Raw genomic sequence first — 112,247 nt, forward strand, 5'->3', positions numbered from 1 at the left:
TCTTCTGTTTCCAGATGCATTTTACATTTTATTTTTGTGTTTTCTTTTTCAGACAAAGTTTCTCTGTGTAGCCCTGGCTGTCCTGGAACTCCCTCTGTAGACCAGGCTGGCCTCAGACTCACAGACATCAGCTGGTCTTCAGTGCTGGGATTAAAGGAATGTGCCACCACTGCCTGGTTTATGGTTTTGTTTTTAATGTACATTGGTGCTTTGCCTGCATGTTCGTCTGTGTGAAATGTGCCAGATGCCCTGGAACTGGAGTTATAGACAGCTGTGAGCTGCCATGTGGGTTCTGGGAACCAAACTCGGGTCCTCTAGAAGAGCTCAAACTCTGCTCTCAAATGCTGAACCATCTCTCTGTGCTTAAGTTTTTTTTTTTTTTTTTTTTTTTTGGTTTTTCGATACAGGGTTTCTCTGTGTAGCCCTGGCTGTCCTGGAACTCACTCTGTAGACCAGGCTGGCCTCGAACTCAGAAATCCGCCTGCCTCTGCCTCCCAAGTGCTGGGATCAAAGGCCTGTGCCACCACCACCCAGCAAGTTATTTTTTAAAGAATTTTTTTGTGTGTGTGATTCAGTGTTTAGCCTACATGTATGTATGAGCACCAGGTACTTGCCTAGTACCTGTGAGTTGAGTAGAGGGCACCAGATTTCCTGAAACCCGAGTTACACCAGTGACTAAACACCATATAGGTGCTGGGGACCAAACCCTGGTCCTCTGCAAGAGCAACAAGTGTTCTTAACAGCAGAACCATCTCTCTAGCCCATGATGCTATTTTTTTTATTTTAATTTGTATTTTATTGTTATGTATATGGATGATTTGCCTGTGTGTATGTCTGTGTACCATGTACATGCCAGGTACCTCTGAAAGCCAAAAGAAGGTGTTGGCTTCCCTCTTGGAATTATAGATGGTTTTAAGCCACCATGTGGGTGCTGGGAATTGAACCCAGGTCCTCTGAAGAGTAGCTAATGCTCTTATCCCTCCAGCCCCCACTACCCTCACCATGATGCTATTTTTAAAATAGATAATAAATGCTCTGGCCACAGCTTACCATCATTGGTCCTAACACTGGGACTCAAGTGTAGCATGCACTACTGAGTAACAGTCTTTAACTATTTGATAGCCTCCCAATTCTTCAGGGGACTACAAAACACAATCACAGTGTTAACATATGAGTATTTTGTCTCCCAATTTTCCTACTAAGATAGGTTCATTGCCCAAGGTTATTTGCTAAAACATTCTGTAAAGGGCAATTTTTTTTAAAGATTTATTTATTTATTTATTTATTTATTTATTTATTTAAACAAGTACACTGTAGCCGTCTTCAGACACACCAGAAGAGGACATCAAATCCCACTACAGATGGTTGTGAGCCACCATGTGGTTGCTGGGAATTGAACTCAGGACCTCTGAAAGAGCAGTCAGTGCTCTTAACCGCTGAGCCATCTCTCCAGCCCCCATAAAGGGCAATTTTTAAATTTATTTATTTATCTATTGTAGGCTTATGTATGTTTGTGAGTGCCTTTGTTCAGTGGTGTACATGTGGAGTTCAGAGAACAATTTTATGGAATCAGTTCTCTATTTCTATCTTGTGGGTTCTGGGAATCCAATTCAGATTGTTACACTTGGCAGCAGATGCCTGCAGAACCATCTAGTCAGCCCAAAAAAGACTTTTTGGGGTATGTGTGTGTAATTCAATTCAGAAGACAACTGAATTGAATTGAGTTGAGTCTTTCTTTCTACTATGTGGGCCCCATAGATTGAACTCAGGTTACCAGGCTTGGCAACAGTGCTGTACTCACCATGTGATGGCTAACATTATGTGAATGACTAACTTAATGCTTAAAAGTTTAAAATATCTGTGCTTAGGTGACCTAAAAAGCAAAATTAGACTTCCAAATGTCAAGGGCTGTTAGGGTTATTTTTTTTTAACTGTTTCTACTTCTGTAAACAAGCTTGCTTTACACAAGAGGACCTTCTGCTTGCAACTTGGTGTTCTTTGGCTTTATAAAGTACACTTAGGTGGCTGAGTGCTGCATTTAGGAGTCCTGAGTCCTGGGTGTAGTAGGCTCGATACTACTATCTGAATAAAAGCCTCTTCTTTGTTAGAGTTGATTAATGATCAGACTGGTGATTTCTACATGACGCCAGCCCATGACAACTGAGCCATCTCAGAGATTGCCCTAAACTCCAAAAATGAGACTTTAAAGAAATCCAAGCAGCAACCAGGCATAGTGGTGCACACATTTAATCTTAACATTTTAGAAAGCAGAATCATGTAGGTCTCTGTGAGTTCCAGGCTGCATAATGAGACCTGGACTTTAAAAAAAAAAAAAAAAAAAAAAAATCTGGCACTGAGTGGATCAGCAGCAGCAGCTCTGCACCCAACCTCACAAAACCCAGAGGAAGCGGGGCTCCCAGGAGCTCTAACCCGGGCAGTATCTCAGATAAAAAATTAATCACCCGTGATATCTGCTGTTAGGAGTTCTAATCTTGATGCTGGCCTCTGGACTTCTACTACTCAGACCTTCGATGGGCCTTTGACAAGGACATCAAACAGCTAGAGATTGACATCACTAATCTGAAGAAATCCCTCATTTCGCTGTCTGATGCGATCTCCAAAACTTGCAAAGGACTTTATTGGATTTGATTTTCTCTTTTACAATAGAAAAGACTGTGTACAGCTCTAGACTGTGTACAGCCCTTAAAGAAGAATGCTGCTTTGACATAGACAAAACAGGGATGATTAAAGAGAGCATGAAAAAGGCCAGAGAAGGTCTTGAGAAAAGACAGAGAAAGAGAAAAATGAGAGCTTGTAGAAGAATTGGTTTTCAACCTTTCCATGATTGTCAACCCTACTTCCTTCTATCTTGGGACCATTAATTGGGTTATTTTTGCTTATTTCTTTTGGTCCCTGGGCCTTAAATAGGCTGACTAACTTTGTGAAACAACAGATAGATAATCTGATAGCAAAATCTATTCAGATACATTATCATAAGTTAGCTATGAAGGACCACGAGACTCAAGATGAGTTCCCAAATCCCATCTCCACCCAACCTAAAAGAAGGGACTTCCAGCCCTAGACCAAGCAGAGAGGGACCACCCAGAACCCCCTCTGACTGGCATTCTGAATTCTTGCTTAGGCTGTGAGGCTAAGCACTGCAAGGAAATATAAATAAAAGTTTAAAATATGTTTCTGGGTTCCCTGAGGGACAAGCCTGACTGCATAGGGGTTGATATCAAAAGTATCCCCTCTCCAGGAAAAAGACATCAGGATGGGTATGGCCTTCATGCCTCACTGGACGATAGGAGGACCGGAGCCATTACAAGGTCCCCTTTAATTACTGGAGGTCAGGCCTCTATCCCCGCCTTGGCAAGATTAGAATCGCCACAACCCTTCTATACTTGGAGAAGGGAGGAGATGTCAGGGGCAGCCCTGCTTATACACTGAAGGCCTAAAATCAGCCATAAGCCTAACATCAGCAATAGGCCTGACATACATGCCCGCTAACACAAAGTCTTGGGTCTCTGTGGAAAAACACAGAAACAGATAGCTATAAGATATTGTAAACAGGCAGCTTTGGTGGAAATTTACCAGCCTGAGTAGTCATAGACCTTGTAAATAGGCAGCCTTGGCGGGTAGTACCAACTTAGAAAAGGACAAGTGAATCATAAGCGGAGTCATAGTGACCTGTCCCCTGAACCTTTACCCAGCTGATACCCTGTTCTGGAAGATATCTGTACTCCCTCCTAACACCTATGCTTCTGTGTCATCCACATCCCCACATCCTGCATTTTTGTGTTTATAACCCCTGTGTTAAAAAGTAAAAATTATGATTTGATAATTTAAAAAATGAAAAAAAAATTCAATGAAAAAAAAATCCAAGCAGATGTCATCTGCCTTCAACAGCGCTTAGTTTAACAATGCATAAATTGCTATGTTGTCAAAAATTTGGATTCTACTATAATAAGTTGATAATTTGTTTATATGTTGCTTTGTCTCATGATTTTTTCTTTGTTTTTTGCCACCTTCATCATCTTTTTGTTTGTTTGTTTGTTTTTGTTTTTCGAGGACAGGGTTTCTCTGTGTAGTCCTGGCTGTCCTGGAACTCACTCTGTAGACCAGGCTGGCCTCGAACTCAGAAATCCACCTGCCTCTGCCTCCCAAGTGCTGGGATTAAAGGTGTGCACCACCACTGCCCAGGACAGGCTTTATCTTAAAGACAGACTTTCCTATAGTAAAACAAGATTCTGTCCTAAAGGATTTTTCCAAAATAGAAAATGAAAGGTGAAGACACTTAGCACTGAACTGACTCCTGGTCAGAGGTTTGAGTGTTTCATTTTCTGGGTGTTTTGGGTTGGTGTTTGGTATCTTTGTTTTTGAGACAGGGTCTCTTTGTGTAACTCGGATCGCCCTGAACTTACTATGTAGATCACCCAGCCTTGAACTCTGCCTGCCTTCTGAGTGCTGTTATTAAAGTCCTATACTACCATGGCAGACCGTCTGTCTGTCTGTCTGTCTGTCTGTCTGTCTCCCCCTCCCCTCTGTGTGTGTGTGTGTGTGTGTGTGTGTGTGTGTGTGTGTGTTCTGTAAAGTGCAAGGCATGCACGGGCCAGAAAAACCTGTGGAGTTGCTTCTCTTTTTCTGTAGTTTTCAGGGATTGAACTATAAGCACCAGCAAGGACTTTTACTGTCCAAGCCATCTCACTGATCGGAGATTTCACTTTAAACAGGTGTCTGCCCAAGACATGGTTAGGAAAAGGGGGCTTCCCTTACCTTGCAGGCATGGGGGCCTGAGCTCAGTTTTCAGAACCCTTGTGAAAAAGGGACTGGGTGGAACGGCATGTGTTTGTAGTTCCAGCACTCACTGGCTGAGCGATGAGTTCCTGGAGTTCACTGGCCAACAAACTTACTTGGCAAGTTCCAGGCCAGTGAGGGAGGTGGTGGACGGTCCTAAACTCTCTGACTTCCATGTTCATGTGCATACATTACTAATACCAAAAGACAGGAAGTGCAGGGAGTGAGGAAGAGTGCAGTTTGAATATCTGAGAGGATTTCTTCAGGCATAGGAACAGTGGATAGATAGGTGCTGTGTCTGTGAACAGTGGGAGGGACTTGGGGCCATTGTGTTGAAGGCAGAGTACCAGGCATATGAGACCTGCAATGGAAAGGTGGGGCTTGCAGCAGCAGGCAGTCTGTAAGCAACAACTTGTCTTTGTCTCTGCTTCCTCACCTGTGTGGTAACTAAGGGACCAGAAAGCTCTTTCGAGCAGGGTTCCTCATAGGTAAAGCTGTATTCCTTTCTTCAAGCTACCCCAGCAAACACAGTGGGAATGAATACCCTATTCAGAGGAATATTTGCTTTATTGGGGGTTTGGTTTTGACTAAAGTTTTAATTTTATGAAACAGGGTCTCACTAGGTAGCCCAGGCTGGCCTCAAACTTTCTTTTTCTTTTCTCTTTTGAGTCAGGGTTTCTCTGTGTAGCCCTGGCTATCCTGGAACTATGTAGACCAAGCTGGCCTCAAACTCAGAGATCTGTCTCTGCCTCCTGCGTGCTGGGATTAAAGGTGTGTACCGCTGCCTGGCTTGGTCTCAAACTTTCTGTATAGCCTTCCTGCCTCAGTCTCTGGAGTGCTAAGATCATAGGCATACATCACTACATTTGGCTTGTTTTCCTTTTGGGAGATGACTGAGGTCTTAATCTGGAGTGTCAGGGCTGCTAGACAAGACTAACTCTGAGCTAGATGCCATGAGCTAGGTGCCCACCAATATGGCAGATACTTTTAGAGCTTTGGAGGCTGGATGTCTGAATGGAGATGGCAGCAAGGCTGTGCTCCCTCCATCCAGACATCCTGTGCAAGCTCCAGGTGCACCTTGACTGCTGTAGAACTCCAGCATGCATGCACTTGTATCTGCATGTGCCTGTATCACCATTCCTTTTATATAGGTCACAGCTGCCCAGTGGCAGACAGATCTCAGAGAGTTCAAGGCCACCTTGGTCTACAGAGTAAATTCTAGGACAACCGAGGCTACACAGAGAAACTCTGTCTAGAAAATAAATAAATAAATAAATAAATATTTGGATAGCAACCTTAGGTTGTCATCATTATCTCTACAAAGACCATCTCTAGACAGTCATACTTTGAAGGACTGGGGTGAGGATTTCCTTTTTGGGAGGACAAAACTTAGTCCATAAAAGAAGCTGCACTTTTGGGCCACCCTTCCACAGGAGGTCACTGGGAAACTCCAGGCTGACTTTGTAGAGTGAAAAATTATAAAGGCCATTTTATGAAATATGTGTAGATTTTTCGCCTTACAGAACTTGGAACTGAAAATAAGATTTCAGGCCTTCACATTCCAGGTGAAGGACACTTGCTGGATTACATTCCCCAAGCCTCGCCCAAGGCAGGAAGGCATTCCTGACTACAGATAAAAGATGCTACCACCTAGGTGGGGCTATAACCCTATAGCCGGAAAAAGTAAAGATAGTAATCTGAAATGGCAGGATAGGACACAATAGCATGGTGAAACCACATTTTTGAGAAGAATGAGTGTGCAGAGTGATCTCACATGACTCTAGATCATTTGGGCTAGATTCTCTGAAATGTTCCACTGTTCTTGGTTACCCCTCCCTTGGTCTTCCCAGTGCTATGTTCAAAATTTGTAAAACAACCAATCATGTGTAGGCGCGCAAAAATGCAACCATTCATGTGTAAGCGCGCGAAAATGCCTTCCTCCCCCGACCCCATGCTATAAAAGACCCTTTAACCCACCACTTGGGGCCAAAAAACCTGCTCTTGGAGCTAAAGAGCTTATCGTTTTTTGACCGCCGGCTCCTCCCCTAATAAACCTCTGCTGATTGCATCCAGGTATGGTTTCTTGTGTTTTTTGGGTGGTCGCAATGTCCTAAGACTTGAGTAAGGGTCTCCGGAGTTTGGAGCTCTTCAACTTGGGGCAGAGAGGACTCTATGACAAGGGTTTAGAATGCTTTTACTGGCTGCACAGCAGGACAGAGGTAGACTAGACATCTGAGGGGTTCCCGTGAGAGTAGGAATTGGTATAGAACAAGGGTGCAGGATATACAACCTGTGAGGCTCAGCCAATGTGACACTCCGTATCTCTCTTCTTAGGCCCCTTCAACCTTAGTTTGAATCAAGTAGTATTTCTCCTGGACCCCAGAGGAAGACGGTAGAGACAGGAAGGGTAAAGTCAGGCTCTTACTCTTCCCTAGAGGGACCAGCAACTAACCACATTCAGTCTGGAATACCCAGTTCAGAACCATCCTGGGCTCACTACTCCAAATACCAAGACAAGGGGGCCTGAGCTATGGAGCCTGTGGCTGGTAGGGCAGAGGAGCATGGTTCCCAAGGCCTAGGGCTAAAAACGCCCCCTTGACCTCTACCTCTACCATTCTCTGGGCTATCTCTCTTTTTTTTTTTTTTTTTTTTTTTTTTTTTTGGTTTTTCGAGACAGGGTTTCTCTGTGTAGCCCTGGCTGTCCTGGAACTCACTCTGTAGACCAGGCTGGCCTTGAACTCAGAAATCCACCTGCCTCTGCTATCTCTTCTTCTAGGGCCTTCTTATGAACCAAAGGATGCTAGGGACTCTGATGAATCCCTGGTGGTGGCAGCTCACTCTGTAGTCACAAATAGGCTTGATCTGCAGGCATTCATCAGTGCTCCAGAGCTTACATAAAAAGATTCTCAAATGGGCATCTGATCCACCATGACAGTTCCAGTTCTGACTGTTGCCACCACACAAAGGAAAATTCTGAAACACCCTTAACTTGTAGTGAGATTTTTTTTTTAAAACCCAGTTATGTTATGTGAATGTTTTGGTTTTAATCTCAGGTGTGGGATAAAAGGCTGCTTCAGAGCAGGTGACTATGATTTGCTTCACGCACTAGCAGGGGCATGATTTTTGCCAGTTACAGATAGTTTAATTCTGGGGACAATGGAGAGGGTACAAATGAGAGACCCCAGAGAGGGCCTGAGGAGGCTGCTGCTCGTGGTTGCTGATGTTGCTGTTTGATGAGAAGTTGGAAATATCCTAACAATGAAGACTGAACTTGACCCGAGGAACTCAATGCCCCTATCAGTAGTCAGTAGCTGAAAGAGGTCCATGCCCCCTTTCCCCTCTAACCATCTTTCTCTCCTACCTACTGTTGAGAGGTTGAAAGGGATTAGGGTACAATAAGGATGGAAGGCAGTAAGAGATATAAGAACCCAATAAAATAGTTTTTAAAAAAAGCCAACACTCATTACAACCTTAAAGTTTTATTATCAACTGTGCACACTCAAGTTCACATTCCTATAGTGTACAGCTTATAACAAGGGCAATGGGAGATGGCAGGGGTTGGTTAAGCCACTCGTTGAGATGGTCTTGTTCAGAACCCTCAACCCTGGGCAAGCAGGGGTCTAAGAGATCCCAGGGTCCATACTACAGGACTCAGTAAATGCAAATGCACACTGGGTCCTCGTGCATGCAGAGCCACTGAACACACATGAACACAAATACAGGATCTCCAGTTTCTATTAAAAGTCTGCTTTTGTTACCTGTCCAGGGAACAGATCCACTGACCAAACATGTGAGGTGAGAGGCATAACCCTGCTCATCAGTCAGGTGCACATGTGTGTGTACATGGTGGTGGTGGGGTTGAGCAATAGGTCTGTGCGTTCACATGACATACCTAGGCCTGACTCAGACCTTGCATTTAACTCTGTCATTCTCCACTGGTACAAAGAGAAACCCTGAGCTGAGTATGAGGACACAAATCAGAACAACCTGGTCCTAGCAACGCTGGCTGAGCCACAGACATGCAGGGTGGTCATGAAGGGGCCCTGTCTATGCTGGCCCTTGAGGAACAGCATCCTAGGAACCTGGCAGGGGCTAACTCTGTAGTGTGAACTCGTAGGTGTTGGTCTCCCAGCGGGACGTGTCTTTGTCCAGCATGCTTCGTTCTGTGAAGGTCACATGGCCATCTGCATCCACAAGGATGATGGTGTTGGTTCTGAAAGAAAGCATCCTTTAACCCCAGCCCCTTTCAGAGCCATGGCTGGGACCCGACCTGAGGCAGGAAGGGTACCCATCACACCCAGGGCCTGAGCTAGCCACTCAGCTCTGCCATCAGGTGGGCTATTTAAATAATAGCCTCAACTTTGCATCTGCCCCGCCCCTGGCCAGTACATACTGGGAGAGTCATATTACTGTTGCTCTATAACACTTCTGCCTGGCCTGGCCTTTTTCCATAGCAAGAACCAATCCACAGGCTGGATGGTAGTGGTCTATTCCTTTAATCCCAGCATTCAGGAGGCAGAGGCAGGTGAATCTCTGAGTTGGAGGCCAGCCTGATCTACAGAGCAAGTACCAGGATGGCCAGGTCTACACAGAGAAATTCTCCTTGAAAAACCAAAAAAAAAAAAAAAAAAAAAAAAAAAAAAAAAAAAGTACCAATTAACCACATTCCTTACAGGGTGGTCCCAGATCTGACCCCACCAGCAGTACAGGTAGTACACCAGGCTCTAGATACCTGGCCATGTTTGGCTGTCCAAGAACAAGAAGTTAAGCTCTCGACCACTTGGGGTACATGATCCGTTTACCTATAAATCTCCCTGATCTCCTTTCTCCTCCACTGGCCCAGGCTAAGTCAGGTGGCTCACTTGCTTCTTCCTTTATCCCACCCTAGAGTAGGTTCTCACGTGTGAGCTCCTGCCCTTCAGAAGGGTTGGCACATATAGGAAAGAGCAGCTCATAGCTGCCATCCAGCATGCAAATCATGGACTCTAGAAAATCAGTGCCAGGGCATCTGGCAACCAATGTCTGCCAGCAGAAACATTCCAAATCCCACCTCTTGCTTCTTTGAACAGATGAGGCCACCAGAAGTCCCACCTAGGACACAAAGACAGCTTCAGAAGACCAGAGCTCTGACCCGCCTGACCTATGCACATTACCTATAGGATCTGATCAACCTACAGTTAAGTCTGAAGAGGCTCTAGAATGCACTGAATCAGGGGTGGTGCCTAGCCATGGCCAGCTGTGTTGTGGGGGACACCCAATGGGAAGTGAATGTGCCCAGGAGTCCCAGCCTCATCACCTGGTGCCATAGGTGGCACAGCGGACACACACAGCTGCATACTTGCTCAGTATTGGCTGTACATACTCCTGGCCCTGGTCCTCAATGGCTGGGTCTGGTAGCTGTCTGGAAGAATAGAAGGTCAGAGAAGCTGTTAGTCCCTACTGCCTGTCTGTAGCTTGTGTATATGGGGACCCCTATAAGCTATGCTAGCTGTCTGAGATTCTAAGGAGCCCTGTGCGGTGAGGAGCCACAGGTATAGGCTTATTTATAACTTTTCTACTTGGCTCCTTGTACTTTGTCACCCTTCCATTCCAACACTAAGCCTAGGTATCCAGATGGTACAAACATTCTCTATTGTGTCTTAATGGTACCCTGTGGGCATCTGTCCATACACAAGAGCCCCCCCCCCAAAAAAAAACCCTGAGACTTAACAACCAGCACAACTTGTACCATAACTGTAGTTATCAATAAGAAAAGCCAGAGCCATAATTGGCCTGCTCAAGTGATAGAGGACCATGTGGGCACACGGCTGAGCAAAGCCCAGCACAGACTCCCAAGAGAAAATCTGGTGCTGAGGCTAGAGAATGATGCTATGGTTCAAGGTCCGTAGTATGGGGGAGGAGGGAGTGCACAAGGGTCAAGGCAGTCCTCACCCTGTAGAGGGTGGCAGCATGGTGGGGGTGGGGCTCCTCTGAGAAATCCAAGGTGAGCAAGATGGAAGGACACTGGGTCATCTGGGCAGAAAGTGGCCAAGCTTAGATGAGAATGGGAAGATGCACACGGCTGTGAAGGGATACCTGTCAGCACTGTGGACACCAGGATGCTTGGCTTGGATGGCTAAAGCCCAAGGGCCCTGAGTCTGAGGGTACCCCATGAAGGAAGCCATGAGCATGAAAGAGGGTGTGTGTGGGGGGGTTGTTTCTTCCAGGGACAGGTGTGTCTTTGCCCACTGATTAGCTCCAAGGTCACTGGAAACAGGGCAAAGCAAACAATGTCAAACCCTAGGCCTGTTCTGACTGGCTTCTAGATTCTCTGGCTCTTCTCCCTAAGGTTTGCTGAGTAGCTAAAACCTTCTGGAATATAACACTGGCCCTCCTTGTTAAGAGGGAGGCCAAACCTCAGAGAACACCAAATCTCCCAGAGCACAGGCCCCTGGATGCACCATCTCTTATTATCTAGGGCCCCACTGGAAACCCTGACTGCTTCCCCAAGAGGAATAGGCTTGAGTCTTAAGGATGTAGAGAAATAAGTCAGATAAGGCATTCCTATAGTTGATGAGCCAATCTGCTTGCCTTCACAGACCTTGAAGGTAGCAGAGCCTGCCTTCTTCCCTGCTCTAGACTAGTGCTGGCTGCCCCAGAGGGTCTTGCTCACTTACGCCTCCTCATTGTTGAGGACATCTAGGAGCTGGGTGACAAGGGCGTCCTTAGGGAGTGCCTCGCTCTGCTTCACCACATCCATGAAGAGTTGTTTGCCAAAGCACAGCTTCTTCCAGGGTGTCTCCAGCAGGGCATTGCTTAGCCCATAGGTTCCTATAGGAAGAAGGTCAGCCTGGCCATGCAGAGGCCATGGGTGGCTGGGGCAGATGGCTTACAGTCAAGCATCCCAAACAAGGCTCCAGTAGAAGCCAAATCTGATGTAGGTCCAGCTGAGAACCTAGAACATCACTCTGGCTCTTCTGCAGCCCCCAAACCCCTAACGGCACTGCTTTTTCTTTCTGGATTAGTTTGGAAGACTATTCCATAATGGAGCCAGGCAATTCACAAAGAATGGAGTTGGACCTAACCTCACACCCTATGCAAAAATTACCCCAAAGCCAAAAAGATGGTTCAGTGGGTAAAGGCACCTGACACCAAGCTTGATGACCTGAGCTTAAGCTCTGGGACCTATGGGGTGGAAAGAGAGAACTGACTCCTGCAGGTTTGCCCTTTGACCTCCACATGCAAACTGAGGCACGGGCACACAGGCATGTATATGCACACACACATGCACAACAAAGAAATGTTTGAGGCAAGTTTGTTTATATGAGACCTATCTCCAAAAACCACTTTAGGATCAAATATGGTTAGGATCAAATGTGGTGGCATGTATCTATAATTCTAAACTCAGGTGGCTGAGGCAAGATTTGGCAAGTTTGAGGTCAGCCTATGTAGATGAATTCAGGTCAGCCTGGGCTGAGTGAGATTGTGTCACAAAGTGAGCGCACGTGCTAGCATACGCACATGCACACGCACGGTAAATACATTTTTTTTAAAAGAAAAAGCTTCATGACCCAGAGAGCAATGACTTATTAGGTAAGACAACACAAGCATATCAACAAGACAAATGGGACTTAATATAAGGTTATGCATTTTAAAAAATGTGCCAAAAAGGTAAATAAAACCCAAAGTAGGAAAGGATTTCTGCAAGTTGTATATCTGATGAGATTTGTAGATTATAGACAGAACTTTTATAAGACTAAAAGAGAACAAATTTTTCAGATGGACAGACCAGAATGCTTTAATTCTAGCATTCAGAAGGAGGCGGTAGGAGTATCAGGAGCTCAGTGTCACCCATGGACTGGATGTACTGAGTTTGAATCTGGCTAGCCTGGGATACATGAACCCCTAACCCCTCTGAAAAAGGGGAAAGTGGGTAACAGGCCCGGGGAAGGAGTTCAGTGGTACAGTCTGTGCTCCGCATGTTTAAAGTCCTGGGCTCCATGTCTAGAACCCTCTCCCCTTCAAGAGAGAGAACAGCAAGTCTTGGTGGGAGCTCAGGAAACAGGAACCTTTTTGTAAACTGCTGGCCGAAGTGTAAAATGGTGCAGATGCTTTGGCAAACATGTGGAAGTTCCTCAAAAGGCTTGAGAGATGTATGGAGAATGGAGAGAGATGTATAGACCAGTGAGATGGCTCTGGGGTAAAAGCACTTGAAAACATCAAAACAAGTGAGCCAAATTGGAGGTCAGGTTCCTCCGCCACATGGCTGCTTCCACCCAAGTGAACATGTCCAGAACACATAAACCCCATTAAACGGGATGAGCGGGAGCAGGTGCACATCGGCCTGGGGGTTTTTTAGTGGATGACAAAAGAAATTGGAATTGCCTGGAGCTCCCTATGTAAACCAGACTGGCCTCTAACTCACAGAGATCTGCCTGCCTGTGCCTGAGTGCTGGTTATTAAAGATGTGCACACCATGCCCAGCTCACCATCAGTTCTTGATTTTACTAATTTATTTGGTTTATTAAGGTAAGAGTCTCAGTATGTAACCTTGGCTAACCTGAAACTTAATGTATAAACCAGGTTGGCCTGGAATTCATAGAGGACCACCTGCCTCTGCCTCCCTGAGTGCTAGGACTTAAAGGTACGCACCAACACACCCAGCAACACACCCAGCGTCACATTTGACTGTTAATGGAGTCCATTCTGACCTTAAACTACCATCCCTCTGCCTCAGCTTCCTGAGTACCACCACTCCCAGCTTACAGGAAACACGCTGCCTGCCTCCCTCCCTTCCTTCTTTCCTTCCTTCCTTTCTTAAGAAAGAGGTTTGTCATGGGCCTGGGCTGGCTTTGAACTTCTTCTGCAGATCAGTTGGCCTTAAAATTACGACTGTCTTTTTGCCTCCGCCTCCCTTAGTGCTGTGATTATAGGCCTGTGTCACCATAGCTGGCTGTGTGACAGACTTTACACAGCATGTGAGAGTCACGTTTCAATGAAGGTTTGTTTTTTGGGACAGCATCATTCTGTAACCCAGGCTGACTTGGCACTCACTATGTAGTCAGTGCTGAATTTGAATTCAGAGCAAGTGGCCTGCTTAAAAGCAGAGGTCTGAGTGTTTACTAAGAGTATGTTTAGTAGGTATAAGAGCATAGGTTCAATTCTCAACACTAGAAAAAAGGGAAGTGGATAAAGATCAAGTAGGGGCGGGCTGGAGAGATGGCTCAGTGGTTAAGAGCACTGACTGCTCTTCCAGAGGTCCTGAGTTCAATTCCCAGCAACCACATGGTGGCTCACAACCATCTGTAATGGAATCTGGGATCTGATGCCCTCTTCTGGTGTGTCAGAAGACAGCTACAGTGTTCTCATACATAAAATAAATCTTAAAAAAAAAAAAAAAAAAAAAATCAAGTAGGGACAAGCTCAGGAATAAATCATGATGTAGGTGGGAAGAGACTGTACTGGAGAATATGCTCCTGTCAGGGAGTCCTCTGCTCTGAGAACAGCAGGCTTCATACCCCAGCTACCGCTGCTCTCCCAGAGGCCTCGGGGCCACTTGAGTTTGGGTCAGTATGAGATGGACTCCTGGAATACAAATTCCCTTCAAAGGCTCTGCGGCAAACAGAGGGGTAAGACCTGGTAAAGATGAATCCAAATGACTGCCTACACTCAGGACTTCAAGGCACCAGCTGGTTCTTAGGGGTGCTACTGGACCTGTTCTGGGGCTTGCACAAGAAGGGGAACACACATAACAACAAGGGCACTGAAGGTACCACAGCCAGAGTGCCCAGAGCTGGCAGAGAGCCCCTTGTGAGCTGTGTTGGAGAGCTAGTGGGATGGACTAGAACCTGTGCTTTGGTGTGGGCTGCCTGATCTAAGAGCTCACCAGCCCATGACATCCTGGCCTGGATATAACCCAGGGGAGGAGCTCTGGAGCCCCTTGGCCCACCTGGGGCTCAAACATCCCCAGACAGTCATGAAAAGCTGGAAATGGGTGTTGGCGTGAACCAGTGTTATGAATTCTGGTATGCAGCAAGCCAGGACCACAGGCTCTGCCGTTGGAGCCAGTAGCACAGGCAGGATAGGACTATCCAGCTTCCCTGGGGGCTCCTCCCCACCTCCCTTGACTTCCACCTGGAACACAACATTTTGGGCCTCCCAACATGTGTCCTGCAAACTTAGTAACCTGTGCCACCTGGGGATGAGGAAACTATTACAAATGAAAACTGTCACACAGAGGTGGCATATGGATGTTGTTCAGGACACTCTTTCCCTAGAGGTAGGGATACTTGATGTGAGCCAATGGCTCAGTTGTAGGCGCTCAAGTCAGTGTCCAAGGCCCACAGACCCAAGATGTTACCAGCAAGGACTGTCCACAGGCTGTGGATAGAGAAAGAAGCTGGCCCCAGGTTAGTTCACCCGGTGCTGTGCTGGACCCCAATAATGCTGTTTCCCAGGGGTCTCTCTCAGTCTTACCACATAATATCCCCAACATAGGAGCAGTCCCAGCCCTGTCCGGACACCAAAGCAGGCTCACCTGGCGTCAAGACAATAGGCTCAGGCTCCCCCCGGTTTCCATAGTAGCAAACAACGTCTCCTTTTGCTGTGCTGCGAATAGAAGCCAAAGGCCAGAGAAAGTCAGATGGGAGTCATACGCTCCTCTGTTCCCAGACTGCCCAGTGATCTCATGGCCCTGCTTCTAGCCTGGGCTAGTGACTAGCACAAAGACAATGGCCTACTTTAGCCTAGCTCAGGGCCTAGAAAGCTAGCCCAGAGACACCAGGCACTGTCCAGCCTTACGGGTATACTTCTGGCTCACTATGGAACCAGTGAGGAGGAAGCAGAAAGTTCCTCATACTTCTCTAAATATTCTGTGGCATAGATCTGTTGTGATAACTGCACCGTGGTGGTGTGAATGTGCTTGACCCAGGGAGTGGCGCTATTAGGAGGTGTGGCCTTGTTGAAGGAAGTGTGTCGCTGTGGGGGTGGGATCTTGTCATGAGGGCACCACTCCCTTAATCTGTTTATCCCCTTAAAGAAAGGATTTAGCTCCACTGCACTTCCTGGTGCCCCTTTAATACTTGAACCATACATTTTGTATTTTTCTTTCTAAGCTTGCTACACTTGATCAAAATGTTCTTCATGAGAGTAAGCTGGAGGACAAAGTCTAAACTTGGTTAAGACTTCCTTTGTCAATGCAATTAATCTAACAGGGAGTGGAACCAGCCCAAGAGAATGAAGTTTGTTGCTGCTGAATTGTGCAGCAGTCAACAAGACAAAGGAGTTAGAAATCGGAAGATTGCTTTGACATCAGACATGGAGATGCAGAGTTTGGAGTTTGCCCAGCTGGCTTTTGTCCAGTATTTCCTCACTAGGACATTTTGGAATGGTAATGTATATCCTGCGATGTTAGAGCCATGTGATCTGATTTTTTAATTTTGATTTTATAGGAAATTACAGTTAAGAAGAGATTGCACGAGGCCGGGCAGTGGTGGCGCACGCCTTTAATCCCAGCACTTGGGAGGCAGAGGCAGGTGGATTTCTGAGTTCAAGGCCAGCCTTGTCTACAGAGTGAGTTCCAGGATAGCCAGGACTACACAGAGAAACCCTGTCTCGAAGAAAAAAAAAAAAAAAAAAAAAGAGATTGCACGAATCTCAGAAAAGACTTTGAACTTCAGTTTTTAACATTGTTGAGACTGTGATAGACTATGGGGACTTTTGGAGATGGACTAAATGTATTTGCATTATGCTATGGCTAGGTATAGACCCCATAGATTCATGTGTTTGAACAAGCCTATTGGGGCCAAGGATAAGCTGGACCTTAGAGATAAGTCTGAAGTACCTTCCAAATGGACGAACATGGGTGTGGTGGCTTGGGTTACTGAGACCATTCCTTTTGTTCCACATGGACACCAGGCATGACTGGCCCAGCCCCAGCAGCCCCAGTCTGGGTTCATATTCCTTTTACATTCTTCTTCACCCTAGGTCTTTGTAGGCCTTGGTTTCTTTTTGTTGTTCTTAAAGATTCATTGTGATTTTTGATTATGTGTGTATGGGTGCCTGTGGACCAGACACTAGGATCCCCTGGAGCTAGAGTTGCGGGAGCCATTTGACATGGGTGCTGGGAACTGAACTCCAGTCCTCTGCAAAAGCTGTATGCACTCTTAGCCACTGAGCCATCTCTGCAGCTCCAGGACTTAGCTGCTTGTGAGATGGCTCTTTAGCTGTCCTCTGACCTTGCAGGGTCTACAGCAAGGAAGGTTACTCGGATTTCCAGAGGCCCAACCACAGAAGCTACTGTGTATCTGCTCACGTTCAACAGCAGCCTGGTTCCCAGCTGTCTGACACAGCTACTGAACCCCATGCACATGGCAGCCACGCTCTGTTTCCTTGAGGCTGAATCAAACATACATGGGACCACTATGGAAATGCAGCTTCATGTTTGGAGAGGAGGCAAGCAGAGTTTTATGGCCCCTAGGAGCCCCCAAAGTGAGAAGGGAGGCTCGAACCATGCTGTTCCAACTCCCACTCTGGGCCTTCATCCTGTGATCACTGCACCTCACTCAGCTTCCACATAAGTCAAATCTACCCATGTAGTCCAGGAATGACACAGGGCACAAGCAGACACACCGAGCCTCGGGCTCATATATGGACCCACCCCAGCCCTCTGGTAGAAGGCAGCTCAGGACAGACGTCTGGATATAGATGGACAGAAGCCTCACTCAGGAGGAAGGCCCCAGCTCATAGCAGTCAGATGAGGGAGATAAGGATATTTACCTCCATGAAAGGCTAAGCATGTAAAACTTGTGTTCCTATAGCCATCTCATCAACATGAGGACCACCTGGGAGTTCATAGGCCTAGTGAGGACAGACTGCTGGCCTAGTGAGGACAGACTGCCTGTTACGAAGCATCCTCACAGGAGGGATGAGGCCTAGCTGCAGTCACCCCAAGCCAGAGGCTCTTCAGTCTCAACACTGGCAGCTCCACACTGCAGTTCTCTCACCGTAGGGAGGCAGTGATCTTTAAATTGTCTCAAGAAGCCCGGAGCGTTACTCCCTATTCTCAGTCAGTGGTCTGAGGCAGCTTAGGCCCTCAGATGCTTGCCAAATACCCCTTAATCAGAGTCCTGGGAAAGGGAACCTAGCTGACCAGGGCAGGGAGCTAGAGAGAAGTGTTAAAGACCTGGTTACCAAAGCAAACCCACCTCAGGTCAGCTGCTATGAGGTTAAAGCCATTGTACAGGTGGCCCTCTGTGGAGACCTTCTTCAGGTAGGTCAGGCTGTCCATGTCGCTGGTCAGAAAGTGAGATACAAGTTCACCTGTGGGCAGGGCACACATATCAATGGCCAAGACAGCCGACATAAATTTCTGCCCCAGGGAAGACTGAAGTAAGGTCTCTGGGGAGGCCAGAGGAAGGGGTTCCACTGCGACTCCAACATCTAGAGTGAGCTGACTGATTCATAACTGGATTATTATGGAGAATGGTTTTAAAAATACTTTCTAGGTCTGGGTAGTGGTGGTGGTGGGGCATGACTTTGATCTCACAACTTGGGAGGTAGAGGCAACTTAGGATCTCTCTCTCTCTCTCTCTCTCTCTCTCTCTCTCTCTCTCTCTCTGTGTGTGTGTGTGTGTGTGTGTGTGTGTGTGTGTGTGAGATCTCAATAGTAAAACCCTTGTCTAGCTTGCTTGAGCCCTAGGTTCAATCTCAACATGGTGGAATGAACAAATAAATGAAAAAAAAATAACATATGCCCACTCTGCCTCTGTGTGGAAAGTCAGCATTAAGAAAGATGAAACTTGCCGGGTGGTGGTGGCGCACGCCTTTAATCCCAGCACTTGGGAGGCAGAGGCAGACGGATTTCTGAGTTTGAGGCCAGCCTGGTCTACAGAGTGAGTTCCAGGACAGCCAGGGCTACACAGAGAAACTCTGTCTCGGGGAAAAAAAAAAAGAAAAAGAAAAAAAGAAAGAAAGATGAAACTTGGAGGAAAGAAAGTTCAGTGGTTAAGAGCATTGGCTGCTCTTCCAGAGGTCCTGACTTTTATTCTAAGCACCCATATGCCATCTCACAAAGGTCTATGATGGGATCCAATGCCCTCAAATGCAGGCATCTATGCACTCATACACATAAAATAAATACAATACATAAATAAATACATTTATTTTTTAAAGATCTATTTATTTGTTTTATGTTAGTACACTGTCACTATCTTCAGACAACCCAGAAAAGGGCATCAGATTCCATTACAAATAGTTGTGAGTCACCATGTGGTTGCTGGGAATTGAACTCAGGACCTCTGGAAGAGCAGTCAGTGCTCTTAAACTGCTGAGCCATCTCTCCAACCTATAAATAAATCTTTTAAAAATAAAAAGAAAGCTGAAACTCAACAGGCAGGGAACAATGATACAGTGGTCAGGGAGTCATGAGCCTGAAGGACAATGCCTGGTAGAATCATGTTGGCAATACTTGGCCATTTCTTCTTCCTGTCACTATTGTGAGAGGCGCGGGAGGTGTAGGCCCATCAGCAGAAACCCTGGCAGGGTACCTTTTTCCTTCGTCCTTATGCACTGTACCAATACCCATGCACTTCCATTACTCTGCCAGTTTTACCTAAGCTCCTCTCCAATGTGTCTTGGCTTTGCCCTACCTAGGTCCCATCAGATCCAATCCCATAGATCCCATACCTCTACCACGGGCGTCTGGCTCTTGCCGGGGTTGTAGGTAGTTGGTGAGCGCCCCCAGCTTCCCACGTGTGCTGATACCCAGCCATGTTCCTCCTGCCTTGCCTTCCTCCATGTCGAGCCCTACGGCAGATGACAATATTACCAGCAGCCAAGCTCCTGGGATAGGCTCCACTGGTACCCTCTTGTTCAGCCCTCAAGAATCACGTTCCACAGCTCTACCAGGACACACAGCTCTTCATAGGGTAGATGCTGCTGCCACTAGGCCACACATGAGGTTGTCCGTGCCCACTGAGCCATAGGAGAGGAGCTCGGAGGTATGGCTCAGGGATGCGTATGTGTGAGAGAGACCTTAGAGCACAGGAGGTGTCCCGGCCAGACAATTAGGCCACTGCTCTCAAGTCTGAGTAAAAAGAGTCACTAAGATGTCATATGAGGAAGTGCTTGCTTGTATGAGTGTGCATGTGTATACTTGTGTGTGCATGTGCACCTGTGCACGAGCGGGAGCTACAGGAGACAACAGGGATCCTGGTGCCACTCTCCACCTCACCCTTTACAACAGCGTCTCTCACTAAATCTCAATTATGCTAGGGGCCGGCAAGCCTCAGTGACCCTGTCTCTGCCCCCACAGCACTGGGTTACAGGCACACAAGGACATGCTGCTGGGTGCTAGAATTTGAACCCAGGTCCCCATGCTTCTGTAGCAAATACTCTTATCTGATGAAGCATCTCCCTAATCCTAAAATGTCATGTTTCAAAGTCAATTATAACAGAGAAAGAAATATAAAATGTAAACACAGGAAGTAAAACAAAGCTCGATGGTAGGATGGATTCATATGCATAGGAAGCACAAACAAACCCAACAACCCGCTAGCACTAGCACGTAGGTGGGCAAGGGAGCTGGAGAACCAATGTTTACTTGTTCACTTTTTCACTGTTATTTGAGTCAAGGTCCCATGTAGCTCAGGATGGTCTTGAGTTTGCTACTTAATTGAGGTCGACCTTGAACATCTGACTCTCTCCCTTACCCTAAGTGATGAGATTACCAGTGCACACCACCGGTGCCTGATTTATACCGTGCTAAGCAAGCACTCTACCAACTGAGCTACATGCTTAGTCCTATTTGTAAGTTGGGGTCTCACAAGACAGCCCAGGAAAGCCTTGACCTGGACCTCATGGCGACATTCTTGTCTCAGACTCAAAAGTTTAGTAATTACTGGGTTATATCACCATGCTTGGCTTAGAAAATGAAAATTCAAATGTATCATTTAAAACAGTACTAAAAATATTTAGAACCTTGAACTCTTAGGCTCAAAAGATCAGGTGTGACCACTGTGCTCAGCTCACAAGGACAGTTAACAGAGACTGTAGTACTAGTAACCTAGACACACACAATTCAGTGTGACACAGGAATCCTGAGGAAACCTACCCATGTGTGCTCAGCTGATTTCAGTAAACAGTCACTAGAGGGATAGATCTCAACCCTTAACTCACACCAGGCACAAAAGTTGATTTCAGAGATGGGAAGAGCATTAGTGATGTGCTTGCTTGGCAAGGATGAAGAACTGTTTGATTTCCAGACCTGTCTAAGATTCAGGATGAGGTGGTGCAGGCAGTGAAAGGCTGATCATGGGAGACTGTGATGGGACAGTGTAGATTAATGGGTGAGCTTCGGGCCAATGAGACTGTCTGTCCTGAAGTGGTCCTTTGGCTCCATGTACACATGTGCACACACATATACATGAACTCACAATAAAAATTAATTTGAGACAAAAATCAGACTGCCAACTTAGAGGCTTTAATAGAAAAATGTTATAGACTGGAGGAGGAACAAGGTTCCTGAACAAGACAAAGAAGAATAAACCAAAAAAATGTATTTGTTAAAAATAGTGTTCTTCTCACCAAAAGGTACTAAGGAAATTAGTTGGCAGCTCATTTCTCCATCAAAAGACTCATATCCGGAATTTATAAAAACAAAAAACCTACAAATCAACAATCAAAAAATGAATGAGTTCTCACTGTCTGGCCAAACAACAGAGTAGGGATTTCCTCTCCCACCTAAACCCACCAAAAATAAACCTTATGAGAACACGCACATTCAGAGGAGGCGTGGATCAGAAGGTGAGATGTGACAGTGTACACCTCCAACCTCAGCAGTTGGAAGGCAGAGGCAGCAAGCTGCAGACCAGTCAGAAACACACAGTGAGAACAAAGTGGCCTAGCAAGATGGATCAGTGGGTAATGGCGTTTACTGTCAAGCTTGATGTTTGACCCCCATGGCAGAAGTGAGAGTGTACACACACACACACACACACACATACACACACACACACACACACCTACACTAAATAAAGTGAAAGCAAAGCTGGGTGTGGTGGCACATGCCTTCCCAGTACTCAGGAAGCAGAGGCAGAGGGATCTCTGAATTTGAGATCAGCCAGGGCTCATGGATGGATGGAAGGAAAAAAGGTAGGAAGGACCAACAAAAACATAGGGAACTAGTAAGATAGAGGTTAAGAGCACTGACTGCTCTTCCAGAGGTCCTGAATTCAATTCCCAGCAACCACATGGTGGCTCACAACCATCTGTCATGGGATCTGATGCCCTCTTCTGGTGTGTCTGAAGACAGCATCAATGTGCTTATATACATTAAAAAATAATAAATAAATAAATCCTGCCTCTGCCTCCTAAGTGCTGGGATTAAAGGCGTGTGCCACCACTGCCCGGCAAATAAATAAAACTTAAAAAAAAAAAAAAAAAAAAAAAATAGAGTCTGAGAGACAAGAAACAAATGAGATGAGCCCATGAGCCCCCAGGGGATTTAGCAGACCCTGTGATCTGAGAACAGTGCTGAAGGTCCAGGGAGACTAAGGCAACCAGAGTTCATGGAACAGTAGAGCACAGAGGCCAGAGCTTCCAGGAGATTCACTGACTGTGACAGAGCGAAAGAACCACACAGAAGGACCATAGCGGACAGCACTCACCCAGGGCAGGGCTGCCTGCTCTCAGAAGCCAGACTGAAAAACCCATTAACTCCTGGGGCTCTGGGTAAGTACCAAGGAAGACAGCAGAAGGACACCCTCAGAATCAAAAACACTTAGCTCTAGTGGGGCTAGCTTCTCACCTACCTAACAAGCCTTAAAGCAAAGAGCAAACTGTCTCTTAACAATTGGCCCACATCTAAAAGAGTTAATGATAATGGTAATATTTCTAAGAACACAAGAGAGATGCTTGATTCTGGGGCTGGCCAAGTCTCCCCAAACCATTCATGGCTCCGTATGCATTCAGCAGCAGCACCAGCCCTATTTGGTGGGTGCCACCTCACAAAACGAGTGGATCACAGAAAAGAGCTGCTCCCCAGGTGCAAAGACACACTTACCGCTGAGGATCTCGCTGTTGTTCCCCCAGAAGTCTGCCAGCTTCGACGGCCTGTGGTAGAATTCATCTCTGTTGGCTGCCAAAATGAGCCTGGGAGAACAAAGTTCAAGAGAAGCCATGTGCTAGGACTGGCCAGCATGTACTCCACCATGGAGGCTGTCCTGTTTAACATTAAATCTAGAGCAGCAGCAGCATGAATAAGAACCCCAGCCCCACACAGTCCTTGCAATACAGGTAGCTCCTGGGAAACCACAGGCCCCTGCTCAGGAGACAGGCAGGTGCTGGGAAGAGAGGAAAGAAAGTATGAGACAGGATAGAAAGAAAATCAAGGGCACATGGGAATGGAAAGGGTTGAAGTGACTCACAAACTCAGAGCTGAGAATTCTAGTAAAATGAATATTTATTGTTAAGATCGCCTACATTGGGCAGGTACATGAGCTGATTCAACAGTTAAGAGCATAAACTGCTCTTCCAGAGGACCAGAGTTCAATTCCCAGAACATACATCAGCTTGCCTCTGACCCCAGCTCTAGGAAATTCCACACATCTGGTATCTGTGGGCACCTGTACTTTTGTGCACATATCTATAAAAATATAATTTAAAATAATAACAAAAATAAATCTTTTAAAAAGTTTGCCTACATAAGACAATATTCTTTTTTTTATTATTATTATAGATTTTCTTTCCAAATAAGAATGTCAGATTAGGGCTGGAGAGATGGCCCAGTTGTTAAGATCACTGACTGTTCTTCTGAGGTCCTGAGTTCAATTCCCAGCAACCACATGGTGGCTAACAACCATTTATAATAGGATCTGATGCCCTCTGAAGATAGCTATAGTGTACGCATATAAATAAAATAAATAAACCTCTAAAAGAAAAAAGTCAGATTAGCAATGAACTAACTGTGTGTTAAGGCCTGAGTGTTTAGGTCCATAAGCACGGTCTTGGTACTTTAACCAGATGTTAATGAAGTTTGCTGAGAGTCTCACAAACAAAATTGAAATCTGTTTACAGTCTAAGTACCTTCCCTGTCATCCATGTGACCTTTGCCTTGTCAGCTATTCTGACCCAGTGCCTTACTAGCCACTGTATGAGAAGCCTCTGAGACAGACGTTCCTTCAGGAGGCACGGAATCTACACGCACCTCTGAGATGTTCCTTCACACAGCACAGTACCCCACACCTTTGGGATGTACCTTTAGAAGGAACAAACTCATACACTGCAAAGACTGAAACTCTCTGGGAAAGACTTTGCCCCTGTGTGTGCCTTATCCCATACGTCTGTCAAAAATCTACATTAAAATCTCTTCCTAATAAACTCCAACATTGCTTCATACTGAGTCACTCTGAAATGTTTTTCCTCGGTAGTGAATTTAAGCCGTTTTTAGTCCCAGCACTAGAGAGGCAGAGGGGCAGGCAAGATTGAGCTCTTGAGTTCCAGGCCAGAGAGGGCTACTCAGTGAAGCTTCCATCGAAATTAAAAACAAAACAAAACAAAACAAAGCCACACTTAACTACCTTACCTGAGTGAATATCTCTCAGGCTGCTACAGGAGGCAGTGTGGAAGCATGGAGCTGTATCTCTGGTCTCTGCCTGATGGCCACTGGCAGGTTTTTGTGGCTCAGCTTGAGGAGAGGGATCTACTAGGTCTTGTGGGACAGGCTCATTCCATGTCATACCCCAAAAGTGTCAGCCAAGTATGGATTCTTCATGGTATTACCAAGCACACAGGGGCCAAGCTGGGGTGGGGCACTCTCCTCCTTTCACCTGTTTGCCTGTCCACTGCGAATCCCCAAGCACATCTAGAACTTTCATCAAAAGGAGCTTGAGCACACACTGGACATGAGTAGCGCCTGGGGCATGGGGATCCTCTGGGAGACTGCCCCATCTTGTTTGTAGAATAAGGATAAAAACAGCCCAGGAATTGGCTCTCGAGCCTTCCGGGTCTCCTGCAGAAGTCTTACCACATCCAGTGTACCCTACCCTCTTGTCCCAGTTCTCACTTCCAGTAGAGTCACCCAGGGTAGGGAGTCGCTGTCTTTGATAAAGACACAGAGACTCAGAACAACTCTCTGCACCTTCAACAACCAAGTTCTCTTCTGCCCCTTTTAGGGCAGAGTAGTCCCCGCGGTGTCAACAGTGCCAGTATTTGCAAGGACACATTTTTTAAGCCCAGCCTGCAGTGGCTAGGAGGAAAAACCCATAGCCCCCGAGGCATGAGTTGTAGTGAAAATGCATGGACTAGGCTGGGAGACCCCGTTCTTCCAGGAGTAGGGTCAGCTTCTTCCCGGTCCTGCTCAAGGTTCTTGCCCAAATACCAGTGTTCTCTCTCTATTCTTGTTTCCTAGACTCCTGAAAATGAGTTGGGGATAGTGGAAGTCCCTGCTGGCAACCTAGGCTCTCAACAAGCTCTGCCCTGAGAGCCAGGCCAGGACCTCGCCCCCAGTAAATGAAACGTGAAACAAGTAAATAAAAAGGGGGGAAAGAAAAAAAGGGGCCTAAGCAGAGTTCTGCCTAGATGTTCAGCTACTTAGTTCTGAATCCTATCCTAGGTGCTCAGCTACTTAGTTCTGAATCCTATCCTAGGTGCTCAGCTACTTAGTTCTGAATCCTATCCTAGGTGCTCAGCTACTTAGTTCTCATCTTTGTCTATGGGCGTTGTTATGTCAGGCATCACCCGCATGCAGCCCATGGAGGCCAGAACAAGAACTGGAGTTACAGGTGGTTGCAAGCCATGGGTGCTGAGATGCAAACTTGAGTGCTCTAGAAGAACAGCCACGGCTCTTAGCTGCTGAGCCATCTCTCCAGCTCCCCAAGTACATATTTTTAAGCAAGAAATGTGTTTGCCTAATTACTCAAGAACACTAACCGCTGGGTTATTTTTAATCACAGGTTGAACTGCTGATAGCTTGGAGAGAGATTCTATAACTATATACTGAGAGAGATAAGCACCCACATCAAGTCCTAGATGAGAGCAGAAACAACTCTCTCAGTTAACACATGGAGGGACTGTAGTGCCCATGAAGGTTCGTCTGTGCTCTGAGTTCAAGTTCCTAGCACATGTAATTGATACATGGTGGCCTGTCTGTAATTCCAGTCCTTGAAGCAAGCTGACTAGCTAGTCTACCCATAAGGCAAGCTCCGGATTCAATTGGGAGACCCTGTCTCAATGAATAAAGCAGAGAACAATTGAAGAAGACTTGCAACATGAGCCTCAGGCTTCCACATGCATGTGCACAAACTCATGCACACATGTGCACATGCATATCTAAACACACAAGTGTGCCTACAGACATGCATACACACCACATGCTCATGAAAAACATTTTTAATTAGAATGCATCATTTTCAGCTTTGTGCACGGGAGGGAACGAAACACTAACATTTCCCAAGGAAATGAAGAGGCATGCTTGAATTTGCATTTATAAAGACTGCAAGTTTCACCAGATCATGGCTCTTTGGGTGACTGGACAGGCTACACTGACTTACTGTGGTTATTGATCAATCTTGTCAAAGCTGTTTAGGTTGTCTGTAAGAGTATTTCATATAATCAGTTATAGATTTTGAGGTAAACACAACTACCACCATAGTGATAAGCATTTTTATGCTTAGAAGGCATTATGCTAGGTTGAACTAAGGCTGAGTTCAATAATTGCTTTATTGTTTTATTTTTGCAGTGCTAAGGGTTGGCACCAACTCTCTACTACTGAGTTGTATACACCTTAAGCCCCACGAATGTCAAGCATCATTTCCGGTTTTATATTTTGATTCTGATCTGGGAGACTTTATACCTTTGGGATGTTTGTATTAATATTTGGTGATCTTGCTCGGGTTCTACAGCACTGCCCACTTGTCTTCCTAGTGAACAAGTCAGAAGGCTACTTGGCTGCACCTAAGGTGACAGCTGAGGGCTGCAGCCTGCCACCGATACTGGACATCCCTGGAGCTAGAATTGAAGTAGCTACTGAAGTGAACTTCGCCTACAAAGTTGCGAAAATATGGCTTGTGTTTATTCAGTTGCCCAAGGCTGATTTAGTGAGATCTCTGTTAGGCCTCTTCATCCCTGTCAGAAACACAGACCAGTGTCCTGTATGTTGATAGCTGAGCCCCCAACTCCCACCATGACAGATCACCATACACTGGTGACCTCAATATTGGCAGTTCATTGTCTTATAGCTCTAGAAGCTGGAAATCCAAGATGGAGGCACTGGCAGGGAGTTTCCTCTAAGGTCTCTGACTTCTCTCTCTGTGTTCACAGCAGCCTTCTTCTGTATGTCTGTGTTCATCTCTTCTTGGGACACTCAGCATATTGAATCAAGGCCCACCCATGTAGCTTCATTCTACCTTAATTACTTTTTAGTACACTGTTGCTGTCTTCAGACACACCATAAGAATCCATCAGATCCCATTACAGATGGCTGTGCGCCACCATGTGGTTGCTGGGAATTGAACTCAGGACCTCTGGAAGAGCAGTCAGTGCTCGTAACCACTGAGCCAGCTCTCCAGCTCCTGCAGTTAGAATTTAAACATAGGAACCCGGGCATAGTCTACCCCATAATATCCTGTGGTTTATGTAGCTGTCTAGTTACTTTTTTATTGCTGTGATAAAACATTATGAACAAAGCAACTTATAAAAGAAAGTGTTTAGTTTGGGGCTTACAGTTTCAGAGGGTTAGAATCCATGACAGCCAGGCCAAGGCATGCTAGCAGGAACATTGAGACCTTACACCTTAATCCACAAATTGGAGACTAAATGAGTTACTGGAAGTGGCTCAAGTCTTTTGAAATCTCAAATCTCATCCCCTGTGACACACCTCTTCTAACAAGGCCATATGTTTTAATCCTTCCCAAACAGTTCCACCAACTGGGGACCAAGCATTCAAACACATGAGCCTATGGGGTCATTATCATTCAAACCACCACAGTGGCCCTAGTCAAGTCTCTGTGTCCTTGGTAGTTTGACTTTATAGGGACAAAGCTAAGGAGACTTTTCCCCGGCGTCACCAGCCATCTGGAACAGCAATAGGTAAGACCTGAGAACCGAGCCTGGCTTTATGATCAATCTTTTTTTTTTCCTCAGAGTTTCATCCAATTGGTATTTAAGGCTCATGTCTTTTAAGTCTGGTTTTTAATTATCCAGTTATTGATTGGGTCAAGTTTGGTCCCCAGTGTCTCAGACTAACTAGATGTTCCGATGACTTGCAGTGAGGCCCACGTGGTGACTGGTAAGTTCCAGATTGCTGAAGCAGAGCCTCTCCCAGCAGGGCTGAGGTGGGTGGAGCTTGTCACATGCACAGGCCTTGTAAGAAAGGAACATGTGAACTTCAGCCACAAAGATTTCAGGCCATGTCTCAGTGTGGATCTGTTAACAGCTGGGCATGATTGAAAGGAAGGCAGTGAGTACAGGGCAGCCCCCAGGAACAGGAATGGTAGCAGTGCTGCCTCTGTTGCTGTGTGTCCTCTTCCTCCTTCCTGTCTGCCATGTTCTACCTGAGCCCACAGTGTGCAGCCATAATTGTCTCACATAGGTCTTTACTACCTACTGTATATGATGTACATTTGCCTCTTTCTTTCTTTCTTTCTTTCTTTCTTTCTTTCTTTCTTTCCTTTCTTTCCTCCCTTTTCTTAATTTATCGTATGCATGCTCTGCTGCACCTGAAGAGCGTATCAGATCCCCTTATAGATGGTTGTGAGCCACCTTGGGTTGCTGGGAATTAACCTCTGGGAGCACTGACAGTGCTCTTAACTGCTGAGCCATCTCACTAGACCCCACTTGCCAGTTTCTTATCTTTCTTTCTTCCTGTTTTAATTTTACCTGCAGGTGGTCTGCAAGGAACAAACTATCACGGGAGCTCTGGCCAAACCCAGGATACACATATCACCTAAGACTACAGAACTGTTAGGCTGTGCCACCCCAAACAGAGATACAACTTTGTTTTTTCATGAGCCTAAAGGCAGAGGAGAGCAAGGAGGGGCCATGCCATCTCCCAGCTTAGAGAGTGAAGGCTCACACCCACCCTGTACTGCCTAGGCTGCAGAGATGAAGCTCGACTTTGTTGCTGGTACAGTTAGGTTTTACCAGAAGGCGCTGGAGACATACTCCATGCTTCCACAGGCAGAAGGCTTCTGAAACCTGTGGCTCCCCAGGTCTTAGCTCCGGCAATGCACAACAGAAGTGGCACCAATGGGCAAGTACCTTCACCTAGCACCTGCTCTGTGACCAATGTCATAGCTTCAGGTACTTTAGAAGGCAGACTCCAGCAAGATCTAGCAGGATGACACCTGAAGGACATCTTGCATTCCTCATGGGAATGCATGAGGCCATTAAGGACTCATGATTGTGCCATCCATAAACCCCGCCCCCTTTTTCTTTTAATTGTATGTGTATGGTTGTTTTGTCTACATATATATTTGTGTATCACCGGAGTGCCTGGTGTCTGTGGAAGCCAGAAGAGGGCACTGGATTCCCTGGATCCCAAGTTACATACAGTTGTGTAGTACCACGTGGGTCCTCTAGAAGAACAGCAAGTCATCTCTCCAGTAGTCCCACTGTGGACTGACTGTCATATGGGAGTGACAGATAGGGCGCTGCTCTATGCAAACACTGTGGTGGCTGCCTCTCATATCCTTCAGGAACTCATCACTCTGTTCAGTTCTGGCCAGACAGCCCTGTGCTGTAACTAGCTGTTAATCATTTTCCTTGTGAGATGCCACCTGCAGAATGGACCCTGACTCCCTTTACTCTTCTGCCAGAGCACTAGAATCACCTCCTCTAGCCTGACCCAGCTCTGTTGCCCGTCCTCTGTAGAACAGAAAATGTCGAGTCCCTACATCCCAGATGGAAGTGAGGGAACTCAGCCACTGTGCCAGGCATGGCAGTGTCTCTGCCATTCTGCAAAGTGACTCAACACGAGAACCTCACTGAAAATACTTGTTTGTTTCTGGGACACACCTTAAAATTTTGAAAACGCTCCAGACAAATGTGTGAGAGGAGTTCCAAAGTCTATTTCCAGTTGTGGGTTAAATTTCTGCCTTGTGCTCTACATGGGCAAACAAATGCTAGTGTGTGCTAAAGAGCAAAGGGGCTGCAGCCGTGAGTGCACCTGCAGGGGCAGAGCAGGGAGGGCTGGCCTCCAGTTCCCTTCTCTGCCTACTGTTTCCCATGTCCTTAGCTGGTACTCAGTTACTCCAGCTAAAACCCATGGATGCTTCCCTGTTTGCCACCAACCTGACACCTCACCCAAACCAATCCAGTAGCATCCCTCACTGTCACCACTACTCCAGTTCTGCAGATGTGACCCTAATCACAGCCCACAGAACTTCAGCTCATCCCTCTGTCTTGCTACACGTGCACATGAGCTTTGAGCCTTGCTCTAGGGCGCTGTTTCTCCCAGCACTCCATGCTAGCAGCCACTGTCCAAGACAGCAAGACTAGGCTTGTGCACAATGTCTCCAGGCCTCCAGAGACCAGGACTTAGTTATTCAGAGGCTGGCCCACACACCGAGAAGCCTACCCTTGTCTCTTGCACACATAGCACCCCAGGGGTGAGGAGCAGCCATGGACCCCAGGCCTGGAGCAGTGTGGCAGAGGCAGAACAAGGGCATTCATTACCTGTATGCATTTTTGGAAACAGGACGAGGATCAAACTTAAAGAAGATGATGCACATGGGTTGCAAGGGTGGCTTTGCTCACACGGTCACAAGGTCTGTGGGAAAAGGAGAACAATGAACTGTGAACAGCAGTGTCAGAGGGCCTTTCAGATGTCTTCAGCAGTGAGTGGGGCTGGACTGGTGAGCACCAGATGCTTGGGGACATAACAGACATGTCCCCTCCCCTGGGCCAGTCAGCATCAGCTTGTAAGTCCACCACCATGACATTCCACCACATGGGGGTGGTGAGTGGGTGCTGGAAGGGGCAGCAGCAGCAGCAATAGGAACTGCATATGAAGCTGGAGTGAAGGAATAGCAAGTCCCCTCCCCAGCAGAAGCACCAAGTACTGCCCATGAGCCACAGGAGGAGTCATCTTCATCTCAGTCCACGGTGCCCCAAGGCCAGGTAGCAGGGCCCACTCACCTGGGATGGCCTGTGACACATGTCCCCTCAGGCCTTTCCCTAACACACACACACACACAAAGGACCTAACGGTTCTGCATACCCACATTAGTAGAAGCCAGTACCAGGCATGTATGCATACCTGGGTGCTGAGTAAACATGGACTGAGTACATAATCCCTTGAGGCAAGGACTCCATACCCCAGAGCCTCTGAGGCCCAGAAGGCATTCCCCTACTTTCTAGTCCTGAGCTCAGAGCTAATCTGTATGCATCAACTCTGGAAAGGAGACTCGAAGATCCCTGAAATGTACACAAGTGCAATGACTTAGTATCATAGTTCCAGGACACAGCTAATGGCAGCTGAAACCTGGGACAGCGAAGAAACTGTTCCAGTACTGAGGGAGCCATGCAGTGAATGGAGAGGTAGATGTGAGTTTGCGGAGGTGTCTATGTACAGGAGTCTGTGTCACTTTGCAGATATGTACATGTATCTACATCCATGTGTACTTGTGCATGCTGTTTATAAGTAATGTGACTCTGTCTTTGTGAGCACATGTATGTCCATAGGAGACTACCACGACACAAACAGAAGATGCCTCAGAGGTCAGGGTAGCTAGTGTCCTGTCTTTGGAGGTCCTAGGGGTCAGGTCAGGTTGTGCTCACTTTCAGGTTTGGAGAGGGTTTGTGCAGTGGCCTTGGTCCTAAGCATGACAAGAGTACTTGAGTCTGGGCGCCTCCCAAGAGGCAACACACATGTAAGATGTGTCTACGGGTCAGGCCCTTGATGGCCCTTCTTGTAGGAGACAAGCACAATACCCCAGAACCCAGCCTAGTCTCTACAGTTTAGGGTACTCATACCCAGTCTCCATGCAGTTGTACAGGGCATCACCCTAGGGGTATACTAACAGAAAGCGTGGGGTTGGAGACATGGAGACAGCTGTCACATCTTCAGGAATCCTAATAGCCACTACAGCCTTGGAAGAAGCCCCAACTCCAGGGACACCAAGGGTATCACTGTGACAGACACTGGCAATTCTAATTCTTGGGTCAAGGAAATGAAGCTTCTATAGACTGCCACCAAAGCAGTGCCTGACCACAGTGGTAGAGGGGCTCGGGACACAAACTGTCATGGCTACATCCTGCCTTAGAGCCCTGGGGAAACAGGCAGGTTCAGCTTTCTGTGACAGTGCCACAACATCTGTCCAAGAGTATCAGACAAATGGGGCTTAGAGTCCAGCAACCTCCAGAGAGGCAAAGACAAAGCCATGTAAAAGACCTTCCCTAGCAGGAGGCTGAGACAAATGCTCACAGTGTAAGGGAAGACTACAGCTATTTCCAGAAGCTTGTGGAATACTGTGTATAAATAGAAGAGAAAGCGGGGTGTGTTGGGCAGGGCTTGAGCTCAACCCCAGGAACTCACACATAACAGCAAAGAACTGACTCCACAAAGTTGTCATCTGACCCCACTCCAAGTATCCTGTGGCATGTATACCCACACCTACACACATCAATAATCATACATAAAATTTCAAAAATAAAAAGGAAGAGGCTGGGGTGATGGCTTAGCAACTGAGAAAACTGGCTGCTCTTCCAGAAGACCCAGGTTCAATTCCCAGCACCTACACAGTAGCTCACAACCATCTGTAACTCCAGTATCAGAGGGTCTACTCTAGCCTCCATGGGTACCAGGTACACACATGGTGTACACACATACATGCAGGCAACATATGCATACATATAAAAATAAAATAAAATGGGGGTATTCTAGGAGAAATTGTGGCATCCATAGCATTCCACAAAAGAGGGACTGAGCCACACTGTGGGGTGAAGGACCCTAAAATTCAGTGACCTTGGCAATTAAGAAAGATGAACATGCACATCACAGACTAGCCATTCTAGAAAAACAAAAGTAGCCAGGAAAACAGCTTTGGGATAGAAAAAGCAAGAGAGAAAACCAGGGGTCAAAGTACAAAAAGGAACCTTTACAAAGTTCTTTGAAAAATGACAGCCATAGAGACTACATAGGCCAACAGTACAGTGGGGAGTGTGTGTGTGTGTGTTTACATATGTTTTCACAAGTTTATGTGAGTGTATGTGTGAGTGTGTCTGAGACAGAGCAGTAATAAATTCAAGACCAGACTGGACACAGCTAATGAGACAGCCCAGCAATTATCCAGAGGCAGTGCAAAGAACCAGTGCAAAGAACTGACTTCATGCTGGGCCTTGGACCTATATGCCCCTCCTACCAGCTGCTGGTGTGAGGGAAGAGGCCAACACTCTGGAGCTTAGACTCCTTTAGTCCTCCCTAGGATGTGTTCCTTGCTTGAGCAGGGCCCCCGGCAGAGGCAGCTGTCAGCAGACATAGCCAGATCAAGGGTGTTTCTCCAGTTCAGCTGCAGGACCTGCCATCCTAGCTGGCCCAGGAGGGCAGCAGACCAGCCCTCTAGGATGGAGAGGTGGGGAGGGCTCCAAGGTCCACAGGAAGGCCATCGATGTGTCTCCAGGCAGCCTGGAGTTGGAGGTGCTGTCAGAGCTCAGGGCTGCAGCCTCGATGAAGACGCAGTCATTGGGAGAGAAGGACCAGAGGAAAGCCAGCCCCTGGGAGGGGACCATCAGGAACTGCCTTTCTCTCCAATCCCTCACCCCCCACTCAAGCCAGGCCCGCTGCCCCACAGCCCCTCTGCTGTCTCTGGCCAGCAAATTACCCCTCTTATGTTTCCTGATATACCTCTCCCATAATAGATCCTGCCTTCACCTAATCACAGATGTTTTTCCCCAGGAAGCTGCTGGCAAGCCCCTGTGAATGCCAGGCCTCTCCAACACAGCACCCATGGGTCAGATGCTCTTTTCAGGGCCTGGTGAGGTCCCCTCTGACATGCTGCTCTTTAGTCCCTTTCTTGTTCCTGTTCACCTGTGGGCTGAGAGCAAACTCCGGGTGCATTTCCTAGCCGGCTGACCACACACTGTGTACAGAGAAAGTAGGTACATAGATAGTCAGAACCACCTCACAGGGTCAACCCCCTGAGCACACCAGATACTTCCCATGCTCTCTGGACCAGCAGAGCCAGCAGAGCCAGCAGAGCCCATGAGATCACAACAGACCACATGTACCACAGGAGTCCTTAAAGCCCATAAGGCTTTGCGAGAGGGACATGTCTCGAGAGAGGTGTGCCTGGCTCTCCTCGTGACAATTCTCCCTTGCTGTTCCTGGGCTTATTAGTGAGTGGGTTCAGTAGAATTTCTGTTCTTGGCAATTCAAAAAAGCCAGAGTGACCAGGGTCATACAAAATTCTAGAATTGCTTGAGGCCAGATTAGTCAGTCACAATGGAGAGAGATTAAATTAAAAAATAAAACTCCCTGGAAGGGCTAGAGAAGTAGCTCAGCAGTTGAGAGCACCGGCTGCTCTTCAGAGGACCTGGGTTCACTTCCCTGCATGCACAAGGTGGTTCACCACCATCTTTAACTCCAGTTTCAGGGAGTCCAATGCCTTTTCTGGGTTCCCTGGTACATGTGTGGTACATAGACAAACATGTAGGAAAAACACCCATAAACATACAATAAAATGGAAAACAAAACCAAAAAACCCCTCTTCCTGATGACACCCTAACCCTCTCACTCCCTTCCACATCTGTGCGCTGCTTGATTTACCATACCCCTTAGGACAGGCTAGGCCCTCGGGCTCCACCTCATCTCACACCCATCAACAGGCTCCATTTCAGCCCACTTCCACAGCCTCGTCCACTGAACCCAGGTGGTCCAAAGAGCCTACCTGGCCCTTTGCTCTACCAAGACATCTCACAGGGCCAGAAAACTCTGCTGTTGGAGTCTGTACCTGATCATGGGCTGGCCAAACCCAGACTCCACACAGCCATCCTACAAAGTAAGAAAAGACCAGATCAAAGTAACACAGAAACTCAGTAGGGGAAACATTAAATTCTGTAGCTCCAAGTTGACAGGCTCAGAATGTAGCCTGCACCAAGCCCGGGACAAATGGCTGAGGTGCCTATTTAACAACAAAAGCAGACACTGGCCACTAGGTCCCCCCAGTATCCTTAATCCCTACCTGTAACTGAGAGGCAAAATCTTTTAAATTCAGACTCTATTTTAGAGAACCTGACCTAAGTTTGAACTCAGGTAAATTAAAAGGCCGGTATCTAGCATTAGTTTCCAAGTTACCCCCCAACAAAACCTGAGCCTAGTTCCAGTCTCCAGGCTCACCCCCAACAAGACCTGCATCTCCAGGTTACACCCCCAAGAAGACCAGCATCTCTGCATCCCCAGGTTACAAGCCCACCCCCTGCCTAATGACCACCAATGCAAAGGGGAAATAGAAATTAAGTTTACGATTTGATTCCCAGCACTTTGATTCTGAAGGCAACAGAAGCTTTCCAATTAAATGCTTACACACTTACCCTGGCCCCCACTTGCTGCTTACTATAAAGCCTTCCCCTGATAGATATTTGGGGCTCCTCATCACCAAAACCGTTGTGTGACGGTGGCGGTGTGCTGAGGGGCCCATTGGATTGGATCAGCTCCTGTCTGCTTGGGGGATCTCTAACATTTCCCTGGCACCACAGGGCCCTCTAAGCTAGCATACTCCTAACTCTCCAGCTCAGAGCTGGGCTGCTCTTCCCCATATAATCCAGCCATTTTGGTTACCCATTCCCTTTGAGCCTTGGGCCTCCTGGCTGCTGCACCTGGTTCCCCTTTCTCCAAGTTCCCTTTCCCTCCTGCTCCCCATGGGGCACAGCTGAGGCTCATGTGTGCTCTGGACTCCTCCAGATGTCTGTACCTCTGACTGTACTCTCCCATGTCTGTAATGAACCTTCTCTGCCATACTTAGGAGCACTCAGGGTCTTTCCTTTCATTCCCTTTTATCCCCATTCATCTGATGCCAAAACCTAAAATCCAGGACCAGTAGTGTTTCCTTTATATTTTTTACATTTCATTCACATATCAGATATAAATAATGTAAACATTATGGAATCACAAGTAGCAAAATTACAGTTATGAAATAGCAAAAAAATATCATTATCATTGGGGGTCAACACATGAAGAACTGTAAAGGGCTGCGGCATTAGGAAGGATGAGAAGCCTCCATGTCCCTGTAATTCATCCATCCTGTAAGTCTGTGAAACCAACACCATGAGAAATGGGAAGTTCTGCTACCAGCCTGAAAAACACACCTCCAGATCCCCTTAGACCTTGGCTGCAGTAGCTTCCAAATGCTTTAATCAAAAAAAGCAAACAGCACCAGGCAGTGGTGGTGCACCCCTTTGATCCCATCACTTGGGAGGCAGAGGCAGGTGGATTTCTGAGTTCGAGGCCAGCCTGGTCTACAGAGTGAGTTCCAGGACAGCCACGGCTACACAGAGAAACCCTGTCTTGAAAAACAACAACAACAAAAAGCAAAAAAACAAAAAAGCAAACAGCAAGAACTAAAAAAATAAAATTAAATTTAAAAAAAGGCTTAGTGCTTAAGGGTATACACAACTCTTGTAGAGGACCTGAGTTCAGTTCTCAGGACTGAAATAATGGTGTACAACTGTCCATAACTCTAGGGGTCTGATACCCCCTTTATCTTCTGTAGGCATCAGGCAATGCACACAGCGCGCATTCATACATGAAAGCAAAGCACTCATATGCATAAAATACCAGTGAGAAGCTGTGATGGCTGCTCCTGGTTGTCAGCTTGACTGCATCTGGAATGAACTACAATCCTGAAATGGCGGGCACACCTGTGATCCAGACCTTGAAGGCTGGAAGACACAGGCTTTTGATCCAGATCTTGAGGCACAGTGGCCATGGAAAAGTTAGGCCCAGGCAAGTTAGTACATGCTTTTAATGCTAGGGGACAGAGGCCAGCAGATTTGAGTTCAAGGTCAGTCTGGGACAGAGCAAGTTCCAAATTCAGGCGTGGTGGTACACACCTTTAATCTGGGCCATACCTTCTACTACATAAGCACAATGGAAAAAGGAAGGCTTCATTCTTCTTTGCCTGCTTGCACTTACTTGTCAACATTGGAACCTTCTTCGGAACCTTCTTCAGGATTCCAACTTATACAAAAGACCAGATAAGACTCCTAGCCTCATGGGACTGAGCAACTACTAGACTCTTGGATTTCCCATTCACAGCTGCCCATTGTTGAGTTGGTAGGACTGGAGCCTGTAAGTCATTCCAATAAATTCCCTTACTGGATACAGACATTCTATTACTTCTATTGAAGAGACCAGACCAACTACATCTTTGGTTCAGGCTCCATCTTAAGAGAACCTGACCTAAAGCTGAACTCAAGTTAACCAACAAGCCTACACCAAGCACTCATCTCCAGGTCACTCCCTATTAACCACCAATCAGAAGGAATGCAGAAGTTACAATTGTATCTAAAGATATTTACTTATGAAAGTTTATGGTTTGGCTCCCAGCACCAATTATTTTAAAGGGCATTAAATTCCATAATAGCCCCCCAATGTTTGCTTGCCTCTATAAATGCTTGCTTAAAAGTGGCCTTGGGGCTTCACCCTCCTGTCCTGTGGTGATGCCCAAGCTCAAGCTTGAATAAAGATCCTAGTGAGATTGCATCAGAATTGGCTCCTTGGTGGTCTTTTGGGGCTCGAGAAACAGGCACAACACTGTGACTCTAGAGAACCCTAACAGCAGCTCTGAGATCCCCTGCCTTCCCTAAGCAGACCCTTACTAGCCAGGAGCCATAACGCATTTTAATTGAAAATAGACCTTCTGAAAAAACAAAAGAATTGAAGAGTATACCCATTGTGCTAGCTAATTTTGTGTCAACTTAGCACAGGCTAGAGTCATCTGAGAGGAGGGAACCCTAAATGAGAAAATGGCTCCATAACACCAGGCTGTAGGCAAGCCTGTAAGGTATTTTCTTAATTAGTGATTGATGGGGGAGGGCCCAGCCCTTTTGGGTGGGGCCGTCCCTGGGCTGGTGGTCCTAGGTTCTGTAAAAAAAACAGGCTGAGCAAAACATGGGGAACAAGCCAGTCAGCAGCACCCCTCCTCGGCCTCTGCATCAGCTCCTGCTTCCAGGTCCCTGCCCTGTGTAAGTTCCTGTCCTGACTTCATTCAGTGGTAGACTATGGATGTGTAAGTGTAACCCAAAGAAACCCTTTTATCCCTAGTTCACTTTTAGTCCTGGTGTTTATTTTGTAACAGCAATAGTAACCCTAACTGAGACACTCACGGTCAAAGAAGATTCACAACTCCCTGAACGCAAAACGCTACATTTTAAAAGTTCATATGGCAACACTGTATGTAGTGACTCCAAGAGCCCCCTCTAAGCTGGCTGATCTCCATTGCTAAGTCTGGTGCTTTACCTCATGTCCTAAAGCACAGCGTTTACACTGATAGATCAGCAATATAACACATTCCTTAGCCGGACCTGAACCATCCATCTGCTTTCCTAGGCCAGAGGGAAGCCCACTTCCCAAACTCTTACCACATCTACCAAGCTACTCCAACAGGAAGACATCCCACTCTAAGCAGGGTTCACACGTAGGTGTGAAATCAGTTTTTGGGTGTTCTACCCTGGAGCCTTTGGTGGGTGAGGCCCTGTCACAGTACTAAGTATGTAGTTGGTTTTTGTTGTTTGGTTTTCTTTTTCTTTTTCTTTTTTTTTTTTCTTTTGAGACTGGGTTTCTCTGTGTAGCTCTGGCTGTTCTGGGACTCACTCTGTAGACCAGGCTAGCCCAGAACTCAAGAGCTCCAACAGCCTGCCTCTGCCTCCCACGATTCCCCTAACAGCTCTGGCCACTCTAGCTTCACATACACTTTAAAATATGCTCATGCTCCCTTCCTGGCCAAACTACATGTTTTTTCATGTCTTTCTGTTCTTTTGCCCCTAATCTTACTATAGACCAAGTTAAATTTCCTCTGACAAACTCAATTGCTCATTTTGAGTACAGCCTCATTCAAAATTTCAGAACTCTAACAGAATGTAGACAAAGAATTTTCCAGAGCTTAACAGATCAGTGCTGGTCTACCTTTCAATGCAATCTCCACCTGTCTAAAAACTCAGGCCATGGTCTGTGCCCAGAGCTGATTCCATACCCAAAGACAGCTGGTCCCCCAGGAGTGCTGACACACCTCTAAGCACAGGTAATACCACCACTTCTGCTCCAAGGGTCCCGCCCCAGAGCCCTCAGGACACAGAAACCAAGGAACAGCATGGCACAGGATCCTTCCAACTTCCGTCTGCACCCTGGAGCTGACCCTGTGCCACAGCTCTCCATACCTAAATTCCTCCCAGAGAGAACTAGTCTCCCAGGAGTACTGACACACAGGCTTGCAGGAGGGACAAGCCACAGTCAGAGACAGCCAGACCTGCTAACACCAGAGATAAACAGATGTCAAGAGGCAAGGGCAAGAACATAAGCAAGAGAAACCAAGGCTACTTGGCATCATTAGAACCCAGTTCTCAAGCCAGGCGGTGGTGGCGCATGCCTTTAATCCCAACACTTGGGAGGCAGAGGCAGGTGGATTTCTGAGTTCTAGGTCAGCCTGGTCTACAGAGTGAGTTCCAGGACAGCCAGAGCTATACAGAGAAACCCTATCTCAAAAAACGAAAACAAAACTAAACAAAAAAAAGTACCCAGCTCTCCCACCACAGCAACCCCTGGACACCCCAACACACCAGAAAAGCAAGACTCTGATTTAAAATCACATCTCATGATGATGATAGAGGACTTTAAGAAGGACATAAATGACTCCCTTAAAGAGATACAGGAGAACACAGGTAAACAGGTAGAAGCCTTTAAAGAGGAAACACAAAAATCCCTTAAAGAATTGCGGAAAAAAAATTTTACAACCAAACAGGTGAAAGAATTAAACAAAACCATCCAGGATCTAAAAATGGAAATAAAAACAATAAAGAAATCACAAAGGGAGACAACCCAGGAGACAGAAAAACTAGGAAAGGGATCAGGAGTCATAGACACAAGCATCACCAACAGAATACAAGAGGTAGAAGAAAGAATCTCAGGTGCAGAAGACATTGAAAACATTGATATAACTGTCAAAGAAAACGCAAAATGCAAAAAGCTCCTTACAGAAAACATCCAGGAAATTCAGGACACAATGAGAAGACCAAACCTAAGGATAATAGATATAGAAGAGAGTGAAGGCTGGGCGGTGGTGGCGCACGCCTTTAATCCCAGCACTTGGGAGGCAGAGGCAGGTGGATTTCTGAGTTCGAGGCCAGCCTGGTCTACAGAGTGAGTTCCAGGACAGCCAGGGCTACACAGAGAAACCTTGTCTCAAAAAACTAAAAAAAAAAGAGAGAGAGTGAAGATTCCTAACATAAAGGGCCAAGAAATATCTTCAACAAAATTATAGAAGAAAACTTCCCTAACCTATAGAACGAGATGCCCATGAACATACAAGAAGCCTACAGAACTCCAAATAGATTGGACTAGAAAAGAAATTCCTCCTATCACAAATACACAAAACAAAAAAAGAACGTTACAAGCAGTAAGGGGAAAAAGTCAAGTAACATATAAAGGCAGACCTATCACCAGAGACTATAAAAGCCAGAGGATACTGGACAGATGTCACACAGACCCTAAGAGAACACAAATGCCAGCCCAGACTACTATACCCAGCAAAACTCTCAATTACCGTAGATGGAGAAACCAAGGTATTCCATGACAAAAACAAATTTACACAATATCTTTCCACAAATCCAGCCCTACAAAGGATAATAAATGGAAAACTCCAACACAAGGAGGGAAACTACACCCTAGAAAAAGCAAGAAAGTAATCTTACAACAAACCCAAAAGAAGATAGCCACACAAACATAATTCCATCTCTAACAACAAAAATAACAGGAATCAACAATCACTATTCCTTAATATCTCTTAACATCAATGGACCTAATTCCCCAATAAAAAAACAGAGACTAAAAACTCAGGGCACACTTTGCCACCTGTATTTCTAGCTGCATCCTGCCCATTCAGTTATACCAGAACCACTGAACAAAGCCTAAAACATTCTGGGACTTCTCTAGCCCACATCTCCAAACTTGTAAACTCACCTTGCAGAACAGTTCCAAAGGTTTAAAAATTCCGTGGTCAGATTTAGTTACAAAATGAAGAATGTACCTTTTCTAGACAATTTTTCTACATTAGTGTCTTTTATTTCACTGTGACATCTGAAAGAAACTTGAGGAAGAAAAATTTTGGCTCATAGTTTCTGACCATCATGGCAGGCAGGGTACGGTGGAGACCATGGCCTAGCCTGTGGCAGAGGCTCCTATGCCATGGAGAACCAAGAAACAGACAGTAGTTGAACCAGGGCCAGGAGTGACCTTCACTTGGGCATAATGCCCCAGTGACCTACTTTTTAGTTTTAGTTGCTGTTTGTGTTGTTTTTGTTTTTGGTTTTTTTTTTTTTTTTTTTTTTTAGATTGGGGTCTTAACTATGGAACTCACAAATGAGACCAGGCTGGCCTCGAACTCACAAAGAACTACTTGCCTTTGCCTCCCAAGTGCTGAGGTTAAAGATGTGCGCCACCATGCCTATTTTCAGCAACCAGGCCCCACCTCTTAGAGGTTCCACAGCCTCCCAAAACTGTGATACCTGCTGGGGAACAAGGAAAACATGAGCCTAATAGGAGACATTTAGATTTGAGCTATAAACACTGGGTATTAAAAAGTACAGTTAGTCCCACACGTACGTAGCATTAATTTCATTCTTTATTAGAATATTTACAGAAAATTAGAATGCCTTAAGCAGATACTGGAGGAAAGGTGGTCAAAGATTCTCCCATATGTACAAAGCACATAACCTCCACCCTGTCCCACAGCCTACACGGGAACTCCTCCCTGACCAGGGTCCCAGCATACACTCTTAAGTATGTCCTACTTGCTAGAACACACAGGGGGCTGGTCAATATACAATGAATGGGTGAACATCTACACTATACAGCTCTGTCCATGTCTGAGAACAGCCAAGGTCCGTCTATGCATGCAAGATGACAAAGGAAAGTGTCTCAGTGTTCTGTGACCATCAAGACTTCCAACCCCAAGAGAGTACCCCAACTTTCTCTGAGCTGTCCTCGGCTACAGAGCCTCCCCATCTCTGGCTCTACCACCAGGGTCATGGGTAGCTCTGGCAAATACCAGGCCCCTTCACTTCCTATAGGGCCCAGCTCCAATAAAAATGGATACTCAGGAGGGCACGTGTGCCTCTGTTGGCTGAGGTCCAGGAACAGCATTTGGGACCTGGCAATGCCTCTGCTGACCGTGCCCAGAAGATGGGGGGAGAGGCACTAGAATTGAACCTCAAAGGGCTGCTAGTCCCCACCATAGACACAGCAGTCACTGCCAAGAGGGCAAACTTTCAGTGTGTCTCACACACAACTGATGTTATTAGGCTCCCCTGGGCCATGCCAGAGGATGTGCAAGACGTGAAGAGTCTTCACATGTGAAGCTCAAGACTTCCAGTTTTCTAAGGCTGCTGGTGAAAGTCTGGTTTGTAAAAACCAGAAAGTATCTTGCATTTGAGCTATTGTTTTGTTTTTAGACAGGGCCTTCTTACATGGCCTTAGCTGTCCTAGAATTTACTATGTAGACCAGGCTAGTCTAAAACTCAGAGATCTGCCTGCCTCGGCCTCCCAAATACTGGGATTAAAGGTGTATGCCAAGCTGGACAGCAGTGCATGCCTTTAATTCCACCATTCGGGCAACAGAAGCAGGCAGATCTCTGTGAGTTCAAGGCCAGCCAGGTCCACACAGTGAAACCCTGTGGTGGTTTGAATAGGTTTGGCCCCCATAGATTCATGTATCTGAATGCTTGGCCATAGGGAGTGGCACTATTTGTAGGTATGGCCTTGTTGGAGAATGTGTGTCACTGTGGGACAGTCTTTGAGGTCTGATATGCTCAAGCTACACCTAGTGTGGCACACAGTCTCCTGTTGCCAAGACATAGAGCTCTCAGCTCCTTTGCTAGCGTCACATCTTCCTGAATGCTGCCCTGCTTCCCACTATGATGATAATGGACTGAACCTCTGAAAGCCAGGCAAGCCCCAATTAAATGTTTCCCTTTACAAGAGTTGCCATAGTCAGTGTCCCTTCAGAGCAATAAAACTCTAAAACATTCTGTCTCAAAACAACAAAAGGTGTGTTCCACCCCTAGCTATTCTTAGTACACAGAAATAATTGGGAAGGACAGTTTCCCAGGAATCCCTGACCCATTTGCTAATAATGCTTTCAAGAACCATTCCAGTAAGCACTGTCCATTAAGGCTACCTCAGTGGTTCCTCCACTCTTGCTGAACCCACTCCAGTAAGCACTGTCCATTCAGGCTACCTCAGTGGTTCCTCCACTCTTGCTGAACCCACTCCAGTAAGCACTGTCCATTCAGGCTACCTCAGTGGTTCCTCCACTCTTGCTGGAACCCACTCCAGCTGAGATTCCTTCCTGTTTGGTGTATCTGTCTATGTGCCTGCCTCATGGCCCACCTACCATGTCCTTCTTTCAGCTTAGTGGAGCAGCTATCCTTCCAAATGAAACTCTTCTCTGGACATGAGGGCCTGCTCTCCCTCTTCAGGACCCTCTCTCCTAACAAAGTTCTTCTGAAGGCTGATCTTGTGTCAGCCCCTTCCCATGAATCTGAATTTTAAGTTGTAATAGCTTGAACTCAGTATATAGCCAAGACTGACTTGGAACTCCTTTTCTTCCTGTCTGTCTTTACCTCTTGAGTCCTGAGATCACAGGAATATGCCACTCCTGGGTAAAATTTCCCACCTTTACTATATAAGTTTTGCATCTCCTGTCTTTTTTAAATAACTCCCTTCCTAGACCAAAGTAAGACCAGCCTTGTCTGTTTGGATGATGCATGGGAGAGCAACTGAGCTTCCCAAACGCTCAGCCAGTGCCAGGATCTGGCTGAGCCATCCAGCCCGTCCCGTGTTAACACTCCCAAGCCCTCAGGCCTGGCAGCACCCCAGGCTCCAATGGTGCAGAATTAACCTTCACCCCAGTTTCTGCTGCAGTGTCTAGACAGCCAGTTCCTTTCCTGGCTATTCATAGATGCTTAGATACATTTCAAACTCAGCCCCGGCGCCCCTGTGGGGCAACGGTGCTGGGGCCCGCTAAAAGAGTTTGGATCTCGGGACTGGAGAGATGGCTCAGTGTAAAGGCACTGGCTGGTCTTCCAGAGGACCTGGGTTTGAGACCCAGAACTCACATGACAGTTCAGACTGTATGTAACAGGGCTGTTACATATAGTAACAACAACCTCATCTAGCATTTGAGAGCACTACATGCATGTGGCACATGTACATACGTGCAGGTAAAACACCCATGCACATAAAAATAAATTAAAAGAAAAAAAAAGAAGAAAATTTAGGCCTAGGGAGGCCCTTAGGTAAAAGAGAATGCTGGCCTTGGAGAGGACTAAGGGTGTGTGTGTATGTGGGGGGTCGTCTTGTGGGCTTTTGAACAACCAAGTTATTACAAGAACGGAAAGCACATGCTCCTGACATGGCCATCTTCTGGATGATACAGCCAGTGGAAAATGGGGGCTTGCCAGAGTCGGCACCACACCTTTTGTTTGTTTGTTTGTTTTCGAGACAGGGTTTCTCTGTGTAGCCCTGGCTGTTCTGGAACTCACTCTGTAGACCAGGCTGGCCTCGAACTCAGAAATCCGCCTGTCTCTGCCTCCCAAGTGCTGCACTTAAAGGCAAAGGCGTGCGCCACCACCGCCCGGCAGCACCACACCTTGTGTATGTTCAATATCCAAAACTATGAGAGAGAGAGAGGGAGAGAGAGGAAGAGGGGGGGGGGGAGAAAGAAGGGGCAAAGAAAGGAAGAAGGAAAGAAAGAAAAAAAATGAAATCTGTTTTGTTTATAAAGTCAGCCTGCTTTGGCTGCTGTGCTGCAACAGTGAGAAACTAAAGTAACAGAGTTGCCCCACACTAGTGTGGTAGCACTCATGTGTCCCGCACTAGCGTGTACATAGAGCTCTACCACTTAGGAGATAAACAGGAAGATCAGGTCAAGGTTATCTTCAGCCATTCTTCAGTTTAAGGCCATCCTGGAATACAGGAGACCTTAGCTGAAAAAAAGCTATCTTCTAGAAGCCTAGCTGGATCATCAGTGCTGCACTGTGACTGGCCTGTCTGGGAGAAATGAGGACACATTAACTAAACACCTGTGGCCCCATTCTGACTCGGTGGTTAAAAACAAGGCACCTGAGGAGCTGAATTCTCCCAGGGATCTTCAGCTGGGAGAAAAGGCTGAAGCCCAGGGACAACCCAGGGAAACAGTCACTGTGTCAGATGACCTCACAAGAGAGACTAGCCTGGCAGGTCAGACTAAGTGTCCTTGCTGGACTGCTTAGTGACACTTCTTACCTTCTGTTTAAACTGTACCCTCATTACTAGGGACCCTGAAATAAGTGTTATATCTGAGAGGCTGCTCCTATGGAGGGGATGGCCAGGCTTTAAGGCTATCTAGCAACTCTCCTAAATTGTTAAGCCATGGGCACGCAGCAGCCCTGAGGTCAGGTGGAACACTGGGATTAATTTTCTAAATTATGACTTATATTCTATTTAGTATCTTCACTGATCTGCTAAGTTCAGGTCCTTCTCTAAAGACTACACACACAAGGACAACTCCATAATATTACAGCCTCCCCTGCCAATGCCTTAACAGACATCAGTACCTGACGGAACAGGCCTTATGGGTAAGCATGGGGGTGGACATGCTACTCAATCTCTGTCCTTCTTCCCAGTGTGGCCATAATGGAGAAGCCTTCTTTTACTGCTTTTCACTATTAACTTAGGTCTTTAATTTTTTAAAAATGTATTTATTTTATGTGTATAAGTGTCTACATAGATGTCTGTATACATCATATAGTTGTGGATAGTTGTGAGCTATCATGTAGGTGCTGTGAGAATAGCAAGAGCTTTTAGCAGCTAAGCCACCTCTCCAGACCCTTTTGGGTTTTTTTGTTTTGTTTTGTTTTTTGTTTTTTTGAGACAGGGTTTCTCTGTGTAGCCTTGGCTGTCCTGGAACTCACTCTGTAGACCAGGCTGGCCTCGAACTCAAAAATCCGCCTGCCTCTGCCTCCTAAGTGCTGGGATTAAAGGCGTGCGCCACCACCACCCGGCTTCTCCAGACCCTTAATTTGAGTCTTTTAATGAGTTTATTGAAGACAGCAATGGAACTTGACTTGTTGGGACAAAGGCTGTGGTTCTAAGTCCAGAAATAGCACTATCCCTGTTAGCCATGCCAGACAGAGTGCCAGTACCAAAGACCATGAAGCAATATAGTAAGGAGGTCCATAGCGTCAACACCTGATGTTCATGTGGTGCGAGGATGGACCCCACAGCATCATGCATGCCTTAGGTGGCTCACAGGCACTTGATACTTACACGTGAAGTCCTCATAGCTCAAAGCCAGCTTGTATCCTTCCAATGGTGCTGCCCCTGCCCTGGAGCAGCACACAATGGCAAATAGCAACAAGCCCCTGCTCCTAAAGTAACAGCAGATAGGTAGCAGCCTTGAGAGCAAGCATCACTGTCTTTCGGACAGTGACTAGTGTATTAGTCAGGGTTCTCTAGAGTCACAGAACTTATGGAGTATCTATATATTAAGGGAATTTATTGTGATGACTTAACAGTCTGTAGTCCAACTACCCTGTTGGACTAACAATGGGCAGCTGTGAATGGAAAGCCCAAGAATCTAGTAGTTGCTCAGTCCCACAAGGCTAGTTGTTTCAGCTGGTAGAAGTGCAGGAAAGTAAATGCAAGCAAGGGAAGAAAAGAGAATCTTCTTCCAATGTCCTTATGTAGGTCTCCAGCAGAAGGTGTGGTCCAGATTAAAGGTGTGTACCACCACACCTGGATCTGGGACTTTCTTTGTCCCAGGCTGACCTTGAACTCAGAGATATCCTTACCTTAGTCTCCTGGGATTAAAGGCCTATACTACCTTGCCTGGGCCTAAGCTTTTTGTATCCACTATGCCTCAAGATCTCCATGCCACGATCCAGGTCAGAAACTTGTGGCTTCCAGCTTCAAGATCTGGATCAGAGGTGAGCCCTCCAATTCTGGATTGTAGTTCATTCCAGATATAGTCAGGTTGACAACCAGGAATAACCATTACGGACTAGTTGTAAGCAAAATCTGTCTGTCCATGGAGTTAGAAGGCAGACAGAACCATCTGATCTCAAGGACAGTCTGACAACAAGAAGCAAATGCCTGGGTGCCAGCAATAGTGTTTGCCTCTGCCTGTGAATGGATGGGCTCCCTGGTAGAATCCATCAAGTGAGATGCTGAAAACCTGTGCACCTGAAGTTGGCATGTTTCAAGACAAAGAAAAAAGCTGTCTACCTCCAAAGAGCCCTAGAAGGAAGCCCATACACCTTGCTCTCTCCCCATGCTGATATATGCAGCAAAGAGACAGAAAGTAAGAATGAGCCGATGTCATGGCACAGAACACAGGGGCACAGGGCACAGCATGAGTGGACTGCCTGACAACGGTCTCACTCACCTGAGCACTGTGCAACATACACCGGGACCTTAAAAAAAAAAAAAAAAAAGCAAGCAAGGTGTATGAGCAGAAAGGTGGCAATGTAGGGCACACAAAGGAATAGATAGACAACAGTCTATCAGGGGTGTATGGATCAAGGCTTTGGGCAGAGGCTGTGGGACTCATGCAATCAGCTGACAACTTTAATGACAAGGAGTAAAAATATCAGTCTGAAAAAGATGGTCAGTGGCCAGGTCCCACAGCTAATCACTGCAGGCTGTAGTAGCTGCTGGGGTGACTCGGTCCTTTTGGGCAGGACAAGACAGACAAAAACTTCTGATGTGATGGGCTGCGATCTGGGCTCTGGGGAGCTCCCAGCAGAAGAGGTAAACACACATGGAACACAATGTCACCATTCCTGAGACCTTGGCTGAGAAATCCTCCCGGCGACCAATCAGCTGCAGCACCTCCTCTCCTCCCATCTCGGCAGCCAGAGCTGTGTAAGCCAATGCTGCTAGATCCAGCTATTACACAGCAGTTCACCATGACAAATTGTCTCCTGTGATACCTTCTCTGCAGGCCTCTCCAGTGTTCTGAGGACATTAACTCAGCCTCACACCAGGGTGTCATTGTCTCTTCACAGTTCAAAGGAATAGCACAAACCAAACATACCATGGCTTTGACAGAAAGCTCTGGATACAGGGCAGGCAAGCATTTCAATTTCCCCTTGATAGGAAGACCAGCCTGTCCCTTGCCCCCACAATAGTACAGGCCTGGCCTTCAGGTAGCTTCTATCACCTCATTTTTGTATTAAATAATAAATACATAAATAGGATATTCTGTTTAGTTTCATTTGGGTTTCTGTTGTTGTTGTTTGTTTTTGAAACAGGAGCCCTGGCTGATCTAGAACTCACTACATAGACCAGGCTGTCTCAAACTCTTAGAGATCTGCCCACCTGTTTCCCAGGTACTGGAATTAAAGGTGTGTGCCACCATGCCCAGACAAAATATGACATTTCTTTAAAAAAAAAAAAAAGAAAGAAAAAAAAAAGAGGGGCTGGAGAGATGGCTCAGTGGTTAAGATTGCTCTTCCAGAGGTCCCGAGTTCAATTCCCAGCAACCACATGGTGGCTCACAACCATCTTTAATAGGATCTGATGCCATCTTCTGGTGTGTCTGAAGATAGCTACAGTGTACTCATATAAATAAAATAAATAAATCTTTAAAAATATTTATTTATGTATATGAGTATTCAGCTTACATGTATGTCTGTGTGTACTATGTGTATTTCTGGTGCCTGCAAAGGTCAAAAAGGATGTTAGGTTTCCTGAAAGTGGAACTGTAAGATGCTATCTGGGTGTTAGGAGCCAAACCCAGAACCTGTGCAAGAACAAGTGCTCTTAACTACGGCACCATCTATAGCACACAGCTTCCCCAAAGAGGATAGAGGCAAGCACTGAGACACCTTGCCAGCAGACACGAGTGTCAGCAGTGTGCCATGGGAGGAGTTGCTGGGACGTGGAGGCTGCTCTTTTTAAGTTTATATACATAATTTTTGAAATCTCAAAAAGAAGCTGGGTATAGCATGCATATCTATGATCCTCACACCTAGGAGGCAGAGACAGGAAGATGGCCAATTCAATGTCAGCCTAGAGGACACAGACACACACACACACAGAGACGCAGATAGATAGATAGATAGATAGATAGACAGATAGACAGACAGACAGACACACAGAATAATAAAGTTGACAGCACCCTGGAGGCTGAGAAATAAAACAGCCATGAATTCAAGGCCAGCCTGGGCAACACAGTAAGTTCTAGGCTAGTCAAGACTATATTGGAAAACTTGCCTCAATGAACAATGAATAGTCGAGATAAGAGTAAGTGGAAGTGGTACAGAATATCTCAAATGTCAACTTGGTTTGAGGTGACCTTGTTGTCTGGAGCCCTTTACCAAGTAAGTCCTGTAGTCTGAACCAACAAATGCCAGACTCACAGTCACTACTGTTATAAGCTGACTGACACATCACCTAAAGATGAACTCTAGTTCTTCCTCACAGTGTCAACGACAAGCTTGACTCTGTTTCTGGAACTCCTCCAACCCTTCCTGTCCTGCACTTTGTACAGGTGGTCACCCACATCCAGGTAAGGTCTATGGGTACCATCCGTGAGAGCAAGTAGATGATCAGACTGAGGACTGCATCTAGGTGAGGCAGGGTGGAGACATAGGCCAGTCATGAATGGAGGAGAAGCAAGAGCAAGACCTCCTCCTGGACCAGAGTTAATGCTTTTGCCAGCTGAAAAGCAACTGGTCCAGCACAATCAGCACTATGGGCTGCTGATGCTTACCTCACTCTTCATATGCAAATTTTTACATTTATTTATTTATTTATTTAAAGACAGGTTTTCACTGTGTGGCCCTGACTAAGCTCAGAGTTCTGCCTGCCTCTGCATCCCAAGTACTGAAGTTAAAGGTGTGAGCCTCCATGCCCAGCCTTGTTTATAGGTATTTTATGTTAAGATAGCAACGCCAAACGCTTAAGGCATGAAAAAAATGCATATGACCTTGGGTATGGTCTTATCTCTTTATCCAGCCCTTGTCAGAGAACCTCAAACAAAACTGTTTACAGTAAGATATCCTACCTTCCTCAGTCCCCTGAGGGCTGAACTTTAAACTTTTAACCAAGTTAGGAGCCATGAAAAACCATGCAAGTGATAAGATAGAACTTTTAAACCTCACTCAATGAGTTGCTTCTGAGAAGCTCCAAGCCCCAGGTCTGGGGTATGTTTTACTTATTTAAGCCTCTGTTGAAGTATCTTTAACACAATCTCCACCTCTGCTTCATAAGCTGGCTAGCCTGGAATTCGTTTCAGCATCAAAGCCTGGTGTGATCTGAGGTTAGGTCCTTAAAACTAGGGGAACTTCTCAGGCTGCTGAGAGTGACAGCTCGGAGCCGTGCCTCTTTGCCACATGTCCCCCAAACACAAAGTAAAATAAAGACACAAAAGTAAAATGAAAATGTGGGATTGGAGACCTTGGTAGGGGAACCTGAAGAGATGTGAGCACCACAACATCTCACATCCCTGAAGCAACACTAGAAATCTGAAGGAGGGGCAGAGGCTGTGTTCTATCTGGGAACAGTCACCCTCTCCAGCACATTACATGATCCAGGAGGTCTCAGGGAGAGGGGGAGAAGCACAAGCCTGGAAGCCAACCACCCTGGCCTGGAGCAGCCTTGGAAACACTTGGCTCCTTAGCTAGAGTTTTCTTCACTATGCACAAGGTTGGACCAACAAATACTACCTTAAAAAGTTGTCTAGGGGATGTGTCATTCACCTGTCACATCTACCTGTCACATCTACCCCATAGAAGATGGCTGAGCCTAGGATGACAGTAGTCATCAGGCCCAGGCAGCAGACAGGTCTGTTGGGCAAGACACTTCACTGGGGGAGGGGGGAGGGGAGACTCAGGGACTTGTGCAAGGGCATAAGGTACACTCTAAAGACATGACCTATCGGGCAGAAGGAAACACAGGAAAGATGCTGCGGGTGTACGAATGGGGTCTCAACATCAGGTCCTCCTTGTTCACTGTCCAAGAGAAAAATAAGCAAAACCTCTGCTGCCAATGAGCCTAGAGCAGGGCCAGCCTGGCCTGGATGCAGCCTATACGCAATGTCCTCCCGTTCTGAGCGAGGGTTTACCACAGTAAAGCCCATATCAGGCATAGGAATGACCTAGCACTTGCTGTCTACTCTGACATACTGTGAAGCCTGAGGCAGCATAGGAGGTTTCAGAGTGAGAGGGGCGACAAGACTAGGCTCCAGAGTAATCCCTGACGCTGGAGACTGCAGCCCTCCACCCTGCAACAACCATGCAGCTCTCTGTCCCGCCAATCTAGCCTCTTACACAGCCAGTCTGCTCCTGCTGCCGTGACCCCCTCCCCGCACCCAATCCTGACAGGGATAAACAGAAACGTCTTCCAGTACCGTGCGCGTTGCTTTCAATTGTCAGAGACAGTCTGGTCTGTAGGACTAGAGTCCGGAGCCAGCAGGCCGTTTAGTTTTCATTTAAATGCCTTGGAAAGGGAAAACTGAGTTAGGACGAGAAGGTGCGGACCGCCTCGTCCTCGACCAACCTGGTCCAGACCGCGTTCCAGGAGCCTAGCGCCCGACTGTGGGTCAGGCCCGCCAGGAGCGCAGCCCGCTAGCCCCAGCCGCCTGCCGCACACTCACCGCCTCCGCCTCCGCCGACTTCCGGGTGCCGCACCCGCGCGCCTTAGAGGCCAGCCCAGGACCTGCCCGGCCCGCCGCCAGAGCACTCGCTATTGGGCACAGCAGCGAAGGGCGGAGCGGGAAACCCAGAGCCACGGTCTTGTTGGTTGTATGTGCTGTCGCTCAGAGACAGCGCTCCGCCCCCGCAGCTGCGCCAAGACTGGAGATGCCCAAGACTGGAGATGAGCCAAGGCTGGAGCTGTGCGGGCATCTGGTCCCTTCATGCTGCCACAGCTCCTCAGCCTGTGGATTTTCTCTGTGAGATTGAGATAGCCCCTGAACCCCGCCCGATGCAGGCGCTGGACCCACCCCCACCTCCTTTAGACTGTGTCCTGGTCGTTACCTCTAGACCATATCATCTGTCTTGGATAGCCCTCCCTTCCCTTTGTCACCTCCAAGTCCATCCAGACTGTCTGTATCCCTAGCCTCTGATCCCTCGTCTACTGTATTTCCCGCACTAGAAAACAAAACAGAACATGGACTTCTGCTCCACCGTGCCTGCCATAATCCTTAAGTAGTCACGGAGGCTGTCCTGCAGGTCCAGACTCCCAGGATGAGGAATTTACCACGCTTGAGCTATGTTTGGACAATGACTGGGGGTATTTAGAACAGGGCTGAGACATTCACTAGGGGCTTCCTGTACCTGTTAGCATCAGGTTGTGTCAGGGGATTGGGCATCACTAAGGTGGAGCATCAGAGGTCCTCCCCAAGGTCAATACAACGACAAGGATGAAGACAATGATAAGGTTCTCAACCCAGTTGTCTTGATACCCAATTCTCATTCGATCCACTTTAAATATAATTGCTCAGAGCAGTTAAGCTATTCACTTGAAGTAAAATAAAGGGCTAGCAAGATGGCCGCCTGGGTATAGATGCTTGCTGTCAAACCCGGCCACCTGAGTTCCATACCTGGGATCCACATAGTGGAAGGAGAGAACTGAGTCCTTTACCTTCTTCTCTGATTACCGCATGTGCACTGTGGTGCATACACACAAAATAAAATGTAATTAAAAAAAATTTTAAAGATGCCAAGTGGCATTAGCTGCATGGACGATCTAGGTGCCATGGTTACAAACTGCAATACTTATGCTTTGCAGAAAACTGGAAACTCAAGAGAGGCAAAGGCAAGGCTGTAGCCAGAACCAGCCACAGGTCTGCTCTGCCCTGTCTCACACAGCCTCACTCATTCCTTCTGAGAGCTAAAGGAAACCATTTTCAAACAAGACAGGACTCCATAGACCATGACTCCTGGCCAGCAGGTGGCAGACCTAGCCAGGCACTTCCATTCTGCCTCCAGCTTAGCACAATCATGCTGAGCTCCTGCCAGCTGTCTCCCGCTGAGCAACCAGACCACTCGGTCTCCGGGACTAAGAGGTAGTAATGAACAAGTAGGACAAGGTTTTGGGCTAAAAGAGCATGGTCTGGGTTATAGCCGATGCACGGTAGCTTGTCCTCAATCGCCAGGCCATGTACCTCAGAGTGGGATAAGCTTTGTCATCAATCCTTTCCACAGGGGAAGGGATCCCATTCCTGCCCCTCTTTTGATAGCTATGCACACTGACATTCTCTCCCATCTGAGCCTGGCTCATTGTGCAGAGACGCCTCAGAACGGGAGCTCACCAGTTTTTGTAACCACCTTTTTAGGATGTAAGTGCCAACTGGTTAGGAAGTTCTTCCTGACATACACCTTCTCTCTGTGGCTTTCCCAGCACTGTCCCTACAGAGATGGCCAGCAACTGGCTGGAGAAGGAGGGAAGGAGGGAGACAGACAGAGAGAGGAAGAAGCATACAGAGAGAGAGAGAGAGAGAGAGAGAGAGAGAGAGAGAGAGAGAGGGATTATTGGCCCCGTGGCCTTCTGCTGTTTTTGACCTCTGCCTGGTAGGGCGGCTGTAAGATAGCAGCCCTGAGACCTATCTGAGCTGTCTCTATCCACTCTGATTCTCTCTATACAGCTGGTGAACAGGCTCTAAAGCAGCCAGGTCTCTAGAAGGGGACATTCCTACTTAGGCTACACTGGGAGGCCATGTCTCCCTTTTGCCCTCTTCCAGCAGAGAAGAAACCGACCTGTTCGGCCTCTTTGTACCATCAGCAAGTATGGGGAAGTGGTGTGAAACAGAGCTATGGGGTCTTCAAGAGAGGTGCTCCAGGATGACTAGGGGCCAATACCTTTGAAGACATGCTAGGGTCCAGCTGGAGTTACTAAATCCACTTCTAATGGAGGAACAAGAGTCCCCATCACATAGCAACTTAACCAGAATGGCAGCTGTACTGCTGTTACATAGAGCTGCCTTCTTGGAGAACTCTGTTTTCTTGGGGTTGCTCACTCTGCCTTGCCAGAGCTGCAACAATATCTCAATACCAGAATGCCAAACGGTGACAATACCAATGAATTAGTAGCAACTGCCTTGATTCTGAAAAGCTTCTGGTACCAATTTTTATTGCTAGAGCACAGTTAGACCCAGATGGACCCAGAAGTGAGATCTTGCTCCAGGCATTTACTTTCTTTGTCCTCACCAAGCAACCATTATTGGGTGAGCACACGACTCATCAGCATAGGTGAGTAAAATATGACAGTCTGGGTAGCCCCCCCCCCCCTGGCATCCATTAGCACTATCTGTAGGGGCCTTGGGAAACACAGAAGGCCCAGAAGTTCCAGGTGCACTCAGGGTAAGAAAAGCTTAAAAGCAAGCACAGGTCAGATTCATCTCCACTGTCTGTCTCTCTCTGCATTTCCATCTCCTGTTTATGTTACAGCATCCCCCGCGGGTCCCCTCCACTGTCTTATGTCACTGCAGAGATGTGGTTGATGTACAACTCTCCCTGGCATGGAAATATGTGTTAATCTTTTCAGGCAGTGGATAAAGCTCCTTGATATTTCTCCAAGACTCAAAGCAGGGTAGAGGAAATCGGGACACCAGGGTGGAGTGGGGAAGAGATAAACACATAATTCCCCTTTCCAGGGCTGAGGACTCTTGTCATTGCCCCAGGAAAGAGCAGTCTCATGCAGATGTGGGGAGCGCCCAAGGATTCTGTAAATACAGGCTTCATAGAAGAAACAAGCTCTAGTTTTTCTACAGTCTGTTTTTGCCCTCGAAATCACTGCAGCCATCCCCACCCCGTGCCAGCCTAGCTGACCTTGTTCGTCCTCGTTGCAGGGGTTATGTGGGCAATGAGAGAACCTCGACGACTGGGTTCACGCCCTGGTCTCCTAAAGCCTCAGTTCTCTATCTGTAAAATGGGAGCAGCAGCCCAACACTCTTGCGGAGTGTAGGAGAAATACCATTCTATGCCAATAGAAAGGGACCGACGCTCAGTGTCCGGCAAACAGCAGGATACCTGCGAACTTGGGGTGGAGATGTAGACAACGCTGCTGGAATCCGGGAGTGATCGCCGGTCCTGCAAGCTCCAGCTCAGGGCCTACTATCCCCAGAATTCCTCCGAAGGTGGCGGGGAGGGGGCAACTCCGAGCCTCCTGCAGCTGTTGCAGCCACATCATTCCCGGCAGGTGTCAGGGCCTCGGCCTCCTCCGCTAGGGGGGCCGATCTTCGGCTAAGACTGACAATACCAGGAGCCCAACAGCAAGCCGCAATCTCTGCACATCCATCCAATCGGTGCGGGTTGCGGGGCGCGTCTCTCTACCAATGGGAAAATTCGCGGTTGGATGGGGCGGGGCCGAGGCCTCGTCTCCGGCCAGGTCCGCTTTGCGCACGGGCTGCGGGAGGGGTGGGAGGGCTAGCCTGCTGGCTGCTCCGGGTAGGGGAGGAGGAGGGTTCCTCCCCAACCCCTCACCCGCACGAGTTTTGGCCCCCGGAGCCGCTTTCGGTGCAGGGCGCTGGAGAGGCCGCTCCCCGCGCGTCGGGGGGCCGGGGGACGTCTGTCTTGGGGGCGGAGGCCTCGCTGCCAAGCCACCCACGCCGCGCGCCAGGTGAGCTCGGCCGGGTGGGCGGGGTCCGGCTGTGGGCCTGGGGTTAGACACTGGGGTCCGGGCCAGGACTGGGGATGGGTCCTAGGGGAGCGAGCTGGATATAGCGTCTAGACTGAGATGCGGACTCAGGTAGGGACAGGGTCCTGGGCTCGGACTTTAGGTCTGGGTGGGGTTCGGAAGCCGCTTCTTCTGCTCACCGGCGCTCTAGCTCACGACCGGTCGCCAGAGACCCGGGTCGCTGGGGGCGGGTCCCTTTGTGCATGACCTCAGAGCCCTGGCCAACCTGGCCTCGGCGCCAGCTTCATGCCGCCAGGCTGTACACGACCCAGCTCCCACAGCCTTGCCCTCTGCGAGCCACTGCAGCGCCTGCAAGTGGGGGCCCGACAGCTATGGAAACTTTACAGGGACTCAGGGGCGGCGAGGCTGGGGAACTTCCTGGGGTGGCACGGCGGCCGTTGGTGAGCGCAGGGTCGTGCATGTCCACCGCGATGCTCCTAAGGCCTCACAAAAAAAGAGAGGAGGCGCTGCTGGGAATCCCTTGTCTCGTGTCCCGCTTGAATCTTCTCCCTAGATACCCCTACATTCCTCAGTGGGACACTGGCCCTGGAGAATATGCAAGTCTGGAGTTGCTCTGCGCAAGAGGCCTGGATACTTTCCCCTTTTAATTTTTAAATAATTAAATGTTACTTATATTTAATATTTAACCATATTTGTTTCAGTGTCAGGTATCAGTGTCTAGGGTACTAGGGGTCTCATCTTCTCTGTAGATTCAGACATTTAGAAATGAAAAGAAAGAAAATGTTCCTGTTTGTGTTAACTTTTAGGCTAGACTCTTAATGTAGGCTAACAATCCGAAATGCAAAACACATGCTTACTTTTATAAAGCCAGGGGATGGAGCCATGCCCAAACTGTCTTTGGGAACATCGTTCCCTAAGTAGGACCAGCTATGCACCAAGTGCCTGCAATTCCACAATGGGATCCCTAGCCCCTCTACCTCTCCTCTGGTCCAGGACCCAGGCTGTCTATCCAGAGTAAGTGTTGCCGGCTCTGGGGAGTGTCTCAGAATCTGTGAGCCTGGGTTAGTGACATATACCAGGACTGTTGAAGTTGGTCCCTGTGTTCTGAGGTTATGTTTGCTTCAGAAGCAGGTAGTCCAGACAGATATTAATTATCTGGAGAGGCTTGGACCTACAATTTTGTGTCATCTGAGGTATTTGGTACTTCTTGCTGTTTAGGACCACCTTCCATTTGGGGTCCATGAGGGCCCTTCACCCAAGTAGACAGGAAGTACTCAGAATGATGACAGAGGTGCTTCTGAGCATGGCCAAGCCAGCACCCACCTGGGGCCTTGGCCAAGCCAGTGTCCACCTGGGACCTCCTAGATGTGTCATCCTCAGCGCTTGTCTGCACAGATGCTGGTGACCATGGCTCTCAATATGTCCCAGCTGCTACACCCATCCCACCCTCAGTCTGTGCTCCCTTCATTCATTTACTCTCACACCTCTCCCCCCCCCCCCCCCGTCACCTTGTCTAGTCCCAGGCACCCTCTGCATAGCCTCCATAGGAGTGGGGCTATACACCCTTTCTTTTTCGTTCAACACAAGGATTCGGGCTGAGTTCCCTTCACCCCAGACTAGCTTATTGCTCATCAACACAGGTCTAGCTAGAAAGCCAGAGCTCTGTCTTCTTAGCTGATTGTCAAGATGCACAGTTGGGGAGGAGTCAGAGATTTCTTGCACTCTGAGGGAGATTTGAGGGCCACATAGTCATGGGATGGCGACCTAGACCCAGAAGAGCACTGGTAGACGGAAATGGTTTTGTAGGGGAGCCCAGACACAGCTGTGTCTATATGTATGTGTTCATAGGAGCAGTTGGTGTGTTCTTGTGGGTCAGGAGGAATGGTTTGGCTGTGGCAGGCACTAGTCATTGAGCAGAATGAATTTTCCCTGCCGGGTGGCTGAAGGGCTCTCTGTATCTATGCCCATGTGGATCACTGGAGGGGCACGTTCCCAGAGGCTTGCATTTTCAATCCTACCTATGCTTACAGAGCAGAGCCCAAGGAGACCCATGCAAGACTACAGCTTGCTGAGTCTACTACAGTCAGTACTCATGAGGCTCTTAGGCAGGCCATCCTGATCCATGGTGGGTATATGTGACCCTAAGTTACCTGCTTCTCATGCGCAGTCTGGCCTGACGCAGCTTGTACCTGTGAAAACCCTCCACATAGTCAGCCTTTGCTGACCCGTAGCTTGCTGGTCTGGCGTTTAAGCTTGGGCCAGGCTTGTACCCCAGTCTTAAGCCCTGTGGTTAGCTCAGTGGCACTATAACACAGCTGCAGACCTTCCCCAGAGTCTGAGTAGGTCTGTGTGGTAGCGGCAGGTGGTGGCAGTGTCTCTAGCTTTAGATGGCTTGGTAGAGAAGCCCAGTATGTGTGCCAGGGAAGCAGGTTATGGCAAGGGTAGGCTCAGGCCATCCTCATGGGAGAAATGGAACATGCAAAGCACCCAGTGGTCTTTAGCCAGGTGGGCAACCCCAGAGCCTATAGACAAGTTCAGCAGGATGTTCAAAGGGTTTCAAACTGGCTATCCCCTGTCGTGAGTCCCATCACTAGATCTGCCTTTGTCTCATGGCCCTGTCCAGTCTCTGGTCATCTCCTGTGTGTCCCATGATTCAAGACTCCCAGTAGACTGGCTGGCCATAATTACTCAACCATGACCATTCCTGTACATGCCCCTGTGATGAGAACACTCCTAGAAAGACACCCATTCCTCTGTTGACCTCTTTCACCCTGCCTCCTATAGCCCCTCCACCTCCCCACCTCCCCTTTCTCCTACCTTCTTTCCTGGAGTCATATTATTGCAGGGGTCATATTACTGTAGCCATGTCATTTCCTGCTGGGTGACGGGAACCCTGGGGATAGGAAGACTTGAGTTCAGATCCTGCCTGGAGTAGCTCTGGTTTTCACATTTGTAAAATGGGGAAATCTACCTACCTGGGACAGTCAGTGGGAGTCAGATGTTGGCTCACAACTCATGTGGCCAAGGCTGTGGCGTGTGGTAAGTCCTGGTGAGAGACTTTTTGAAGATTGGGGCTGATAACAAAGTTACATGGTTCTCTGTGAGACAAAAATCTAGGTTAACATTTAAGTTAAAAGCAAAGTTGTCCCAGAAATGTCATGCTTTAGAGCAGGGCTCATTCCCCAGCCAGGGGCTTTGCCTCGCTTGGGGAAGGGTTAGTGGACAACTCTTTCCAACTGCTCCTCCAGTATCAGCCCGTCCTTCTGTCTTAGCATGTGCCTGGCTCCCCCTTGTCTCACCCACATCTTCCATGACCCCACTCTAATATTTAATCTGCTCTCCACTTTCTACTTGAAGCCTCTCTACAGAATGGCCTGGCAGCCATAGCCTGGCCTGAATATGGCCACCAGAGGGCCTCAGGGACTGCCAGCAAATCAGGCTCTGAGTACTAACCCTGCCCAACTCTCTGCTGTGACCATCCCTCCCCACCTCACCCCCCCCAGCCACCTACACACACACACACACACACACACACACACACACACAATCTAGGTTAAAGGTAAAGAATTATTTATTTATTTCATGTGAGTACACTGTTACAGTCTTCAGACACACCAGAAGACACGGCATCGGATCCCATTACAGATGGTTGTGAGCCACCATGTGGTTGCTGGGAATTGAACTCAGGACCTTTGGAAGAGCAGTCAGTGCTCTTAACCACTAAGCCATTTCTCCAGCCCTAGATGGAATTCTTACCCAAAAGCTTGATAGGCTGTTGTGAGACACAGAGACCACCTCTAGGACCAAGTAGATCGAGTCCATGGAGGAAGATTGGGCAGAGGCATAAAAGAGTCTAGAAACTGACCAGAAAGGGAAGAACTCCTATTACTTATATCATAGTGCCCCAGAGATACTTTCTTCTTTGCCCACCCATCCCTGACTGTCTATTTCATACAAGTTTTCATTTTTATGACATAAACAGTCTGGAAGTGTCCCTAGGCTCAGATATACCAAGAGGGAATGGGTTCCTAGACTATCTGTAGAGACAGGAAGCAGTGGTTCCTAGAGCCATGGTGGAATTGTGTGCTGAGCAGACACCAGTGCTGTCTCACTTCCACATACTGTGAGCAGTCCATGCTGCAGGACCAAGTCCTAAAACTTGCCTGCCACCAATGTCATAGGAACTGGGAGCCAGGGTTAGGGCTAGCTTTGGAGAACCTTGGGAGAGGCAGATGTCATCCCACAAGGAAGGTATGGGCTGCATGTCTGGGAAACCCTCTGTGGAGCCCTAAGACCCTAATAATTCAGTCTTCTGGGAGGAGAAAGAGGGTGCTATCAGTTCATAACTCTGCCTCTCAACGTCATCAGAAGGGAAGTCCCAGTTGTATGTAGAGACAGGGAAGTACATACAGTGCAGGAGCACCACAGGCACCCTTAGGATCAGGGATGCCAGTGTCCTGCTTGGGGGACAGTCTGGCCAGGATGCCTATATCCAGAAGGAACTGATTCTTTGGGAGCTTCACATAGTATCCTCTGGTTTCTCTACAGGAACAGAGTCCACAAGATGGGTGTTAGGACATGCTGAGATCCCCTGGAATAGGTAAGTTACCTGTGGTGCTCAGGATAACAGAGTGTCCTGGTGTGTTTCATGGGTATGGCCAGTTTCAGAACGGTCTGGACCCAAGCATTGTATATTCTTGTTTGTTCAGCTTCACCCTGTTTGGGCACAGGCTGGACAGGACCAGATATGGAGGCCTGCCATGCTAACTTAGATTTCCCAGTGGCTCAAGTGTGCCACCTGATGGATGTCTGTCTCGAGGGTGAGTCCACAGTGCGGCTGACCTGCAGGATGCTGGGCATTGTTAATGAGGACATTAGCTGCGTCTGATCTCTGTCCATCTTAGCTTGGATGCCAGCCATGGTGGTATCTGATGTCAGCATAGCCTGCTCAGCCTAGAGCTTAGATGCTTCTGACTGCCCAAGGGAGAATGGAGCCTCCAGCTGGCCACTGCTGATAAGCCCCAAGGCTCCATGGACCTACAAAGTGAATGAACCTTGCTGTTTTGTGTGCCTGTTGCTCTCTCTCAGCTTCACCCCTCTGCCACTACAGGGAAAGAGATCCAATGACACTGCTCTGATCATAGCCCTGCTGTGCGGACTGGCTCAGCTAGGGTGGTTACTTTGTTCATCTGTGAATTATGGTTGTCAGCTTCAGTGGCACTGAGAGGTCTGATGCCCATGAAGTGTGGCAGGTTGGTTGTTCCTTCATCCTCTAGTACTCTCTGAATGGAAGAGATACTTTGATGGCATTTAACATGCTATGATGGTTGCTTTGGGGCAGAATGGGTAATAGTTACAAGAAGTACCCCCTGGCCATTCTTGTTTATCCACCACAGCTATCCAGACTGAGTTCGTTCAGCCAGCACTGTACCCTGAGGAGAAATCTGGCACCATAATGTGCTGGGGAGAAGGTGGCAGCCACAGACCCAGGATCACCAGGCTTGTGGATGTTTGAGGGCCCTCTCGTAAGGGATATCAGGCACAGCGGATGTATAGGTTGGTCTGGTTTCTCTTTATCTGTGACCAGAGAACTTGGGCGTGGGAACATTCTGGCTAGATGAGACATGTCTGTTGTATGGGAGAGCCAGTATTTGACTGAACATTTCAGCCACTCAGTGGTTTCTGAGCTAAAAAAGCTTAGGCTCTGTCCAGGGCTCACTGGCTTTGGCCCATGGCACTTCCTACAGAACAAGTGACCTCATCGGGGGGCCAACAGTGAAAAGAGGAGCTGCAACCCTCATGCTATTTCCCCTTTGATGCTGGGGATCAAATCCAGGATCCTCTATGCGCTGGGCAAGCTCAGACCCTCCCTCTCAACTTGTCATAGGTTGCTGCACATCAGGAGGCCAGGTTAGCCAGAGCTCAGATGATGGCCCCAGTAATACTCAGGGCATCTTTACTCTGGCGTCCTCCCTCCTTGTCCTTTCTTCCTTCTAGCTTTCTTCCCTCTAGCTCCTTCTCCCCATCTTTTTTTTTTTTTTTTTTTTTTTTTTTTTTTTTTGCCCCTTCTCTGCTTCATTCTCTCCTTTGTCTGTCTGTGTCCTGTTGTTTTTGATTGATTATTCGTGCTTGCTCTGGGTTTTGGAGGCATGATTGGCATCATTTGTACCGTCTCTGCTTTGATCTGGGCCCATTTCATAGATTGGCAAACAAAACCTTGGCTCTGGCTTATGGCTTCCTGTTCTGTTACATCTTAAAGTATGTCTCTGTGAATAGGGGCCCTTGGAGTTACGGTAGATGAGGTCAGTGGCAAGCACCCAGGTGCCCCCCTTGCTCACCCTCAGTCACTTAGCATCTACTCACTGAGCGCTATAGCACCACAAGCTCACGTGCAGCGGAGGAGTTCCCAGCCCTCTGAGGAGATGAATAGGGACAATTGCAAATTTGAGGTTGTGAGATGGGATTCATGGGGTTCCCTGAAGAGGGAGAGCGGTGCAAGGCCCTTCACACAAGGAAACCAGCCTTCTGCCCCCTCTCAGAAGTCTGCCTGGTGGTGCCTGACACCAGTGTTCCCCTGAGGGATTGATGGGTTTTTTAGCCCATTAGCTCAAGTCTTTAAATATTAACAATACCAATTCTCTGCTCACACTCTGCCTCTTGCACAATTACATTTTTGTTTGCGGCAGGTTGGTTTTTTTTTTTTTTTTTTTTTTTTTTTTTTTTTTTTTTTGAGACAGGGTTTCTCTGTGTAGCCCTGGCTGTCCTGGAACTCACTCTGTAGACCAGGCTAGCCTCGAACTCAGAAATCCACCTGCCTCTGCCTCCCAAGTGCTGGGATTAAAGGCATGCGCCACCACTGCCCGGCCTGTTTGCGGCAGTTTTTAATGATCAAAATTTTCATACTTACTGAAAACCATGGACCTGTTTTCCCTTTCTAGGGTTACTCTAGCACTCTGTGCTGTCCACCCTCCCCGGCGTGTGGCTGTGTGTCTTCCACTAGGTGCTGCTACTTTAGGCTTTGACACTCAAGATTTAATCTGCCTTGAATTTATTTTTGACATGACTGCAAAGTGAAGGTTTAATTTTGTTTATCCTATTACACCTGAATTGTTTCTTTCCTAGTATCTTTTGTCAGTAAAAATGGGAAACGTACTTATCTGGCAGAGGAGACACGATCAGGAAGGTGCTTTCACAAGGGTGAGGCTCCTCCCTTGTACTTGCAAGGACTGACCCCTGTTGCTTTCCCCAGTTCATGAAATCAGCTGCCTAATTCTTAGCTCCCTTTTTAGTAAAGGGGGACTGTGTTCACATTAAAAGGGTATGGTGTGTGTGTGTGTGTGTGTGTGTGTGTGTGTGTGTGTATGCATGTGCATGTTTCTGTGACTTCTAGGGTTCAGATTTGCTGCCACTAGTGACAAATTCAGTACCTAGATAGTACTCATGGCTTTCACTAAAAAGACCAAGTATTGGAGGCAGGGATGATGGCTCAACAGGTAAGAGTGCTTTGCTTGCTGCTCAAGTGTGAAGACCTGAGTTCAAATCCTCATCTTAGTTTTAAAAAGTTGGACATAGCCGGGCAGTGGTGGTGCACGCTTTTAATCCCAGCACTTGGGAGGCAGAGGCAGGCGGATTTCTGAGTTTGAGGCCAGCCTTGTCTACAGAGTGAATTCCAGGACAGCCAAGGTTATACAGAGAAACCCTGTCTCGAAAAAAAAAAAAAAAAAAGTTGGACATATTTACATGCTTGCCCCTGTGACCCCAGAACTTTGGTGGACAGAGACAAGAGGATCATCAACCTAGCTCCAGGGTCAGTGAGAGACCTGCCTCACTAGAGTAAGACAGAGAGCAATAGGCCAGGACACGAGGTATCCGCTGGCTCTGTACATGCATATATGGATACACGCACACACATATATATCACTTTTGGAGACAGGGTCTCATATGTAGCTTTAGCTGGCTTAGAACATGCTGTGTAGACCAGACTGACCTCAAATTCATGAAATCCATCCGGCTCTGCCTCCTTAATGCTTAGATTAAAGGTGTGTGCTACCTTGCTTGGATTGTATATATATTCTTATAGATGCCCACTGATCCTCTGTATGTTCCCTTCCCTCGCATCTCTGTGGATATCTTGGGGCTGGTGCCACTTGAGCAAGCTTCCATACTTGTGGCACACATGGCGACTGTTGACTGACTACAGGACCTGATTCCTGCTGTGGTGAGGTCTATTCCAGTGTTGGTGTTGACTAGTGACATTGCTAGAGCTTCCGGGTCTGAATACCCAACCCTAAAGTGAGTGTCGGGTCGTCCTGGTGGCAGTGTGTGTGGCTCTTCAGTTGGAGGGCCCTTGCCCAGGCAGCTCTGTTCTGCTATGAGTGATCACTGTGCCCATCCTGTGGGTGATGGCTCTGGAATCCTGATAATCACAGGTTGCAGGCATTTCTAGGCTGAACACTCAAGTAGCTCCAGCGTGTGTCTCAGCCCCAGGGCTGGGTGTGGTCAGTCAGCCTGGCTGCCTCACAAGAACGTTGCCTACATGACTGAAGAGCCCAGCTCAAGCTGACCATCCGCCTGTGTCACATGTGATAGCTATTGTTGATTGTCAGTTTGACTACATCTGTGATTAACTAAAACCCAAAATGGTTGGGCACACTGTTGAGGAATTTTTGTTGTTGTTCTGTGTGGTTTTGTTTAGTGTTCTGTGTTGTTGGATTTTTTTTTTTGTTTGTTTGTTTAGTTTGGTTAATTTGATCATTTGAAGTGGAAAGATCCACTTCTAATCTGAATCTTTGAGGTGGGAAGACCCACCTTTAATCTGGGCCATACCTCCTGCTGGAAGCCTATATAAGGACATGGAAGAGGAAGCTATCTATTTTTGCCTGCTTCCTCCTACCCTCCCTAGCAAATCCACTCCTCTACTGGCATTAGAACCTACATCTTCAGGATTCTGGTGCATACTAAAGACCAGCTGAGCGATCCAGTGCACTGAATAATCACTAAACTCTTGGACCTTCTGTTCATAGTCAGCCATTGTTGGATTAGCTAGACCCCAGCCTGTAAGCCGTTCTAATAAATCATACACACACACACACACACACACACACAGAGGATACAGGGGAGAGGATCTTGATTCAGTCTATGAGTTCTGTTACTCTAGAGAACTCTTAATACACAGTTATGCTGGTCAGCTTTAATTCTTGACTTAACACAACTTAGAATCACCAGGGAAGAGAGTGTTAATGAGGAATTGTCTACATTAGGAGCCTGTGGGCATGTCTGTGGAGGGTTGTCTTAATTGATATGGGAAGACCGTGTCCACTGGGGGTGGCACCATTCTGTAGGCAGGGTGTCCTGGACTGCATGAGATTGATGAGGTGTCTGAGATGGAGCTGAGCAAGCGAGCGAGCGATTGGTCATGCACACTCCCGTTCCCGACTGTGGATGTGGGTGAGCTAGCTGCTTCATGGTCCTGCTACTTCTCCCTCCGAGATGCTGGCACTAACTGTATGTGACACCAAGCCAGACAATCTACATTGCTTTTTCTCAGAGCATTTTATGACAGCAACAGGTAAGAAACAGATTGACACCATGGACTATTCTTGCAGAGGACTCAAGTGTAGTTCCCAGCATCCGTGTCAGGTGGCTAACAACCATATACAACTCTAGGTCCAGGGGATATGATGCCCATCCTGGACTCCAACACACATGTTAAAATAAATCTTTAAAAAAAAAAAAAAAAATCCAGGCTGGAAAGATGGCTCAGCAGTTAAGAGCACAGACTGTTCTTCCAGAGGTTCTGAGTTCAATTCCCAGCAACCACATGGTAGCTCACAACCATCTGTAATGGGATCTAATGCCCTCTTCTGGTGTGAAGACAGCAATAGTGTAATCGCATACATGAAATAAATCCTTAAAAAAAAAAAATCCATGTGTGGTCAGGCATGGTGATTTATACTTACAGTCCTAGTGTTTAAGAGGCAGACACAAGAGGTTGCTGCAAGTCCAGGCCAGCCTGGGCTACAGAGTGAGCCCCATCTCAGGAATAAGAACAAATTCCTGTGTATCAGGGTTTCCTTCCTTTTGTTTTATTTTATAGACAGGTTCCAGACACATAGTGCATATGCCCAACCCTCTTGAGCACTGAGATTGTAGGTCTGAGCCACCATGCCTGGCTTTCTTCCTTTATAAGGCCAAATAATATTCTGTAGCCCACAGATGGACTCCTTCACCATTGTGTACCTGGATTGATTCTCTGCTTCCTTTCCCTGGCAGTTACAAATAATACTTCTATAAAACTGAGTGAGTGTCCAGTGTGTCTTCAAAAGCTGCTTTCAGGTCTTTATAACCTGGTCACTCTCCCATCACCCTGATGACATCATGACCAGTAACTTACAGCTGGAGAGTTTATTTGGGCTTAGTGTTATAGAGGTAGAAGGCATGGCGCAGGAGCAGGAAGCTGAGAAATCACACTTCCACAAACAGGAAGAACAGGAAGCCTAGTGTGAGTCAGAAGTGCTGTGAGGCTAGGAAATCTGGAAGGCCACCCCCCCTCACCCCTCCACCCCTCAACCCCCCCACCCCACCCCTACTCCCATCCCCAGTGATGTACTTCCCAACAAAGCCACACCACCGGTAACCTCCCCAAGCAATGCCACCAACTGCGTACCACCAACTGCAGGCCAAGTGTTCACATATGTGAGCCTATGGGGCCATTCAAACCACCACAGAGCCCTACAAGTTTTAGGATTGCTGGAACACATAATTACTTTTAAACTTTTTTTTGGTTTGTTTGTTTGGTTGGTTGGTTTTTTTTTTGTTTTTTTTTTTTTTTTTGGTTTTTTGAGACAGGGTTTCTCTGTGTAGTCCTGGCTGTCCTGGAACTCACTCTGTAGACCAGGCTGGCCTTGAACTCAGAAATCTGCCTGCCTCTGCCTCCCAAGTGCTGGGATTAAAGGCGTGTGCCACCACCGCCTGGCTTAAACATTTTTTTAATCAGAAACTTTATATCCACAGTGGCTGCAGTACTAACAGTGCACAGGCTTCTAATTTGTCCAAACTTTGTCAACAGTATTATTATTTAAAAAAAAAAATATTGCCCTATGTCCTTTGGGAGTAGCTGTCCTTAAGGGTGTAAACTGTAGTACATTGTGTTTTATATTTGTAGCTCTAATGATTGGGAATGGTTAGTATTTTTTTATGTTTGTTGATTATTTGTGTATCTTCTTTGAAGATGTATTTATACATTTACATATCCAATTCTTGCTAATTTTTAAAAATTAGGTTATTTGTTTTGAGTTTTTTCTTCATGAATTTTAGTTATTTTTATATCATGCATTATCCAAATATCAAATACATGACTTGGCCCTGTCTTTCAGCAAACAGACTTTCTCAGTGTTTTTGGGGGTTTTTGTTTTGTTTTTAAAAGATTTTTAAAATTTTTTAAAAAGATTTTACTTTATAATTTTGTAAAATACTGATTTTTATTTTGTGTATATGAGTGTTTTGCCTGCATGTATACTGGTTCACCTCGTGTGTGCCTACAGAGACCGGAACAGTGTGTAGTATCTCCTGAAACCAAAAGTTGCCCAGGTGCTTGCTGGGAACTGCACTCAGTTCCTCTGGAGAGCAGTCTGTGCTCTGACCCACTGAGCCATCTCTTTAGTACCAAATTGTTATTTATTTTATTATTATCGTTTGTTTGTTTTCTGACACAGGGTCTCACTTTGTAACCCTGGCTGGCCTAAAACTCACTTGTAGACTCATCTGGCTTTGAACTCTCAGAGATCTACTGGCCTCAGCTTGTTTTGTGCTAGCATTTAAATAATGGGGCTCCACCGTGTCCAGCTAAGACTACCTAACCATCTTTCCATCCCCAGTTTGTTTGTTTGTTTCGTTTTAAAAGCTTTTATTTATTTATTTATTTATTTATTTATTTAATTTATATGAGTACACTGTAGCTGTCTTCTTCAGACACACCAGAAGAGGGCATTGAATTCCATTGCAGATGGTTGAGAGCCACCATGTGATTGCTGGGAATTGAACTCAGGACCTCTGGAAGAGCAGTCAGAGTCACCTCTCTAGCCCCCATCCACAGTTTCTTGGTTGTTGTTTTGTTTTGTTTTTTGTTTTTTTGAGATAGAGTTTGTTGTAACCTGGATTGACCTTGCATTTGAAGTGTGGCTGAGGCTGGCCTTGAACTCCTTTCATAGCCTGACAAATACTGCAGTTACAGGCAGTGTGTCCTCAGGCCTGGCTTACACAGATGTTTTTAATTGTCTGTTTGGTTGGTTGATTGGGTTCTTGCTAGGGATTGAAGCCAGGCCCTTGCTTATGCAAAACAAATGCTCTACCCTTGTTTTTACCTGCTGCCCGATGTTTTTAATTCTGAACTCATCTATTTTATTATCTTGTTGCCAGTGACTTTGGCATCTTATCTAGAAATGCCAAATCCAGTGTCATGAAACTTTTCCTCTAGGTTTTACAGTGTCAAGTGTTTCTCTTTTTAGGTTTCTGATTTGTTTGGAGGGTACAGATACATCTAGTCTACAGACTATACCCAGGATCTAATTGAATCCTATGGAAGGATTTAATTTCATTCCATATGCTGTCTGCTTCCTCCAGCCCTATCACAGTTGAGAAGGCTCTCCTCACTGAGTGGTCTTGTTACTACCCCTGTTGAAAGTTATTTGACTGCCTACGTGAGAGCGGCTTCCCGAGCTGCGTGTCCTGCACCACTGAATAGTGTGTGTAGATCATGTGACTGCATACAGGAGAGCTGCTTCCCGAGCTCTGTGTCCCTTGCCGTTGAATGGTGGTGTGTATCTGTGTTTATGCTGTGACCCCATAGTTTTGATTCTATCCCTTTGTAAAAATGTTTTTAGTTTGTTCATTTGATGTTTGAGATAAGGTCTCACTCTTCAGCCCTGGCTGTCCTTGAACTCACAGAGATCCTCCTGTCCCTGACTCCTGAGTGCTTGGATCACAGGCTTGTGCCACCATGCCCAGCTTGTAAAAACATTTTGAAGACATAAGTCTTCAAAATAATAAGCCTCCTCCATCTTTGTTCTTTTCAAGACTGTTGTGGGTCTTTGGGCTCCTCTGAGATCCTAGTGAATCTTTTGATACATGTCATTGAGACTGAAATACAGGAACTACTTTGCTCTGGTATAAGCAGTAATGAGGTCTTTTAGGGCTGGCAAGATGGCTAAGTGGGTAAAGGCTCCTGCCACTAAGCCTAACCTGAGACCACCCTGCTCCCGGGCCCACATGGTGGAAGAGAAGAATCAACTCCCCCTAGTTGTCCTCTGACCGCCACACATGTGCCATTTGTATTTGTATCTTCAGTGTACAAATCCTGTATTTATGTATTTACTGCTGCTGCTCCTGCTGATTTTGCGATGGGGTCTCGTAACCCAGGCTGGTCTGGATCTTGATATGTGACTAAGAATGACTCTGAACTCCTGATCTTCCTGCCTCTTCTTGGAGGGTTGGAATTACAACCATGCCTCACCGTGGTTGGTATTTACTGAAACCAGGGCTTAATGCCTACTAGGCAGACATTCTGTTGAGCTACATCTCTTGTGTCACTATGAGGTTTATTATTACTATTGGTGCTATTTTGAATGGCAGATTTTATGAGCATTGTGCTAGGGCGCAAACCCAGGTTTTATACAAGCCAGACAAGCACTCTACTACTACATTAGGTAGTAGGGCTTTTTGGTTTTTGTTGAGATAAGTTTTCACCTTGTTACTCAGTATGGAGTCAGGCTGGCTTTGAACTCAGGATACACTTGTCATAACCTCCCTTGGGATTACAGAATGTGCTACCACTTGGTTGTAAATGGATTGGGTTTTATGTTTTCTGTTTGGATTCTTTGTAATTACAAAGCTGCTTTTTCTATGCTGACTCACATTTTATGACTTTGCTGATTTTGTTTTTACTGCTGATGTGTTCACATATGTAGAGTCTTTAGGGCCTTTTATGCCCAATTTCTTGTTTTGCTTTGTTTTAGGGTCTCACTATGTAGCTCTTGCTGTCCTGGAACTCACAGAGATCGCCTCCTGAGTGCTGGGATTAAAGGTGTGCATGACCATGCCAGGCCTTATTCTTATTTCTTGTCTAATTGCTTTGTCTAGGAGCTCTACTACTGTGTTGAATTTCCATACTGTGTTGAATTTTTGCTTTGTTTTGCTAAGTAGCACTGACTGGCCTCTCTCTTTGTTTTGCTAAGTAGTACTCACAGGCTAGTCTCAAATTTGCAGCAATCTCCCTGTCTCAGCTTTCCACATACGGAGATTACAGGCATGTACCATTGGAACGTAAGGGAAAGCTTTCTTTTTATTCACCAAATAAGTATGTTTACCAAGCTGGTCTTGGTGGTGCGCACCTTTGATCCCAGCACTTAGGAGGCAGAGACAGTAGGATCTCTGGGAGAGTGAGGCCTGCTGGGTCTACAAATCAATTTTCAGGACAGCCAGGGATACATAGAAAAACTCTGTCTCAAAAACCAAAACAGCAGCAACAACAAAAAGTGTGTTTACTATGTGCCTTCTGTATGTAGCTTTTGTCAAGATTTAAATTTAAAGTAGGCAATTTAAAGTAGGCAAGAGTTTACTCTTGCCTAGTTTAAATGGTTTTTTGTTTTTTTTATATTTTTTTTTTATTTTTTATAATTTTTTTTTTTTTTTTTTTTTTTGGTTTTTCGAGACAGGGTTTCTCTGTGTAGCCCTGGCTGTCCTGGAACTCACTCTGTAGACCAGGCTGGCCTTGAACTCAGAAATCTGCCTGCCTCTGTCTCCCAAGTGCTGGGATTAAAGGCATGTGCCACCACTGCCCTGCGAATGTTTTGTTTTATCATAAAAGGATGCTAAGTTTTGTCAAATTTTCTATATTCATTTTTTCTTAGAATTATTTATTTTATGTATAGGCGTATACTGTAACTGTCTTCAGGCACACCAGAAGAAGGCATCAGATCCCATTACAGATGGTTGTGAGTCACCATGTGGTTGCTGGGAACGGAACTCAGGACCTCTGGAAGAGCAGTGAGTGCTCTTAACCACTGAGCCATCTCTCCAGCCCCTTCTGTATTCATTTACATGGTTTTTTATTCCCCTTAATTTCCTTTGATTAATGTATTAATGTGGTATATTGATGGTTGATATTTTAGTGATAGATTGAATATAATGACTCTTATATATTAGACCATCATTGAATCCCGATGCTGCATAGTTTGAAGTTATAATCCTCCTTATGTGTTGCTGAATTAAAGCCCTTTGCTTCAGGATTCACTGGTTATATAGACCTGTAGTTTTCTTCTCTCCCAGTGTCTTTGTCTGTGTTTACTGTCAAGATGGTAGCACATCATGAGTCTGGCAATACATTTTATTTTCTGGGAAGAGTTGGAGCAAGAGTAGTGTTAGTTTCTGAGTGTTTAAATGTTAAGTAGAATTAACCAGTGAAGCCATCTGGCTCTGGAGTGTTTCCTGTTAGTTCTTTGATTACTGATTGGCCCCTTTCTGATTACACAGATCTACAGTATTTTCCTCTTATCCCCAGTCTTTGCAACCAGTGGTTGACCTTGGTTCAGAAATGTTAAATGGAAAATTCTAGAAAGAATTCATCTCATGTAGCCATCACATGACTTATCACAAAGAAAGTGGATACAGTACAACATACCAAGAGATAGATGCACCACCATCGATGATTTTTGTCTCGTGGTGTTCTGATTGCTGTGTTTCTTATCAGTGATTGTCATGCCTTGTTGCATGTATTTTATAAGTGTAACTTTGCGATAGGTAGGTATGTATAGGAAAAAGCATAGTCTTACTGCTTCTTGCAGGAATTTCAGAGCTAGCTTTGAACAATAGTGAGGTAATATAGAAGCAGCTGGGAGCTTCTGATAAAATGCATGGCTAACCAGCTTCCCCTGGGGAGTGGAGTGAGACCCCATGATCAGAAGAAGCTGAAGCACGGTACAGGGACCCCCCCCTCAGGCCCAGTGGAACCACCAGGCAATGCCTCCCCACCTCCCCTCTCTCACACTCTAGTGCAGGTAACTGAAACAACAGTGAAGCAAAGGGTTCACACATAATCTTCTATCACACAACAAAGATTCTGCATGTAAGAGCTATAGTGGCTTCACTAGAAAACCCCTAAGAGTGTTAAACACTGAGCAAGGAGGCAGTGTACCAAATTAATATAAAAAAGCAGTAGCGTGATTATACCAGTGGGGAATCACACAAAAGAGGAGGAAATCAGGAAACAGTCCCATTCACAGTAGTCTCAAAAACAAAAAAATTTACAAGAAACCTACCCAAGAACTGAAAGACTTATACAAAAGCTTTGAAACCTGGAAGAAAGGGCAGAGGAAGCCATCATCAGAAGATGTAGGAGAGGCGGCTGATGACTGAGGTCAATCCCCAGGATGCACATGGGAGGAGAGAACTGATTCCTACAAGTTGTTTTCTTTTCTTTTCTTTTCTTTTCTTTTCTTTTCTTTTCTTTTTAAGATTTATTTATTTATTTATTTATTTAATGTTGCTAGAAAAGATCATCAGATCCCGTTACAGATGGTTGTGAGCCACCATGTGGTTGCTGGGAATTGAACTCAGGACCTCTGGAAGAGCAGTCAGTGCTCTAAACCACTGAGCCATCTCTCCAGCCCCCATAAGTTGTTTTCATACACACAAAAGTAAGTAGGGAAAAATGTGGAGAGACTTTTCATACTCATAGCTTGGAAGAATTAACACTGTGAAGATCCTATCAAAAGCAATCTGCAACTTCAGTGCACTCATTAAACTCCCCCATGCTGTTTCACAGACAGAACAATCTTAAAAATTCATATAAAAGCACAAAAGATCCTGGATAACAAAAACAATCCTGAGCAAAAAGAACATTGCTGGAGTATTGCAATCCCTGATCCCGTCTTACATTACAGAGTAACAAATCAGCATAGTAGCAGCACAGAAACACACATGTAAACCAGTGGAGCATAATAGAGGATCCAGGATGCAAGTCCTTATACCTACAGTCGCATGATTTTTTGACAAAGATAAAAAAAAATACACATTGAAGAAATGGTATTCTTTTCAACAAATGGCGGCTGGGAACACTGTCCAGATGTAGAAGAATGGGACTAGAACTGTGTCTCTCTGCACTCCATGGAGCAAAGACACAGATTTTTGTATGTGTATGGATATTTTGCTTGCATGTATATCTGTGAACCATGTATGTGCCTGGCCTAGTGCTTGTGGAGGTCAGAAGAGAACATTGGATTCCCTAGGACTGGAGTTACTCACAGTTGTGAGCCACTGTGGGTGCTAGGAATCAAACCAAGATCCTCTGGAAGAGCAGCTGGTGTACATACCCATTGGCTGAGCACCTGAGCCTGACTGAGCACAGATGGTAATGTAAGATCTGAAATGGGAACACTGGAGGGAAGCATGGAAGCACTGAGGGTGTGGCCATAGGCCTTCGTGGGTGTGGGCATGGGCTGGCCTTGCTGAGCTCTCCCATGTATGGCCAACAGTCAACACATGGGGACTCTGTGAAGTTAAAGTGACTTCTGTACAGCAGATGATACAATGATCTATTGAAGGGGCAGCTCTACACGACACAGCTAGAATCCAGAATCTAAAAAGAATTCCAAAAAATCAAATAGAACTGTGATAGCTCTTCTTAGTGGTCTACCTGTCTACATCTGGAACTAACTAAAACCCAAGTGACTGGGTATAACTGTGAGAGATTTTTCTTGATGAAATCATTTGAGGTGGGAAGATCCACTTTTTTTGTTGTTGTTTTTTGTTGTTGTTGTTGTTGTTGTTGGGTTTTTTGGTTTTTTGTTTTGGTTTTTTCAAGACAGGGTTTCTCTGTGTCCTGGCTGTCCTGGAACTCACTCTGTAGACCAGGCTGGCCTCGAACTCAGAAATCCACCTGCCTCTGCCTCCCAAGTGCTGGGATTAAAGGCAAAGGCGTGTGCCACCACTGCCCGGGCGAAGATCCACTTTTTATCTGGGCCACACCTGCTGGCATCCTGTATAAAGGACATGGTAGAAGGGAACTCTTGCTGTCTGCCTGCCTGGCATCTCAGCCCCTGCAAATCCATTCCTTCACTAGCACAAAAGCCTAATTCTTTGAGATTCTAACATATACTGAAAAGCAGTTAAGATTTCCAACCCCGCCGGGCAGTGGTGGCGCACGCCTTTGCCTTTAAGTGCAGCACTTGGGAGGCAGAGGCAGGCGGATTTCTGAGTTTGAGGCCAGCCTGGTCTACAGAATGAGTTCCAGGACAGCCAGGACTACACAGAGAAACCCTGTTTCAAAAAACAAAACAAAACAAAACAAAAACTAAAAAAAAAAAAAAAGAAAGAAAAGAAAAAGAAAAAGATTTCCAACCTCATGGACTAAACAACTACTGGATTCTTGGACTTTCCTCTGGAAATATTCATAATAGTGAACCACAGCTTGTAAGCCACCTTAATAAATCCCATTTATAGTTTTTCTATCAATTCTTTTTCTCTAGAGAACCCTGACTAATAAAATATCAAATAAAATCTATTCTGAACAATATCCATTAAAAATAGCTTGAACAAATCCCAGCCTAACAGAAACCAGTGCGGCCTTTCCCGTACATCTCAGCTATACTTGTTGCTAGACACTTACCCGAGACTCTCTCCACCACAGAGGCGTTTGCTCATCCATGTCTGTTGCTGCTCTCTTCATCACATCAAGGAAATAAAATCAGAATGGATAATGAAAATGTAGTATTACACACAGGGAATTATAGTCAGATACAAAAAGAAACTGAAACTGGCAGGAAAATGGATAGAACTAGAAAATATATTAAATGAGGTCTTTTAAACTTAAAAATAACTACAGCATGAAAATTTACAATCAAGGTACTTTGGATTTTGGAAATGTAGGGACAGATAAACATATGCAAATCAATAAATACAATATATCAAATAAGTGGGAGTGTTTGTAGAATTCAGGAAACTAGAAGTGGGTCCTTGACACACAGATAAAGATAGTCGGGAGTGTAGTGTGACCTGGGTGACACGAAAATGGAGGCTCTCGGGCACAGGAGGAAGGAGCATCCAAAACTAAGAATGAGTGGCACAGCCGTGAGAGAATCTGGTTCTCGGTAAGAATGAGTGGAACAGCCGTGAGAGAGTCTGGTTCTCGGTAAGAATGTGTGGAACAGCCGTGAGAGAGTCTGGTTCTCGGTAAGAATGAGTGGAACGGCCGTGAGAGAGTCTGGTTCTCGGTAAGAATGAGTGGAACAGCCATGAGAGAGTCTGGTTCTTGGTAAGAATGAGTGGAACAGCTGTGAGAGAATCTGGTTCTTGGTAAGCTAGTAATGGAAAAAGAACATGTGTGAGTGGAGGTACCCTCGTGGGTGAATAAAGTTGCTCTCAGAGGCCGTAGGCTGTTAAATGACAATCTTAGAGCCGGAACTGAACCTCCTCCTTAAAAATTGTTGCCCAAGAAAGCCCCTGAGACAGTTGCCACAGCTAGACCTTAGACACCATTGCTGAGAACAGTACTGGCTCTGACTTCAGGACACAGAGAAGTGGAGATGGGAGATTGGAACTAAGATGGAAGCTGACTCCCCAGTGGCCAGCCCTCACAGAGACAGAAGAATTGTCATCAATAGCTGTTGTGATGGCTAATATTGGTCAATAACTCAACCACATCTCTAAACTTCAAACTCTGCATCTCCATATCTGATGTCAACGCGCTCTTGAGATCTCCAACTTCTTTCATCATTGTTGACTGCAACACACTACTTTCTCCTGGGCTGGTTCCACTCCCCCGTAGCAGCTTTCCTCAGCAGATAGCCCACAGCTCTGGCATCTCTAACATCTTAGGGTCTTCAAGGCAACTTCAGTGTTATAGCTTCTTGTTCCAATGTCTGGGATCCACACATGATCTTCTGGGCTTGGGTCACTCACTTCTCCAGCTCTGCCCTCTGTAGCAACCATAGGCTCAGGTTGACTCCACTCCACTGCTGCTGCTGTTCTTGGTGGTCATCCTATGGTACTGGCTTTTTCAATACACTGGGGTCTTCTACTGCAACTAGCTTCACCTATAGCCTCTCATAGGCTACCTTCATGGTGCCAAGCCTCAGCTTCTTTGCATGTCCCTTCAGTCCTGAGCCATCAGCTGCAACTGAAGCTGCACCTTCACCAGTGGTCTCTGACAGTGCCAAGCCTCAGCTGCTCTCCATGACTCCTTCATGCCTTCAAAACCAGAACCATCTGGGTGACTCTTACACATTACCAAATCCAGTTGCAGCATAAGGTTCAACCTTGATTATTTCTGGAACACAAACAACTTCTTTGTACTTTCAGAAAACACTTCCCAAAAGATTTCACCTTAGTGATGCTGGTCTCTTCTTAACCACCACTAATTTCTTAGCTCCAGCTACCAGCATCAATTGTCCAGTAGTCCCTTCTATTCTTGACTCTAAAGCCATAGCCACATGGCCAAAGCTGCCAAGTTCTGCTGCTTGCTAGGGCTGGAACATGGCTGGCCTCCTATTACATTATCACCAGCTTTCTGTTTTCAGTGATTTCATTCACTGCCTAAGCTTGGCTGTCTGGAACTTGGTCTGTAGGCTGACCTTGAACTCAGAGATCTGTATGGATCTGTCTCCTGAATGCTTGGATTAATGGTGTGTACCATCACACCTGGACTTAAGTTTTTCTTCACCCAGAACTTGCTCTGTCCCAGGCTGGCCTTGCACTCAGAAATATGCATGTTTTTTGTCTCCTGGGACTGAAGGTGTGTACCACTATGCCTGGCCCTAAGCTATTCATGACCACAGTGCCTCAAGATTTGAATCAAAAGCCCATGTCATCCAGCCTCAAGATCTGGATCACAGGTGTGGCTTCCATATATGGACTGTAGTTCATTCCAAATAAAAGTCCAAATGAAAACAATAACCAGGTCATAATAACATCTAGCGTGATCTAACTATCCCTTGTTCAACTGCAAACATAGTATCTTTAGCTGGGTAGGATCTTGTCCAGAGGTCACCACTCCCTTAATTCCATGAACTATCCTTCAACACAGGATTCAGCTCCATTGCATGTCCTGGTGTCCCTTTACTCTTTGAACCATACATCTTATATTTTCACTTTCTAAGCTTGCTACACTTGATCAAAACGTTCCTCATAAGAGTGAATCACAGGACAATGTCTAAACTTGGTTGATCTGAGATTTCCTTTGTCAGTGCAATGAATCTGAATCTCTTCTCCAAAATATCACAAGAATAATCTCTAGGCAACATACTAAAATTCTCCTCTGAAACCTCTTGAGCTAAGCCTCAAATCACCTTGAATACCACTGTCTTCCCTGTTCCTACTAAGGTGGCCCATTGAGCTTTCTAAAGTTCCAAAATCTACATTCCTCCAAACAAAAGTATGGTCAGGTGTATTACATCAATACCTCACTCCTGGTACCAACTTCTGTCTTAGGGTTTCCATTGCTGTGAAGAGATACCATGACCAAGGCAACTCTTGTTAAAAAAGAAAAAACATTTAATTGAGCATGGCTCACTGTTACAGAGGTTTAGTCCATTATTGTCGTGGTGGGAAGCATGGCAGCATGCAGACAGGCATGGTGCTAGAGGAGCTGGGAGTTCTACATCTTGATTCAAAGGCAGCAGCCGGAGACTACTGTGTCTCACATCAGGCAGAACTTGAGCATATATATATATATTACCTCAAAGCTCTGCCTCCACAGTGACACACCTCCTTCAAGGCCATACTTCTCAATATTGCCACTCCCTAGGCAAGCATATTCAAACTACCACAGAAGGTTTTGCTTTTTGCCTGCTTGCCTTCACTCTTGCTGGCAAGTTTTCTATCCTGTTGCTGAAGTGCTACTTTGCTGGTATTAGAACATAATTCTTCAAGATTCCAAGTGAAACTGGTAAGACCAGTATCTCTCAAGGACTCCTCTAGGACTCCAACACTCAGAGACATCTAACACATCCAACTACTGGATTCTTGGCCTTCTAAAAGATAGCTATTGTTGAACTATTTTGACCACAGTTTGTAAGCCACTTTAACAAACCCCATATATTATTTCAATTCTGTCAGTTCTGTTTGTTTAGAGAACTCTAATAGAGCCATGGACCCTGCATGTAGTATTGCTGACTGCCAGACAAGATGTGCCCCCGGTGCAGTAGTGGCACCTATTATGAAGGCAGCTAACACTTTCTCATTGGAGTTGAGGCCTATTCATGCCTGTTCCTGTAAACATGGGCAAAAGCCCATGGCTTGGGAGTTCATAGACCCTAGTGTGCAAGCTACAGCTGTTGTTTTGGTAAATGGACATAATTCATCCATCAGATTCCTTCTAAATGTCTGTATTTATGCCCATAGATTAATGCTGCTTTCAGCTTTGATCAGAGAAACTTATTTTTGCAGTAGACAGTGGTAGTTGCCGAGGCTCACAAGTGCTCAGCCATAGGTGGGGCATTTACACCGTTCCTTCAGAACTTAGGGAGCACCATAGGAGAAGGTATGGCGGAGCAGGGGCAGGGGTGGGGTGGGGAATGGTGAAAAACCCTCAGTCCTGCAGGACAAGGCCATTAGTGTGTGAAGCCTGATCAGCTGTTGTTCTCTATGAGATCTGTACAAGATTGGCTCTGCCGTCTTCTCCTCACAGAGGGCAGGGCCTCAGGATTTATAAGACAAGAAAGAAGGGGGAGGGGACTAAGTAGTATGGTAGCTATGACCAGAACGCACAATCACATGCGTGAGAATGTCCTTGACACTGCTTATACATGTTTAATAAAACAGGTTTTAAAGTAAGAGACAAAAAACAGTTTCCTTGAATATAGTTTTTTTTTTACTGGAAAGGCAGGATAAATGTTTAAGTTCTCTCAATTGTCAATTTTCAGTATAAATTGATGTCTTAGAAATATACAGTGGTGTCCAGTGAGTTTTGCTTTGCTTATTTTTCCTGATCTGTTATGAGCATGCGTGCGTGTACACACACACAACACACACACACACACACACACACACACACACACTTGGGAGTGGGAGGGGTTCCAGACATGGTTTCTCTGTGTAGCTTTGGCTATCCTGTAGGCCTCTGCCTCCCAAGTGCTGGGATTACAGGCATGCTCTACCACCATCCAGCACTGTTTTATATTTTTAATATTACTCTTAAGTTGATGGCTTTTTATTAACTCAAAATGACTTACTGAATTATTGTCATTATTTTTTAACTACTCAGTCTTTAATAGTAATTAAAAGTCATAAATACAAAACAAAAAACAGCAGCAAAAGATGCTGAGGTACGAGGCAGGCAGTGGCTCGTATTCCTCAAGTTCCAGCTTCTCAGAAGATTGAGGCAGAAGAATTTTTGAGGCTGGGGCTCCAGGCAGGCTTGAACCCCATGCTGAACCCCATGCTGAACCCCATGCTGGGAGCTTTGGCCTTTACCATGAGGACTGCTTTGTTTCAAAATCATTTATAATTAATTAATTAATTAATTAAAGGAGTGCGGACCTCGGGTTTTTGTTTGTTTTTGGTTTGTTTGTTTGTTTTTGTTTTCTGAGTGGGATTTCTCTCTATAACTGGACTTGCTTTGTAGACCAGGCTGGCCTCAATTCACAGAGATCTGCCTGCCTCAGTCTCTGGAGAGTTGTGATAAAAGGAGTGTGCCACATGCCCGGCCTCTTACTTTGGTTCTTAAGTAACTGTTTCTTTAGAGTCCAGGGCTCCAGGTGATGTGTGTTTCCTCTGAGGAACAGTGTCACAGAGAATGGAGCAGTCATGAGGCTGAAAATAAGAAAGCTTCACCTGCTGCTTCCTGAGGGATTTCAGAGCTGGTTTAATGTTTCTGAAGATTGCAAGGCCAGGCCTGTGGCCCACACCAGTTACTCAGGAACCCAAGAAAGGAGAATCACTTGATACCAGAAGTTTAAGACCAGCTTATGCAAAAAAGTAAGCCCCTGACTCTTAAGCAAGGAAAACAAAAACACTTAAGTGAGAAAGGACGATTGTTGTGCTTTTTTTTCCCCTAAGTGTCCAAGAGGAAGCCGCAGGCAGTTAACACGCGTGGATGAGTAGTGTCCCCTCCAGGGCTTGGCACAGGCTGTAGGAAAAAGTGAACCCACACTCACCAAGCCCAGCAGGTTGGGGCCAGGTAGAGTATTTCCTATACTGTGCAGTGGACACGCTTACCTAGAAGACCAGAAGACATATGACCTTGATGAGATTTGTAAAATGCTGAGAGATGTGTCTGTGCTTGCTGTGGCTTCTGCTGTGGTTTGAATATGGCTTGTTTTCTCCAGACCTCAGGCTGAAATTTAATTTTACTTTATAAGATAATAAGAATGGGGTCCGGAAGGAGGCTTTAGGAAGTGATTAAGGCTCTGCCCTCCTGAATAGATTAACCTGTTTTTTTTTTTTTAATGTGTTAATGGTTGTCCAAGAGAAGATCTGTTGTATAGGCCAGTGACCTAGGTCTCCTGTGCTGTTTCTCTAGCATGTGACATCCTAGACCACCTTAACAACTCTGCCAGCAAGGCCACACTTGAATATAGCCTCGTGACCTTAGACCAGAATCATAAGCCCAAATCAACCTCTTTTCCTCTCTAACCTCCTCAGTACGGCGCTGTTACTAACAGGAGGAACAGATACAGACAGCCCCTTTCTGGACAGAAAGCTCCCCACCCAGATTCTGACCTTAATCTCAACAAGCCCCCATGAGGCTTGCCTCCAGCAGTCTTGTCTCTGTGGTTGAAACTCTTCTGTTCTGCTCTGGGAGTTTCTCTGCCATTTTGCTTGTCTGACCCTTTGTCATTTTCTGCCTGTTTGCAGCTTGAGTTGGCTTGACACTCTACCAGGCATGGATTTCTGCCACTGCTCGCTGTTTTCTCTGTCTTTGCTGTGGTTTTGTAAAAGTCATTTATGAGGGTTCCTTTTCTTTGTGACTTGTTCCCAATTCATCGAACATCATCTTTAACCTTTGGCAGGGGTTGGGGGAGGGGAGTGTCATAGCTATGGATCTTCTCCTCTGTGCAAATAAATGCAGTCATGTGACTCAGCCAGAGGCAGCTTTCCCAGGCTTCTCACAGCAGAGAATCCCCAGACCTGGCTGGGGTGTAGTTCAATGGCAATATCCCTGCACACACAGTTCTTGGGTTCAGTCATCAGGGCTGCAGGCTCTGCATGCCTATGATTCCAGCACTGTCAGTCTGTACACAAGTTCAGGGTCAACCATTGCTACATCTTGAGCCTGCGGTACATAGAGAGGGATCCTGTCTCAAATGATGACAGCCTCAGGAGCCGGAAGTGCTGATGATTTAGGGGTCCTTTTGGGAAGAGTGGAGATGGGACACACAGGAGGATGGTCCTGTCTCAGAAAATATCTCCACTCCCTCCAGAAAAGGATCTGCAAATCAGCTCTTCCTGCTGTTGATGGGTAGCATTTACACAGAAGCAAGTTCAGTTTCCAGAGGCTCTGAGGGGTGTGGAGTTGAAAAGCCAGGCAGCACTGAAGGGCTGGAAGTCTGCACTGGGTGAGGTGGAGAAGGCCCCTTACCCCTCAGGTTCCCACTATTCTGTTTACATATGAAGGCAGGACTCTCCTGAACTTGCTGGAGGTTGGTGGCACCCGGGCCTGTTGTATGGGTTCTCCCAGTTGAACTGGCTTCCAGCAAGGAAGATGGATTAGGTGCTGGCCAAGCAGCTTCCAGCTCAGGTCTGGGAAGGAAAGGTGGTTACCTCTTGGTCTTGTCTTCTGAGCCCTCAGGAGCATCTAAAGCCCAGAGGCCACATGGTAGCCTCAGAGGAGGACAAAGGAAAAATGATACAGACCTTTAGTGCCTTAGAACCTCTGTTTCTGCCCCATATGGATTGATTCATGGCTGGGTGCAGAATGGGTCTATTTTCTCTTCCAATTAAAGCATTAAAAGGGGCTAGAGACATGGCTCATCGGTTAAGAGCAATGACTGCTCTTCCAGAGGTCCGGAGTTCAAGTTCAATTCTCAGCAACCACATGGTGGCTCACAGCCATCTGTAATGGGATCTGATGCCTTCTTCTGGTGTGTCTGAAGACAGTTACACTGTACTCACATACATAAAATAAATAAATAAAATCTAAAAAAAAAAAAAAAAAGATTAAACAAAAACAAAGAATTAAATGACAGGAAGAGTTTGAAAGTTAAAGTTTGTTCCAAGAGGACATTTTTATTAGAGTGAAAAAAACCAACCCAGGGCAGGAAAGCTGTAATCCTCGGTGCTGCCATAGGAGAGGAGAGGAAGGAGGGAAACCCTCCTGCATTAGTGTAGAGGGCATAGCGGTCAGTTCATGGCAGACAGGCTACACATAGTGGGGAGGAGAGCTTTAGAGAAGCCCAGAGAGCAGGAAAACATAACAAAACAAAACCCACCAAAACGAACAAACCTCAGGTTCGGGCCAGTGTCTGAAAGAGACAAAAGTAGAAGAGAAAAGAAAGTTACAGCTTTTTCAGTCAGGGCTCGGGAAGGTGCAGAGATCCATGGATCCGTAGGATAGTGCAAAGGGAGTGTGTGTGGCAGGGATTCTAAGAAGGAAGCTACAGCATCTCATTAAAGGGGTAATTGTTCTACTTGTCTCCCTGGTGTGGCTTAAGGTGAGCCTACCTTTCTAGGGCTGATCCCTTGGCCACGTAATTGGCTGTTTGGACTGGAGTGATTCTTTTATGTTTCAGATAGTTTGGAAGTTGTCAAGTCAACAGCTGAGTTAGAGACTGCATCCTGTTGGCCAGAGTGAACCAGTCTTCCCTTATAAGACTTTAGTGCCACCTGCTTCTCTGAATTGTTTATCAGGAGGGTCATGCCAGGGACAGTATTTGTCTTGAGAGTCACCTGTATGCAGACAGGCCACTGTTACCAAGGAACAGCGACTCTGCATCCTCCCGGGGCTCATCTCTGAGTGTTGTGGCCTGGCTTTTGCCCTTCCTATAGCCTTGGTGGCTGACAGTGGGAGAGTACTGCCAGTTTCTTGTCAGAGAGGACCCTATGGGGTAGTGCTGGGGTTTGCACTAACTCCTGATTCATGGCTCCATGGGCTGAAGCTGCTGGTTCTCGTTGCCAGTGTGAACGTCTCACTTAGGACTTCTTGGATGTAGGGGCCTTGAGCATCCTCACCCTGACAGAGTCAGTCCCACCTGCCCCCGGGAAGCAGGCCTGAGCCTCTTGAGCTAGTCAGGATTTCTGCATCCTCTTGCCTGCTCTGACCTTCCATCCCTCTGGAACCAGGTGGGCACAGATGTACCACAGCTGTGCCATTCTGGACACTCCAGAGCACAATAATTAGACTATGGCTTATGCACGACACATGGGATGAGCCAGGCCAGGGCATGACAGGGATGACAGTCTTCCTGCCTGAGTCCTGAGTATTGTTTCCTTGAAGAAGAAATGAGTGGGGAACGTTACTACATTTTTCTAGGCTGCTGTTTTTCAGAGTTCTGTAGAGCCTCCATCTTCCCTGGTGGAGGAGCCCCTGCATGTTCTTTGTGAGCCTGTGTGAGCTGACTGAGGGGATTTGCAGGTCCCTGCTTAGCATCCTCATGTCCACAGTGTCAGCAGATAACTCGAATGCCAATGGGGAAGCGGGCTGGGGAGGGCAGCATGGGGCTATGTCAGAGCCACTTGTGGTGCTTGCTGATTCAGAGGCCCTGCAGAGTTGGGGATGGTCTCTTGGCTGGTCTCCGTAGGGTTTGGGTACACTTACCCACAAAAGGATGGATATCCCCCCCCCCCCCCAAGCCCATGCTACCTCACTAGAATTTCCACTAGAACTCATTACCCCTCTAGGGGCTTAGTTAGCAAAGCTATTGTAGGTCAGACTGAGGTCATTTGGTGAGGACCTCTGGGCAGAGTGCCCAGCATGCCAGGGCACTGCCAAGTGCCTGGTCAGCAGCAGTCAGGGTGGGCATGACCCTCACCACAGGCCAGGATAGCCAGGAGGGGGGTGTCTGTGTTTGAGCCATCTCCTGGCTGAGACCTGCTGTAGGTGGCCTGATCATCTCTTGGCCTCCTAGACTGTGATGTTAGAGGAAACATTCAGCTACTTCTGGGGGAGGTCTGCACAGGGTGCCTGTTACCGTGTGTGGGACCTATTCTGTCCTCAGGGTTATATATCCCTAACCTTAGACTGAGCCAGTTCACAGCGAGGAACCCTCTGGACCAGACCTGATGTTGGGTTGTGGGCATAGCAAAGCATTCCTGGCCACATTTTTTTCTAGAGCAAGTATGGAAGTTGAGATTGTGTATGGCAGGGAGAACTGGTGTCACAGAAACTAAAGGGATCTGGAGCAAGACCAAGATGGCCATCGCCACACCTCACAGCAGACATGGTGCCGAACCTCTCCTTCCAGCCCAGGAGCTGCATGGCCCCCACCTGCCTGTCTGCTGAGGACTTCTAGCATCCCCTTTCCCACTGGGACTTCAGCCCAGTACTGTCCTGATGACTAGTTCAGGTGTTTCCTGTCCCATGAGAGTCCCTTGTTTCAAAAACCTTTCCCACCACCTAGCAAAGTTTCTCCATTGTTACAAGGATATAGGAAAGACTAAGACTCTTAAGCTCTGGGAACAGCTACTGTTTGTCCTGGGGTCTCTCTGACAGCTAGTCCTTAACTAGCTCCTGACCAGGGGCTGTTCTGTGGGTAGTCAGATCTCAGTCTTAACCACTAGGCTTTCCCATCTCATCTCCTTAGCTTTGTATCCTGGGAGGCTGTACTAGGGGCCACCTTTGTCCCTTAGAGGCTCTCTGACTACAGCAGGGGGGCGCACCTCAAAGGGGCTTTGTGTCACCACAAAGAGGCTCTGTCCCTCTAGAGAAGCCTGAGTGTTGCCATGGTAATAGAGGGGCCTGGCAGAAGGGGTCCACCATCTGAGGCGGGGGAGGACATTGCAGGCCAGCAGCACAGTCTGCAGTGCTGGCAGCCAACACAGTGACTGCCGCACCTGCCCAGCTGAGGCCTGTATCTTGCAGGACACTGTCCTTAACAGGGCCCCTCTGGGGCCATAAGTATCACTGGGGATAAGTATCACTAGGGCCTCCCAAACTGCCAAGAACTTCAGTCACCTATTAAAGGTACTTTGATCCTCATGTTTACCCCCAAAATGCAGGCACAAGCTTGGCTCTGTGTCTGGGACCTCAGTACCTTGCTTCCTGTCTCCTTAAGATGTAAAGCTACTGGCATGGAGCAGTCAGAGAAGGCAGTAGAGGCAATGGCTGGCTACCTTCACTTCCTGACCCCATGGAGTGGGGTGACCTGTGTGGGCTTTGTAATTATGTGGAGTGTACTGAGAATCTTTGAGTACATAAGGGAAGTATCTTGGAGGGACTTCTGCATCTCACAGAGGGTCCTTAGTAGCTCAACAACATCTCCAACCAAATGGGGAATGGCTCCATCCCCGTGGAGGTGCGTTAGATATCTGTGAGAGAACACACTGGGAGAGCTACCTGCTCGTAGCCTTTAGCCCTCATGGTTGACACCAACCAGCTACTTGTAGTCCTAGGGGACAGTTTCTTGCTTCCTTAAGAGACACTTTCAGAGCTGCAATGGTAGCACTGTTGGATGCAGCTGTGTCTGCATCAGACACAGATGGGGTGTCAGGGACTGTCCTGACTGGGAGACATCTATCTTCCATGTCCCCTGAGTCCTATGGAGAGATGAGTTTCATGGAACATGGAGGCTTGAAGGGAACCAAATAGAGAGCAGGCGTCTGCCCCCAGGGAAATCTTGAGCCCAGGCTCTAGTAGGAGCGTGCTATGGCCCAGGCCTCCTAGAGAAGAGGACACAGCTCCTGGAATACTGATCTGCCTACCTGCCTGACAGTCCCCAAGAGTCACCTTGAGTCACCTGGCTCCTTGGCCACAGCAGCATCCTGTCCTTGATTAGAGCCCCAGTGTCTCAGGTCAGCCTTATCATAACCCCTAATCTCCCTGGATCTCTCAGAGGCCCTTTGCTCAGGTGCTGACCAGTTTTCCTTGATCCTGGACAGCCCTTGGCCTAAAGTGCCCCACTACTGTGAGGCAAGAACCCACTGAGGGTCCCCTTACACGTGAGATCCATTCTCTGATGCCGTGCTGTTGCAACACCGTGGGTATACGCTAGGACACAGAAGTCCCTGAAGAATGTGTCTCCCCACCCCCACCCCAACCAGAGTCTTTGCCAGAATGGTCTGCCTCTTTTGTGGGAAATCTAATTTCCAGGCTGTATCTAATTCCAGGCTGCCTGAAAACCAGCTGCTTCCCTAGGCAGCAGACACATCCGTTGCCCTCCCCACCCTCCCAAGCAGACTCCAGTCTCCAGTGCCTGGTGGGGAAGATGGCTGCCTCTCCCTTCCTCAGAGTTGTTTATAACCATAACTCTGTTTCTCAGATGTGCAGAACTTGGCCTGGGGGACTCCAGCACCAGGAACCCCCCCCCCCATCCCACTACAGCTGTGACCCCAGGAGATGGGTCCTTGTAGTTTCTCTGTTCCTACACATATACAGACAGAGTCATTCCCATGCATCTAGCTTGAGGTCTCCAGACATGTCACCGTGTACGTTATTTTATCCACTTTCAGCTGTTTTTTTTTTTTGTTTTTTTTTTTTTTTTTATATATACTTTATTTATGAGCACCTTAAGGTATGGTGGCACATGTCTTTAATCCCAGCACTCAGGAGACAAAAGCAGGTGGATCTCTGTGAATTCTAAGCCAGCCTGATCTACAGGATAGCCAGGACTAAACACAGAAAAACCCTGTCTCGAAAAAACAAAAAGTATAAGAGTACCTCAATGAACTAAGACTATTACTTTGCTGTTGAATGTTTCAGAATACTTAGTTCCAGCATGACAGTTGTCTTTTCAAGTTCTGTAACTTTGTTCCCTCTGCCCCCTACCACCTCATGTTTTTGAAATGGGGGTCTCACTGTGTTATCTAGCCTGGCCTTGAGCTCCTAGGCCCCCAGTTCTCAACCTGACCTCCTTGGGGGTTGAATGACCCTTCCATGGAGGTCACATGTCAGATATCCTACATATCAGATATTTACATTATTATTCATAACAGTAGTCAAATTACAGTTATGAAGTAGAAATGAAAATAACTTTCTGGTTGGGTCACCACAACATCAGGAATTGTATTAAAGGGTTGCAGCATTAGGAAGGTTGAGAACCACTGTCTAAGGCTTAAATGATTCTCCTACCTCCGTTTCTTGGGTAGGTAGGAATACAGAAATATGCCACTACATGCAGCTTCCTTCCTATGGAAATGGTTAAGGCACAAACTAGAGAGGCAAGGGGGAGCTGTGGCCTGCACCCTGCCCAGCCTCTGTTGTGCTGAAGGCACCGTGCAGACGCGAAGCTCCTTCAGTGGTGTCACCTGAAATGCTTGCTGCACATGCTGCTCAGCGTGTCACTTTTTTAAAATGACAACACCGTGTAGTACTTTTGTCTGTCTGTTTTTGGTGTACAGAGACATTTCATTCTCACAGAGTCCCGCTGGTGCATCTTTATGCTTCTATGGAGAGGCTGTGAACAGCTCTTTCCTAGCCCAGCACCCTTGACCCTGTACCTCGCGCCAGAGCCTCTGTGCTCTCGGCTTTGGTGCAGACATGCTTTGTGAACCTCACACTCCAGACCTCCTCTGATTTGTCCCCAGTCTGGGCACAGTGCCTGTCCTTTTGAGCTTGGCTAGAAGCCATTCCCAAGGTTCTGGGTACCATCTGACCTCAGTGAGGATGACAAGATAAAGATGGAGTTCTCCCAAGGCTTGGCCATCCATATACAGGAAGCATGTTTCCTGTGTGGCAGAACTGAGGGCACTAGACCAGAGCTGCTCCCAGGATGGCCTCCCAGGCAGAGAGGATGGGCCATGCCACTTCTGGGCCTGCATTCAGCTCCTGCCAGGCTACTTCCCCGTGCAGTGGTTTTTTTCCTGCTTGAGATGGGCAGAGTGTGGAGTGTGGATCAGAAGGAGGCGTAACTGTCCCAGTGTCTTCCTGGCCTCTGATAGGTGTCTGGCAGGGTCTCAGGCCTGGAGCCAGGCCCCCTTCCGCCCCCCACTGACCCTTAAGAAATTCCTCTAATTCCTCAACCCTAATTGACCTCAGCCCTGTAATTTGCTTTTCTGGGCCAGGCCTTTGGCTGTGCTCCTTCAGAGGAGGAATGTCTGGGTCAGCAAAAAGGCAGAAAATGCTGCTTTAGGTTCAGGGATAGAGTCAGCCTCCATCCCAGTCTCCTCTGACAGTGCCTGTTGCTTTTCCCATAGAGCGAGTGAGGGCTCTCTTTGCTGCAGAGTACACGGCCACCAGACACTCTTTTTCTGTGGTCGTGAGAACTGCATTCTCATAACTATCATTTATACTTCCATCTTTCTGTTCTCCCTCCCCCCCCCCCCTGCCTCTTTGAGACAACGTCTCCCTCTGTAGGCCTGGCTGGCCGTAAACTTTCTTTTGTTTGTTTGTTTGGGTTTTTTTTTTTTGTTGTTGTTGTTGTTTTTTGTTTTTTGAAACAGGGTTTCTCTGTGTAGTCCTGGCTGTCCTGGAACTCACTCTGTAGGCCAGGCTGGCCTCGAACTCAGAAATCCACCTGCCTCTGCCTCCAATTAAAGGCATGCACCACCACTGCCGGGCTGGCCTTGAACTTTCTACTCAGACCAAGATAGCTAACAGGTGTGCCCGAGTCTGTTTCCAGCAGTTTGGGACCATGCCACATCCAGCTCTCCATTTTCATTCATCTTCCCTCAGCTCTCTGGCCCCCAGCCATCCTTCGATCTGCCTTGTCTCTCACTCACCCATTTGCCTGCCCATCAGACTGCCCATCTCCAGCTGACCTCTCGTGTGCCCATACAGCCATCTTCATTCTCTTGGCACATACCCGTTCTGTCACCCACTCATTACTGTCCCCCTTCCATCCAGCCTCCTCCTGTCCCATCCTTCCCTCATATCTCAGTAATCTATCCTCTCACTCATTCACCATGCGTCTCCCAGTCTGTCCATCCACAATCATTCCCGCTCGCCACTCTCTTACTTGTTCGTGTACAGGTAGCATCCACCCAGCTGTTATGCATTGGTATGCCACTGCCATCTCCACTCACCTGCCCATCTCTCCACCACCCACTGGTCCCTCCCATCGCCTCTGTCTTCCTGTCTATTGTTTACACTTTCTCTAGTCTCCATTTGTGCCCTGTTGCCTGGATCAGCTACCTTTTGTACAGGGCTTCTGCTCTGGGCCTCTCCCAGCCCTTGTTGGGTATGAAAGCACAGGAATGAGGACTCTAACCCTGACGCTGTCACTAACTGCCTGCTGTGTCTGTGGCTGTCACTCTCATTTTTTTGGTTTTGTTTTTAAATCCTGGCCCCCCCACCCATGTGTGTGTGTGTCCGTGCCCGTGAGCATGTGTACAAATGTTGTGTGAGTGTGCATATGCCACAGTTCGTATGTGGAGGTCAGAAGACAACTCTGGACATCAGTCCTTGCCTTCCATCTTGTTGGAGACAAGGGGTTTTTGGGTTTGTTTTGTTTTGTTTGTAGTTACTGCTGCATACACCAGGCTAGCAAGTCTTGGAGCTTCCAGAAATTCTCCTAGGTGTCTCTCACCTCCTGGTAGGGTATGCTGAGATTACATTGGGCCACTGTGTCTCATTTTCATGTGGATTCTTGGGACCAGCATTTAGGTCATTGTATGTGCAGCAGGTACTTTACCCGATGAGCCATCTTCCTGCTGTCTTGAGACAGAGTTTCAGTGTGCAGTGCTGACTGTCCTTGAACTATGGAGACCAGGCTGGCTTGCCTCAAATTTGTGATACCCCTCCTGCCTCTGCCTCTTAAGGACTGAGACTGCATGTGTGTGTCATCAAGCCTGGCAACCACTGTAACTTTGCAGTTGAGTTTTTTAAATTTAATCTCAGTCCTGGCTTCTAGTTCTCTCTTCCAGATTCCTGGATTTCTCTGGCATTTTCTGGTATTCATTCACACGGAGGGGAGCCTTTCTTTTTCTATTTCATTGCACACTTAACAAGAACTTGCAGCTGTTGTATGGAGCAGTAGGGCTAGGTGTTCCCAGTTGGATAGCAGCCGGTAGGAAAGGCCATCGTCTGAGGCCCACAACATCACACTTACCTGGATGTCACTGAGGTAACCCCAGGGATCCAGCACATGCATATTTGGTGCCCACCCCAGCCCTAGATCTATAGCTCTGTGCCCTAAGCCCTACCTGGGATAAGCATTTTTGAAGTCTATTGTCAATCTTTGAAAACAATCATGCTTGCTTTTTTTTTTCTTTCCATGACAACAAATATTTACTGTTTTTGTTTGGTTGGTTTTTTCAAGACATGGTCTCACTGTGTCCTAGAACTCACTCTGTAGACCATGCTGCCCTCAAACTCACAAAGATCTGCCAGCCTCTGCCTTCCAAGTGTGTGTGACTATGCCCAGTTTTACAATTATTATTTTAATATAAAAATAGCATTTTGAATTACTATCCAAAAAAAGCTTCCCTGAGCCTGGCATGGTGGCACACACCATTAATCTCAGCAGTCAGAAAGCAGAAGCAGGTAGATCTCTGGGAGTGAGTGAGTTCCTGGCTAGCTAGAGGTATACAGTGAGACTCTCAAAACTCCAAAAGCAAACAAAAGAACCATTGTCTCTTGGTGTTCTGGGCCTGCATCACCCATATCTCATGTGTGGGCCTCTTCTGATCAGCTCAGATGGGGACCCACACTTTAGAGTCAGTAGCCCATCTAAGAGCAGACAGGATACATAGTTTGGGCAGATGGCAGGGGCTCAGCACACATCTTCTTGCTCTCTTATGGGAGCTGTCAAGACTCTACCTCCCCACAATCTAGCTAGTGTTCAGGATGTTCCCTGGGAAACTCAACAGTCATTTTGCTCTGGGTTCGCTGAATTGGGCAATGGAAAGACCAAAGGCACTTTCTCACTGTAGCCTCAGAGTTCCAGGCCCCCACCCAGCCCCAACTAGAGCCAGTGGATATCCTTCAAAGGGAATCTTTGGGGCTCCCCGAGCTGTGACATGTTTGAGGTGGCTTGGATCTGAGAAGCTATCTCCAGGCTGCAGCACAGGCTTGGTTATGCCAGATGGGGTTTGTTGTAGTAAATATTTAATCTCAATAGGGGGTTTCTACCTGGCCTTAGATCATTTAGTTCCAGGATAAAAGACACAAAACTTTTATACTTATAATAAACCTTAATCAGCAGTAGAGCTGGGCAGATGTCAAGCCTCTATGGCTATTTGGTCTACTTCCCTGTACATAGCCCCGACTAGCCTCCTGCGCTGCTCTTACTCCACCTGGCCAACCCTTAAGGCTGGTTCTCAGGATCCCTTACTCCTCAGCATTTTCCTCTTTCTTCTCTCCTGCCTCAGATCCCAAGCCTGGGAACTGAAACTCCACCTGCCTCTCTTCTCAGGATCAAGGTTAAGTGGCAGCACTCAGAGCAACAGAGTTAACCTTAACAAGGGTTAGAGGGCACGGGGGAGGGGAGGGTGAAATCAGAGGGAAGGCAGGAGTCTCCATCTTTACACAAGAGGGAAGGAAGCGAACTGTTGTCCACAAGACCAATAGCTGTCTGTCAGGTCGCCCTGCCCAGTGGTTCTAAAGCTCAGCTTAGGTGGGCTGATGCTTCCAACAAGATAAAGACTCCATGACTCACCTCAGCCCTTCCTAGGGTGGGCTTCCCCTCCAGGGTGGGACCCTCTTCAAGGCTCAGCCCTTATTCTCATTAAGCTTCCTGTCAACACTGAGGCTATGTGTGTGTGGTGGTGGTGGTGGTGGTGTGTGTGTGTGTGAGTGTGTGTGTGTGGTATGTGTGAGTGTGTGTGTGTGTGTGTGTGTGGTGGGTGTGTGGTGTGTGTGGTGTATGTGTGGTGTGTGTGTGGGGGGGTGTGGGGGGTGTGTGTGTGCGTGTGTGGTGTGTGTGTGTTATGTGTGTGTGAGTGTGTGGGGAGGTGTCTGTGTGGGGAGTGTGTGGGGGTGTGTGTATGTGTGGGTGTGTGTGGTGTGTGTGGGGTGTATGTGGGGGGGCCTGTGGGCTGAGTGCCCCTGCTGTGACTGTGCCTTTTGTTTCTGTGTTGCCATGGTTTCCAGAGAGCCCAATCTGCACCTTCCTTTTTCCCTAGTGGTGACCACCTCCTCTCCCAACAGAAGTTTGGCTAATTTTACAGGTTATGGTTAACTAAGGACAGTTCCTCTGCCCACATCAGTGTTTCTGCAAGGTCACATTGGCAGTGTATTCGTGTGACAGGTGCAAAGGAAGTGAATAGCTGCGGGGTCAACACTCACTTCTTGCCTTCACTGGGCCTCATTTCCCCCAGCTGTCTTGCTGAGGGGACTGTGCGTTTTACCTCTGGGTTACATGTGTTTCCAGTGGGCTGCTGCAGAACTGGTCTTCCGTGGGTATCACCCAGTTTACGCATGATATTCCCATTCGAGAGCCTTCCTTCTCTACGCTCAGACACTGTATTGATGCTGGGGTGAGTGGTCCAGCAGTCTGCTTCTGCGGGCTGGTGTGGAAGCAGCTGGGAGCAGGTCCCAAGCAACACTGAGCTTCAGGCCACATACTGAGTATGGCTTATGTTTGTGCCCCTCCTGCAGCCAAGAGCCTGCATCTGAGCTCTGCATACTTGGACCATTTTTGTTGTTCATGAAAAACAAACACACTGGTCAGCCAGAGAATGAGTGGCAAGGAAAAATGCTGGCTTATCACTGCAAACACCAAGCCCCCTCCCTCCAATCCCCTGGGACCCTGGGCCTCAAGGAATAGCACTCTACTGGTGTGTGAGTAAGCCTGAGCCTCCCTGAAGGCTGCACTTCAGATGCTTGGGAAGTCCCTCAATCAGGCCTGCCATGCACAGGCCAGTTTTACTAAGGGGAGTCTAATGTAGGTCTGCCAGAACCTCAGCCAGGTTTTATTCAGCCTTGAGAGCAGAGACAAGCCTGTCCTGGGTGGATTGCCTGTGACTCCTGCTCCACAGTCATTCTTTCTAGGTGCTCCAAGGTAGTGGTCCTCCCCCACCAGCCTTGGTGTCCTGTGCTTGTAGTGGGACAGCCTCTCAGGCCCTGCCAGCTAGCTGCTTTCTCTTGGCCATCCTGGCTTTGTGGCTGCTGGACCCTCACCCTCTGTGGGTCTCTGTTGGACAGGAGTGAGGTGGTCCTATGAGACTGGAATCAGCTGGCAGAATCAGGGTCAACTAGAAGCCTGAAAGATAGAGAGTATTTATCACATCACACCCCCCTTCCCACCAAGCTCTGAGAAACCCATGGTCTATGGCTCAGCTGCGCTTGGCAGGAAGCAAAGAGCCTGGGTCAGAGGCCCAGCTTCACAGGGAGGGAGTTGCCTGCTTCCGGCCAGCTTCAGATTAATGGCTTTTAATTTAGAATTTAATCAATGCAGCTTCCCTCCAGAGAGCTGGATGCTCTGGCCTGGGAGAGAGTCCTGTGATCTGTGAGTAGGGTGGCAGGGGGCCCAGGATGGCCTCACCAGGTTGGTGCTCCACCCTACCCTGAGCTTGTTCTGTTTTGCCTGCAGGCTGCTGGCACCCTGGTCATGGAGGACTGCAACGTGCATTCGGCCGCCAGCATTCTGGCCTCAGTGAAGGAACAGGAGGCCCGCTTCGAGCGGCTGACACGGGCCCTAGAGCAAGAACGGCGCCACGTTGCCCTGCAGCTGGAGCGTGCCCAGCAGCCTGGCATGAGCAGTGGTGGTATGGTGGGCAATGGGCAGCCCCTGCCAATGGCCTGGCAACAGCTGGTTCTGCAGGTAATAGTCTGGGGGAGGGTAAGAATAGCCAAACAGTTGTGGTGGATCACAGCTAGCATGAAGTGGCTTGTAGGTATGCTGGGGCCTGGGAGGAGGAAAGGAAAGTAGATCCCAAGGGAGCCAGAAGCCCCATTTGTCTTTGCCAGTCACAGTATGAAGAAAAGAACAGGACATGCCTGACCCTTAGGAACTCGTTCCCTCCCTTGAGTGAGCCCTCAGGGCCCAGGTATCTGGATTGGATCTGCTTGAAGGCAGTTCTTTAAGAGTTTTGTCCAGCCAAGCAGGGATTCCACCATCTGCCTGCATCTCAGTGACCTAGAAGCATCAGTTTCTCCATTGTCCATTGCCCTCAGACTGCATTCAGGCCCCGGGTGGAAAGCTCTATTCCATAACTAGGACCCGAGAATGCTCAAGTGTGAGTGTCTTGGCCTTTCTCTACACCCTCATGATGCAGGGAGGTCCCAGAATGAGGAAATACAGAGGTTGGGGTCTGCTGTGATTATCAAGGTTTCCTTTATCTCTGAAGTTCACCCAGTTACCAGCAGGAAGAGGCCACTCCTCACCACCCAGAACAGATGCTTGCCCTGCTCTTGTCCCCTGAGCTCCACAGGGCTGACTAGGGATCCTGTTTCCCATGCTCAGCTCCTGCATTCTTAAACTTGGCAGCAGTCCTTTCATGCTAGCACCCGCAATCTCAGTCCTTTTCTGGTCCTCCTGGACCTGCATCCTAGGTAGGGAACTGTGCCTGACATGTACTTGTTAGAGACTGGAGGAACCCTGGCCTGTTTTAGCCAGAGAGGGAGCAAGGAGCTAGGCATGTAAGACTCATAGACAAGCTGCCTGTGCAAGGCTCAGGGGGACAGGTTGGGGCTGCCCCCAGCTGTCCTTGTCTGATGGCTCACAGATAAGGGTTCCTACATCTGTTCACATCTACTCAGCTAAAATGCAGTCAGAGCCAAAGTTCTCCACATTTTCAGAAGACCACAAGCCCAGTAAGGAGTCATGTTCTCCTCCTTTCTTCCTCTTCTTCACTCTCCTTCTCTTCGACACCACCTCCTTTTCTCCCCTTGAGACAGGTCTTACTGTATAGCCCTGGCTGGCCTCAAACTCACAAGAGATCTGTCTGGCTCTGCTTCCTAACTGCTGGAACTAACACAACATCTGGCTGAAGAGCCCTCTTTTCAACTATGTGGTACTGAATGTTTTCTGAAAGACAGGAATTAGAACTGAGGGGAGTAGGCCTGGAAGAGTGTGCCACATCTGTGAGGCGCTTGCTAAGTCAAAATCCAGACCCTAGGTCTTCCATGTAAGCCTGAGTGTTGTAGCTCTAATAGCGTGTCTAGCACACAGGAGGCCCTAGCATGTGAAACCAAGGCCAACCACATAGTGAGTTCTGTGCTAACCTTCCCTAACCTTCTAAAGGAAGTAGAGCAGCTCAGAAGGGCCACAGGCGATTAGTGGTGGTCACTGCCCCTGAGGCTGTTCCTCAGGCACCAAGACACACTGTGCACCCCTCCCAAGATAGAACAGGCTCTGTTCTCCATCTCCTTGACAGGCACTAGGAGAAGACAGAGGGTGCCCTCAGGGTCAGTGCCCTGGCAGGAAGATGTTCCATAGTCTGAAGCTGCTGACTTCAGGCAGTGTCTTCTCCTTACCCACTATCCCATCCCACTCTTGGCTTTCTTGGTCAGATCTGACAGGCTGATGGGGACATGAGTAGGCTCAGGCTGGCCAGGCCGTTGCCTCCGTGTTGACTCTTTGTATATTAATCTCAACAAGAGCTGTCCTGGAGCCTACCTCTGAGGCACAGGGTCAGCATAGGTAGTTGAGAGCTTGGGGTGGTTGCAAGGCAGGTAGCTGCAGCCTGCAGCCTGGGAGCTAGGGTCAGAGGTTACTGCAGACTTGTTCACTGAACTGTTCCACAGTTCTGGCTGCCTGCCCTTCATCTTCTAACAGGATGAAAACACTCATCTTGGATGAGGGAACACACTACTATGACCTGGTCAGTCAGGTTAGTGGACTTGCCTCCAGCTTAGTCAAGTGGCTAGGACGCTAACTGTTGGAAAATCTGGCTTGCATTCCCTTAAAAGAGTATGTTCTGTTAACTGACCAGGGTAGCTATGATGGAGAATGAAGGTCAGAAGTTAGAGCATTCTGGTCTGAGTAGGGAAACTGAGGCCAGTGGGCACTTAGCATGCATGAGTGTGCTTGAGCATGCTGGCTCTGCAGCCTCTGCTGGTGGGCCTCAGGGCAGGTTTGACTTTCCAGATTGGTAGTGGGGAGCAACAGACAGGAGACGAGGAAGGAGCCTGGGCCCTTTCCTTGGAGCACCCATGGAGCTTCCCGGGCTGGCCTCAGTTCTACTCTCTCAAAACCTATTTTCATATGTATGGTGCAGGAGTGTTAGCATGCTCTATAGTGTGGTTGCGTCTCTGCCTCACCCCTCCCTGTACTTGTTTTCCTCCAGCAGTCAAACTCCCCAGGTGTGGCTGCTGGCAGGCTTAGGGTGGAGCAAGATACCTCTTACTGGCTCAGATCCCCACAGCCCATCTGTCATTTCCCAATAGACTCAAGGCATGGAGGACAGGGTATAAAGCCAGTTCTGTTTCCAGGGCTTCTGACAGGAGCCCCATTCCAGAGACTTCTAGCCCAGGGAAATTCCAGACTTGGCTTTTTGTCCCACTGTTGGATACACTGTACCGGCCTTCAAAAGGTGAAACAATACTGACTTGTGTCTTGATGGGGAACCCAAGACATAAGCTGGGTGCCCTGTGGGGTTATGCAGTAAAGCCCCCTCTTAGCTCTGCAGTGACCTTCACTTGGTGACCCTTGTGGAGTGAGGACCTTGCAGCTTGACCATACCAGAACTATCTCTTAAGAGCAAAATGACTCACGGGATAAGTAGCTTGGGTCAGGTCTACTCTGTGGGACCTCAGTTTATACAACTGTAGAGGTGGATAGGCATATACACATTCACTGGGGATAGATTGAGACCTGAGAAGGAACGATTGTCTAAGTCTCTTGGTGTGTGTGGGTTGGGGATGGGGTTGCCAACCCTAGGGTGGGATGCTAGGAGCCAAGACCAGGGGCTGGCAGCCTGTCAGGTCTAGCTGCAGAGTCCCGCCCTGGCCTCTGGGGGGGCGGAGCCTCGCCCGCCCCGCCTGGGCGCGCCCCTCCCGATTGGCTGCTGGTCTTGGCCGCTGCCAGGTCCGCCTGCACGGGAGGGAGTCAGTAGAGCCTGAGCGGCCGAAGCGCCCGCTGAGTGCGGTCCAGCTGCCGCCCCCGCCGGCTTGCAGCTTCCCAGCCTCGGTCCGATGCCGGCCGAACTCAGACAGGTTGGAAAGAACTTGGTCCCGCGGGGGTCGGGGGCGGTGTCCTGAGGCCCTGGCCTACGCGGGAAGACCCGCTTTTGTTTCGGCGAGCAGCCAGCCCTCCGCAGCTATTGTCTGCTCTAGAGCCGGCTGCGCTGACCCCCGGGGCAGGAGCGGTGGCGGGAGTGAGCCAGCTGTCCTGCGCGGAGGGGGCGTGTGCGAGCACCATGCGCCTCCGTACCTTAGGGGCTGGAGCCCCGCGTGGGGGCGCAAGCCGAGCGACCCTGCACTCGAATCGAGGGTGACCCGGGAAGGGTGCACCCCTCCGCCTGTGGGACAGGTGGCCGGGGGAAGGAAAAAGGCGGGGCACAGGGCCTTCTTAGCGGTCCCTCCCCAAAAAAGCGAGGCCCGCCCGCTGAAGGAAATTGGCCTAGGCCTCTTGTTCCCTTGGGGCTCTCTCGGCTCCCCTCCATTCCCCTTCCGCTCGCTTCTGACTACACTCTAGGGACCAGTGGAGCAGCTTCTGGAGATTTAATGGAAACCCTTTCTGCCGCGGCATTGCACGTGAGGGGAGGGCAAGGGAGGAGCAGAGCCCGGTACTGCCCACGTGTGGTGGCGGGAGGGGTCTGCCCGGCATCCAGGCTGTATGCGTTCCAGTGCTGGTGAGGGGCAGGTGTGCTACATGTACTATGTTCAGAGGGAGTGGGCTTTGATAAGCAGTGAAACTGAAGCTGTATGGAGCAGGGACTGCCTAAAAGACACCTGGTGGTAGGAGGGAGGTCTGCCACTCACCTAATGTGGTCCATAGCTTCTGGCCACTGACTGCAGAACTGGAGTCAGTTCTGGATTTGTGGTCAATATGACTGGGATTCAGGCTTAAGGGAAGGTGGGAATGGTAACACTTGGTCCCCTCCCCAGCTTGTTCATCCCACCCCAGGACCCTTAGCCACTGTCTGGGGCCACACCCTGGCAGGCTTACTGCTCCTGTGTGCTGTGGAAGGTTGTGCAGAAACTGGGCATAAAGGAGGTGATATTTTGTGGTGACCAAGGGCCTGCCTGGTGGGAGATGTCAGCATAACTTGTCCTATGCTCTGCCTAGGAGGGCCATGCTGGAGTTCAGAGCTCCATCCCTACCCCCATTAGCCATCCTGTGCCCTCTGAGGACCTGGGCCCCCGGAGGTGTGGGTTCCAGGTATGCATCTGACTTCACTTTGTGGTTGGTGTATGCCAGCAGGAACTGCATAGGGTGGGGCATTAAGACCTGTGGTCTGTTCTGCATGATGTAGACTGTAGATGCTCGTCCATAAAGTGCATAAGCTGTTAGATCCTGACACATCTCGGTCTTCTCTCCACGGTCCTAGCATATGAGTAGGATGGCTTCCTGAATCCTTCCCTTCTCAGCATGAGGAAGCTGAGTCCCCACAGGTTTGTGTTCAGCACCATGCTTGTGGGGTTCTTCTAGGGAGCAGGTTAGCTGGGTAGGTCCCAGAAAACCCCAGGCCTTCGTGGCAACCCCTCTCCTGTATAGGCCTAGTAGCTCCAAAGTTTGGCGGATGGATATGGCCTCTGTTAGAGAAGAAAGGAGCCAGGGAGGGAGTGATCATACATAGTTGGCACACACCAGGGAGGGAGTGATCATACATAGTTGGCACACAGTGTTGCACAAGGCTGTGACAATATAGTCAAAGGTGCCCGTGTCTGGTACAGAGTGGAACAGCCCAGAATCAGCTCTCACGCTGGGCTATAAGTACAGAGAATTAAGCTGGTAGGTGGGTCATGAAACATGGAGACACTCCACCAGCCCTCACTGTTGAATAGCGATTGCTGGTTGTTAGCCACCACTCTACAGACCCACTGCAGAGAAATTCCAGAAGCTGGGTTCCAGGATGGCCTTGTGCTTCTTACTACCAAAGGCCTCTCGGTTTTCCCATCTATACAAGCATTGAGAACCCAGTAGTGGATAGGTGACTGGGAAGCACATGTAAGTGCTAGTGTCAATAAAAGTCTAGATAGGTGGATGGGAGATAGGGTATGTTTTGAGAACAGGAGACATAATGCACCCGGGGTGCTGTCAGATCTCATAAACCAATGCAGTTGTGCCTGTGATAGGGAACTTGAGTATGTGCCTGTGCCCTGTTTGAGGGGTTAGACATCTGTCTTTATGAGTCTAGATGTCTCTGTGTGTATGCTCAGGCATGTGAGCTGGCCTGACTTACACTCCTGCCTGCCTGAGTGAGGTCATTGACTGCTTTTAGTTTCCTGAGGTCATCTGCTAGCAGAGACTCTCAGAAGCTCAGGGTCTCTCAGCCCATACATTAGTGGGTGACACTGTAGGTGGCCGACCTTGGCTGGAGACCCTGGATCTCCAGACTGCTGGGTTGCTGTGTGTCACATGTTCATCACAGCCCAGGGTCTGTGACTCAACAGTGTCCTAGATCCTTCTTTGCTTTACCACCTTTGTAGGGAGTAGGGCAGGGCTCTTCTCTGAGTGTTTAATGTATGCAGATGCATGCAGATCGACAAAGGGGCCCTGTCCCCTGGCAGAATGTCCTAAGCAACTTGTCCCCTCAGTCTTGCTCCTCCCCCTCCTTCCATAGCTAGGAATGCCGCTCCTAGTTCCCCTCCCCACTCCATACTTGACCCCTCTTCCCCCCCCCCCCCAAAAAAAAAAAACCCATTGAGCTTCAGAATCAAACAGTTAGAGCTGCAGCTTGACACTCAGGCACCAAATAGAGATGGAGCAGCAGCATGGGCCTCAGCAGTCAGTGTCCTTGGAGAAGTGCCCAGGTTACCCAGTCTGGCATCTTTCCAGTTGTCCCCACATTGGGCCTCGTCTATTTCTCTTTCCCAGGGTACAGGGTCTCCTCTCCCCGGACAGGTCCCAGACATTCCATCTCATCTGTAGGCTAGGAAAGGGACCGTCAAAGCCCTGTCCTAGAGAGGTGCAGCAAAGCTCACTGTTTCCTTTAGACCCATTCTTGAAATCCCTCTGCTAGGACCTGTGTGGTTCTTCTCCATCCAGGCCTTAATTCTCTAACTTATAAAGTCGCCTCTTAAATCTCTTAAATCTCCAAAGGCGGCAGGGGGGGTGGGGGGGGGGAGGTAGGTGTGCTGTGCTATGTGCCTCCACTGTCTTGTGTTACCAGAGCGCCCAGGAGATGTCCTACCGTGCTATGCTAGAGACATACTTGTATTCATACACTCCACTCTATCAGGGGCCAGGTGCTCCCCCAGTACAGGAGCTAGCCTGAGAAGGCTGACTGTCCCTGTGATCTCTGCAGGAAGGCCTGTCATTAGGACAGCCTGGCTCCCTGCTTAGCACAGACTGGGGAGATATAGTGTGAACTACAAGGCCTCCCTAGGCCTTGGGTGGGGAGGCACAGCCTACTGTCGACCTAGCCATGGTTACAAAGGAATGTGTCCCCTCTAACCCGCCCACTGTAGCTTGAGTTCCAACCGCTGTTCAGGCCAGATGCCAACCCTGAGATGTTGACAGGATAAAGGCCCTGGGCCCAGGGCAGACTGGCTCTCAGATCCATGTGCCACTCTGCACAGCAGGAACTGGCCTGTCTTCTTGAAGTTGGCTTCCACAATGGCTAGTCTGACTAATACACAAGTGGGCCTCAGTCCATAACTATCTTGCCTAGAATTCCCCCACCATGCCTCACTGCAGGGTGGTAGCAAGGTGGCTGTAAGTAGGCATCCATATATCTAGTGTCTGATATGATGTGCGGTCTCTATGTCCCAAGAGCCTCTGGGCCAGAAGGAGCAAGGCTGTCTTAGCACTGTGGGTGGGTGCCTGTTGACTCTCGGAGGTGGGTGTCTCTGCCTTGTAAAGACTTGGCTGATCTTGGTACAGGATGGCGTAAACTGTGCTGAATCTGACTCTAGGACTCGGCTATTCAGTTCATGGAGTAGGGTGGGGAACAGGGCCCATGAGGAGGCAAGTGATGTCAGTGGGACATCTTCAGCACCTTCCTGGTTCCCCGTTGTGCTTAGAAAAGCCTGTGGCAGAGCCATGAAGTTCAGGGAGGTCACCTTGGACCCAGGAGAATTGAGGCCACCCTGGCTTAGGGCACAGTCTCTGTCTCTAGAGCCCACACGCCCACATACCAGGTGCCTTTGGGTCCAGATGGACTTGCCTTGCACCTCAGCCCGAGTTTGAGGAACTGTCAACCCACAGTCAGCAGGCATACAAGGCAGAGTGAGTTGTGTATGGATCTTGACCTCTGACACCCTTCTTCTCCCTCTAGGAGCAGAGCCCAGGTAGCCAGGCATCGTTGGCCACGATGCCCGAGGCACCTGAGGTGCTGGAGGAGACAGTGACCGTGGAGGAAGACCCTGGCACCCCCACCTCTCATGTATCCATCGTCACATCAGAAGATGGTACAACCCGGCGGACTGAGACTAAGGTATGGCTAGAGCCAGGCAAGAAGACAGTAGCTTGAGCAAGCATAGCTGTCCCTCTGTGGAACAGGCATGTGAGCTGGCCCCCAAGAACTACTTGTTTGGATGGGGAATTGAGGCCACCCTGGCATTGTCTTGGTCTCTAGAGTCACCAAACCCATTGGCTACTTTTTTGTCCATCAGGTCACTAAGACGGTCAAGACTGTGACCACAAGGACAGTACGCCAGGTGCCTTTGGGCCCAGATGGACTCCCCTTGCTGGACGGTGGCCCTCCACTTGGCTCTTTCGCTGATGGGCCTCTGGACCGGCATTACCTACTGCGTGGAGGCGGCCCGGCAGCCACACTATCCCGAGCCTACCTCAGCAGTGGAGGCGGTTTTCCTGATGGCCCCGAGCCCCGTGATATTCCAAGCTACGGCAGCTTGTCCCGAGGGCTTGGGGTACGGCCACCACGTACTGGCCTCCTGGGCCCAGGACCAGGTGATGGCTGTTTTACACTGCCTGGCCGCCGAGAAGCCTTCCCCATGGGCTCTGAATCTGGACCACCAAGTGGCCGCTCTCTGCCTGAGCATTTCCAAGCTGAACCATATGGTCTGGAGGATGATACACGGAGCCTGGCTGTGGATGATGAGGGTGGCCCTGACCTGGAGCCTGACTACAGCACGGCAACACGGAGAAGACCTGAGTATGGGCGGGGCCTTCGTGCCAGGTGAGCACCTGTCATGAATGCCTCTTCTGGGAATTCTCTCTTCCATTCCCAGTTACAGTCTTCCACGGGTCTTCTGGCTATATTTCAGTTGGAATTCAGTTTGAATATTTCTTCTCAAGGACAGTAACGAGGACAGGCTGCAGGTGATAAGCATTCACCTGACGGGCGGTGGTGGCGCACGCCTTTAAGCCCAGCACTTGGAGGCAGAGGCAGGTGGATTTCTGAGTTCGAGGCCAGCCTGGTCTACAGAGTGAGTTCCAGGACAGTCAGAGCTACACCGAGAAACCCTGTCTCGAAAAAACAAAACAAAACAAAAACAAAAAAAGAAAGAAAGAAAGACAGACAGACAGACAGACATAAGCATTGCACCTGGTGACACAGCCTGAAGCTGGTTCTGTTCTAATAACCAGTCAGCTGGCCATGAAGACCGGGGCATCAGATGTTTTCAGTGTGACTCTGCTTAGGGCCTCTGAAGTTTGTGTGCCTTAGTTTCCCCTGTGCACACTAGCTCAAACCCAGAGGCCCTGGTCCTTCCTGTTATGGCCTCTGATTATGCTGTTCCTGTTTACATCAGTGGCATGAAACATGACCACAGCCCAAGTCTAGAGTTCGCTATGTGACTCTGGGCAAATTATATGACCTTCCTAGCCTTAGTCTCTTTCCTGGGAAGTGGGTGTAAGAGTTCATAAGGTCACTGAGAGCCAAAACACGTCCTCGTCAGATGGTCTAGTCAGAGTGGCCATGAGCAGGGACATTCTACCCTGTACTGGCACAGTCAGCTGGTGTTACAGAGAGGATGTGGGAGTCCTGCGCTGTCCCTGACAGATGTCACACTGACATTAAGTCATGACTAAGTTAATACTGTAGGAGCAAACTTCCTGACATGGGCTGTAATCTTGACCTTGCAGTGGCATTGGCTGGGCTGGGCTGGACCTCTTGGTGTTCAGACCGTTTGGGGCTGATGCAGGATGCTGTCAGCCCCCTTGGCAGGGCATTCCTAGACCCCTGGACAAGATGGGAAGTGGGGCTGGCAGCGACTGTGAAGGTGTTGTCAGGATCTGTCCATCCACACAGGGCCTTTGAAGACACAGCAGACGATGCTGGTGAGCTGGTAGAAGAGCGCCCCCCGTTCCCAGCAGCAACAGCCCCTCTGGCCCAGCCTGAGAGGGGCAGCCTGGGCAGCTTGGACCGAGTAGTGCGGCGCTCACCTTCAGTGGATAGCACCCGCAAGGAGCCACGCTGGCGGGACCCCGAGCTGCCCGAGGTGCTGGCCATGCTGCGGCACCCTGTGGACCCCGTGAAGGCCAACGCGGCAGCCTATCTGCAGCACCTCTGCTTTGAGAACGAGGGCGTCAAGCGGCGAGTACGGCAGCTGCGTGGGCTCCCCCTGCTTGTGGCTTTACTAGATCACCCTCGGGCTGAGGTGCGGCGCCGGGCCTGTGGGGCACTGCGCAACCTCTCCTATGGCCGTGATGCTGACAACAAGGCTGCCATCCGGGACTGCGGGGGTGTGCCAGCCCTGGTGCGCCTGCTGCGGGCTGCCCGTGACAATGAGGTCCGTGAGCTGGTCACTGGTGAGTGGGCCTTGGCCATGGTTGACGTGAGCGTGGCTCAGCCCGACATTGGGGAAACAGGAGTACAAACAGACCTATGTGCTAGGATGGGTCCCCAGCTCTCTCAACCACGGGGGCTGTCACCAGATCCTGCCTCCCTGGTTCCTAACCTGTGCAAGTGCAGGAGTAGAGCTTATGCCCTGGAGAGCTTGGGAGTCACAAGTCACAGGACTGGCTCTCCATGGTCCTGTGCTCTCAGGAGCATTTCCCAGACCACCCACTTGTATAGCAGGGAACGGATGGGAAGAACTCGCTGGTTGTGCCTCAACTCTAATTTTTCTTGTTAGCTGAAAACCCTTACTAAGCACTGCCTATACATCTTGCTGTATGGGGCCCAGAACCTTGTATGGCTTTCAGTGCTCCTTATGTGATCTGAGTGTCACTCAGTGGAAGTGCTTGTCCAACATGTGCAAAGAAAGGCCCTAGGTGCCATCTTTGGGACAACTTCCCATCCCCAGCTCCCAGCCCCCACAAAAACAATAGCAACTATGCTAGCTTCAGGGGCTGACAGGAGGGAAAGCAGAAGCAGATCATACGTGTCATCCCTGGGGAGACCAAGGCAGTAGGGTCATGGTCAACAGTATTGACTAGAGACACATTACAGGCACACTCTGGAACCTGTCATCCTATGAGCCCCTGAAGATGGTCATCATTCACCACGGCTTACAGACTCTGACCCATGAGGTCATCGTGCCCCATTCCGGCTGGGAGCGAGAGCCTAATGAAGACTCGAAGCCCCGGGATGCAGAGTGGACAACAGTCTTCAAGAACACATCAGGCTGCCTGAGGTGTGGGCAGGGGTGGGACATAGGCCATATCTGCAGGGTGGAAGGAGCTGCCATGTTTACATCCCAGCTTGTCCAGAGTTTAGGAATTTCCAAGCCACATCCTAAGTCTCTGGGATTTCCAGTGGAGCTCTGCTTACACCCACAGATAGAATCCTGCATCCCTGAGGTCCTGCCTGTCCATCACTTTTGTACCATTGTGACCCTACAAGGTCCTGGGAACTGCTGTTGGGAGGAAGGGACAGAATTACCTGCATAGCATGGATTCTGGCCTCTTGGGACCCATCTCTATCCTGTTCCAGTTCAGCTGAGAGCAGGGGGACTTGCTTCCTCCCCAACAGATACAAGGCTAAAGCCCCACTGCCATCCTGTTCACCTTCACTGTGATCCAGCAGGGCCTACAGTGCAGATAAAAGCCCCTATGGCTAGTGGTCTGGGGAATCTAGTGGAATAAAAATGGGGGGGTGGAAGGTGGGGGAAATCACTAGTGGTCCTGCTCCCTCACACCCAGGAACGTGAGCTCAGATGGTGCAGAGGCCCGGCGGCGACTCCGTGAGTGCGAAGGGCTGGTGGATGCTCTCCTACATGCCCTGCAGTCAGCTGTGGGCAGGAAGGACACAGACAATAAGGTGGGTGGGGTGGATGGGGACCAGCCTACCCTCCAAGTTCTCAGAGCCCAAGGGTCACAGGGAGCGCCCCAGAGTGGCACAGATGAGAACAGGTTGTAACTGTCTAGACCAAGGCACACAGTCCCTCACGTGGCACAGGGTCGCTCCTGGCAGTTCTCCCCACCTTAGGCTGACAGTGCCATTGGTGTTAACTAGCTATGGCTTCACACAAGGGTCTGGGAAGCTCAGCAGCCCCCTTGTCCAGTGTTTCTGCTCAACCAGGCCACCTCTTCCCACAGTCAGTAGAGAACTGCGTGTGCATCATGCGGAACCTATCCTACCACGTGCACAAGGAAGTTCCAGGGGCTGACAGGTACCAGGAGGCAGAGCCTGGGATCCCGGGCAATGCTACATCCTCCCAGCGTCGGAGGAAGGATGACGCCAGCTGCTTTGGTGGCAAGAAAGCAAAAGGTGGGTGGGTAAGGCTGAGATGTGTCTCTTTCCCACTGCTTCCAAGGCTCGGGGGCTCTCCATGTCCATGGCAGTGGTCCTGGAGTCCTGAGGACATCTTGTCAACCCCCATGGATGTACAACAAGTGGGAAAGGTGCAGACTCAAGGCCTAGCCTTAACCCTTGCCTGTAGGCCATGGGATGCTATTCACTTTTGTCTCCTTTGGGGAAGGATTCTGAGGGCCCACAAAGGACACTAAATGGCTATTCACAGAGCAGTCAGCAAAGTGCAGCCCTTTCCTTACCTGGCCGGGTACCCTCAGCAGTTGCAGGGTACAGGTTCGGGTACCTGCATCCTCTAGTTGTAGCAGTGGGTCAGGTGCTCTGCGTCCACCTGTCCTGACCATAGGTCTTCCCTGTGCCTTATGGGTACTGAGTCCCCAGAGTTCCCAGAGTGAGGTTGCTTGGCCTGGCATGGGTGGGAGCATGAGTCATGGAGGGCACTGCTGCTCAGGCTCCTCTCCTCTTTCCTGTGCTTCCTCCGGCCGCCAGAGGAGTGGTTCCATCAAGGTGAGTCCCTGTTTGTTCTGCTGTCCAGGTCTGGCAAGTGCTTTGGGCAACAGAATAGCACTCTGTTACCTAGGCTCAGGCAGTTATTTCCATGACAACTGTAGGGCAGCTGGGATGCCTTCCAGCCTTCAGACCCTGCCCCACCCCCAGTCCCCTGGAAGGGCAGCCATCTCCATGACAACTGCATAGACGTGACAGAGGCTGGAATGCAGCCCTGGGCTGGTGGGGAGGCCCAGGGGCTGCTGCTTACAAAGTCAGAACAAGCTACCAAGCCAGCTCTGGGACAGAGCAAACAGTGGGCAGGGCCTAGGAGTGGCCAGCACCAGGGGACCATCTGCCCCGATGAAATGGGTGATGTGTAGCACAGAAGTACTAAGCAGGGCAGGAGCACCAGGTCATCTGCAGTGGCTTGCTGCCTGCTGGAGCTCCCTCAGCTGAAGATGGGACTGAAAGTACAAACTAGCTGCTACAGGTTGGCCCATGGCTGGGCCCTGACTAGGGGAAGTTTTCCCCTTGGATAGAACTTTTAGGCCCAGCCTTATTGCATTGCGGTCTGTCGTGCTGCATCACTGTCCTTGATGAGAGGGAGGCCTAGGTACTCAGGACATAGTTAGGCTGTTGGCACGCTCCACTGCCACCACTGTCCTGGGCTAGCCTGACTCCTCTAGGACAGTACATCTCTGCCAGGGTGTCTCAGTGTCCCCTTTGGGCTCTGAGCAGGAGAGGGCTGCACTGACTCTTGGCACACACTTGTGCATCATGGACTCTACCTCTCAATGCATACCACCCATCTGTTCCAGGGAAGAAGGATGCAGAGATGGACCGGAACTTTGACACACTGGACCTGCCTAAACGAACTGAGGCTGCAAAAGGTGATGGATAAAGAGGCAGAGCTGGGGACCCCGGCCCGCAAAGCTTTGTGCCATTAAGTAGGTCAGAAAGGTTTGGGGTTGGAGGGTCAGGTTTGCAAACAGACTGATCCATCAGAGTGGGGTTTTCTAGAGAATGGCCCAGACTTGGCAACTCCTGAGGGTTTAGTCAGTGTGTACAGGTTGTCTCAGGTAAGCGCTTTCATAGCCATGCAGCGAGTGAGAGAGAGGTGCGTGGGTTGGAGAGACATTGAAGTGACCAAGCTGTGTTACTTCAAAGGGGCATGACCCGAGGGCCAGGGTGTACAAATGGACAGCTGCTGTCCAGGGTAGGTCACCCCGGCTGTCTGTTTGCTGTATTTCCAGTATCCAGTGACACTGTGCAGTGCACTGCGGACTGGCCTCAGCAAGAGACTGCCCTGGTGGGTGGGGCCCAGCCAAGCCCAGGGTATCAGAAGAACCCAGATTGTCCCTACCTGGGGCAGGCTTAAAGACACCTTAGCTCTTGCTCATGAGGCCTTCTGCTGGGCACCATCCTTGCTGCCAGGCCGGGCCTCGGTCACTGGGGAGCCTGGAATAGTTGCCTGGGGGTTCCTGTTGCTAGAGGTGACCAGCAACTACGTAGTCATTACTGCTAAGTGTGGTCCCTATGGTCACATAGGGTAGGTAAACCATGTTTTTCTGGGTGCTGCCCAGGTCACATCCAGGGTAGGTGGGTTCTGTTGCTAAAGTAGCCTAGTGTCCATCTCACTATACCTTCTCCCTAGGTGTGCATCCAGGTGACCCAGGGTTAAGGGATAGCCTTAACTTCCTGCTTTGCCCTTTGGCTCACCATCAGTTTGCCCCCGTCTGAATGGGAACATTAATTGATGTTAAATATGACTTCAGTATTCATCCCAGGCAGCTCTCCCTAGCTCCGGAACAATGACTAAGAAGGGGCTGGAGGTGGGGAGAGGAGCTTCCCCATGACTCTGGACTGCCGTTGCCCTGTGTCTAGGCTTCGAGCTGCTGTACCAGCCGGAGGTGGTACGTCTCTACCTCTCACTGCTTACGGAGAGCCGGAACTTCAACACCCTGGAAGCTGCAGCTGGTGCCCTGCAGAACCTCAGTGCTGGCAACTGGACGGTGAGGAGTCAGCTCAGCAGGAAGGGCAGGCCTGGACAGAGGGTGTCCCAGATACCCCAGTGGTTCTGCCTCCAGACCTTGCCTCCATCTGGGCCAGTGGGAGAAGAGCACACAGCTTATCCTCAGGGTCAGGAGGCTCTGAGCACTGCCTCAGCCAGCGTGTTCAGTGTGGCACTGTTGGTGTGAGGCAGCCCCTCTGAGCAGTCACCTCTGCTACCCTCACAGTGGGCCACTTACATCCGTGCCATGGTGCGCAAGGAGCGTGGGCTGCCAGTGCTGGTGGAACTGCTTCAGTCGGAGACTGACAAGGTGGTGCGTGCTGTGGCCATCGCACTGCGCAACCTTTCACTAGACCAGCGGAACAAAGACCTCATCGGTGAGGATGCTGCTGTGCTAAGCCAGGGCTTGTGAACGGGGCGGGCACTGGGAACAGGTTGTGGGGGGATAGGGTTCAGGGGACCAGATTCCGCCAGGTGGTCGGGCTGGTCCTATGCTCAGCTGTGGGAGCTGAGGTCTCATCCCAGTCCTCGAGGCTCAACCTGCTCACAGAGGGTGTGGCTGGTGATGTCCACTGTCTGATGTCAGTCCTTCCCACAGGGGTAGGGCAGAGATACGTCCTAACTTCTGACCCTGCCTCTTAGGGAGCTATGCCATGACAGAGCTGGTTCGGAATGTCCGCAATGCACAGGCTCCTGCTCACCCTAGTGCCCACCTGGAGGAGGATACAGTGGTGGCCGTGCTCAACACCATCCATGAGATCGTGTCCGACAGCCTGGACAATGCTCGCTCCCTCCTGCAGGCCCGTGGTGTGCCTGCACTGGTGGCACTTGTGGCCTCCAGGTGGGTGAGGGCAGGGCCTGCTGAGGGCTGGGTGGGTTTGGGGGATGGAGGGAGACTCGGATGCGGTAGGCCACTGACCGTAGCCCTGGCTGCTGCTGCTGCAGCCAGTCAGTGCGGGAGGCCAAGGCAGCATCACACGTGCTACAGACTGTGTGGAGCTACAAGGAGCTGCGTGGAGCCCTACAGAGGGATGGCTGGACGAAGGCACGCTTCCAGGTGCAGCTGCCCTGCCTTCTCTTTCTTTGCCACATCTGATCCCAAGCAGGAGTTTCTTGGGCCTTACCTCTTCTTTGTGTTTTGTCCCTCCTTAGACTGCTAGCACTGCCAAAGGACCCAAAGGGACACCAAGTTCTGGGGGCTTTGATGACAGCACACTGCCACTGGTAGACAAGAACCTTGGTGAGCACAAGCAGGGGAGAGGGACATGAGACTTACCCTGAGGCTTAAGAGTAGCTCCCACCTGCTATTGCACAAGGTAGGTGGGGTTAGGGAGCCAGGACAGACTCCTGACTGAGGACACTGAGCACTGTCCTGTGGCGAGCCTGTCTGCCCTGCCCTCCCAATACCTGCCCACTGCTCACAGATACCTGCTCATGCCTTGCAGATGGGGAGAAGTCAACCACCCGGGATGTGATCCCCATGGATACCCTTGGTCCAGGTGAGTGCAGATGTGTAGGCAAGAGCTCAGGGAAGAGGACTGGGGAGGACCACCTGGTTTCGTGGTGTGATCCTGGGTGATGCTGAGAAGGCCTTGCTATGATAAAATGTTAATTGGAGAAAAGATAGGTGGTTGGTTTGGAGCCCTCAGAACTGGTTGAAGCTGGCACTTAGACCAGAAGTCCCCTGTCCCAGGGCTTTCTGTATCCAGTATGAAGGAAGATGACCTATCCCCATGGTGACTTTCCCAGAACTTACTCCATTCTCTGTTCTACCCTACAGATGGTTATGCCACAGTTGACCGGAGGGAGAGGAGGACACTGGGCAGTGACTCCATAGGGGACACCTCTGAGAAGGAACTACTGAGAGTGAGTACCCAGGGAGGCTTGACATCTTGGGCTTGTCAGGAAAACAGCCAGATAGTGCTGAGCCTGATCAGGATTCAGGGACGTGGCTGGAGTGGCCTGATCAGGATTCAGGGACGTGGCTGGAGTGGCCTGATCAGGATTCAGGGACGTGGCTGGAGTGGCCTGATCAGGACTCAGGGACGTGGCTGGAGTGGCCTGATCAGGACTCAGGGACGTGGCTGGAGTGGCCTGATCAGGATTCAGGGACGTGGCTGGAGTGGCACCCATTGCAGGGCCTAGGAAGTAGCCCATACATCCCATCAGTCAGATTTCAGCTGAGGGTCTGGTGCATGCACCTGCTGCAAAGGAGTGAACAGGGGCAGCTCTGCCTGGCCACAGGCTGCATAGGCCCAGAGAGTGAGCAAATGGATTTGTACCCTTCTCTTACACGTGTATGGGCAAGGTGTCCACTGTGGTCCCAGGAAAAGGCAACATCTACCATCTGTGTGCCACGATCCTGGCTTCACGTACCAACCTATGGGTATATCCACGTGTGAGCCATAACCAGTCCCAGAGCTTAGCCTCCTTATACTGCCTTGGCAGGCCCTCCACACCACCCCTTCCCTGTACATATCAGCCAGCCTAAGCCAGCCTAGCCTACCCTTAGTTACACTTAACCCGCTTTTTTTTTCTCCTTCTAACCCGTCTGCCCACCCACCATGCACTGCAGCCCGACCCTGGCAGGAAGGCCCCTCCGCCTGGACCCAGCAGGCCCTCGGTCAGGCTGGTGGATGCCGTGGGGGACGCTAAGCCTCAGCCTGTTGACTCTTGGGTCTAGCCTGCATGCCTGGTACGTTCCTTCCTCTGGCTTGCCCATCCTTGGATTAGGGCTCCTTGTTCATTTCTGCTTGCTGTGTGATTGTGCTCCCTGTGTGATCTCTGGCAGGACTTAACAGTCCTGTTCCAGTCTCTGGAAATTGGTCCTGGGAAGACAGGCTCCCTATTTCCTCAAATACCCACAGCACAGGGCCCTGTGAGGACCAGCAAGACAGGGCTGGTTCTGGTGTCAAAGGTCTTGGTATGGCCCATCTTTCAATCCATAGCTACTGCTTCTGTGTGTCCTATCAAGGCAGTTGCCCTGTATGGAGGTTCCAAGTCATCTTGCTACATTTTGCTGGCTATTACCTATCTGAGCTCCTGACTGAAGCATCTGTCTGTCTTTGTCTCCCTTTGCAGGGCCCTGGCCCAGCTGTTTGTTCTTAGGGATCACATCGAGGTAGCTGGAAGAGGGCCGTCTTGAGCAGACCCAGTCTTGGAGCCAGGAGCTCCACCCTTCTGTGGCGGGTTGGCCAAGCCTCTTGTCCTACCTTACCCTACCCTCTTCTCTACTCTCCTGATCTAACTCTCCAGGTCCGAGTTAGCTGTTTACTGACATGGTGCTGTGTGGTAGGAGAGGAGGTTGGGGGGAGGTCCTCGTGCACAGCCACAGAGGAGCAAATACAAGCCTGGAGTAGAGGTCCTGGAGCAGGCGGTGGGACAAGTGGGGAGCCTTGGAAAAGAACTTGGGCTCCCAAGGGTGGCTAGAGTACTACCCTGCATGCAGGCTGACCACAGTGAGGGCTGTTCCAAGAGTCCAGACAGGGAAGTTTAGGAGGCAGCCAGATTGGGGGTGGGGGCAAGCTGTGCTTGTCCCCAGCACTCCTGTCCTTGGATTCCTGGAACACCTTCCCTCTGCAGCATACTTCCTAAGCTGCCTGTGGCTGGGGCCACCCTGGCTGTTGCATCTGCCTAGAACCTCAAGTAACCTCGGGGCCTGACTGCTGGCAGCAGCAGGGGAACTGCTGTTCAGTGCCTGCTGTTTGTGACTTAAAAATGAAGAAAACTGACAAAATGCATTAAAAATGAAACCAAAATAAGACTGTATCAACAAACATTGAAATTTTTTAAAGAAAATTTAAAGATTAAAAATAAAAAAGCAGCAAAGAACTGCCTGTCTTCTGCCTCAGCTCACCAGGAGAGGGCGCATCCCTGCAGTAGCTGAGCCACCGCTGCCCCCTGGTGGTGATACAGTTCCCTCACGTCCCCTTGCAGTGACAACGGCTTGGGGGGTTGGACTCTGCCCCTGGCACTACTGCAGTCTGTCCGGGCTCCTGTTGGCACTCTCACCCTGGAGGAGTGTGCTGGCTGACAGATAGGAGCATGGGTGGGATCAGACAAGATGGAGCTGATCTTAGTGTCTAGTCTAGGAAATGGGGCCCTACTGAGACCTTGAGGAGCCTTGCAAAGGGGCTAGGGCAACTCTTAAGCTTGGGCTGATCCTTCCTCAGCACTGGGGTACCTGGCAGCCATGCCTCAGTGGTGTGAACCCACTTTCTCTTCTGTAAGTTAGAAAGCAGGACTGGAGAGACCGTTTCCACCAGAGTGTCACCTGTGGGTAGAGAGCAGCAGGGACAGTGTGGCCACACAGCTAGTGCCTGCTTAGTCAGAGATGGGTGCAAAGGCTGTTGTGCATCAAGTAAGAGCAGTGTGGTAGCTAAGAATAACTCAGTGCATTTCTTGTATCCAAAT

The 112,247-nt window shown here is 48.4% G+C and overlaps 2 protein-coding genes across 28 annotated transcripts; one reads left to right on the forward strand and one right to left on the reverse strand.

Annotated features, from left to right (window-relative positions):
* Positions 1-8,260: 8,260 nt before the first annotated feature.
* Positions 8,261-55,270, reverse strand: Tango2 (transport and golgi organization 2 homolog). 22 transcript variants are annotated; one of them, XM_076942618.1, is made up of 11 exons: positions 51,375-51,516; positions 41,383-41,487; positions 30,448-30,541; positions 26,325-26,364; positions 22,838-22,926; positions 19,462-19,581; positions 17,982-18,096; positions 15,314-15,384; positions 11,454-11,607; positions 10,094-10,198; positions 8,261-9,010 (listed from the first exon to the last, which is right to left on the reverse strand). In XM_076942618.1, exons 6-11 carry the CDS (start codon positions 19,571-19,573, stop codon positions 8,890-8,892), a joined length of 678 nt encoding a protein of 225 aa, XP_076798733.1. In that variant the 5' UTR covers positions 19,574-19,581; positions 22,838-22,926; positions 26,325-26,364; positions 30,448-30,541; positions 41,383-41,487; positions 51,375-51,516; the 3' UTR covers positions 8,261-8,889. The 22 variants fall into 22 exon arrangements, with proteins under 22 accessions (XP_076798733.1, XP_034371334.1, XP_076798728.1 ...); XM_034515443.2 differs by lacking the exons at positions 41,383-41,487; positions 51,375-51,516 and adding an exon at positions 54,997-55,206; XM_076942613.1 differs by lacking the exons at positions 26,325-26,364; positions 51,375-51,516 and adding an exon at positions 54,997-55,206 and having other exon boundaries at positions 41,383-41,490.
* A 102-nt stretch (positions 55,271-55,372) lies between these two features.
* On the forward strand, positions 55,373-111,665 carry Arvcf (ARVCF delta catenin family member). 6 transcript variants are annotated; one of them, XM_034515343.2, is made up of 20 exons: positions 55,373-55,585; positions 60,152-60,203; positions 93,157-93,387; positions 100,952-101,110; positions 101,289-101,815; positions 102,890-103,389; positions 104,033-104,216; positions 104,725-104,842; positions 105,121-105,292; positions 105,824-105,841; positions 106,642-106,713; positions 107,708-107,835; positions 108,061-108,211; positions 108,477-108,675; positions 108,780-108,891; positions 108,987-109,074; positions 109,280-109,333; positions 109,615-109,700; positions 110,410-110,529; positions 110,916-111,665. In XM_034515343.2, exons 3-19 carry the CDS (start codon positions 93,175-93,177, stop codon positions 110,515-110,517), a joined length of 2,889 nt encoding a protein of 962 aa, XP_034371234.1. In that variant the 5' UTR covers positions 55,373-55,585; positions 60,152-60,203; positions 93,157-93,174; the 3' UTR covers positions 110,518-110,529; positions 110,916-111,665. The 6 variants fall into 6 exon arrangements, with proteins under 6 accessions (XP_034371234.1, XP_034371235.1, XP_076798721.1 ...); XM_076942606.1 differs by lacking the exons at positions 55,373-55,585; positions 60,152-60,203 and adding exons at positions 60,736-60,855; positions 61,000-61,159; XM_034515344.2 differs by lacking the exon at positions 105,824-105,841.
* The last annotated feature ends 582 nt before the right edge of the window (positions 111,666-112,247 follow it).

This window comes from Arvicanthis niloticus, chromosome 12 (genome assembly GCF_011762505.2).
Source record: "Arvicanthis niloticus isolate mArvNil1 chromosome 12, mArvNil1.pat.X, whole genome shotgun sequence".
Classification (NCBI taxonomy): Eukaryota; Metazoa; Chordata; class Mammalia; order Rodentia; family Muridae; genus Arvicanthis; species Arvicanthis niloticus.

Excerpts from the sequence above, each read along its gene's own strand:
- Arvcf (XM_034515343.2), top strand. The coding sequence starts at position 93,175 with ATGGAGGACTGCAACGTGCATTCGGCCGCCAGCATTCTGGCCTCAGTG. Across the intron at positions 106,714-107,707 it reads ACGAACTGAGGCTGCAAAAG|GCTTCGAGCTGCTGTACCAG; the intron begins GTGATGGATAAA and ends CCCTGTGTCTAG. Across the intron at positions 109,075-109,279 it reads ACTGGTAGACAAGAACCTTG|ATGGGGAGAAGTCAACCACC; the intron begins GTGAGCACAAGC and ends CATGCCTTGCAG.
- Tango2 (XM_034515439.2), bottom strand. The coding sequence starts at position 30,503 with ATGTGCATCATCTTCTTTAAGTTTGATCCTCGTCCTGTTTCCAAAAAT. Across the intron at positions 18,097-19,461 it reads GCCAGACGCCCGTGGTAGAG|GTGAACTTGTATCTCACTTT; the intron begins GTATGGGATCTA and ends CCCTGCCCACAG. Across the intron at positions 15,385-17,981 it reads CTCATAGCAGCTGACCTGAG|CACAGCAAAAGGAGACGTTG; the intron begins GTGGGTTTGCTT and ends TTCTATTCGCAG.